The sequence below is a fragment of the Lissotriton vulgaris genome, unplaced genomic scaffold (assembly GCF_964263255.1).
Source record: "Lissotriton vulgaris unplaced genomic scaffold, aLisVul1.2 SCAFFOLD_1011, whole genome shotgun sequence".
Classification (NCBI taxonomy): domain Eukaryota; kingdom Metazoa; phylum Chordata; class Amphibia; order Caudata; family Salamandridae; genus Lissotriton; species Lissotriton vulgaris.
Window position 1 is genome coordinate 299743 of NW_028250223.1, and position 144179 is coordinate 443921.

The window sequence follows — 144179 nt, forward strand, 5'->3', positions numbered from 1 at the left end:
GCTTTTGACTCGTTGAGTTGGGTCTACCTGTCTGCTCTCCTGTCTCGTCTTAACCTTGGGCCCCGTTTTTTTTGTACCTGAAACTATTATACACAGACCTGACGGCTTCGGTGAGGGTTGCCGGGGCCACATCTACCAAATTCTCCATAGGGCGAGGTACACGGCAGGGATGCCCCTTGTCGCCGTATTTGTTCGCCCTGGTTATGGAGCCGTTGGCGGCTTGGGTGCGCAAAGATGCACAATTGAAAGGCTTTGAATGGGAGGCCAGACCTTCGGATAGAATCGCGCTGTACGCGGATGATGTTGTGTTTTTTATCAGTAACATTAATAGGTCGGGACCGCGTATTTTAGAGATAATGCAAATCTTTGGTGAAACATCTGGACTCTACTTGAATCCACGTAAATCCACCCTGTGGGTGCTGGGATACCGCACGGGAATTGGACCATGGGCGTCCATGTTGCAGGTGGCGTTGGGGGGCCTTCAGTATTTAGGAGTGTTCCTGTCTGAATCCTCCATAGTCTCCTGGGAACGCAGCATAGTGCCGGTCTGGGACCGGGTTCGAACAGAGATAAAGATGTGGTCCCGTATGCCCCTGACTATATATGGCCGGTCGGCGATCTTTAAGATGGTCGCCCTCCCATGTCTGCTATACCAATTGCAGAACCACCCTTACTCGATTTCACCTCATTGGTTTAGGCAGGTCAATTCAGTGCTGGGGCACTTTCTTTGGGCGGGGGTGCAGTGCGGGTTGCGCTGCGCACCTGCTTTTTATCGACATACTGTGGTGGGCTGGCAACGTTCGATATCCTGTCGTATTATCAGGCCTCCCACCTTTTGATCCTGAACGAATGGTGGTATGGAGACAGAGGGGACCAGGCCTTTGCTCTTGAGCGCTTTCTTATGGGATCCGACACTCGGCACACTATTTTATATTCAGTGCGGTTGAGGAGGCAGTTGCCGCAGGCTACCCAGATAGTCTTTCAGGTCTGGAGGCAGGTGCTGCGCCGCATTGGATGGTGGGGTACGTTAACGGAGGAGACCCCCCTATGGCGTAATGGTTGTCTATGTGCACTGGCGCCCCTGCAGGGCTTTAGGGGCTGGGACTGCATAGGAATTTCAACACTGGGCAATGTTATCTCTGTCACGGCCCTTAAATCATTTCAAGACCTCAGCGAGGAATAGAGCATGCCTCGAACCCAATTCTTCAAATATCTACAGTTCCGACATGCCATTGCACCTAGTCTGGAGGGACTTGACTCCTTACCTGAATTTAGCCCATAGAGGCAAAGGTATTTATGGGGGACTTAGAAAATAAGAAAATATCCCGCATTTACCAGACTCTAGTTACACATTGTTCCTCCTCCTTACACAAATTGAGGGAATCCTGGGAAAGGGTTGTCGGAACGCTGGAAGAGGAAGATTGGCGGGAACCCCTTGATGCCCCCCGTGGTGCAGTCATTGCAATACACTTACGACTCATCCAATTCAAATTTCTTCACAGAGCTTATTACACTGGGGAGAGGCTGTGGCGGGCGGGACTGATTGCGTCTCCAGACTGTTTGAGGTGCGGTTGAGAGATGGGCACCCTACTTCACACGGTGTGGAGCTGTAGTGTCTTGGTTAGATTCTGGAAAGGGGGTGGAACTGTTTGTCTGCGGTGTTGGGATGGGAACTTTTGCTTACCTTTTTAGGTCTTTTGCATGTTCTAGGAGAGGTGGGGGGTAACATATATAAAAGGCATCTGCTGCTGTTGGGCATCACCGTAGCCAAGAGAGATGTGGCCCAAGCTTGGAAAGATACACGGGCACCTCCAGTAGTGGTGTGGAAAAATGGACTGGATTTTTGTATGGGGTTGGAGCATCCTATTTTTGAGGCCCGGGCTGCGCTAGGAAACACTACAAAATATGGAAGAGGTGGGCGGAATATAGGGGTCTATGGTTAGAACCACCGGCAGAACGTGTAGATTGCTCGGAGATAATGAACGGGGCCGAAATTGAGGAACTGTGTCCACTGTTTTACATATGAAACTATTTGAGAATGAGACAGTATCGTGCAGTGGGCTAGTGAGGGATCCGGTTGGGGGGAGTTGGCAGTGGGAGGGAGTTTGGGACAGGGAGGGGGGGAGAGCGCAGCCAAAAGTTGTATAGATTGCCAATCATTTGCTACTGTTGATTTATTTGCAGTTTTCTCCTGAATGTGGGGAGCTGCACCTTGTGTGCAATCGATCAATAAAATTTGTTTTGAAAAAAAAGAAAGTGTGTTGGTTTGCAGTGTGTGTGTTGTGTGTTAATGTTATTATGGTAGAAGGTAGAGGAGGGTGTTTGTTGGACAACTGATGGAAGGATCATTATATGTTTGTTAGTGATAAAAGGTGGTCTGTTAGGTGTAATTACAGCAGGGAGAGTGTGTCTGAATAGGATGTAGTTATGTATGGGGTTGACTGGCGTTATGTTAGTGATGAGTGTACTGATTAGTGGTATAGAATAGAGTTGTGTACTGTTTGTGGGTGATGGTGGATATGTGTGGTAGTTGGGATAGTAGGGTGTGTAGATGTGGTTTGGTTGGGTTTGTAGTGCAGGCTGGAACATTAATCTGTGCATAGTGGTGTGCGTGGTCTACATTTGGTGCAAGTGTGTTGCTCTGTTTGTGAATGTGGATGGTGTGGGCTGGGTATTGCTAAATGAGAAAAAGGGCAGCATTCCTGTCCCTAGTCCCGACCAGTCTCGAACAGGCTCAAACAGGCAACTACCCTTGTCCTCTCTGCCCTTCAAACAGGCAACTGCCCTTGTCCTCTCTGCCCTTCAAACAGGCAACTGCCCTTGTCCTCTCTGCCCTTAGCCTCAACGCCCAGGCTGAGATGCCCTAACCCTGGCCTTTTATAGCCCTAGTAATCAGGTGACCCCTTCGGCCAATGGGAACCCTAGCCCTAACACTATCCAATCACAACACTAGCCCTAAAATCTAGAACCAATAGGAGACCAGGACCTTACAGCCAATCTTAGCCCTAGTCCAAGCACCCAATCAGTTCAAAAACCCTGATCTCTACGTCCAATAAAGGCCCTAGCCCTACCAGTAGTCCCAACCCAAGTCCAAGCAGCCAATGATACAGGTAGCCCTAGTCCCTACTTCCAATAGAAAGCCTAACCCTACTCTTAGTCCCACAACTAGTCCAACAACCAATCACACCAGAAGCCCTAAATAGCTACTTCCAACTAAAGGTCTAACCCTAGCCCTAGTCCCACCCTACTCCCAAAAACCAATAACGTAGGAAGCCCTAGTCTCTACTTCCAATAGAAATCCTAATCCTAGCCCTAGTCCCAACCCTACAATGATTACATCACAGACCCAGAAACAAATCAGAACCCTCAAATGCCCAACCAATGAGGACATCAACCCTAACCCAATAGAAACACCAGATACAACCACCAATCAGTGTACACATGTGCCAACCACTAGCAGACCATATAAGGTCCCAGCGACCTCAGACAAGGTTTGCAGGCCAGGGAGTTGGAAGCTGCTTCCCCTGTTCAGACAAGCTCAATCCACACTTTGAACTTCTGCAGGTAAAGGCTTCACTAACTTGAAATCTAACTACTGTTTGAATAAAACTTTACTCCCCCTGCTGGCCAAAAAGCGAAGGGCACAGGGGGGCTGGCCTCACTGGCTTGTGAACACAAAATGGTGGCTGGGGGTGCACTGTTTTAACACACAGGTCTTAGCACAGAGCAGAGGAGAAAGTTGGAGAGAAAACAGATTTGTCACCAAGGAATGAGAGGGATAAACTACAGAGGTTGGACTGCAAATCCCACAATTCATATACGTTAAATGCAAGCAATCATGGGCAGGAAAAACCACAAGTTTAAAACACAAAACAGGTGATAAAATATGCAATCACAGGCAGGTCAAAACTTCACAATTGACTTGCCTCTTAGTTCACAATTGGCATTGTTGTCAGGATGGAGGGAGGTGTGAGCATTTCTATGCTCATTTTTTAAAACTATCACTTTACAAAAATGTGTTTTAATGCATTGTTATAATCTGATGTACTAAAATAAAATCAACATGTAAATGAAATACACTTTTATGAATTTGTATCACTTTTATGATTTTTAAATAGGCCGTTATCATATTTCTACACGTTTGATGCAAGATATCTTAAAGGTAAATGTTTTACTGAAGTCAGTGGTGCAGGACACATTTGCTTCTTTTCTTTTACTTTATGTAGGTGTAACTAAACACTTAACCGTTTATTTAACATCAAGCAATTACATCAGCCCAGTGCTATCATTCAGCAGGCATGAGTGTGAAGGTTAGGAGGGCCGCATGTGAAGGTCAGAAGGGCCTCCAGCGCCCCCGTTCCCTTCTCTGAGTATGACTGCTCTAAGGCTTAAACATAGAACCCAACATAAATTACTTTTGAACTCCCCCTGCCTCTCCTTAGTTAGCATACTCACTCATTCTGTAAATAAAAGGACTGCAACTTCTTGTTATTAAAAGCTTAAATTTAAAATCCAATGCAAAAGATTTGTGACCTCCCCTGCCTTGTAAATGGCAGTCATAAACACTCATCCTGCAGATGATATACCTGTAAAGCCCCCCTCCACACACACACTTCTCCCTACCCTGCACTTAGTGTAGTAGTCATTGACATTGGTATGCTTAGTAAGTCATTAAGCCCAAATTAAATGAGTTTGGATATAAAAGTGATGCCTGGCATACTAAAGTCAATTGAGAGGTTCTACATAATTTTCCCAGTCATTTACTCCTTTCCATCTGCTTGAACAAAGATGCTTCATCACCAGTGTTTTAAGCGCACCTCTGTTTTTTTTATGCATCAACAAGCAGCGTTAAATGTTTTTAATTAATCTTACCAAAAGGCACTGTAGTGTGTTCTTTAAATATGACCAGACTGGTAGGTGGCTGAACACGTAGTGATCTTGAGATTTGCAAAGCACATAACTGCACCTCTTTTACTGACAGCCTTGGTTCTCGTATGCAAGAATTATAAGTACAAAGTGCATGTGCTGTAGGTAGGTAATGAATATCCAGGCAGCAGAAACTTGTGGTATAAAGATTTATTCCTCTGCATAAGTTAAACGTGTGGAGCCCATCCTTCAGCGTCCTCCGTGTCCGCAGCTTACAAATGACCAATTCAGTAAGGAACCCTGTGGAACACAGAACGGCGCTCGCATGCGTCATACAAATCATAACAACAAGGCACCTGTGAAGGCGCGAGTAGGCCGCATGCTCTAACAGACCGCGAGCTGCATAGCATATAACACATCTCCTCTTTCCCCCCCGAAAAAACCCAAAAAACACAACAAAAAAATGTGAATGTTAATGTTAATGTTAGGTGGTGTTTTATAGAGCACTCGGCTACTCCGGGGAGTGTCCGGGGGCTTTAAATGACATAGTCAAATCCTGTAGATACCAAGGTTTTCTAGACATTCTCCCACTTCTTGGAGTAACACAATCATTAATAAAGCATGCTTCAGTAGAATAATTCATTGCTCCTGGACTCACATGAGAACTAGTACGCTCATAAGCATAATGTTGACTACTTACACCCTGTGCTTGATTCTGAGGAATACAAGACTGAACAGTATCCCCATGAGTGATATATGACTCCACAGTAGGTAAAAACATGGCATTCTCATGAGATTGCTGCAAATGATTCCTAACAATATTGCTTTGAAAATCACTCAAAAGCACTAGGGCCAGATGTATCAAAGGGTTTTGCCAATTCTGGGTCAATGGGGAAATGTGTTGATACATATGGCCCTAAGGGGCCCATTAGTATGTCGGGCGGATCGCCACCGTCCGCATGGAGATGGCGACCTGCCCGACATTTTCACCCGCCCGCATGTCAGTTCCCCAGCCATATTACTATGGTTGGAGGGACCCCGGCGGACGGAAAGACTGTCTGTCAGTTTTACGCCCGGTCGCTGAGTTGACCGGGCGGAAAAACTTCCAATATGGTGGCGGTGTCTGTTAGACACCGCCATCCATATTAGGATGCATGTGGGGATTGCGGCCACGGAAAGGCATGCGGTCTTACAAATTGGGTGCCCGCAGCAGGCCCCCAGGTATTTTGGGAGGCGGGGGTGCACATGGGGGTACCTATGGTACCCCCCTGCATTTGAATGTACAACGTGGCAGGCACCGCGCGCAGTAACTGTCATGCTGTACATTCAAATGCACAACATGAATTTTTGACATTGCGGCGGGCGGTGCTTTCAGCACGGCCTGCCGCAATGTTAGAAATGAGGGATGCGCCCACCACACTGGCGGGCGCATCATGCATTTCTAACCTTGTCCATTTCTAACAAACTCCGCCCGCCATGCTAATGACCCCCTATGTTTTTTATGGCCCACCATCGTCCATCTTTTAATAGTACCGATGAGCGAGCAACCTTGGTCACTTTGACAGGGCCATTGAAGTTGAAATCAACATAAGATCTTCTAGGTTTCATATTCTTCAACATGACCGGTGACCCAACCACAATATGTGCAGTGCCGATATTTTTTTCTTTTCATTAAACATTTTTGTTTTCATTTGATATTTTTGAACTCCACATCCTTAAAATTCACAATCTCATTCAACTTGTGAGGCATTTTTTCTTAAACCAAGTGGGACACACACCTGTGTGAGCCTGTCTACCATGAAACAGAGCAAAAGGGGAAACCCCAGTGCACTATGTGGGGTATTATGGTATGCCCAAATTTTGTTTTGGAGAAACATGGTAACATCTTTATTGCAAGTGAGAGCAGTTTGGATACCCTCCTTAATCAATCTATTTGCTCTCTCAACAGCTCCATTTGAGCAAGGCGAATACATAGGAATGTTGTGATGTTTAATTCCTCTATCCTTTAATAATGATTCCATGGCTTCGGAAACTAGTTGCACACCATTGTCGGTGACAAGTTCCTCAGGATACCCTTCAAAGGCAAACATTTTATTACAAAATCTGATGACTTTTTGTGTGGATGTTTCGTACACAAAGTCATAAATCAATTTTCAAAAATAATCTAGGACTACGATCACATGCTTTTTATCAAAGGGTAAGGACCCCACTGTACCAGCTAAGTCGAGTGCAAGCTTGCGCCAAGGACCTTGGGGTAATGGCTTAGTACCAAAGGGGAACCTTGGCACTTCTAGTGCTTGTTGGATAAAATGCATTCTTGACAATTACCAACAAATGTGCCCACATCAGAAACCATGTAAGGCTACCAAAAGTAGCACCTCGAAGTCTTCTTGGTAGAGGTTGCTCCCAAATTACCTATATGGCTTAATGCAAGAATTTTTGAGAGAAGCTGACTGGGAACCACTATTTTGTCGCCTCTCATAAGGATATTATTTTCAACAGTGAGTTGGTCAGCTAGTTGGAAAAATACAAACAGGTCCCCCTTAAGGTCTTGACATGTGGCCAACCCAGTTGAACAAATTATTTTACTCTATTCAATATAACCTCCTTGGAACACGCAGTAACCCATTCTGTTTCAGAAATGGTCCCTTCGTACAGTTGTGCAACATCTACATTGGCAACGATGCTTTCATTTTTAACTAGGCTTGAACTGAGCAGTACTGTGTCTTCAATATTAATCCCATCCTCGTCGCCAATGTTGAGAGCAGGAATAAAATGAAAACTCCACAAAAGTAAATCCAGGATGGGTTTAATATTGAAGGCACAATACTGCTCAGTTCAGGCCTAGTTACAGAATGCCAATAATAACATTCTAAACAGAATGATGGTAACTAAAGTGCATGTGCCAGAGCACGTGCTATATTTATATAAATACACATACTTAAAGGAGAAAGGAATAATAAAGGAATAATAAAGCACTTAAAGAGGAAACAGAGAAAGGAAACAATGAAGAACTAAAACATTACACATACAATATAACACAAATCAATGTTATAAGTCTCTTCCAAAGGAGCAGGCAACCTAGATAGGCAGTCAGCCCTGGAATTAGTAGCACCAGGTATGTACATGAAATCAAAATTGTATTCTTGAAATTTTGACAAAATTCTAATCAGCCTTGAAGAGGTACAAGATTTTCCTTTGTGTGAAAGTCAATACATAAGAGGCTTCTGATCTGTGCATAGAGTAAAAGTAGTTCCCCAAACATAAGTTTTGAACTTTGTGATAGCCCATGCACAAGCAAGTGCCTCCCTTTCTATGGCACTATACTTCCTTTCTGCTGAGGTCAGGACTCTGGAAGCGAAAGCAATGGTGGTGTCAGATGAGCCAATTCTATGACACATGACAGCACCCAGGCCTACGGCACAAGTAGCCACAGTTATGATACATTTATCACCATTCACATACGACTTGAGAGCGGGAACACTGGACAAAATGTTTATTATCTCCTGTAAAACATTTTGTTCCATAGTACCCCGAGTGAAACTCTCATTCTTCCTTAGCATTCTTTTAAGTGGTTCCATAAGGGTGGCATACCCATTGACAAACTTAGCATAATAATTACCTAATCCTAAAAAAGGATTTTAACTCATACTTATTGGTTGGGGTAGGAACTTCTGTCAAGGTTTTAATTAGATCCTCTTTCAGCTTAATACCCTGCACAGTTATGTGATGACCTGAATACTCCACATTGTCAGTCAGAAATTTGCATTTATCCTTGGACACAGTCATTCCATAGCTGAACAATATTCTCAACACATTGTCTAAGATACAATTGTGTTCACAGATATACTTGGCAAATATGAGAATATCGTCTTGGACCAAGACCCCCTGAACATCCTTGAATTAAGAAAACATCAACTTTTGAAATATTCTTGCTGCTGATGCAAGACAGAACAGCAAGCATAAATATTTAAAAGCACCAAATGGTGTGATGAAAGTGCAAAGAGCTCGGGACTGTTTTTTAAGTCTGACCTGATGGTACGCTGCTCTGAGGTCAATATTACTGAAAATGGTAGCCCCGTCCAAGGTAGAAATCAATTCATTAATTTTAGGAAGGGGGTAGCAATCAATTTAAATATTTTTGTTCAGAGCATGTAAGTCAGCGCATAGAAAAATGTTTCCATCTTTGTTTTTAGTGATGACAACAGCACTGACCCACTCAGCAGAATATACTGCCTCAAGTATCTTTTCTGCACACAACTGATCTATGTGTAATCTCTGATCATGCTTGATTGAAAGAGGAACATCCCTGACTTTATGTTTAGCCGGAATGGCACCTGGTTTCAACACAGTCTCATGCTCAAAATCTTTAACAGTGCCAATAGTGTCAGAAAACACTTGAGGATGTTTTAGAAGAATGTTATCAATATCTGAGGAAACACTTTCGACAAACATAACAGGCATAGTAGTACCTGGTCTTAGGACAATGCCAAGCATGCCTCTGTCAATCCAGCCCTTGACATCCTGTCCATTCACAGCTTCATACACTTTTGTGGTAATAGATCTGCCAGAAAATTGTAAAACATCCAAAAAATACCCCTTAGTAACGATCTCAGATTCACCATATGCTATAGCTTTGATATCAGGGGTTTGAATTACCTTATCACTCCATCGCAATTGAAAGGTTTCTTCTGAATGCATAGTTACGGGTGAACCAGAGTCCACCATTATCTGTAGATTCACAATACTTATGGAAATGTTACAAAATGGACCATTTTTTAGCAATATTTGCAGCATTCTATGTACAGCATACTGTAGACATTGTAACTTCAGACACTTTGGCTTCTAAAGTTAACATTTTGGCATTGTTGACACTTTCATCACCCTCATAGTTAACATACTGACAAACTTCAGGCACGCAATTCACTCTAACTGCACTGGCGGCAGTACTCCTACATACTTTCATAAATTTCCTACACATGTTGCACCTTTTTCCCATAGCAGGACAACAAGTATTGTTACTTAAGTGATTATAGGAGCCACACCTGTACCACACATTGGGTTTGTTAACTTTATTACTTCTAATATTCTTAACTGCCTTAACTTCTGTATTACTTGCACAATTTGTGATAGAGGATGTAGGGGATGCAAATGTCAAAGCTTTAACTGATGAAACAGACCATTTAATGCCTTGAGCAATTTTAACAGTTTGGTCCAAAGTAGAGTTAGTGGAACATAAAAGGTGCCCTTGTACTTTCTTTAAATTGCAATTAAGTACAATCTGATCCCTTAAGTAGTGGTCACTAGCATTTTCAAAACAACAAGTACTGGCTAAAATATGTAAACTAACTACTTATTGTTCACTGCTCTCTTCTGATGATTACTTCCTGGAATAAAATTTAAAACATTCTAATACAACGTTTGGTTCAGCAATAAATAGTTTCTCTAGTCTTTTCTCAGCTCCTGTAAAGACATTCCAAGCATCACCAGCAGCTTCTCCTCCAGGAGCAGGGATCACAGGAAGGTTATCAAAGACTTTTGCCTCTTAGTACCTAAATAACCATATAGAATGACTTGTTTCCTTCTTGGACTGTAATCCACACCATCAATAGCCATAGGATAGTTCTTAAATACTTTGAACCAATGTTTCCACTCTAATTTGGGATTTCCTGGACAGTCAATTTTGGAGGTTGCTGGTGTGAATTACTTCCTCCAGACATTGGTATTAAGTAAGTATAATTAAAAATAAGCTAAATAAAATATGAGACTGGGTGACAATATAGTCAATTGTATGCGTAAGCAAGCACACATGAACGAATAGCAACAGTAACGAATGGAGGCCAGCAGTCACACAGTCATACTTATTACATCACTGGTACTGCAGGTATGGCATCCGACAGGGCAAGAGTTGGGTGTGCACGCGGGTGCACGGTGTCCATCCACTTCTTTCACAGGGTAAACACCGTCCACCTTGCCAAGAATTTGGGCCCCACTGAATAATGTGCTGAACTTGTCCCTGTGTCATTTACAAAAAAATGCCCACTTTCAGCAGCGTCTGCACATTTTCTGCTTTCCTTCTGCAACAAGCAACAATGTGCAGGTGTGGACGGGGCTTTCTTTTTTAAGACTCCTGCTGGGCCCATTACAAATGGAAAAATAACAATTGATGGACAGAATGCAGAACAATGTCATACATTCACCCCAGTACAGACATCTGGGCCTAAATCCATTGTTTTTTTGCTCACAGTGGCATTCCAGTTTGGACCCAGCCATATGCAAATCAGTCTTGACCCTGCGGCCAATGGGAACAGTCCAGCCCGAATTGCCAAGCCAGGTCCTCCCTGGACTAGAAACAAGCCTCCTAGGACCGGTTTCGGGGTTTCAGCTCTCATCAGCCAGGATAGCTTGACTACAGTGGCATGGAGAGCACGGGACCCACATCTGGGCATACCCGTCTGGGAATACCCGTCCCACTTGGGGTGACAAATGCAAAAAGAACAATTGATTGACAGAATGCAGAACAATGTCATACATTCACCCCAGTACAGAAATCTGGGCCTAAATCCATCCTTTATTTGCTCACCATGCCATTCCAGTTTGGACCCAGCCATATGCAAATCAGTCTTGACCCTGCGCCCAATGTGAACAGTCCAGCCCGAACTGCCAAGCCAGGTCCTCCCTGGAAACAAGCATCCTAGGACCTGTTTCGGGCTTTCAGACCTTATGAGCCAGAATAGCTTGACTTCCGTGGCATGGAGAGCACGGAACCCACGTCTTGGCATACCCGACCGACTCGGGGTGCCAAATGCAACAAGAACAATTGATGGACAGAATGCAGAACAATTTCATACATTCACCCGAGTAGAAGGATCTGAGCCTAAATCTATAGTTTTTTTTGCTCACCATGCCATTCCTGTTTGGACTCAGCCATATGCAAATCAGTCTTGACCCTGCGCCCAATGGGAACAGTCCAGCCCGAATGTATCACATTTTTCTGCATTCTTTCCATCAATTGTTGTTTTTGCAATGGGCCCATAACAAAGGCCGAATTTGAGGGGTCATCAGGTCTCCTTTTGTTCGAGTCTCTTGGCTGGAAGCAGTCAGGAGCCTCACACCAGATGCAAATTAAGTGTAGGGAAAACAAAGTCTCACACCTTGTTAGCACTTCACACATACTTAAGAGCAGCAGCTTTTCACTTTGTTCAATCTCTGTTTAGGAGATATGCATGCACTGTAAGAATATCAGACGTGCTGGTCTTTCTCTTCATTTACACAAACCAAATTGCATTTATCTAGAGCTTACTTCCATTGTGGAGTTGTTGAAATAATTTAAGTACCACTATTTTTTCTTGTATAGCCCTACTCATTCTAATGCGGGGTGTCAGAGCGCTTTACATCAACATGTGCATATTACATGTACAATAAATGATATGCTTGTAAATTAATGTACTGGATGTGTTACATAAAAATGGGGAATTGTAAGGTGTATAAGTCGCATATTATCCTGCGTAGCTATTATCCTTGCAATGTGCTCGACCGTACACATGATAGAACTGCTAAACATATATGTGAGGGCTTTAGATCTGATGTCACTTCTTATGATGCCACTTCCTGTAAAGTCGTGGTTTGTGATGCCACTTTCTATGATGTCAATTCCTGTGATGCCATGTGTGATGTCATGCGCAGTAATGTCGTGCGCCGTGATGTCATTTGCTTTGATGTCATGCACGGTGATGTCGCATGCCATAATGTCACTTGCATACTGCCTAACTAGGTTAGTCACCCCAACTTTCTTTTTATAGGACTTGGGCCCTGGCATCTGAAGAGCTAATAGATTAAATGAGGCAATGAACAGTTGTTGAGGAATGTACAGAAGAATGACAAATACACACACCTGAATGCCTGACAAACTCCGTATGTCAGTGCACAGAACACGAATCGAGGAGGCTGAAGAAAAAATGGGCAGCAAATGAAGTAAGGAGAGTAGATGAGCGATGGACATTACCACCAATCCTAGGAATCTCCCAGCTGGTGGAGCAAGAAAAATGGCAGCTGATTCGCACTCGCACTCCTTCCGTGGAATAAACACCCTTCGTGAAGACAGCGATAATGAGTAGACAGTTCCAAATCCTAAAATCCTGTCAGCAAAATGTTGTTGTAGGTAGGTAATGAAGGTATGATGGTATGAAGATTTATTCCTCTGCATAAGTTACACGTGTGGAGGCCATCCACCAGCGTCCTCAGTGTCTGCAACTCTGTTGCTGAATGGCATTACAAATGACCAATTAAGCAACAAACCCTATGGAACACAGAACGGCCATTGCAAAATGCGGCATACAACAGCTGCGGCTGCTGCAGCTGAGAATGGTGGGGCCAGGTGAGGAGGGATTTCGAGAGACGACCACGAGGGGAAATTAAATAAATAATTAATTTTCCCTCTGGGTCGTCTCTCGAAATCCCCCCACCGGGCCCAACTGCCCTACCGCTCTTTCCTACAGCGGCCACGGATGGCATACAATTCATAACAACAAGGCACCTGTGAAGGCGTGAGTATGCAGCACGCTCTAACAGTCCGCATGTTGCATAGCATATAACGTAGAGAGCAATGGGGTAACCCAGTATCAAGTAAACCACAAGGGGGACAATGAGGGCTTGATAAAGGTCCACCGTACTTGCCCTGGGTAACGGGCACCCATCAAGGGGCTCTTTATCGGAGATCTTTTGTTCCTTCCCGTATAGATGCCGTGGGTGTGAGGGGCCTGGTAAGATGTAGATGTGGTGTGTGGGTTAAAACAGGTAAGGGAATCCTCTATAATTTTTTTTATTCTGGAGAGGTCACAACCTGATTAAAAAGTAAAAAGAAGAAGGATGGCGACTATTTTGTTTTAATCTGACAAAAATGACGCTCAACATGTTTCTCGCCTATAAAATGTCTCTAATAGATCAGTTGGCAAGTCATCAGGAGCTAGTGGCTAAATGGAAACTATCTACAGTCTGTGGTATGGTTCAACATACCACTTTTTCTCTTGGTAGGACGTTGCCCCGGAGAAAAGCAGCCAACCTCTTAAGGATTCAAGTGCTGCTTCATCAGACAGCAGCAGAGTATATGGACACTCAACGTAGTATCGCTGCTCCTGCTCAGAGCAGTCGTGCTCACCTACCCGCTTAACAGAGGAGCATAACAGCTTGCTTACGCACCGTTCCAGGTTTTCAAAACCCATCAATAAAAGGCATTGATATTTACAAAATCAAGTCCTATTGCATTGCAAATGCTTGTTAGCTTTAATGTGAGCGCGGGAAACGATGCTTGCTTCTATCATCTTTTAGTTAACCCTTCTTCTACGTCACTTTAGTCATTCCAAATGCACGTCACAGAGGGGAAATGTCGTCTATCACAGTGTTCCCCCTCATAGGGACACATAACACCGACCCCACCATGCCACTTCTTTTCCAATTACGCGCTATACAGAGAAGCATCATTCCACGGTTAAAGTTATAGGTCCCCTATCAGTAGTGCTTTTGAAAAGACCCATTATCATTTAGCAAATGTTTACGCTGACAATCACGCCAGTCCTCGTACTACTACTGCCTTATCGTTGTCACACACAGCTGCTAAAAAGGATGCATCGCTCCGTTGCTAGGCTACAGCCGTTCATTTTCCGGCGCTGTAGTTGAAGGGTCGGAGGTGAAGGGTTGTTAGTTCCGGGGTAAGATGGCGGCGGCGGAGGGGGCCGCGGGGAAGGAGTTCCCGGAGATCAAAAGCCAGTTCAGGACCCGGGAGGGCTTTTATAAGCTACTGGCAGGGGGGCCGGAGGGTGCGCGGCGGGGGGCCGGGAGTGGCACCTCCTCCGGAGCCCCGCCCTCCGCGCCCCCCCTCCCTTCAGGCTCTGCCACCCCTCTGCCGGGAGGAGGGTCAACCGGCGGGGGCTTGGGCTCTGGAGCTTTGCCCCCTGTCCGTCTTTCCCTGGTTCGTCTGTTGCACCCAGAATCCGCCACCGAGGAACAGCCTCCCACCCCGCCCTCTGGACCCGCCCGGGAGGAGCCTGACAGGGCCTGTTTCAACCTCGGCCGAGAGCTTTATTTCTACCAGTGCCGGGGAAGTCGCCGGGTAAGCGGAGTAGAGTTGTATATAATGTCACGTCCTAGCAGTCCAATCGAACTGTCCCTAGTATGCCCAGTCAGGGAACACAGGACCATTGGCACCCAGGAGTAGCATAACGCATACATACAGACGAACCAGAGCACACCCTTCCAAGTGACATCAGAAGACCTGTCTGCATCATATAGAAAGAGAGGTCAATCCCCTAGTTCCATAAAGCAGCATGTGGTCAACAATTTGAAGTTGACCTAGATCGATTATTTTTGATCACCCGAGACGGTGTAAAGCTAACGCACATATGCACCACTATAATATTTCAAAGTACACTTACATGGTCAGAGATATGTTATATTTACATCACTCATATGTAGATCTTTATGTGGGCGGGTCTCACCGGTGCTGATCACCGGCAGTTCTTTAATGGAGGCCTCAAAACGGGTCTCTATCGGGCTCTGTTTTACAGGCGGTCCGTTTTCCGGACTGCAGTGACAGCAAGCACATCGATGTCTCACTTCTCACTATTGGATAAGTTAGGGCATGACTTCCTGCCAGGTGAGCGTTGTAATGGAAGGGCAATCCTTCAAAGATAGTCATTTTCTCTCTGTCTTTCCCTTCTCTTTTTGAAACTCCGGAGCAGCAACATTGTCTTGGTGTGAGCAGGGCTTTAAGTGGAAGCTTCTTCAATATGATATACAAACCATAGTTGCTGCTTATTTATCTTATGCAACTAACAGCCATTGACAAAGTCAGTAGTCCTGACTTGTAGATATAATGTTACTTTTTGTATCATATGTGTGGATGCAATGACAGAAACAGCAAAATACAAGTTTTGGTAGAAAACATTTCATGTTTCACATCAAGGAAGACACGTTATTCACAGATAAAATACCAGGAAAGACATGAAAAATCACTATATGCATTCATACATATGACCCCAAAAGCAAACCATCAAGCAATCACTCTCACCAACCAGGACACACTCGCACAGGCAACACACTCCCACACAGACAACAATCCTATGGAATCTTCTGTTTATTCATGTGACATACACTGATGGTAGTTCTGGAGATTGATTCAATATCAAAATTATGCACTATTGTGTTGTCTTTAGGAGGTTTCCCACATATGCTCAAAATACGGTTCGGTGGATGTGCATTACTACCACCTTCATCAGGCTCTCAGTTGGTAGTTAGCTTTTCAAATGACTGGGTTCTCTTATTATACAAAGATGGGAGTCTTCACTCTTATAGGTACATGTCTGTAACTCGCAGATGGCAGACAATAGTGGTGACACTTTTGTTGAGTGTCATGCTTTGTAAGACAGGCGATTCCTTATTAATCTGAAGTGGAATCAGTTTTATGATGCGTTGGTATCCAGCTCCTCATGCATGCTGTACAGTGATTCTACTCCATCCAGAGACACAACTAGAGCCAAATTTCAGGGGGGGTGGCGGCTACTTAAAAAATGTTTTTTGGGCAGGGGGCTGATTCTTCCAGCAATATGCAGAGTGGAGATGCAGGGGCTCCTAGAAGGGGTGAAAACGCAACAAAGCCTCAATAGCAAGTAAATGGTTTTGTAAAGACCTGTGAAGTGCGGCTGTGTGTGTGCCTGGGAAGCTGTCTCAGCCTGAAGTTGCACGAAGGATGCGGGGGACAGCGGTGAGGGCGAGGCCGGCGGAGCGGAGCTGGCAGCTGGGGGTATAGAAGTGGAGTCTGCTGTTCAGGTAGGCGGGTCCGGCAGGGGTGGGGAATTCATATCGCCCGACGCCCAGGACATATTGTTTGCTGACAGGGACAACAAGTAATTATGTTTTTATTGTCCGTCGGACAAGTAGGCTCCACTTCCTGCAGCAGAAACCTTTCCCAGAAAAGAACTTGCAAAATCCTTCTAACCTGCTTCCAAATGCGTGCTGCGTTTATTGGCATAACTTTCTACGATTTAATAATCCTTTGATTCACTGACAATACCCAGAAGTCCTTCCCTCCTTTCTGCTTACAGCGCAAGGCACGCACTGACATCTCTTTGAACGTTGCAGGTCAGGCCTGCCATACGCTTTTGGAAAAGGAAAAAAAAACTCTCTGCTTACACGGTTTCATTCAGAGTGCAGGCTGTAACTCACAACTGCACGCTGAAAGCATTTATGCCAGTCACCGTTGCTTGTAAGCAGAATGCACAAGTACTTCATTTCACAATAATCCTGTGTTTCCAAGTCTCTGCACTCCCCAAAACCTGCCTCGTGGCCCCATCATTCAGAGGTCATTGCCCTTGTGCCTTTGGTGTAAAGCACACGGCCTATCACCACCAGCTGCCGAGATCACAGCTGCTCCCCAACACTGTGGCTATTACTGTGATCGGAGCTATTATCAGATCATTCTCAGCCCACAAGGTAAGAGGCCGCAAAAGCGTAGTAACATATAAATGATAAAGTTGCATTTGTAAAGTTGAATTTTCTGTAAACTATGACGGGCAACAAAATATTGTGCCCAGCCCCACATCAAAAAAGTGTTGTCACAATCCACTTTTTGATGTAGGGCCTTGCACAATATTCTAACATTAAGTTTATGGAAAATTCATCTTTACAAATGCAACTTAAGCATTTATATTTATATTTTTAACACGCTGTTGCTGCCTCTCTTACCTAGTGGACTGAACTCTGATAAAATACCACTCTAACCCTATTTGTGCGTGTGTTTGTGACCAAGGGTGCATTATTTTATAGGATTTTGACAACACTTTTTAATGTTTTAGTGAATTGTAAGCTCGTGCGGTTCTAAAGCTAAATCTACTGATTAAGGGCCCCCCACCAATAAAACCTGGGGCATAGTGAACCCCTCCCTATAGCAGCTACAGCAGAGGTGAGTTTTTTATGGGCCTCTCATCTACAACTTGGCAGATAAGAGATGATTAACTAAAAGAAAATAGAAGATGGGTTGCTAGAAAAGGGAGAGAAGGATGGAAGAGGGGCAAAGGATAGATGAGTGGGTGAATGTATGGGTGGATGAAAGGATGGATGGACGAGTGGATAAAAGGATGAATGGATGGTTGGGTGAAAGGATGGATGAGTGGGTGAAAGGGTGGATGGGTGTGTGAAACGATGGATGGATCGATCGATCAGTGGATAAAATGATGGCAGAGTAAATAAAAGTTGGAATGGATAAAAGGATTTCTAGTAATATAAAATCTGAAAGGATGGGTGTATAGCAAAGTAAATGAAAATCTGAGAGGATGGATGTATGGCAAAGTAAATTAAAATCTGAGAGGATGGATGAATAAATGAATGGCAAAAGGAACAATTGATGGTTGAAAGGCGTTATTGTTTGAAGGGTAAGTCAAATGATGGATGCATGGGTGGATGGATGCGTGCATAGATAGTGGCTGGGTGCGTGCATAGATAGTGGATGGGTGAACAGATGGGTAGATGTATGGAATGGCTGATGGATTGAATGGGAAGAAAGAATGAATGATAGAATGAATGACTGAATGTAAAGGTGAAATGGTGGACATGAGCAGACAGATGCTTGGATGGAAGTGACAAAGGAGTTTTAAGGAGGTATGAGCTCACTTACATCACTTACTTGGTGCTGTCAGAGCATTGGTCAAAGTGGTGGGTATTTTAACTTTCTGGCTACTCCCTTGAATAAAACCATCAAAGGGCTGTTCCTTTTACTTAGTAGCAGAGTATGACTAAATCGCACACCATAATCTCCTTTTTTTTTAATAAGAACCCCATCTTCGCATCCCTCAGCACGTAGAGGATACTACCTGTCAAAATGGAATAAGCTGTGCAAGCATGGGCTGTGCATACCTTGATTTGTGCACTATACTGAAGATGCTAGGAACAATGGTAATGCAAGGCTCAACTATGTCTTACATGTGATCCACATGGTACCTGAGCTACACTGCATATTATCTTTACAGTGACCTGTGCAGGACATGAGCTGTACAATAGGTATGAACAGTGCTGTGCATCATTCATGTAAGGGTAAGGGATATTGCATGAGGGAATTGTTAAATAGAAGGTGTAAAGTGTATGAGCTGCACTACAGAGGATACAAGTTGTTCTAGAGATGAGGTGTGTCATGCCCGTGGGTTGTGCAGGAGCTATGCAGAACATTAGCTGTGTGGAGTTTGAGCTTTACTTTGCATGAAGTCTGCATGGTATGACTTGGAGAGGCAACTAAGTAAATTGCTGTGGAAGGCATGACCTTTCTTCTTAACATCTTCAATGACAAGTCAGTGCCTGCTGTAACCATAGTACCTTAATATTTTTTCAATGGCCTGTCTTCGGGGTTTTCTAACGGATGCATTTTTCTTGCTGGCTTCCTCAAATCCCCCCATCGACTCTGAAACAAATTGGTAGTTTCTCAGGGAAATAATATAGTGACAAATTTGCATTTGCTTGCTAGATGTATGGTCGCCCACAGTTTATTCGGCTTGTCGGGATGCTAATGTTTAAAACAAAGTTGTGTATCATGTTCATGGGTCAGCATTAAAGTTAGGTCGAGCAGAGAATTCAAGCAAGATATATTCAAACACAGTCAGCAGGAATCTCAGCTTGCATTACTGACAGGGGATCCAATAAAAGCAAGTGTGCATTGTCTGCAACATTTACAAGTTGTGGCTATGTGTATAGCTTCCAGAAGACTGCTTTATAATGTGCAAGTGTATAAAGAAGAATGGAAGCAATATTGGAGATTTTATTTTGAAAACGGACAATGTACCCCAAACAATGTGCTCCTTGAAGAAGGGATTAAGAGAGCAAAATATTTGCAACTTAAAAATGGTTGTAGTGTGCAGAAAGGTACAATGTAGAGTTTGAAAACATTAACTACCATTGCACTAAGGAATCATTTAATACATCAGCTTTGGTGCATGTCAATATTTTAAAAACAAAATAAAGGCAAATCAACGTAAAACTACTTTAAAAAAAGATGAGGGGGCTACTTCCAAGGGACTACTTTGTCAAACAACGTACTTTGCCCTTCTAAAGTATATGTTTTGCTGGTATATACCCTATGTCCATCTGCCTACCCTGACATTTCCAATGCTGTATTGGGTGTTTTGATTGGCACTGTGGTTCCTGAGATTACCCGCCTCAAAGGTTTGGGTTCTCTCTCTTTATTATATTAGTATGGAAGTAAATACATGAAAAAAAAGTTCCATTGGGACAATAGAACACCAAACGCTGATTGCAGTTTTGTGGATATGTTCTTATATTTCCCATGTTAGGGATCGTTGTCTCTAATAATATAGTAAAATGAGCCCTGGCATAATCAGAAAGGCTGCTATCCAAGCTCTTACATGAGAATGCGGTCATACATTGAAACTTCATTGTTTGGTACCAAATGGGACAAGTTGATTTTTTTACAGGACAAGAAGATTTCTTAAACATTTTGTCCTTTGGACAAGAAGATATTTTATAAAATTCCACACCCCTGGTCCGGTATTGTAGAGTGCTTTGTGTGCATGGGTGAGGAGCTTGAAGGTTATCCTCTTGACAATGGGGAGCCAGTGAAGGTCTTTCAGATGGGGGGTGATGTGGCTGTGGCGAAGGATGTTGAGGATCAGTTGGGCGGAGGCGTTTTGAATGCATTGTAGTAGTCTCAGGAGTTTGGCTGGGATTCCTGCGTAAAGTGCGTTGCCGTAGTCCAGCCTGCTTCTGACAAGGGCCTGTGTCCACCGTCTCTCTTGTTTCGATAGGGATCCACTTGTAGATCCTGCAGAGCATGCAGAGGGTGTTGTAGCAGGAGGAGGATATGGTGTTGATCTGTTTAGACATGGAGAGGGAGGAGTCGAGGATGATTCCTTGGTTGCGAGTGTGGTCGGTAGGTGTCGGTGCTGCTCCCAGCGTGGTCAGCCCCCAGGAGTTTTCCCAGGCTGAGGGGGTCGGCCCGAGGATGAGGACCTCCTTCTTGACTGAGTTCAGCTTCAGTGGGCTGCTCCTCATCCATTCGGCGACGGCCTTCATTCCTTTGTGGAGGTTGGTTTTGGCGGTGTGGGGGTCGGGAGAGGATGAGCTGGGTGTAGTCGGCGTAGGAGATGATGTTGAGGTTGTGCTGGCAGGCCACTTGTGCGAGGGGGGCCATGTGTACGTTGAACAATGTCGGGCTGAGGGACGAGCCCTGGGGGACGCCGCAGATGATGTTAGACTCCATCTAATCGAAGCAAATATCCAAGGCCCGTCTTATGAGCTTAGTTGTACCACACTGTAGAGATTTATTAGTTTAGTTTATTCTGTGTAACGGCTATCCGTGCGCCTGGCTCCCAGCTTTTTGACCATAAAGCATATATAGGGGGGACCTTTTTTGAAAACCTTTGCTCCATGTGTAATAAAAACCATGCACACGTATAGAGTACACATGACCTCTGACTTGCCTCTTATATAACTAATAGTAATGCCAGCAGGGCGAGGCCACATTGTTTCTCAATTCATGTTTTAAAAAGAAATCTCACTTTTTGTTACCAAAGCAAGATGTGGTAGCAGATTTTCCATTAAAATGGCTGTACGCTTTCCTACTGACATGTAGTTTTATTGATGAAACTGTATGGCGTCTAAATAATGTATAGAAATTTTCAGCAAATATTTTACTCTTATATCACCAAGTAAAGTGTTCTGATTTGCGTAGACCCTTTTAACATCCTTGTTTCTATCCCACTTGAGAATTACATAAAAAATGCTTTTCTCACTCCTGATACATTTTTGAAATATTTGTACAGTTCATTTACAAGATATTCAAATGTGTGGTAGAAAAATCTGACATCCTACTGCCTTTTATTTCACACTCCCTGTTCTCGACAAGATTGTCTGAAAGTTCACTTTACAAAACTCTCTAACTTAGCAGCCAGATAAAGAAATATAAACACCAGTGTCTAGGATGAAATAAACAGCAATTTGGACGAAGACATAGGCTGACTTTGGACCTTTCCTTGAACGCACAGCAAATGTGACAAGATAAAAGCAAGTTTTAAAGGCGTTGTTATTGCTCATTCACTTTCTGAATGAACAGAACACCTATCCTTTGCCAGTTCGAATTCTCTCGTCAGAAAGAACAGACCCGTGGGCCCTAAAAAATCTCGTTCTGATAAAACCTGAATTTCCAGAGCGAATGTGTGAGTAGATTTTTCAAGGCCCATAATGACTTTGAGCTTAAGTTTGAAATATTCTACTGTGGTCCTGGAAATTGAACTAGTAGTTTTAGCTCCCTTTGGTGATTCTTGAACAAGGTGACATATTATATTGTGAAAGTCTGTCTTCGCTGGCACTCTAAAATAAGAAAAGGTCATTTAATATACCTAATCCAGTCATGGACATTCTTATAATTTCCAAGCAGTTAAGGACCCAAGGCATATGTCTCACAAAATATCCCATCATTACATAGACATACAATGGAGCAAATGATGTCCTCTTGGCGGTACCACACAGTTGTAGAAAAGACTCCCCTCTAAATAGAAATAACCTATTTTTCAACATAATGGATCCTTAATGAGGAATCTCTTTGTATGTCCCAGATAGGATAGGATACAGATATGTCAGAATAAAAATACTACTGAACATGTAAACCATATGTGTGTTTTGACAGAAGAACAAAATCCAGAGTAACTAGGCACAAATCTTTCTCTATTGATGAAGCTCAATATTTCTAATAACATCTCCAGTGCCGCTTAATACGGTCACAGGGACGTCACATTTGGTGTAAGGAATTTGTCCACGTAGTGAGAAGTTTTCTGTTAACTTACCAGAACACCTGAACATTTCCCCATCCTCTAGGTCATGTTAAGGAAACCATAAATGCCTTCTATTGCTGGATACTTCTTTAATTGCAATTTCCCTTCCTCAGTGTCTGTAATATCCTGTTATCATAATTCTGCATATAAGGTTCTGTTTTTTAAAGTTTTTTTAGGTAGATTATTTGGATCACTATGATGTCTTGTACAATTATTTTTGTTGTTCAGCATCTTGGACATTATCCATATCCACGTTTTTAAATCCAAATCTTTTAAAGCTTCCAATATATGTAAAATATTGATGCATGGATTACTAACAGTACGAGTCTTATAGTAAGTAGTGCACTACCAATTTGTGCATGAACTGAAGCAAATTCACTTCAATAATAGGCAGATGAACATTTTTGTGGGTCAAAAACAGTTTATAAGTAGTACATTATATTCTGTTTCTCCGAATGTTCAAGTGGAAGTAATGATATTCTGATCCACACCAGACATATAGTTCGTTGCTTGCATTTGTGGTTTCTCTTTGCATATGTGCGTTCCTGTTCTGGGTTTCATATGTTGGTGTTTTCATGAAGTTTTTCATGATCTTTCCCTGTTAGTCTTTTTGTTTTATCAGTTTTGTTCGTTGATCCTTGTGAGTTCAATCTTCCAAACATCATCCTCATTTTGTCTTAAAACTGGGTATTTTTCTTTTGGGCGGTCTACTACTTCATTGTCAAGAGACCACTTCAGAAGAGCAGGACAAACTATGCTACAATTATATTCAAACCATATAATGCAGCACACCCCCTTTGTGAAAATAAATAAACACAAACCTCATTGGGGCCCTCAATAGTGACAAACCTATTTCTCACAATTGCTCAATGAAATTGGCACCTCTCAACGTATTTAAGTATTCAAATATTGCAGTCATGTTCAGTTATCTCTTTTAGAAATGCTTTACAGTGCACGATTCTCTACATACTACTGGCAGCCCTGTCACACGAAAAATGCATACAGTGTGATCCTTTATCAGAAATAGGGAGGGGGTACTTTGAGAATTATTTGGAGTCTTCCCCTTGCCATACCCCACCCAGTTCCAACCAGGATGAGTGTGACAAAAGATCTTAAAGATAGCCCATTGCAGAATGTCTCACAGCCACTGTGCCTTCCTTCAGTACAAATGCAGCACTGCTTTCAGCATGTTTCACAGTGGCATAATAAATGCTCCTTCTGGCCTGACCCAGGCATCTCCCTGAGAACCATTCTGATTCCTTCAAGGGAGGGCTGTCCCACAGTTTGAAGACTTCTGCTATACTGTGAAGACAGTTTTTGGTCTAAACGTTTCTAATTTCTAGATAATCCTATTTCTTTTGGAAGTGTATCTTCTTTTAGTTCTTGATTTTTTTTGTTTGTTTTTGGGGGGGGGAGGGGGCAGTTATTGACCTTCCATTGTATACTTTTTTATTGGGTATCTTCAATCTTATCATGTTTAGCACGGTATTAGGTAAATGGAGGAATTATTCCTTAAACACCACCTCCCATTTATTTAAATACATCTGAATTCCCTTTTAGCATACTCTGAACCCAGTAGATGGTAGCTGTTACTTTGGATCCATGGAAGAAAAATATAAATAATCACAATGAATTCACTTCTGATGTGGAAGATGGGCAAGGGGGTTGGAGTTGAGCATAGAATATTAGATGACTCATTTTAGATCCAATTAATTACAACGCAAAGCCTAAGTAGAGATGATACACCTGGTTTTGTGCATTCACTTAGAACCCTGATGAAGTCCGTTTAGGACGAAACCCACTGCTGGGCTGAATTCATATTTGCATCTACATTAAAGAATAGAAATAAATCAAGATTTTTTTCATCAAGATCCCGTGACTCCAGTGTATTACTAATGTACATTCCCATGATTACGGGCAAATTTATAGATTTTGTCTATATTAATTATGATGTCTGGGTATTATCGATGATGGAAATGTGAAGCTTAAAAAAAAATAATAATACTATCAATGATAAAATCTGTTTAGATATTAGACGCTCCTGTTCTGTATTTTTGTTTAGTAATTCGTTGGCAGTAGCATCACAAACAGTTGAGTGTATGGGTCTAGCTAATGAACTAACACGAATAAATACTATTGCGACCGTCTTATAGCCTTATTGCCTCTTTGTTTTATAAAATCCCTTTTAGCATAGTTTGGGAACATGAGTTTAAATATAATGTGTTGGTCAATATAGTTAATCGGGGATTCTGCTTCCCTCGATTTACTTCCTCTCAGGAGGTTTTCCAAACAAGTCCACAAAGTTTAAATCACTCTAGGTTATTTAACCCGTTGGCTGCTGCCGTCGGCTATTGGCCGACGGCAGCACTACCTCGCTGGTGCTGCCGTCGGCCAATGGCCGACGTGACCGCGCCCGTTTTTTAAAACGGCCGCACTGCCGCAAAAAAGCGGAAGCAGCCAACGGGTTAACTTAATTTAGTGGCAATGTTTGAGTGGTAATTAAGTGTTCAAATCTCTATTGAACAGTGATACACCTCTTGACTTTCAGGTATCAGTGCTCAGTTCATTAGCCATGTTGGGTAATCTAGTCAAATTCAAAAGCAAGTTCCCAAAATTAATTGAAATGAGGAAATAAATGCACACATGTAAAATGGTTCGACTGACAGACTTTTTCAAAATCAGTTCTTCAGATAAACGACAGCATTTATCTTGGTGAAAAATTGGCCTTTTTAGCACTGTGATGTTTTTCGTAGTTGCTGAGGTTCAAGTCAAGTCAAAAGCATTTGTAACGCGCACATATCACATCCAAAGAGTCTCATGGTGCTTGCAGATGGCTCTGACGAGATGCGGACAACTAGATTACAAAAAGCCAGGTCTTCAGCCTCTTGCGGAAGCAGATGTGTTCTGAGGTCGTGCGCAGGTTCAGGGGCATCTTATTCCAAAGGGAAGGGGCAAGAAATGAAAAAGCACGACCCCCATTTCTGGCAGTTTGTATTCTCAGCGGGGCCAGCAGTGACTCAGTGCTAGATCTGAGTTGCATTCTGGGAACATACCAAGTGAGTTTGTGGGCCCAATATTTGGGGCCGTTACTATACACTTGTTTGTGAACGAGACATAATGTTTTAAACATAATTCGCTTCTTCACAGGGAGCCAGGGAAGGCTTCTGAGGCATGGGGCGGACGGCGATCTTCAGGGAGAGTCTAAGACCAGCCACGCTGCATTGTTCTGAAGAACCTGTAATCTTTTCAGGTGGTGCTCATTTATCGCTAGTAGAAGGGAATTCCCGTAGTCTAACCTATTTAGAATTGGACCCTGCACTAAGGGTTTCCGCACCTCTGCTGGAATCCACTTGAAAACTTTGCGCAAACTGCGCATAAGTCCAAAAGAGGTTCCTACAATATGGTTGGTTTGGGTCTTCATGGATAGTTTATTATCCATGTGGAAGCCCAAGTTCCGCACTGATTCCTTGGGAGTCGGACAGTCGCCAAGCTGTACTGGCCACCAGTCCTGAGCCCAGTGATCAGCAGCTTTGCCAAACCGCATGATCTCTGTTTTATTGCCGTTAAGCTGCAGATGGTTGATACCCATCCAATTCTTAACCTTGATCATACAGTTTTTAAAGCGGAGTTTTGTCTCATCAAGGTCGGGGCCTAAGGTGACCAGAATCTGGGTATCGTCGGCGCTAGGATAGGACCTCAAAGCCGAATGCTCTAATCACTTTGGCCAAAGGTGTCATATATACATTAAAGAGGCTAGGGGTCAAGATGGAGCTTTGCGGAACACCCATCTTGACAGGCCGAGTGCTTGCTGTGTTCCGGCCGACTAGGACGGTAGCTGTACGGTCGGATAGATAGCTGGTAAACCATTCCAGGACCTTCCCTCTGACACCAATCTCCCACAGCCATTGCATAAGAATGCGGTGGGAGATGGTGTCGAAGGCCATAGACAAATCAAGGAAGATTAGGATTATTGATTGATGTTTATCCAGGGCCATCCTGATATTATATGTGACCTCGACCAGTGCTGTCTCGGTGGTGTGAGCAGCACGAAAGCCCGACTGGGAAGGATCTAACAGTCCCTTATTCTCAAGATGGTTCACCAACTGTCCATTAACCAAGGATTCCAGTATCTTTCCGAAGTATGGCAACAGAGAGATTGGTCGGTCATTTAGCAGAATGTTAGGGTCTGCTCCGGGCTTCTTCAGTATTGGCCTAATTCTAGCTGCCTTCCATACTATGGGAAAGTCAGCCTCTAGAAGAGATTTATTAAGGAGGCTGGTTAGGCATTCTACCAGGGCAGGGGCCAGTGTAGTAAACAATTTGGGGGAAACCTGATCTGTAGGGGAGCCTGACTTAATTTTTAACCCAACTAATAGTGTCTTATCCTTAGCCAACATTTCAAATTCGTTTCAGATGTGGGATGAGTCATCAGGGGTGAATGTTGGCCCTTCAGACTTCCTTAGAATTTGAAAAGGAGAAAAGGACTCGTATATGGTAATTATTTTATCCTCAAAAAATTTCGAAAGAGCTTCAGTCCGTTCTCTAGAGTTGGGAGTGGACGATGGATTATTGGGGGTGGTAAATTCTCTTAATATTTGGTACAATTCTTTAGAGGAGTTTTCTGCTTTGTTTATGCGCTCCGTTGGATACGCTCGCTTCGCCGACCTTATATCCCGCATATAGTTGGTATGCACGGTTTTATAAGCATTACGATCTGCTGGATTTTTGTTGGTGCGCCATTTTTTCTCTGGAGTTCTTGTTAGAGATTTAGCGATTTTGAGCTGTTTCGTGAACCATGGGGCATACCTAGTCTTACACTTGACCATGCGCCGAGGGGCAATCTTGTCCAATACATTTTCGGTAGTTACCTCGAGATGCTGGGCAGCGGCACTAACGCTTTTGATAGGGTTTATAGATTCGGACTGGAAATGCTTAGAGAAAGAATAAAGTGTAATTTTTTTTACGAGTCTGTGAAATGTGACTTCCTCTTTAGAGGCTAGTTCAGTAGTAAGAGTGGAGATGATAAATTTAATTAAATAATGGCCCGTTCAGAGCCGTGAGATGGGAGAGCTGGCCACGATATCTTGGGAGTTGGTGAAGAGGAGGTCAAGTGTGTGGCCTGCCTGATGGGTCGGGCCAGCAATCTTCTGACTAAGGATGAGGGTGCACATATTGGAAATTAGTTTTTCAGTCTCGGCATCTGATTGTTCATCTGCATGATAGTTAAAAATCACCAATCAAAAGAAATTTGTCCGAGGTCAGGGCATGAGGGGCAATAATCTCTAGCAAAGAGTTAGCAAACTCTCCCTTCGTACCGGGTGGTCGGTAGAGCACGGTTGACTATTCCATTCTTGTCAACCTTGTCGAGCAGGCCGGCCTCGGAGGTTCTGCTTTGAGTTGGCTAACTTCCTTCATTACTGGGCGCACGCAATCAGTGAGACTGGGGACCTTCACGGCTCCCAGAACCCCGTCCACTTGTGAGGTCCCGCAAGGATCCTCTCTGTCCCCTTTATTGTTTAATTTATATATACTATAAAGTCACCATTTTTAATTATGCGGACGATCTGCAACTTGTCTTCCCTTTAAACTCTGCAGACTCTGTGACTGAATTTCAGAACACTATGGTTCACATCCAGAGGTGGATGAATCTGAACCACCTCAAACTGAACCCGGGCAAGACAGAATTGATCTTGCCCGGGAAAAGTGAACTCAGCTGGGGCATCCACTTTTGGCCACCTTACATGGGGGTTCCGCCCATCAAATCCCTCCCAGTCAAGATCCTAGGGGTGACACTTAATGAAGATCTGTCACTCAAAGGTCCGGTAGGGGTGGTGGTATCCTCAAGTTTCTTTCAACTTAGAAAGATAAAAAAATTGCTCATTTATTGACATACTCTGCTCTTATTCAGGTAATCATTGCCCTTGTTCTGTCCCGACTGGACTTCTCAAATAGTCTTTATTTGGGACACCCAGCGGGTCAGTTTAAAAGATTGCAGCTCATTCAGAACCAGACGGCCAGACTTATTTTTAAACAACCTAAATGGCAGTCTATCAGACCGGCCTACAAACACTACACTGGCTGCCTGTGGCTCAAAGGGTTGTGTTTAAGGCAGGTTGCATTATCTTCAAGGCTCTGCAGAGTAGGGGTCCCAAATTCATTAGGAAAATGGTACTCAAGTATGCCCCCTCACGTAACCTTCGTTCCGCTCACAAAGACCTGTTAGTTGTTCCTCTGTTTAAGAAGAAACGACAGGGCGGGAGCTGTTTCCACTTTCTAGCTGCTACCCTCTGGAACTCTTTATCACTGCCTTAAAGACCGTGTGAAGATCTTCTTACTTTTAGATGTTCTCTCAAGACGTGGTTATTTAGACAGGCTTACCCATAGAGTAGTGTGTTGAGTGACCTATAGAGCATTGTGTTGTGTTTTCCATTCCGATAGCGCCATGAAGACCACGGGCGTTCGAGCGCTTAAGAAATAAATATTAACATAACAGATTAGTTATGGAATCCCTGATGGTGTACTCCAATTCTTACAAGAACTTCCTAGGATAAACTGGCCCCAGGTGAATTTAGATTTTGATGGACCGCTCTCAAAGAGGGTAGATTTATAAGAAATGGTCTGAGGCAGGAGTGTGTCCTGGCCCGACCCCCGTTTTTCTTATTCTTCGCTGACCTATGAAAAATAATCAGCCAATCGAACAGCTTCAGCCCTAAAATAAACATCCCGTATGTGAGCTGTCTCTAATACGCAGATGTCTTAGTAAATTTTGCCTGCACAGAAATCAGCCTTCAGAGAAAACTAGATGTCTTCCCAGACTATTGCAAGAAGAAAAAACTAATAGTTCATATGGAAAAGACCAAAGTACTACCAATAGAAAAGAAGGGGATATGGTTGGTCTGGGCTATAAATTAATAAACTTGAAATTGCCAGTCAAAAAAGAATAAATAAGGGGAGGAGCCACGCTAGCAACCAAGATGGCCGTGTAGGCTCCCGGCTCCGCCGACCTCTGCCTCCCGCCGGAATATCCTGTCATTTATCCTGTCTTTGCGCCCAGCCACAATGTGTATGAACCTGCCGTGAGATTAATGGTGCTATTCCGAGATCTCTACTTGCTCGGCTGACGAAGATATGTCGAGTGGAAGTCTGCGGCCTAGATCTGCCCGGAAGCCGGGGTCTCGAGTACTGGCCCATCCGGGTTTCAGTTAAACAACATCGGCTGTGGTGGTGTGACTGGGTCCGGTCTACCGGAGTGGAACAAAAAATTTTCTTTCACTTTTTCGGATTGATGTGGATGATGGTTTGCTGCCTTGGTGAAAGTCTGAGGAGGGGCGACAGCCTAACGCTTGCAGTTGTGGACGGGGGCCCTGCCCGGTGACCCGGTAACTGGCCCACTGGTGTTCGCTGGGTTGGGATCTCCGCCTGCGGTGACGGCCGCAGGATATCATCGAAACAATATATGTCTCCCTCTGCAGTTGACCGTTCCCTATTTGCCCGTTCCCCTCTGAGAGATCGAGCCTGCTGGGGGAAGCGATCATGATCGATACGGATCGAAGAGTGGTTGAACAGAATGTGAGTGATCCGTCGCTGTGAACTGTGTTGGCGGCCATTAGGTCACTTCAGGTGTACGTTGAAGACGGCATTCAGATGACGATGGAGCGCTTGGCTGAGATGCTATGAATTGGACCGGACCCTACTCCATTACAAGAAACAGCGACAACCGAGACACCCAATAGGGCCACTCTGATGAAGAAAGTAGACCCCCCCCCCCATTGTGTGAGGTATCGGACCCTTTGACCAGTGTTTTGGGAGATGAACACCAGCTCAATGCCACCAATGGATTGTTAAGCCTACGATCGTTGCCGACTATGGAAGGACTAATTGATGTTCCCACTCCAGAAACTTTTGATGAGAATTGTTATCGGAATGAAACTGCGTCACTTCACTATGCATCGGAGCCGCTAAGATGGCGGATGAATCAACGCTGGGAGTTCACAACGGGGAAGGGAGTCTCTGGACCTGACGATGTTCACAGCACTTTCGTTCTACTACTTTGTCTTGCATTGAGTTCTATTATAGTTTCTTCGTACTCGGATTGTCTTGTGGAAGAGGTGGTTTATCAGGAGGGGACTCGTGTGTCTGATCGGAAGGGGCAAGGATGAGATCGAAAGACTGGGTTTGACTCCAGTATCGATGGGCACGGGATTTGCTAAACTTATGCTATAGTAAGGCTGGGCGGTGTTTTAAGATTCCCTTGTTAAGATACATATTTGCTGTCCAATTGATTTCAATTTGGGGATCCTTGGTTCTGGCGGGGGGGGGGGGGGGGGGGGGGCGACCGGGAGCCTGTACAAATATGCCCTCCTCCACTTCTCTTCTCTACTTCGGTAGATTTCTTCTTTTAGAACCTTGTTAGTTGGGGCGACAGGCACGCTGCTACTGGGGGTTAGGCGATAGCTGTTTGCAGGGGTGGGGGGATGGGTTTATTGTTTTCTTTTTGTTATCGTCCATATGGTTTTCTCTCTTTTTAAAAAAAATTTCTCAGTCTTTCCTTTACTCGTAATATTGGCGAAATATCCTGACTTTGATCCTTAACCTCTAGTATCTGGCTGCCATGATTCTCCTGCTGTTTTGATTTTATGTGTGGGAAGGTTTTGAGGATCCGCAACTAAACTGTTAACCGGTTATACTGATGCAAATTTTATTTTGTGCTTAATAGTGCGAGCCTCTCGAATATTTTTGCTGTTCCACGTCCATCCTGTTTTTTTGTACCAACTCACCCTGTCATTATTGGATGTATGTATGGCACGAGATATGTCTGTTTATTTTTTGCTTTAAACAATAAAAAGATTTATGAAGAAAAAAAAAGAATGAATATTTGGGGATGTGGTTTTTAAATTTCTTGCCCTCCTTCTACAATGGTGCAGTCAGAATACAAGCGGGACAGACGGGACGAACCCACCTAGCATATGCAGAGATAATACAATTTCTGATAAGAATAAATAGTGAGGAGATTCCAAAAATCTCATTCTTTTGCAAAAGTGAGATACTACAAAGTCAGTTAACCTGGGCACGACTAGTCAGAAGAAGGATCCTTAACGGTTGTAGGAAATTAAAAATAGGCGATAGTGATCATGTAGGCGTGCGTAAATCTGAGCTTAGAAGATTATCTAAACGAGTATCCAGAGGGGAGTATTTAATGTACCTAAGCAATAAGAATTCTGTATCCCTCTTGTTGAATTCATGGTTGGGGGGGATGAGACATTTCCCTACTTGGAGAAACTTGCAGATGTATTGTTGCAACAATGTCTCTTGAGATTTAGATGTGGGGTAAATCAAGTCTTTATGTTGGATGTTCATGGTATCTTGCTAAAAAATGACAAAATCTGTAAATGTGGTCTGAATCTGTAGGGAGATCTAACACATAATTTTGTCGATTGGCTGTGGTTCTTAGCTCAACTGAAGTTTTGATTAAAACCAGTTTTAAAAAAGTACGACATGAGGATGGGGGCAAGCGATTTAAATTACTTGTGGAGAGGAGTTTCCTGGATGTAATTTGGGCAATGGGGCGATTGTTCTTCCTTTTCTTTTTTATTTTTTATTGTATGTAGATTCATGTCTAAGGGTAAATTGATTATTCTTGTGAAGGAAGAACTGAGGTTTTAATTGGGGGATGTTCTTTTTTTGTCTGTGTATAAAGTTTAAGGATAGATTTGTTTATTATAGGATGAATTATGGTTTTAATGATGTTTTATTGGGGTTGCAATTTTAACCATTGATCTTATGTTGGATACAGACCCTCCGAGATTTTGTGATTTAAAAAAAAAAAAAAAAAAAACAACACTAAATCAGCAGTTTTGTGAAAGGCTGTGCTTTTTACAGAAGTGCCCGCAGAATTTCTTTTCTTGGCCCAATGTTGAATACTGAGCCAAAAAAAGGACTTGATCAGCGAGCTGGCAAGGTGTTTGTTTACTCACCTGCTGCATCGCATCCCTCTGCCTCCTGAAAATGTAATAATGCTAAATAGATACTCCTGTAAATATCTATGACTTAAAATGTACAAATGGGCCAATTCATGATGTTTTGAGAACACACAATGTTTTTTGGAACATTTAGGGCCCCATTAGGATGGCATCGTGTCGGAAATCGGGACCGCCTGCCCTAAGGGCGGGGGTCCCGCACACACCATTAGGATGTGCCCGCCACAGTGGCGGGCACATCCTGTATTTATAGTATTGTGGCGCGCGGAGCTCTCTGCTCCGCCCGCCACAATACTAAAAATGCTTAGCAGCATTTACGTAATCAAAGCGGCAGGCTCCGCGCGGTGCCTGCCGCTTTGATTATGCAAATGCAGTGGGGTACCACAGGTACCACCCGTGTGCCTCCGCACTTTGGCCTTCACTCCGGGGGACCACAGGGGGCTCCCAGAGTGAACACTGCCTGCCTTTCCGTGGCGACATTGCCGCAGCGGAAAGGCATTGCACACTTGCCATTGTAATATGGCTGGCGGTGTCTCATAGACACCGCCACCATATTAATAATTTTCCGCCCCGGCCGCAATGCGACCGGGGCGGAAAAGTGGCGGGCGGTGTTTTGCTCCGCCGTGGTCCCCCCGCCATTCTAATCTGGCGGGGGGGAATACAGGGAAGGATGGCGGGCGGATTGCCCCCGCCAGGCTGGCGGTGGCTACCGCCGGCCTGGCGGGGGCAATCCACCCGCCATCCTAATGGAGCCCTAGATGTCTTTCAATATGTTATGTACTATTTTAACTTTTTGGTCTTGATACTGACCATTAACCTTCAATCGCTTATAGTGACTACTTTTGAGAACCTAATAGGTACTAAGGATCTGGGGCACCACGCGAACCAATCAAAAACCTACATCATGAAGTGTGGGGAGAAAACCACGAAATGTATAGATAAAGTAATAACAGGAAAAAATATAAGGTTCACTGACACTTTCTCGTACTTTTGGGTCCTATTCGACAAAGCCAGTACGTGGAATAATGCAATCGAAAATAGAATCGATTCAGCAAGGCATGTTGGGCTCCCAGACGCTTTGCGATACAATTAGGCTCAAATCCCCCTGAGACTATGCTGAAAATAAAGCGAAGTGCCTCAGCATAACATTATACTGGGCGGGCATATGGGGATATAAGAAAGGCAAAGGTGTACAAGTTGCAGACAACAACTTTATTAAGTACCTCCTGGCGATCCCCAAAAGCCCGTCACTATATGTATCCCACACTGAACTTGGCGCCCCTTTGTCGAAGATATGATTAAGATAGAACCAATACTGTTATGGCATAAAATCTGGAATTCTGACCATACAGAACTCAACAAAGCAATAATTGGCAACTGTTTAAAAGCATCATTTTATTCATGCATCCCATGGCTGGCATATGTCGAACAGTTTTTTAGTAACTACTAAACAGAAGGGGGACCCCCGGCACAATACAGGCAGGTAGGCTGGGGAAATACAATAACATCAAAGGCAAACGGGGTACCTGCCAAGTGATTTCAATGAAGGCCCATTTAGGGGGTCCTTTAACTAATTCAGTACCACCGGAGCAAACCAGTACTGATTCAAATAATCACATCAACAAAATACAAATATATAGGGGTTTTATTATACAGAAAATATTTTCTTCAATTCATAAATGAACATGATCAATATCAAACCACACAATAGTTTAAAAGAAACATATATAAATAAATACAGCCCTACACACCAAGTTCACACATCCCACTCATACCATCATGCATTCCACGATTCAAAATAAATCATAAATCATACAGCAGACACACATAATATCCAAAAGGTACATAGCAGCCACAAGATGATTTGGATGACAAGGTGGAAACAATTCATCAGGGGGGGTGGAGAAAAGATCGGTCCAACTACCCCCAAACAAAAAACGCCAACGCGCGTTTCAGTGTGTGACCCCAGCCGGGGCAACACCTTCATCAGGGCGGAGATGTACAGAAGAGGTGTGGGACAATATATCCGAGTTGAAAAAAACGAGCCAAATACTGAGGGTATTAATCTTCCCCCAGGTTGCCGAATGGATATAGGGGCCCCAGCGCTAAATACTTCACAGAAATGCTCAATGATGATCCTTGCGGTTCCTATATAGGAATAGGCATGGTATCTTCCTCACAGCCACAGGAGGTCAGCTAAAAATGTCAAACGTCTGCAGGTAGGGTGACCTTTAGATCACATTCTCGAGGCCCCCGTCAAATGGATAAGGATTCTTTAGATCAAGAGAATAAAAGGAGTGACTTGGACGGGATGTATCTAGTCAGAAATTTCATACATGCCAGGCGGCCCGCAGGAGAGGCATCGTCGGGACATGGCTCATCTTGAGTATTTTGAGAACCCTGAAACACCACTTGTTAAACACATGTCATTTACTCAATGTCGCCCTGCATATCTGTATATACAATCATTACCAACACTAGAGATGTGTTGTGGAATGACGTTTTTTTTCATGGGCAGTTTTTTACACTAGAAAAAAATAATAACATGAGCAGTCACCATCAAGAACATGACAAATAGAGTTTAAACTAGTCACGTCATTTTTATAATGTATAGCGAAATGCAATAAAATAACTTTCATTTGATTATCGCACTTTATCCACCTTAATTGAAATGAAATCTGAAAACACTGTGACTATATCTAATCGTACCCCTTTTTAGGTCTCGGCCTAAAGATGCGCGAAGCGCGTTCTCAGCAGATAACTATTGTGATCATGTCAGCCGCCAAAGCCGACAAAAGGAGACAAGAGCTGGGCAGGCGCCCAGCAATCCTAATGGGAGAGGGAGCGACAAGTGCTGGCCACGCGCGGATTCAGTCGCGCGCACGCTCACGGCGCCAGCGTCCCCGCCGCGCGCCGATCACTGCTCTCTTTCTTGCCGGCATCCAGAAGTTTCGCAACGCAGTGAGGGCACTGAGAGGTAGATGCTTGTTACAGTTTTCATCCGTTTGGGGTATTTGAACCCGGGATAAATGTAACCGCCCGCGTTTAAGAAGGCTCAGATGAATCGCATTTTGCACTGTCGGCTAACGTGTGTGGGCGTGCAAAAGGGTTAACTTGAATTGACGCTATGGGTGCCTGACCCGTGGATGTGTTCGGGATATCCATTTTAGGAGTCTTCCTGGATAGGATTAGTTCAGATTTCATGATTCTATGGTGACTGTGCCCGGACTTGCACCAGGTCGGCAGGATTTAAGAGGCGGCCAGTAAGGACTCCCGCTGTTCTAGAGGTAAACAGCTTGTGGTATTATTAAGAGGCATTTTTTCTACGTCTTAAATAAACCAGTCACACGAACTTTGGAAACTTGTGCCAAGTCTATACTTATACGGACAAACTGAGTGTGAAACCGAAATACATTTTGTATTATTTCACGCCGTTTACAACTGGTGTGTAAGTGTCGGCCGCTTACTCTTCACAGTGCATTTTATCTGCTCTTGCTGTCGATTCTAGTTAGTGCTTTGTTTATAAAGCCCCAGCGACTGCTAAAGTGCATGGCTTTTAACTCTGGGCAGTGGCTGTGGATGCGTCAAAGGTATTTGTTTTTGGCATTTAGTATTTTCTGAGATATCTGGCCAATTGTCTTGCTTCTCTAGCCAGGTGCCAATATCCACATCTTCAGAAAGCGAGCAAAGTGCTAAAGAAGCGCAGAAAATTCTTGAAAAGGGTTTCCTTGACAGCACAGGCTTATTCTCATTAACCACTGGTTTAACCACTAACCTTGGGTTCCAAAGTATTGTGCTACTCTCGCTGTAAAGTGCTTCAGTGCCTCACCAGGAGTAGTAAGTGTAATATAAATGCAGTTGCAATAACAGTCCAGCACGAACTGTTCGCCTTGGTGCTCTCTAGTTGGCCACTTCCTAAAGTGGCGAGTGGGCAAAAAAAGATGGACTGGATTGGGAACTGAAGTAATATGTGCTGGGCAATGTAATGCTTATGGATATAATGCGCGCACTACACCACCATTATTAAAGATCAGTGCACTGATATTTATACCTTTGAAATAAACTGTGCACCGCATTTCCAATGGAATGGAATGTGTTGCTGTTATCTGTCTCACTGAAACGTGTGGGACACCAGGCCTACACAACAAAATATGTACACTGCGCTGTTTTAGCAATGACATATCTGCACTTGAATTTTTGTATTTATATGGCGCTTACTACCCCTGGCGAGGCGTTGAAATGCCCCATTATCACCAATAAAACGTGCAACGCCCTGACATTAGCACTAAAGAAATGAGTGCAACGAATACCTTATTCCCAAAAAATAAACTGTGTGCTTTGCAACATTACCCACGCCAAGGACGTGTGAAATGACCCACGTTTCCTAAAATGAAATATAATTTTTCACAATGTCCAGCACTCTTTAACAATGTAGGAACGATCTGTTTCTGTACAGTATAATAGCAAAAGACTTTTCCTTTTGATGCACAATATAGAATCACAATATTTCATTTAGTCAGTCCTGGTAAATTATGAGTCTTCAGTGGATGAATATTAAGTTCTTTATTTGATTCAAAAAGCATGGATTCTGTCTTCATAAAAACAATGTTGTAGCCGGTGCCTACGCGTTTCGTCCAAAAGGACTTCTTCAGGGCAGGTAAGTCAATTTCAGGATTAAGTAGGGCTTATCTGTTTCTTCTTCATGAAAGATTATTTGTGATTCACTTCCTTGGTGTGCTTTCGCAACCTTTGTAACGAATATCTTGTAATTTGTCAAATAGCGTCTTTCTACTGGGGGTCACGTGTCTGTAATATGTATCTCACAATGTCTTGAACACTGCTCTCTGATGTGCCGGATTCTTATAGATCCAACATGTTGTGTGTTGACAAATCACTGGCTTCGTGGCGTGTTAACCACAGCAGCTTCCTTAGCACCTAAAAATTTGCAGATATAACTGTGATACTAGTGGATAGGTGCAATATCGTATAGCCTCAAATCCCTGTGCTCGGTGTGTATAACCTAAAATGAAATATGTTAAAATACTTGGTTTACGCTGCTAGTCCTATAAAAGAACTTGTCGCAGTGGGCCTTTCATTCTTATCAATGACGTGCACCAAGCGCTGCAGGCATAAGTGAAGCGTGCAGTGCACGGCTACTACAAAAAATGACATATGTTGAGAAGGCGCCGAGATTACAAAAATATGAAATGTGTGTAGCACACCATCGGGCCTGAAAGTGAGCTGCGCACTGCTGCTAACATCAATAACCTGTGTTCTGTGCACGGTGATTCATAGCCGTGAAATGTTTCCCAGACACTATTTATTGCAATCCGAATTGTGCCGCGCACCACTATGCATAACAATAAAACAGTGTGCTCGGCACTATCCTTTCTAAAACTAAAGTACCTGCAACGCACCACGGTTAACTGCAATGCAATATCTGTCAAGCAACACTTTTAAACTAATAAAAATGTTGAATGCATCACGATTCATAAAAAAGAAAACTGTTTCAGAGCACCCCAGTTGTATTCATTAAATGTGTGCGATGCACCATGAGTCCTCAAATGAAAAGTATCCAATGCACGACCATGTAAAATTAATTGAATGTGATCCTTGCACCCCTATTCCTCCAAATAAAATGTGTTCAATCGACTTAAAATGAAATGTATGCATTGGACTGCTATTTCTAAAACTGGAAGAAGTGTATTATATCACTACTCAAGTAAATCGAATATATCCAGTACACCACGAATACTAAAATAGAAATAGTGCACTACTATTACTAACAAGCATTGGCATAGCCAATAGGTCTCGCTTTTGCGACCTGCTGCATAACCAAATACTTATAAGGTCCCAAAGGCGAGACCTATTGGCTATGCCAATGCTTGTATTTAAAAGGATTCACAGCTCGAGACGCACAGCCACACACACACACAGCCGCACACACACACAGCCGCACACACACACAGCCGCACACACACACAGCCGCACACACACCCACAGAGCCGCACACACCCACACAGCTGCACACAGCCGCGCACACACACACACAGCCGCACACACACAGCCGCACACGCACACACACACAGCCGCACACGCACACACACAGCCGCACACGCACACACAGCCGCACACGCACACACAGCCGCGCACACACAGCCGCGCACACACACAGCCGCGCACACACACAGCCACACACACACACACAGCCACACACACACACACACACAGCCACACACACACACACAGCCACACACACACACACAGCCACACACACACACACAGCCGCACACACACACAGCCACACATACACACAGCCACACACACACAGCCACACACACAGCCAGCCGCACACACACACACAGCCGCACACACACACAGCCACACACTTACACACACAGCCGCACACACACACAGCCGCACACACAGCCGCACACACACACACAGCCGCACACACCCACACAGCCGCACACACATACAGCCGCACACACATACAGCCGCACATACACAGCCGCGCACACACAGCCGCACACACACAGCCGCACACACACAGCCGCACACACACAGCCGCAAACACACACAGCCGCAAACACACACAGCCACACACACACACAGCCGCAAACACACACAGCCGCACACACACACAGCCGCACACACACCCAGCTGCACACACACCCAGCTGCACACACACCCAGCTGCACACACACACAGCCGCAAACACACACAGCCGCAAACACACACAGCCGCACACACACAGCCGCACACACACACAGCCGCACACACACCCAGCCGCACACACACCCAGCCGCACACACACCCAGCCGCACACACACCTAGCCGCACACACACCCAGCCGCACACACACCCAGCCGCACACACACCCAGCCGCGCACACACCCAGCCGCACACACACACACACAGCCGCACACACACACACAGCCGCACACACACACAGCCGCACACACACACAGCCGCACACACACACAGCCGCACACACACACAGCCGCACACACACACAGCCGCACACACACAGCCGCACACACACAGCCACACACACACAGCCGCACACAGCCGCACAGACACACACACACAGCCGCACACACACACAGCCGCACACACACAGCTGCACACACACACAGCCGCACACACACACACAGCCGCACACACAGCCCCACACACACACAGCCACACACACACACAGCCCCACACACACACAGCCCCACACACACACAGCCCCACACACACACAGCCACACACACACACAGCCACACACACACACAGCCACACACACACACAGCCACACACACACAGCCACACACACACACAGCCACACACACACACAGCCACACACACACAGCCACACACACAGCCACACACAGCCACACACACACAGCCACACACACACAGCCACACACACACACACAGCCACACACACAGCCACACACACAGCCACACACACACACACAGCCACACACACAGCCACACACACACGCACACAGCCACATACACACACACACAGCCACACACACACACACACACACACACACAGCCACACACACACACACACACACACAGCCACACACACACACACACACAGCCACACACACACACACACAGCCACACACACACACACACAGCCAGACACACACACTCAACCACACACACACTCAACCACACACACACTCAACCACACACACACACAACCACACACACACACAACCACACACACACACAACCCCACACACACACACAACCCCCCCCCCCACACACACACACACCACCACACACATCACCACACACACACACCACTGTCAGTGCACACTTTCACCAGGCACAGGCACCATCAGTCGTCGGAGCACGCTTTCCTGGGCACAAACACGACCAGCCGTCAGTGCACGCTTTTACCGGGCCCAAACACCACCAGCTGTCAGTGCACGTTTTCATCAGACACACACCACCAGCCGTCAGTGCACACTTTAACCAGGTACACACACCACCAACCGTCAGTACACGCTTCCACCAGGCACACACACCACCAGCCGGCAGTACACACTTCCACCAGGCACACACACCACCAGCCATCAGTGCACAATTTCTACAGGGACACACACCACCAGCCATCAGTGCACACATCAATTGTTAACGCATCCACAAATAACTATTGTAGCAATCGCAGTATGGCTCACTTTACTTTCAAACATATTCATCTAACGCGCAGCATGCCACCACTGCTACAAAAATAAATACACATTTTTTTTGGCCTACAATTTATAGACTTTTGGTGCAATTGGTGTTGCAATATTAAGCAATGCCAATAGCTCAAGCTTAATTAACCCGAGACCTATTGCATTGTAAATGCTTGTTACGTATGTATGGGCATAGACATGCACGCATCTGCAAGCGGCATACCTTACTGTTTCAAATGCAGTGGTTTCCTTTCCATTTGCCATTTCCCCTTCTGCTACTTAGATGTGCATGTGAGAAGTTGGCCCGATATGCAACGTTCGCTATTCTAGCGACCGCTATGTATCGTTCCAACGACCCTTATGGTGTTTGGTTGTAAGTCAACCTATAGACCAGCTATCCTAGTAGCGTGGATACGAGCAGTCTAAGGCTAAAGACTCGAGAGGGCGCGTTAAGCCAGCTGTTTACCACACATGTACCCCTTGAACACCCAGTGAAAGGACACCACACAAGTGTTATGAAAATAAACAGTATATTTATTAAGAATCACAACAGCCCTGTACTCTTTATGAGGACAGGGTACTAAGCACAAACCAAATCTCTTTAGAAAATACTTCAAGTGCACAATTAAAACAAGTGTCCGAGGACACGGAAAGATTAAGGTCTCGGACGGACCCGATAAGGCAAGTCGGAAGCGAGGGACTCAGGACCCTAGAGTAAGGAGGCTATGCAGGCACCGAAATGCCGAGTTACCTAGCCACGAGGGCTGCGGCTGCACAAGTCTTACAGGCGTCGGGGTCTTCGCTGACGAGCCAGGAGCCGGAAGAAAAGGAGTTGCTGGCCGGCGACCAGTGCTGAATAGTTCGTAGAGATCCAAGCCTGGATCGGAGATTGATGAAACCTGAAAGCAGAGGGGACCAAGTTCGTACTACTAGCCAGTAGTCAGAGGGTACCAGGACGGCACCGGTTGGCCGTCACCTCAACCAGGTGAGGGGGCGACGCTAGGCTCTGCAGTCTCACGGACCAGGAGGCGTTGTCGGCGACCACGGCGGAGGTGCGAGCTGTCCCACGAAGGATGATGCTGTTGGCGTCGCTGGGCCCAGGATGGGACGACAAGCCTTGGCAGATCTCAGGGCCACGTGGTGGGCCTAAGATGGCGTCTTGAGTGGACCAGGAGGGTCCGGGGTGCTTCTCGCAAAGATGGAAGCAAGGGCCAGTCTGGAGCAACCAGACCAGCAGTGATGATTCTCGGATGTCGTCACAGAAGGGCACAAGCCAGCGGCTAGTGACCAGACAACGTGCTGAGCAGCGAGCTGAAGGGCCCCACGCAGATCGTGGAGATGCTGGGAGACTGCACTTCGGTGCTGGAGCGGCTCAGGGTCGGGGCTTCTCGGACCCCAGAGTACTCACCAGAGAGTTACCTCGATGGTCGTGCTGGCTTTAAGAGCGTGCCGGTTCTGATGATGGCCGGTCCCTCGAGGTCTCGTCGCACCCACAGATCACAGCTGAGCTGATGACGTGGGTAGAGGTCAGAGGTGCCAGGGAAGCCGGTTCTCGTCGAGCTGGGCCGTCGGATTCCTTGAGGAAGGACTTACAGCAAACCGCAGAGTTCTTAGTTGGTGCCCGCTGATGCAGGGTGACTACTCCTTAGTCACAAGGGAGAAATCTTGAGAAGAGTCTTGAATGTCCTTTCGTAGAAAGTAGTTCTTGAATCAAAGATGATCTAATTTGGAAGGGTCCCCGCTCCGGTCTTTATTCTAAAGAAAGGGGTGGGTACATGACTAGGTCCTGCCCTAAGGGTGGGACCAGGAAGGGGGGTAGTTACACCCCTCTCCCCTGCCGGACTTTCCCCAGGCCAGGGCTGTCGCCCCTGGAACTGGTTCTAACCGGCAGATGCGTAGTGAGCACCGGGGTGCCACTCCGCAGTCACCTTCTCGCAAAAGCCCTACCTACCCAGAATACACAAACCCTGTCTGGGACGGTGCGAACACCGCCCTCAACAGGAAACCCTTTGTCCAAGCTCTCCTCGCTGGAAGGACTCCCAGCAGCAGGAGGTCAGACTCGTGTCTGTGGTGGCAGCATCCATTTTGTGGAGCTGAGGCTTTAGTTAACTTTAACCGGGGTTCACAGTTACGTACATGTCGTGTCCCTCTAGAAGGGCGGAATGCTAACCTCGTCGCCAGAGTTGGGGAGAGGGCAGCATCCCGATTCGCATGACACCTTACTCGACATGTCTTGATAACGCGACACCGAAGTTACCGATATGGTACGCGTTATCATGGAACAGCCATTGGGTCTTGATTCCGCAAGCTGCAACCGGGCTCGGCTCGGGCCAGAGCTTAGTTCACACGAGCCCATGCACTCTGCCTTCAGGATTGTCAAGGCCTGCCATAGGAGTGACTGATAGGAACTCGAGTGTCCATTGTATGGTTAGATATAGTGCTACTATATCTAAAGCAAAGTGTGTGTACACGACTTCGCCCCAGCTGTCACGCAGCCAGTTGTGTCAAATTTAGGAGGCCAGCCAGGGGTGGCATAATACATGCTGCAGCCCCTGGCGGCCCTGGGTACACCTATGCCCTGCGTTACGGGGTCTGATAAGGTGGCCCAGTACCAATTGGAAATGTACCTAAAGTACATGGAATCCATTTTAACGAGAGAGCAGTAGGCCTGGGGTCCTGATTGGCAGGATCCCAGGTCGACTATGTCAAAAACCAGCTAAAACACAGGGCAAAAAGTTGGGGGCAACCATAGTCAGGATGTACCTTCCTACAGTGCACATGTTTGAAAGCAGCCGTCTTTCTGTTGTGAGTTAAAGGTCTGATTGTGGCGTTCTGACGTCGATGCATTCCAACCTTTGCTACGGAAAACGAGCACGCTTTCATAGCAGCCGCCTTACTTACAAATCAGAGGAATCTTCCCGTCTGCGTTTGGTTTCCATGCGCCGCGGGAAGATTTAATTCGGAGAATAGTCATCTTGGGTGGGTTGCTGCCCTATCGTGTCCCTAATGTAATTCGATCACCGCATGATCTTTTATTTCAGTTTTATAATTTTCTTGAGACTCTGGAAGTTGAATTAATTTATCTACACTCCACACATTGGATTTTGAATTTGGTTACAGAACGGTGAGTTTTCCCCTGCTCTGTATAATAGGAGCACCTACTCATGTCTGGTGTGAGATTGGTATTAATGTACACATAAGTCTTTAGTTCATAGGCATTTTTGGAGTATTGTGTATCTTGAGCTGGAGGAGTCAAAGATTTTTCTCCCCTCGTACAGTGGACCTGGACATATAACTGTCCCACTTGGTTGCACACACATTTGCTTGCGCATTGTAAACCATGTAACTCAGGCACTCATGTTTTCAAATCTTATCTCACAGAAAAATACTGTTATTTTAGAATACTTTCTCACATTGGAAGATAATTGTGTGGATACCGGTTGATTCCCCTGCTTTGATCGCCATCCTAGATTGGAGAAGTCCTGCTCCCCAAATAATCTTTACAAAAGGGGATGATGGACTGAGCGTTTGAGCAAATCAAACACTCACCCCCAGTCAACTGATCTGGGTCTAATCCATCACCATTCTTTAGCTCACTCAGCCACCCCAGTTTAGACATGGCCATATGCAAATCAGTCTGACCCTGTGCCTCATGGGAACAGTCCAGCCCGAACTGCCAAGCCATGTCTTCCCTGGACCGGAAACAAGCATCCTGGGACCGTTTTCGGATTCATAATGCTCATCAGCCAGGCTATCTTGAATCCAGTGGCCAAGTGAGCAAGGGACTCATGTCTGAGCATACCCTGTCAACTTAGGGCAGCCCGAGTGGGATGGGTATGCTCGGACGTGAGTCCCATGCACTCAACATCGCTGGATTCAAGCAAGCCGGGCTGAAGACGGCTGGAATGCCAGAAACTGGTCCTCGGAAGACCCGCCGTGATGTGTTAGTGCAGAGCTTTCCAAACTGTGTGTCCCGACACAGTACTGTGTCACCTGAAAATGATGGGCGAGTCGCAGGCACTTAGCAACATAACTGCTGCTAATTAAGAGACGGTCCTAGACACTCTTATCTATGGTCTTTTAAAGACCTGTGAAGTGCTCGGGTGCGGCTGAGTGTGTGCCCGGGAAGCTGGGGTGAGGTGACCGAGGGTGACAGACAGAGGGAGAGGGGCGGAGGGAGACGGAGGGATCGAGACGGAGGGAGGGAGGGAGACAGAGGGAGGGAGACAGAGGGAGGGAGGGAGGGAGAGGGAGACAGGCAAGAGGGAGACAGGCAAGGGGGAGAGAGGGAGACAGGCAAGAGGGAAACAGAAGGAGAGAGAGACGGAGAGACGGAGAGAGGGAGGGAGGGAGGGAGACAGAGGGAGGAGGGCGTCAGACAGAGGGAGGAGGGCGACATGGGGTTGGAGAAGAGGGAGGGAGACCATTTGCTCACTTGTTTTTCAAAATGTTCTTCCGGGGGGAGAATCCCCCTCCCCCTCCCCCTGCCAAAACCCCCTTAGGTGGTTCGGGTTCCCTCGCTCGCTACACTGCCTTACTGTGTCACAAAATGATGCATCTCCAAAAAGTGTGTCACCAACATGAAAAGTTTGAAAAGCTGTGCGTTAGTGGATACACATACAGAAAATATCGAAACGTCGACCACAATCTTATTGGGCCATGTTCTTGGTAAAACATCCTTTAAATTAAATTAATGTTGAGATAGGGTCTGTGTTGAACGAGTATATACAAGAAGGACGTAAAATATTTGTTTCATGTACATTTTTTGTATTGTGTCAAGCACTTTTGCTCTCTTTCACTTTTTTTTTGGTTAAAATCTTTTTATTGGTTTTAACAAAGATACACAACATTTGTAGCTCGGCCGAACTTAGTTTGCATGCCAAGATCATCAGTTATCTAAAGTCAATAAGCAGCTTTTGTACAAGTTCTCAGCATGAGTATTCAGCTTAACTAGGCGCAGAGGTTCCATTATTACAGTGCCTAACATGCATAGTTTACATGTATAATGTTGCATCTGCGCTCTATCCTCGGGAGCTAACAAATTAAACATAACATAAAAACACTAAACATTTCCGTGGTCATGACCCTAACGTGGCTGAGGGAGTGTAGGGCGGGCGTTATCTGGAGCTTGGAGGACCCAAGGGGTCCACCGCTCCAAGCTCTGGGGTGGGGGGTGACTGGGGTCGCCCTTGGAAGAGTCAGTAGAAGGCCTAGCTTTGACTTCTGGGAATTCAAAATTGGGGCCAAATCTGTTCTATCTGAAAGAGGTGGAGGCCCGCAACCTAGACCCATAGGCAAATAGAGGTTACTCCCCCTCCCCCCTCCCCCCCCTCCCGACAGGCAACCCACCAGAGGATCCAAATGTAATCCGAGCTCCTGAGGGAATTTTCAATAACATCTGACATGTTCAAGGGCTAGGGCTCGCCACAAACTGGCATGCCATTGGGTAAGAGAGGAGCCTCCGTTTTCTTCCAAGCTGCTGCTATTGCCATTTTGTGATATAGAACAACAATTGGTCCTAGGACTAGGAATAGATCAAAAAACGTTTTCCAATTTAGTTTGAATGCAAAAACATATTAAACATATAATAGTCCGTGTACAATATAATGCACCTTGCACAAAAAGAGTAGGAAATGTCGATACCCACTGAATTCAAACAAAACTGTCTATTTTATTCATAGTATCGAAAACATAAGTTAGGACATAGTTATACAATTGGTTGGTAGGAACATTGCTCCAGAAAGGAGGAGGGAAGTGAAAAGTGTGCTCTCGTGCGTGATAGCAGTAGGAAAGGACAAGGAATTATAGTAATTCAGATGTAGGGTTTCTTGATTTAACACGAAAAACTGGTTATAACATCAGCACCAGTTATTTATGGCCTGTCCATGTAGGGACATCCTTCCATTTTTTTTTTCAAAAGAAAAGTTTGTGCTGTTGCAGAGAAATCTGTTCAAGGGACTGGGTGGTGGTAACCAATGGCACAGGCCTTTTTAGGGATTAAAGTCAACATTTCAATCCGTCTCGACGCGTGAGGGTACTTTAGAGCCTCCGCAAGCGGGTCTTCCTCAGGACAGGGAGTGGGGCAACCTAAATCAGGTGCCTGGCGATTTTAGACCCTGTTGTCAGCTCCCACGAGTGCAGTATCCGTATGGCACTCGCGGTAGGTAGCAGGAAGGAAGGCAACCACAAATGCAAGAGGTGGTGGGCCGGATTAAATCCTAACAGGAAATGGATCAAATATTCGGTTTTGGGGTAATGCCCAGGTAGGTAATTTCATTGCGTGCACATCGGAAGAGTGAAGTTTCCTTGATCACTGCCATAATTTCTAGGGGTATTGTCAGATTAAGTAAGCAGGGTTTGGAAAGATTAACTTTAAACCCCGCTACTCCTTCAAAATATTGAGTTCGACCTGTATTGCCGGCTGGGAAGCAAGACATCATTCATGAAGTGCAAAATGTTGTGTACATCTGGTCCGAATCTGATGCCGCTAATCTCTAGATTAGATCTTATCCGCGCTGCAAGTGGTTCGATACAGAGGGATAAGAGCACGGGAGGTAGGGGACAGCCCTGCTGCCTTTTGCCTTGTGATAGATTGAAAAAGTCTGAGGCAACTCCATTTACTAGAACTCAGGATCTAGGGGAGCGGTAGTTAGCATTCACCATTCCCAGGAAGCGCTCACCAAATCCAAAGCGGCGCAGGGTGCATATTAAGAAGGGCCAATCGACCCAGTCAAAGGCCTTTTCTGCATCCAATGATAAGAGGGCCGCTGGGATAACTTTCTTCTGAACTTTATCAATTAGGTGCATTATCCTGCGTAATTTATCATGGGTCTGACGTCCCTTGATAAAACCCGATTGGACGGGGTGAAGTAGTGTAGGTAAAATATATTCTAGTCTACTGGCCAATTTCTTGGAGTATAGTTTGGCGTCCAGATTCAGTAGTGCTATGGGCCTGTATGAAGCGCATTAATGGGGATCTTTCCCTGCCTTGGTGACTATAGTGATTAACACTTCCCCCATGGGTGGAGATTCGTGTTGGGTAGTTGCTAGTTCGTTAAGGTGGTATGACAGGTGGGGAGGTAACTCTGCTGCAAATGTTCGTAGAATTGGGCAATCAGCCCATCAGGCCCTGAGGCCTTCCGGTGTTTGAGGCCATCAATTGCCTTCTGGACCTCTTCCCTTGAAATAGGTCTGCTAAGAATGTCATTACTGGTAGGGTAGACCTGTGGGAGCTCTAGTGAGTTTAGGTAAGGAGCTTGGTCTTGTTCTAGGATGTGCTGCATAGAGTGAACCATAAAAGTCACAGAAGGCCCTCGCTTTTCCTCCCTCGCTAAAGTGTGTGGTGCCCTTGTTGTCAACTATTTGCTTAACATATTCTTTTTCTTGTTTCGTTCTAAGCTGTTGTGCTAGTAGAGGGCCTATTTTATCGTTCCCATCGTATCCCAGAGACTGGAGGTGTAGTATGTTTTTTTTTTTGTGTTTTTTTTTCCTGCCCTATTGGTATATATTGCTTGGAGTTTCCCTTTTAGTGCAGTTACTTTCTGTACTGTTTGTACGGATGGGTCATCCTTGTGCGCCCTTTCCGTATTTCATAACTCCCCGTCTGTTTCTTTTACAAAGTGGTAGCTAGCACAATGCATTTTCCCCTTATAACTGCCTTAAAAGTGTCCCAATTATTCAAATGAGAGGTGTCTATGGGGTCGTTGGTAGTGAAATAGTCTTTAATCGACTTCCTCAGTTCATCACGGAGAAGTCCAACTCTACTAAGAATATTAGGAAAGTACCACTTAGCAAGTTTAGAGCATGGGGCCGGCCAGTTGATCAGGATTTCTAGTGGGGCGTGATCCGAGAGACATATCTGGTGCAGTCTCCTGGAGCGCTTGGCTGCCGAAGATATGGCCAATCCTAGAGTAAGATCTGTGTGAGTGAGAGTAAATGGAGTAATCTCCTATTGAAGGCCCTCTGTGTATATATCAGTCCCATGCATTGTGAAGAGGATTTAAGAGACTTACTAAAGATCCCCCCCATTGACCGCTGTGGGTGGGTAGTGTCTATTGTTGGGTCCCAAATGCGATTATAATCTCCTAGTAAGATTAAGTCCCCTCCCCCCCCCGATGCCCAATCCACCCACCCACCCCCAGCAATCCAGTCAAATATGCCATGTTCTAGGTACCACAGTGAAAACAATAAAACAAAACCTAAACAATAACTTTTAGTTAAGTCCCCAAAGCAATAGAAAAGCTTCACTCTTGATGACTGCAGAGGCTGGTCCATTCCCGCTCCTAGAGCCCCGTTTGTATGTATATTTGAACACTAGTTTTCTAGAACAGTTCTTTGTTTGAGCTGGAGTTAGCAGAGGACAAAGAGGGGAAAAAATGAAATCCTATTCTCAGTCTTATGAAATAGCGATACTCCCCTCTATTTTGTCTTATACCCTAAGATCTCCGGGACAGGGAGACTCTTTCACTATGTCGCCTCTCTCTCAGGGTGGTATCTTTGCTTGAACAGCAGGTTAGAGGTAACCGATCATCACTGCCCTGGGTCGTGGGTTGGAGTTCCAACACTTGTTAAAGCTTCGTCATCTTTCCACCCCTCTTGGTCATCTGCCAGGGGCCCGGTTTGCGTTGCTCCATCGCATACTCCACGTGTTCTCTCCCTGAGATTGCTGCCTGTTGTGGTGGCATATTCTCGAAGCTGTTTAGGGCCGCCACTCCCTCCATGTCTGTTAAGTGGTGGTGTTTGTTGCCGAATGGGAAGGCTATGCCAAAAGGGTAAGTCCATCAATATTTAATCTGGCGATCCCGTAGTGCCACTTTAATTGGGTGGAACTGTTGCCTGCATGCCAGTGTGTCTTCTGCCACATCTTGAAAGAGTGAACGCTTCGCGCCCTGAAAGGTGACTGTCGCGCTGCTCCTGGCTTTCCGGAGGACCAGTTCCTTAGTTCTAAGGGAGCTAAATCTGGCCAGAATGTCTCTTGGGCGTCTTATTTTCCCCTTGCAGCCGTGGGCCTACCCTTTTACTCGTTCCAGCTGCACCCCTGGACAGCCGTCTCCCAGGACACTAGAGAAGAGACCCAGCATGAATGTTTCCAGGTCTATCCCTTCGCTTCCTTTTTCCAGGCTCCTCACTCTTATTTTTTCTCTGCCGGAGAGTTTTTCTAAATCTTCGCATTTTTGCAGGGCGGAGTTCAGTTGGGCGTTTAGATTGGTTGTGCCTTCTTCCAGGGGCTTCAATAGACCTTCGAGCTACTTGCATTTTTCCTCTAAGTCCAAGGTGCGGCTACCAACCGAGTCTGTCTGGTTGAAGCACCACTAGTTTTGTTCCCATCTATGCCCTGAAAACGTTGAACGAGGCGTTGATGTCGGCCTTGCTGTCTTCTCTGAGTTCCCTCTTGAAATCCCTCAGTGTCGCCAGCAGATCCTCCTGGGTAAGTGCCATCCTGCCTGCCGAGTGAGCTTCCCCTGCTTTCTCCACCCCGGTCTCAGTTGGAGCAAAATAGCTGGAGACAGTTAGTTTGAGTCTTTCTGTGGCCTATGGATGCGGGCCTCGGTTAGTGCAGGGCCGCCCCCAAACTGTTTGTGCGTTTGACTAGGTCAGTCAGGGTAATCTGGGGCAGGGTGGGCTACTCTCCTTCGGTTCGGGGTTTCTGCCTCGTTGGGCCTCAGATAGCTACTTGCTTTGGCTTAGGTAAGTATATTTCAGAAATCCCCAGCTATCCGCTTGTTTGCTTTTTGCAAGCAGGCATTCGCATACCCTTTTGCAGGCCCTATGTGTCTCAGGAAAGTTTTTTCCCTCTATAGAATGAGCCATTGGTTTGGGTCTCACAATGTATTTTAGACCTGTTGGGTGCCATTTTAAAGTCCAGCATCTTCAGTCTACCTCATGAAGGATCTCTCTAGTGCCTTCTTATCCTAGCTGGGGCCCAGGTTGTAGATAAGGGATATTCCCCGGGAGCTCCACACCCTCCGATGCTTTATTGGTGCGCTCCCACCTGGGTGTGGGGCTACTCGTTGGGCCTTCCTCCGTCACAACCCTGCGGAGCGAGTGATTCTCTGCCCGGCTGGCCAAGGCTCTAATCTAGCCTCCTCTCCGCCTCCGCATCCGTCATTTTGCCGACGATGGGGGAGGAGGGGCGGATTGGGAGGCTTTTCTGCATGCTGAGTCCATCTCAGTGAGTTAGATCAACGCTTGGTGGGCACCACCGCCATTTTGAGTCAGGCCGGCTCGTATCTGACCCTTAAAAGCGCACCTACAGCAACTTGGCTGTCTTCTTCGTGTCCTCTTGTCACATCGCGCCCCACTCGATCATCGCGGGTGGTTTTCGCGATGTTCCGCGTGGACCAAATTCACGGGGCTCTGAGCGGAGTCAATCGGAGTCATGTCCTCGTGGCCATGATGGTTGGTCACACCCCTCTACTCTGTCACTTTTTCACCAAGTCAGGTTGTGTTTTTTATTTGTTTGTGACCGCTGTATGTGAAGAAAATTGAGTATGGTATTTGGATATATGGTTGCGAATATACAAAATAAGTAATGGTTATGTTGTGTGTTGTCGTCTCTTCTTTTCTTCATTGATTTGTAACATGGGGGTGTTCAAAATTGGTCAGATTTAGGACCACACTCTATTTATGTTGTAAATATTGTGAAGTGCAATTGATTTTGCGATATCATATAAAATAACGGTGATCAGAATGGTTGCTTTCAGGAATAATGTATGGAAAGCAATGCTGGTAACATTAGTCGCATGAATTTATTGGGAATTGTTACGATTTTTATCCATTACATCGGGTTGGATTTTTCGATTAGGAGGGTGGCTTCACAATAAACAATGCTGCCTTTAACCATGTATTCATGCAGTTAGAAAAATAGAAATGTCCCTGTAATTTGTATATAGATTGTAAATTATTTGTAATACATTTTTTTAATTGTGGTCACTGGCACTAATATCGCAAATCAGCATTCACTCTGTAAGAAGTCGTCTGTATATATTGTTTTTTCTAATGGAATCTGCATTCAAGCAGTAAAAATAACAATTCTAACACCTTTGTTATACATAGTGCCAGAAGGCTAATATGACTTTTGGTTTTGTACAATGTTAAATGGTTTCGTAAAAGAAGTACATTGTTACAACTTTGATGGCTTTGCTGTTTACGACCAATGTGGGTGATAGTACTTTGTTCATGGCTAGTAATCATGTGACTCACAAAGGAGGTGGAACACTGAAGTAAACAAGCATTTACATTGCAATGGTTTCGCCTTTGGAAAAGTTAGAGCTATTGGCATTGTAAATGACAAAATTTGTATTTATGTGTTGGTTTTAAAAACAGATAAATAAATGGCATTGTCATTTACATTGCCATTAGCTTAATCTCTCGCAAATGTGAGACCTATTGTACCCTACGGACGAGCTCAGCAGACAGCAATTACTACCACCCACACACACACACACACCCAGAGCCACACAGACACACACACCCAGAGCCACACACACCCCCCCAGAGCCACACACACACCCCCTCCAGAGCCACACACACACCCCCTCCAGAGCCACACACACACACACCCAGAGCCACACACACACACACCCAGAGCCACACACACACACACCCAGAGCCACACACACACACACACACACACCCAGAGCCACACACACACACACACCCAGAGCCACACACACACACCCAGAGCCACACACACACACCCAGAGCCACAGCCACACACACACACATACCCAGAGCCACAGCCACACACACACATACCCAGAGCCACAGCCACACACACACACATACCCAGAGCCACAGCCACACACATACCCAGAGCCACAGCCACACACACATACCCAGAGCCACCCCCAACCACCCAGAGCCACACACACACACCCACCCAGAGCTACACACACACACCCACCCAGAGCCACACACACACACCCACCCAGAGCCACACACACACACACACACACCCAGAGCCACACACACACACCCAGAGCCACACACACACACACACACACACACACACCCAGAGCCACACACACACACACACACCCACCCAGAGCCACACACACACACACCCACCCAGAGCCACACACACACACACCCACCCAGAGCCACACACACACCCACCCAGAGCCACACACACACACCCACCCAGAGCCACACACACACACCCACCCAGAGCCACACACACACCCACCCACCCACCCAGAGCCACACACACACCCAGAGCCACACACACCCACCCACAGCCACACACACACCCTCCCACCCAGAGCCACACACACCCACCCACCCAGAGCGCCACACACACCCACCCAGAGCCACACACACACCCACCCAGAGCCACACACACACCCACCCAGAGCCACACACACACCCACCCAGAGCCACACACACACAGGAGAGCAAGCACAGCGAGGGGGCAGGGAACTAAAAGTAAAATACTAAAAATAAAATATTCCATGTCGCAATTAAAGTTACCATCACCCAGTCACTGGTTAATGACTGTAAAAACATCATCATCACCTATGTACCGAAGGGAGGAGTAAAGAACCTCAGGATGCCCTTCAGTGTAAAAGTCTTCATTGGCTTAGGGTGCAGGTGGGTCTTATTTGTGTTTGAGCCAGCAGGCTCTAAAGCAACTATGCCCAGATGTGGGAGTCCCTCCTCAGGGGACTCGGTACCAACCATGCCCAGGTGGAGCCCTTGTGGGCTTTAAATCAGAAATGCCCCTGGGAGCCTCTCAGGCTCTCACTCAATTATGCCCCTTGAGCCTCTCCTTGCTCCGGTCCCACTCCGATAAGGTCACTCTGCTGCCGGCATGCGGGACTCTCTGGCTGCTGGTCTGCTTCCTTCGCCCTCCTCTCGCTGGGGGAGCCTCGGGGAGAGACGCTGGCTACAATCCGGTGGTGGAGGAGCACGGGGTAGGCTCCCGTGGACTTCCTGCCTTTCTCTTGGCCAACAGCTTCCTCCCAGCCGGGAGAAGTGGAAATGGAGCCTGCGAGGCTCTTCTCTATGTCCCGGCCGGCCTCGCCCACCGTCAGGCGCGGCACCGGCTTCAGCTCTTTTCCTCGTCCTTCGTGGCAAGAGGGGCAATCGCAGCACACATTTTTGCATTTACCTAATGACAAAAGATCAGCGAGAAGGCATCGGACTGGGAGGGGGTGGAATGAACGGGGAGAAATGCCACGGCTGCAAGATCAGAGAGAAGGCATCGGACTGGGAGGGGGGTGGAAAGAACGGGGAGAAATGCCACGGCTGTGTCTCCTCGGCTCTGGCAGGGCAGGGAGAGGCTGCAGGAGGTTCCTGACGAGAAAGGAGCATTACGTGAACCCACCCGCTCGCCCTAGCTCCTAGAAAAAAATGCTGGCCGCAAACATCCTGGGGAAAAAAAAAATAAGACAACACCCACCGCCGCAATGAAGGCAACAAAGGGGCGGAGAGGGAAAAAGTCACTGGAACGCCCACGAATCGCCTCGGACAATGACTGACAGATCTCTCTTCCAATGGCTAGCCTCCATTTATGGAGCTAGTCAATGGAAGAGAGAGGCGGGACAAAGCCACATACTGCTTCTCAAAAGATTTCGCCTGACCAGAAAGGAGAAGCACAGTGATGTAAATCTGGAATTAATAATAATAATCTTATTTGGTGAGGGCTACAGGAAATGTGGAACAAACAATAGAAATAAGAAAAAAAATGTGCCATAGCTTACCAAAGCAAAAGAAGAAAAAAAAACTAGATAGTCGTTTTTAAGAAATGCGATAACGCCAGGACACGTGGCTCAGTGATTAAGTTAGATGTAAAAATATATACACAAATTCGTTGCTGACACTAAAACCAAGATTCAGAAGTTTTAGAGCTGGCTTTCCCACTTGTGATCCTGGACAAATCTGTTACCTCCCTGCCACACGCTCCTCATCTAAAAGACACACCGACTGTTTACTCAGACTAGCTGCCACAAAAAATAACCACAAAACAAGAGATTTGCATAGATCTAACAGCTAAAAAAAAATCAATAATTATGAACAAATATGGAGGAGAAAAACCTTGAAGTTTCTGGCTTTAAAGAGAACGTTTCCCCAGGACCACAAATACACCGCACACCCCCTTCCCTACTTCTAACAGGAGCATTCACCCCAGAATCAAAGCACTGGCAGGGACCCACTGCAGCTGCCAAGCAGCAATTACAAGATCATCAGAGGTGTCTGCCGAGCTGCCAATCACATACATCTGATAGTGCAGTCCTCAATCACACTTCAGCTCTTCTCCTCACTTATACCCACTCATGTGTGGAGACAGAAGGGGCCACTAGAGAGTCACTGGGAGACAGACAGCAGAGGGCGAAGGCATGGACACGAGGAACACACACTGGGAGACAGAAGGGAGTCACAGATATAGGGGAAATGGAAACGCAGGAACAGGCAAACACAGGCAGTTACAGACAATGGGAGACACAGACACTAAGACACACATACAGAGGCGGACCACAGAACCTGCTGACACTGGGAGAGAAAGACCATGGGAGATGTGGACACATGGGAGGTAGACACAAGAAATCACAGACACTGGGAGACACAGACACTATGAGACACAGATACAGATGTGGACCACAGAGCCTGCAGACTCTGGGAGAGGCAGACCATGGAAGATGCGAACACATGGGAGATGCACATGGGAGAAACAAGCCCATGGGAGAAACAAGCACATGGAGACACAGAGGTGGGCCACAGAACCCGTAGACACTGGGAGAGACAGACTTTGGGTGATGCAGGCACATAGGAGATGTACACTGGAGACCAGACACATAGGAATCATAACGCAGAGACACAGAATATGGGAGACACATACACTAAGAGCGACACAGATGGACCACAGAACCTGCAAACACTGGAAGAGACAATCCGTGGGAGATGCATATGGGATATGACGGCACGTGGGAGAGAAAGACACATGGGTATCACAGACAATGGGAGACACAGACACTAAGACAGAGACACAGTGATGGACCACAGAACCCGCAGATACTGGGAGAGAGAGTCATATGGGAGAGGCAGATACATGGGTATCACAGACACCGGGAGACACAGAGACTAAGACAGAGAGACACATTGATGGGCCACAGATCGCGCAGACACTGGAAGAGCCAGACATTGGGAGATGCAAATGGTAGATACCAGGACATGGCAGAGAGAGATACATGGAAGAGAGAGACACATGGGAGAGGCAGATACATGGGTATCACCGACACCGGGAGATACAGACACTGTGTCACAGAGAAACATTGATGGACCATCGAACTCGCAGACAGTGGGCGATACAGACCTTGGCAGATGCAACACAGGGAGTATCAGACACATGGGAGAGGCAGACAGAGTGACTCACAGACACTGGGAGACACAAACACCAATAGACAGATGGACGACAGAGCCTGCAGACACCAGAAGAGACAGACTTTGCGAAATGCAACAAGCAATACAGGGAGACTCACACATATGGAAGAGGCAGACAGAGTGACTCAGACACCGAGAGAAAGACACTAAGAAACAGAGAAAAAGAGATGGGCCACAGACACTTGGTGATACAGACTTTGAGATGCAACAAAGGGAGAATCAAACAAATGGGAGACGCAGACGACTCAGACACTGGGAGACACAGACACTAAGAGACAGACGGACAACAGAGCCTGCAGACACTAGAAGAGACACACCTTGGGAGATGGCAACACAGGTAGAAACAGAGGACACAGTCACACAGACAAGAGCTGCACACACAGAGAGACTAAGAGAGACTAAGACACAGAAAGCAGACAAATATATGGACCAGAAAAGCCAGACACTGGGAGAGAGAGACAGAGAAACACCAGCAGCCGTGAACACCGAGACACACGCTGCTGCGCACTTTTTTTTTTGAGACAGAGAAACACCAGCAGCCGTGAACACCGAGACACACGCTGCTGCGCACTTTTTTATTTTTATTTTAGAGTCTTATATAGCACAAACTTGACCCGCATTGGGTATTAGAGTGCTTTACATAGCACCAGTTCAATTACTTGAGGACACATTCATTTTTGATAGGCAAGGGATATTAAGTGATTTGCCCAGAATCAGAGGATGTTCAGCGTCTGCCGAGACTCGAACCCAGTTCCCCAGTTTCAAGGTCGACTACCCTAGCCGTTAGGCCAACTCCTCTCTCCCCTAACACCTTGAGCAACGGATGCTGAGAGACTGAACCATGGACACTAAGACAATGGGGTTCAGAGACATTTGGGCGACGCGAACAATGGAAGACACAGGGAGAGCAATGGACCCCGCGAGATGCAGATAGGATGACAATAGATCGTTACGGACATCGGGGAGATGTGCACACTGAGGGAGGGGGGTAGGGCGAGCTTAATGGAGGAGCAAACATATGGGATGACACCGAAAGATAATGGGGTGTCTGGGATACTGGAAGACAGAACCGGACACAAGGGAGTCTGTGACACAGAGACAGAGCCGGACACAAGGGCGTCTCAGACCCTGGGAGACAGAGGCAGGCACTGGGGAGTCTGGGACACTGGGACAGAGAGCGGGCAGAAGGGAGTCTCAGACACTGGGAAAGGATGAGTCGTCACAGAAAATTACACCCGGGAGTCCTGGTCTCTGGGTGACTCTGGGAAGACACTGACATGAACCCAGAGGCACAGTACCATAAGAAGACGCGCGAAGCCGAGGGCACAGTGTCTAAGCTGAGCGCACACTGCTAACAAACAATCCCCTCATGTAGCAGGTTCTGTTTTGCACACATATAAAAGAAGAGACACAAGTGAATGGCAAAAACGGTTGCTGACCTATCTATCACCAGTTCCTGACCTGTGACCAAGGTTGGGACAGTGAACGAATAAACGAGCACAGCTGCTAACTCCACCTGCTTCTAACAGCTGTACTTGGGTCCGTGAGCGAAAGGGCCAGAACAAAGCCCAAAGTCACACAGTGTGTCAGTGATGAAGCTGCTAACAACTGAAATGCAGGGGGAAGTTTTGAGAAACCTATAGGCAATTTGATTTTGAGCTCCCGCAACGTTAAAATCAAAACTACAAATCCCATAATGCATGTTGTTGGCCGAAAAGCCCGACATGGAACCTCACGTGCTTTGAAGTAAGACACATCCACACACCAACACTCAAGGGGGTGAAGACTGCAGCCAAACACAGATCACACCAGGGGCAGGAAGTTAAAAAAAAAAAGTTTCAAAAGTGGCAGCTGGTAATCTCTCCCTGCGTCCTATCTGTCCGCACTGCTCTCGCCCCCTGCGAGGGGGGCCCAGCACCCCCTGGCCCCTCTTCACTGTGACCGGAAGTGGCCCCCGTAGCCCCGCGCCCCTCAGCACTGCACCGCTGCCTGGAGTCTACCGATAAAGGCTCGGAAGCCGCGGCCCAGCTTTCATACCTTCACCGTCCCCCGCACCCCTCTTCAAACAAGCAACTCTCAGGTCAGAGATCACACAGTGTGACGGTCACAACAGAGACAGCCAGAGGACTCCGTCGACGGCGGCAAGCAGGCGGCAACGCATGTTAACGGGCACCACGTGTGCTCTCTTTAAAGTTTGTAGGGGGACAGGTGCTGTCCGCACACTGGAACCAGCAGGGAGAGTTCGAGCACTGGAAGAATGGCTCCCTGATCGAAAGAGTGCGGGAACAAAAACAAATGCATCAGAGGATGCAGTTTAAGTGGACGGGCACAGGACAGGGGCTAGCACAGGGAGGGAGGGTGGCGGGAACGGGCACAGAACAGGGGGGGGCGGGAAGCGGGAGGGGGGCAGGAATGGACCCGAGCTAACGGGCACCACGTGTGCTCTCTTTAAAGTTTGTAGGGGGACAGGTGCTGTCCGCACACTGGAACCAGCAGGGAGAGTTCGAGCACTGGAAGAATGGCTCCCTGATCGAAAGAGTGCGGGAACAAAAACAAATGCATCAGAGGATGCAGTTTAAGTGGACGGGCACAGGACAGGGGCGAGCACAGGGAGGGAGGGTGGCGGGAACGGGCACAGAACAGGGGGGGGCGGGAAGCGGGAGGGGGGCAGGAATGGACCCGAGCCGAGCTCCAGAAACAAATCCCTTGCACACGGGGAGGGGGGCGGAACGGACACACGGGGAGGGGGGAGGAGGGGGCGGGAAGGCAAGGCGGGAACAAAAACAAATGCATCAGAGGATGCAGTTTAAGTGGACGGGCACAGGACGGGGGCGAGCACAGGGAGGGAGGGTGGCGGGAACGGGCACAGAACAGGGGGGGGCGGGAAGCGGGAGGGGGGCAGGAATGGACCCGAGCCGAGCTCCAGAAACAAATCCCTTGCACACGGGGAGGGGGGCGGAACGGACACACGGGGAGGGGGGAGGAGGGGGCGGGAAGGCAAGATGAGCAACTGCACACGCACTTCCGAGCGGGAGGGGGGAGGGGGGGCGGGAAGCGGGAGGGGGCGGGAATGGACCCGAGCCGAGCTCCAGAAACAAATCCCTTTCACACGGGGAGGGGGCGGAACGGACACACGGGGAGGGGGAGGAGGGGGCGGGAAGGCAAGATTTAACACGCACTCACCAGGGCTTCCTCCGGCGGCCGTGGTCGAAAAACGGGAAACGTGCACAGGACAGCGAGGAGGGGGGCGGGGGGAGGGGGACGGCAGGAGGAGGGACACAGAGTAAGGCAGGACAGCAGCAAGCACGGCCCGGCCGGACCAGACTCGGGGGCGTTCCCGGCGTCGCGTGACGTCGCCAAAGCCAAAGAATCTCGGGAACGCCCCCGTGTCTGGTCCGGTATTGATGGACAGGCCCCTCGTCCAATGGCTAGGCTCCATTTATGGAGCTAGCCAATGGGACGGGGGGCGTGTTCCATAGTGCTTACTATACTCAATAGATTTCTCTGGAGGAGGAGCCTAACGGCTCCGCCCCCCAGCGAAACCTAAAAAAGAGCTGACTCGGTGATCTGTGTGTGAACAAAGCACTTTGATGCTCGAAACTCGTCACCCGTGAAAGGTTTAAATAAGTCTTACCTTGCCTGAAGCCGCGGGGTCCGTCTTTTCATTTCGCCGCTGTGGTGGAGGTTCTGAAGATTTCTGATATATATACACACACGCATTTACAAGCTGTGTGTTTGTGTGTGTCACACATTTACAAGGCTACGCAAATAAGGGACAGGTCAGCTATAGAAGTAAGACTAAAGGCTTTAGTCCTACTTTTATGTCTGGCCTGTCCCTGTTTTTGAGTCTCCAATTCTAGTCACCCTAAACGGAACGTGTATTCCCCCATTACTGATTGCATAAATGCCAGGGCTCGAGTCGGGGAACCACGCGGGTGGACGGCGTCCCCCCACTTATTTTACCAGGAGCTCGATTACTGGAGCAAATGGAGCCACACATTCACTCTTTGGCCTCTCTTGGGCGAGATCGGAGCTCATCGAGACAGCTGCTCACGTGCTGGCTTCTCTGATGCAATCGCATCTAAGGGGTGAGCGAGGGGAGGCAAGGAGTCTGAATCATGCAATCAAGAAACAGGGAACCCTGGGTAGTTCTCAAATTTAGGTGGAAATCGACACAGCAGCGTTACATGAGGAGTAAATTACCAGTGGGCTCAATTCTTTGGTAATTGGAACAAATGCCCCCCTTTGCCCTCTATTGGTATCCACGTGCCCCGCGGTCAGACGTCCACATTCTACTCCCATGCTGAACAATGACGCCATGAGCAAGAGCACCACAACACTCACCCTTTTGGTGCAGAGCAGAGCGATCACCCCGTGAACACGAAATCCTCAGATCTTGACAGTGGCCGAACTCCGATGGCCCAGGCCGGCAAGCATGAAGACCTTGGCATCCCCTCTAGCATGAGCCTCGCCTGGTGCGCCAGGAACTCTTTGTCCGACCTTTTTTGACACCGCCGGCCCCAAAGACAGCAGCGCCAAATGCCCTGCAGAGGTGAGAAAACAGAGACTCTCCCACAGGGACTCCTCCTCGGACTGCTCCTGTAGACGCGTCGCCCCCAGCGGGCGATTCTCCCACCGGACGCCAATTCCGCAAAAGGCACACTTGGAGTAGGAGAAAACAGAAGAAAATTAATTCAAGGGGCAGACCGTGGCGCGCAGGAGTCAAAGAGGCCGTCTCCCGCCCTGCACAGCCTTTTAACCCTTCGCTGGCCAGGCCGGATCTAACCGGCCTGGCCTTTGTTCTCTTCGTGGCCCAGAAGTGACTCGATCACTTCCGGGTCACTAGGGAACCCGGGGCGAGTGGGGGCCGGTGCGACCCGCCATAAGTGCGGAGGGCCGATGTCGGCCCGCCTTTCTAATAGAGCCAGATCTGAACGGTCGCTTTTGCCACTAGAATTTCTGCTAAGTGACAAGTTATTCACCAGCTCAATGCTACTATCTGTACCCTTGCAATATGCCATTGTGCATGCATAGAGAGTAGCAGAGGATTAGAAGTTCAGATATGTATCCTACTGTATGTCATGATAGGAAGGATGCAGCCGTACAAAAGTAGGGCACAGAGACCACAGCCTAGCCGTATGCTGTGACGTCACATGCATCTTGGGCTGGTATTAAGGAGCCTACTCGTGGATCAGAGGAGCCCTGTGAGGTAGGAGGGATGTGTAAATGAAACAGACGCCAGGTAGCCAGTTCAATCTCCTTTTCCACAACCCCTACCACTCGTTGTAAGAAGGCATCCTTCGTGCTCACAGTACTTGGGGGGGCTCCTTTAAGGTGCCACCCGCCACCATTTTACGTTTTCCCATGGCAAGCGATGTCTGGTCTATGGGAATAAATGACCAAATGATCCCAGCAAGTGCCCTTCGGGGTCCTCTGGTATCCCCTCCAATACAAGATAGGCTGCTATGCGGGGAATTACCAACAAGCGTTCACCAATAAGCTGGAAAGATGACTCTTACCTGCACATCACCCAAGTAAGTGTCCATGAGAAACCAGTTAAGAGTCCCAAAGTTCCTTGCCGTTCTATATGAGCCACGCTCCCCCACTAGGTCCAGCAAAAAACTCTAGCAGGAGTGATGTTTGGAGGGCAGGAATATATACAACAAACAATATCCCAACTGGTATTATTTTTAGACAAGTATACAGGATATCTATACAGTATTATCCATCAAAGAACAAGGAAACAATATGATTTTCGTATGTGCTCAAGGCATCATTTTATCAACATTTGTACGTAGAATAGGACCATTATAGTTACAGTTAATATCAGCACTGTAATTAATAAATAGCAAGTGACTGCCCAAAGATGTACAAGGTGCACGAGTGAAGAAAGTGGGTCTTCATGAGAAACCAGTTAAGAGTCCCAAAGTTCCCTTCCGTTCTATATGAGCCACGCTCCCCCACTAGGTCCCGCAAAAAACTCTAGCAGGAGTGATGCTTGGAGGGCAGGAAAGCAGAGACCAGAAAACCAAGAGGGACCTCCGGGCTTGGACGGGCCCGGGCTTTTCCTGGGCGTGTCCTGGGCGCGGCCTGGGCGCATCCCACGCCGCTTGAGACGCAAGGTGCTTTTATGCGCAGCTGGAAGCAGTGATGGCCAGGAATTGCAGTCCTCCTCCCTTTCACCAAGTGAAATGTCAAAAGCGGTTACCCTGCCGTGGGAGACACGAGGTGCTTTTATGCGTGGCTGGAAGTGGTGCTGGTCGGGAATTGCAGTCCTCCTCCTTCCTCACACCACCAAGGATGCAGTGAAAAATGAAATGCTGTGCAAGCTAAAGTGATAGATTATTTTCCTTTGAAAATTGAAAGACTTAACAGATGAGCTGCAATTATAAATAAAAAAGAAAACATGAACTTATATTGATGACGTTAACAAAAAGTTTGAAAAAAGACGTGAACAATGCAAATTAAGAAAATAGAAAAACATACTTGACTATAAATTGGATGTAACATATAACCACTAAAAATATTGTGTCGCAATGAAAGGGTTGTTAGGATTTTGCATTAAGAGATGGAGTATACTTCCAATAAAATGTAAAATATATTTATTTGAGCAGCACAGGCAAAAAAATGCTTAGTTTACGTAATCAGATAATCAATTGAGTTTAAACAATTAAGTAATTAACCCTTAATGACAATCAGTAACGTATTGGGTACAATATACGAGTTATATATAATCAGTGCAAACAAATATGGATATTTGATACAAGATATCTAGAACAATTGCATTAATTACTAAATGTCCTGTTGACTTGAGTGAGCACACAGCTGCATCTGGATAAGGCCTCACATAAGATATCAGTACCTGTTATATACCACTGTAGCAGAAGATATCAGTATCTGTTATATACCACTGTAGCAGAGCATGTGAGGATGCTTTTGGGTATGTGATAGTTTCACCAGGTATGGGAAGGTGCAACTGGCTTGTACAACCCGCCTATGAACTGCCACAGTTGGCTGCTATTGGACACCTAAAAGCATTTTCTAGTCTGCTTTCCTCGATACATAACACCTATCTAGTTCGCCCAGAGGTATCGGAGCGCTTTACATGAGCCCCAGTTACGTTACAGACGGACACATTTTTTTTGTTAGGCACGGGGATATGTCCCGAATCACAGAATGTTGAGTGTCCCTGCCGAGACTCGAACCCGGTTCCCCAGCTCCGAGGTCGACCGCCCAAGCCATTAGACCACATTCTTTGCCCCTCTTGTGTGCACCACACAGCTTTAAAGACAAATTACTATTACAGCTCGGCCAACTCTGCTTCACTCACTTGCACCACACCAGCATACATTTTAGAATCATTAAGTTAAAGTTTTCTTTAACATACCACACCTTAATGCACATAACACATCCTGGCTAATGATGCGGTCTAGAAAAATAATTCTTGGGCAAGTTTATGGACTACTGCCACCTAGCTCAATTAAAAAGCTGAAGTCCTTTGGCTTTGTGCATAGCAAAATATCAGCTAGCAGGCTCAGCTCTTGTTACTTTCACCTTTTGTAACATAAATCATTACAACATAAGATATTTAACAGATCTGTAGTCCCCATACACTACTAATTGATGCTAATTCCAGAACCCTTCAAAAGGCCACCCCGATTACAAAAGGTATATTGTTTTATGCTAATGATATGAGGCACAATCCAACTGCTGATACTAAAAATAAACATTGGCAATGCCTGTAGTTTTAGCTTATGAGTGCACTGTTGAGCAATACCTAAAAATGCTGTAGGTTATGGACTGCCTTCCTTCCATCTCTGCTACTGAAAAACACCATAAATTTTCTGGTTATCGAAGATACTGTAATAGCACTACAGTGCCATTTGTTTGCCCTGAAAGTTCAACCTTAGGCAGCTGGAAAAACAAACAAAAAGATAACCGGTGTGGATCATAAGCACTTTTTAGGTCTCGCCTGGCGTAAGCAGCGGGCATGCGCCCTTCTCTCGCCATTGCGAGTGCCTTTTGCAATTGATTCAGCCAAAGCTCGTCGAATGGACAGAGATGTCCGCTCTCGCCATTCAGCTAAAGGTAAACATGCACCCGTACGTACGGACAGTTGCCAGTCCGACGCTATCTTATTTTGCTTGTGCCATTGTAATGGGGACCGAGTAAACTGACCCACTTAACAGATCCCAAATCACTGCCCCAACATGGAGGAATAATTATGGCGCTCGACTGCAAGTGTGCGCTCCCCACTGCGCTGACCAAAAACTCTTTTCCCCCATGCACGAGTGAGCATCGTGACTGTTACTACTTTACTGTCAGTCCCTGATATGACACTCGACTCCCATTACCTTTGAAAGGGAATCTCCATTGTCGGCGCCGGCCCCGGGCTAAGCTGCTTTCTTCCTTAGCTGCTCCCCGGCTTCAGATACGGTGTTCAGCTGCGACGGGGGGGGGGGGGAGGGCGGAGGCCTGGTTGCCAAGAGACGCCCCTCTCTGCCTCCTCTCCCAGCATTTCTTCGGCCAGACGATCCCTTTCTTTACAAGGCAACGCCCGCGGTTGGGTCCAATCACAGCGTGACTGGCCCCTGACATCAGGGTTCAACAAGGAAGCACTTTGGAGACTCTGTGTGTCCTTGGTGCTGCGGGCTTCTCTGGTCAGGTACCTGCCCTTTCTGCTCCTCCGAAGGATCTGTCCCAGGCAGGGCTCTCTGCCCAGTACACTCTCTTACCAGGGGCTCTCGCTGCTCCGAGTTCGAACGCCATGAAGCTCTCTGCAGCTCTCTGCTCTGATCTCCTGTGTCTCTCTCTGCCCTTGGTCCCTGAATGCCTGCACAGGATGTGTTTCGTCAGTGCCCATCGCAAACTTGACACCAAAGCACCATGGGATCCATGCCTTCCGCCAGGGGCCGGTCGTTTCGAGCAACCCTAGACCCGGACTAGCTCCTGCTGCTCCTAGAAGCCCGCCAGTGGGCGCTAACCGCTGCCATGGTCTCCCTGGACTTCCGAAGCTTCCACACGTCTGAAATTACTGTCTGCAGTTGTCCATTTACCTACTGTTCCTGGGTGCCCTGGTCTTCATGGGCATCGAGGCACGAGGACGCCCTGCGTCAGACAGTCCGAGAGGCCCACCAGTGCTTCCGGCTGAACCACCCCTGAATAGCATCTTCTTTCCTGGACAAGCTTCTGGAAGAGGTGATTATAGTGTATAGTGTCCCCCAGCATAGCCCCCACTATCATGGAACTCATCAATATCTCTCTCTCCCAAGGCACGGTGCCTCCTAACTGGAAGAATGCTGTTGTCAAGGCTCTGCTGAAAAAGCCCCAATTGAACCCTGATGACATGGCCAACTACAGACCCATCTCGCTTCTTCCATGTATCAGCAAGATGGCTGAGAAATTAGTGAATGTGCAATTATCCCAATTCCTTGAGGCGAACAAACTTCTACGTCGGTCCCAAACCGGATTCCGTCCCAGCCATGGCACGGACACCGCTCTCCTCTCCGTCATCGAGGAGGCAAGGTGCATCCTAGACTCAGGAGGATCAGTGGCAGTGATCCTCCTGGACCTTAGTGCTGCCTTTGATACGGTGGACCACCGTGTCCTTTTACATCGCCTGGCCAGGGCAGGAATTGCGGGAACTGCACTCGCATGGATTGACTCCTTCTTATCCGGCCGTTCTTTCCAGGTGTGGGACGGCAACTCACGTTCGGACCCACTACCACTCACTAGTGGTGTTCCCCAGGGGTCATCGCTTAGTCCCACCTTGTTTAATGTTTACATGGCCCCCCTTGAAGATGTCGTGACCCCTTACGGGATAAAAATAGTAAATTACGCAGACGACACTCAACTCGTCGTCTCTCTATCCCATCTGGATAACCACCCAGACAGCCTGCTGAACTGTCTCCAGGATATTCACACCTGGATATGCGAATCCTCCCTGAAGCTCAATGGTGCAAAAACCGAAATCATGCTCATGGGCAATAAATGGACCTCCATCCCATCATCAGTCTGGCCAGACGTTTTTGGTGAAATCCCAACACCAAAAAAAGAAATTAAAACATTAGGAGTATGGCTTGAACCTGACCTCACCATGAAGACTCAGGCAGCCAAAACAGCTGGAACATGTTTTGGCCTCATGCGATCTATTCGCAAGATCCTTCCACTTCTCCCCCCCCCTATCCAGGAAACTACTGGTTCAGGGGCTCATCTTAGCCCGGCTTGACTACAGCAGCGCCGTCTACCTCGGCGCACCGGAGTTCACCTTGGCAAAACTTCAACGCACCCAAAATGCGGCGGCGAGGCTCATTATGAACCTTCCACCCAGAGCCTCAGCCAGGCCTGCTCTTAAGGCTCTGCACTGGCTTCCTGTTCGCCAGAGAGTAGAGTTTAAGGCCTTGTGCACCACCCACAAACTCATCAACGGTGTTGGTCCAGCCGCCTTGAAAGACATGGTCATCCCCTACAAAGCTCCCAGACTCCTTCGCTCTGATAGCGAACATCTGGCCATTGTTCCTAAGTTCAGGAAAGCTCGCACCGGTGGTCGACGTTTCGCGGTCAAAGCTTCCGCAGGATGGAACTCACTTCCACGTAGCATGCGTCTGGAACCCTGTCACGCCCTCTTTCGAAAAAAATTAAAAACCTTCCTTTTCCCCAAATAGTTCCTCACCTCTCCCCCTTTTTTGGTCTCCACAGATATACAGCGCGGGGATGCCTACGGGTCACCAGGCGCTTTACAAATCGCAAAATAAATAAATAAATATAGCAGATAATTACGGTGTCTCGGCGCTTGGTACAGATCGGACATTGAGAACTGGGAGTACACTTCCGCCCTATTCTTCGCGGCCAACATGCTCACTACAACAGGTACGAAGTGCAAGGTAGAGTCATCGGTTTGTAATGGGCCAACATGTCGTCAAGATATCTGTCATAAAAAGCGCCCAACATTTGGGTGAAGTGTGCCCCCTGTTTCACTACTCTAAGCCCCGGTGCACCTGCCACACTGTTTATAGAATCACCCCTGCACGTGTCTTTATATTACTTCATGTGGGAGTGGAGGGAGGCTTCCAACAGGGCTTGCTGAAGATCACGCCCTGTCATCTACTACACAAGACATGCCGCTTGCTTCTGCCTATAAACACTGAGGTGGTAATCACTGTAGCTGCAGCACGTAAAATTCCTGGTGGTAATTTATATTTAGCCTGCAAGTCCAAGTGCCATTCACTGTCACTATACCCTGACTTAGAGTACTGGTTATCACTGTAGTACCGCTTACAAGACTTGGTGCTATGGCATCCGTACACCTAATGTCCAGGTGGTAAATGCTACAGCGCATAAAGTTAAGTGGTAATTACTGTAGCCCCAGCACCTTTGAAAGCCCAGGTCGCAATTTCTTCAGCTCTGAAAACCCAGATGGTATTAAGTGAAAGCCATTTGTTTTGCTATACAATACCATTAGCAAAGCAAATGGCTTTAACTTAATCAAAGGCACGACCTATTGCATTTTCAATGCTTGTTTTTTGGAAGCACACAACTACAGCCCATTAAAAAAAAAAAGTGTATTCAGGTCTTCCGGCAGAGCCAAAACCCCTCTCTAGTGATGATCACATAATTGTCTGGCGACAGCAGCGCTTTCAAGCATAAGCAGACCTATTGGCCAGTTAATGTTTATTTTATGTCATAATAGCCATTTTGTGCTCCGATTGAAAAAAATACCACCTAGTCCGATATGATCTTCTGTTTTTCCAGGAGAATGATAATTTGTTTCCTTATAAAAATATATCAGTTTTCTCATAATTACGTTTTTTTCCCAACTGTTTATCAATCTAATCTTCAGTTCTCACTAGCTTCTGTTTTGACGCATTTTGTACTTTCTCCCACAGGCCATTGACCTCAATAAACCCATTGATAAGCGCATCTATAAAGGCACACAGCCTACCTGTCATGATTTTAATCAGTTCAATGCTTCGACTGAGAGCATCTCATTGTTGGTGGGCTTCTCCGCTGGACAGGTGCAATATCTGGATCTGGTCAAGAAGGAAACCAGCAAGCTCTTTAACGAAGAGGTGAGTTTGTGTATGGAGGCATGCAGCAGGGTGCATTTGCTCATTTTGAAAACTTCATAAAAGGTTATCCAGTGGTTTCTGCTACCCCTAGCATAACCTCTCACCCAAAACTTATAATTACTTGCATCATTACTGTTTTTCAGTAGATTACAGATTTTGCTTTATTTTCACCTATTATGTTCACCTGCACCTCTGAATAGCAGCACAACTTTATCATAATCCTTGTGTATCTGCACCTCTGCCGAAAAAATACAGGGCATTTACTGTAGCTTAAACTTTAAAGGCACTAGTACCTTAATTTTGTGACCCGGGGTGGGTAATGCAACAGTTCTGCCATTAGTGAGTAAGATGGGTGTAGAAATTCTCCCCTCCTCTTGTATGGTGTTCACTGTATTACGTATTTTCAGTACATCTTTAAATGTGATCCATCAGGTGGGTATTGCTGTGTCTGCTTTGTTTGAGTATGGGAATCCAGGATGTCATTCACATTAATTGTGGTGATGGAGGTAAATGTTAGAATAAAAAAGAACCAGGGCGTCCCCACAAGCAAGGACAATGTAGGACGTGTCTCACTTCTATTGGGTGTACTCTAAAATAAGTGTTGTGTTCCAAAAAGCAGCATGCCGACAATGCGGCGGGAAAGGTAAAGTTACAAGGAATTTAAATTTCAATTACTACAAGCGTGTGTTGATTGGAAAAGAGAATTCTGTGTGTTAATATTATTATAATTCTGCAAATGCCAAATCTTAAGAGAAAAGCCTATTTCTTACTATATGGGCAGCTCAAACATTAGCAACCACAATCTACAATATTCTATGAATCACACAAAATATAAGTAATAAAAATGGATGTTTCTAAAAAGTAAAAGATATTTTCCACACCATGAATTACTTAAGTCTCTGTTGTATATTTATTACACTTCAAATTTAAAAATTCATTGTTACACAAAATACAAATGTAAGAAAACATGTTATGCATTTGTATAAAAACATTAAATGGATTTAAAAAAATTTAAAAAAAGACAGTTACTTTTCTACCAATGATAGAAAAGTAACTCTGTCTTTTTAAAAAAAAATTTAAATCCATCCAGAATCAGTCCTGAAGAAGGTAGACAAACAGAATACCGAAACGCCACGTCGACTTGTGATTCTTTGTGTTTTTAATGTTTTTATACAAATGTGGTTGCTAATGTTTGAGCTGACTATATAGTAAGAAATAGGCTTTTCTCTTAAGATTTGGCATTTGCAGAATTATAATAATAACACACAGAATTCTCTTTTCCAATCAACACACGCTTGTAGTAATTGAAATTTAAATTCCTTGTAACTTTACCTTTCCCGCCGCATTGTCGGCATGCTGCTTTTTGGAACACAACACTTATTTTAGAGTACACCCAATAGAAGTGAGACACGTCCTACATTGTCCTTGCTTGTGGGGACGCCCTGGTTCTTTTTTTAATCTGTTATCCCCCCAGTCCCCTATTAGTCTGTGCGGGGTCCTCCTTTGATTTCGTAACGGTAAATGTTAGAACCCTTAGTTCATCTGGTGTATCGCCCTGAGACTTTTTTGTGTCGTTTTAACCGGGTGTCTAAATTGTAACTTCAGCTGTTACCCCCTACTCCTTGCACGTTTCAACTATAGCCAGAGATGCACTGATCTTCCTGAAGTTTACAAGTTTGATACGAGGCAGGGGATATAATGAAAATAGCTTGAACCAATTTATTTTCTATGATTCTAAGTAGGGATCTCTTAAATACCTGCAAAAAGGTTCTTAATTTCTATCAGAAGTCTGCTCCTCTGACATTTTGCAGGTGCATAACAGGCATAGCAGTTCCCTTGCATCAGGCAAGGCATCTTCATATGCTCTAACTGGACTACTGGTTTATCGTGTTCAGTTCGGCACGCAAGCTGCAGAGAGACCACTGTCATTGGCCAACTGGAATGGGTCTCCAGATCAACTCAAGCAAATCTTTGCTGAGCAAACAACTCCGTTTCATGGTACTGTATACCAACCCCTAAAAAGTGGAACACTTCAAACTTTATCCTCAGTCCGCTACAGCCTTGAATTACTGTCAGGGTGTGGTGCCACGATCTGGCAGAGCGGAGCACTAAGCATGTTCTGACAACACAACAAGCAGAAAAGGTTGCTGTGATGCAATGAAAAAACAGAGTGGCTATTGGCCATCCTGCACTGGGAAATCCGAGCCTCTTTTGAATTACCTTCCCTGGCTGGAAGTGGCAATCAATGGAGGGCCTCTAAATGTTTGCCAACCCCTCAACCCAGTTGTAATAAAGTTTCACACAAAGGACATTTTTATGGTGAAATGTCTGCCATTAGCATGTTGCTGATCATTTTATTTGAGTGCATATTTAATTGATAAATGTAAGCTCAAAATGTAAGCTCAAAATGTTCACATGCCAAGTGACCCCATGTCTTGTGAAACCTATCTTCTGCTGGTCCTGGAAAGTCCCCTCTTTGAAGGACACTACATCACAAATCATTGCCCCTCCAGAACCAAGCTACTTCTCCTACCACTCTAGGTATGAGTTATATAAATGCCATATACATATATCCCGATATTTTAGCTTACAGCTCACTGCATTTTATGACATGTAGTTCCAAATGTAACATTGTTGTTATGGGCTCAAATCTCAGCATACAAGGTGCTTTTTGCTAAATACTGAAGATGTTGCATATGACAAAGGGCCAACTTTCAGCTGGGTTTGATCCATTGAAAAAATAGAAGGCAAGAATGAACATACAGGTTTATTAAAACATTTCTTGGATGCTCTTGAAAGTCATTCACATATTTTGGCTCTTTAGCTAGCAAAATATTTTACATTTCACATGGATTTATTGTAAGAAAAAATTAACACAATGATTTGCACTAATCTTTCAAAATGCTTAATTTCTTGACAATAATCGCACTCCTAATAATGCTGACACCACTCTGCATTAGTTTATTTATTTAAATAACATTCCCCAGTCAGCCAAAATACCAATTATCTTGTCTGGCTCCCCGGTTGACTCTGACCCCCTAAAGATTTCTAGTCCTTTAAAGATGTTTTTGGCTCAATTGTGTTAAAGATCTGAAATTCATTTCCTTGTACCGGTATTGTGTCTGCTGTACGGAAACATGCAATTGTGAAACCTCTACCCGAAAAAACCTAGGGGGTCATTAGGATAGCGGGCGGATCGCTCGCTTAAAACCACCGCCACATTACCATGTTGGGGGGACCCCGGCGGATGGAAAGACCGTCCGCCGGTTTTCCTCCCGTCGAAGAGTCGACCGGACAGAAAAGCTGTTAACATGGTGGCGGTGTCTGGGAAACACTGCCATCCATATTAGCATATCAGCAGGACATGGCTTTTGCCGCAACGGAAAGGCAGGCAGTTTTCACCATTTGGGGGGCCGTAGCGGGCCCCCAGGGATTCTGGGGGGTGGGGGGGGTGCACATGGGGGGGGTATCTATGGTACCCCCCCTGTAGTTCTATGCACAACATACCAGGCACCGCGCGGTGCCTGCCACGTTGTGCATGGAACTGCACGACATGCCTGCTTCGCATTGCGGCGGGCGGTGCTGAGAGCACCGCCCGCAGCAATGTCAAGAATGCAGGATGCGCCCAACAGTGTGGCGGGCCCATCATAATGTCACCAACGGGACCCCCGCACCAATGGCAGGCGGTCCCATTCCACGAAAGGATGGCGGGCAAAGTCCGCCCGCCATCCTAATGATGCCCCTAGTTTCTATCCACAGATTCTCCTAATTTTCGAATAAATTCATTGATTATTTACTAAAATTACAGAATTCCCTGTAAACATCTCTGCTTTTACTAAAAAATTATGGACATTCAGATGAAGCACTGGTTAGAATCGGGTCCAGTCATGGAACTAGAATCATTGTGCTGGGTGCACTTGATGAACTTTTGGAGTTTTATTGACAGAGGTGTGAATCAGGGGTTATTGTACTTCTTGACTACTTGGCCACATCCAATACAGTCTCTCACCTCCAGCTCCAGCAATGTCTCCAGTAGGTAGGGATGAGAAGCATAGCGTTAGGCTGGTTCTCTTGTGTCCTTCAAAAGACTTCTTGAGTTGGAAAACTTCTACTGCCTCAGTCTTCTTTCCATCCATAGGTTCTGCTCAGAGCCCACTCTATTTAATCTTTAGCTAGACCCACTTGTACGTCTGATTAGCAATAGGCATCTGTTGCTATGCTGATAATACACATCTGTTCTTTTCCTTTAGTACAGTCTCTGACTCGGCTCCCCTTTGAAATCACCTAAGCTAATGCCTGGTGACATTAATTGTTGAATGGAAAGCAATCAACTAAAACTAAATGCTGATAAAACGAAGGTCATTACTTAGGTACTGCAGTTCCCAGTATTGATACTTGGTTGCCATCTGCATGAACAGTGCTCCCACTCCTGTTAGTCAGTACTGCAATCCAGGCGTCTGACAAATTTGTCAACAAATTTCTAACTTCTTGTTCCTGTTTTCTGCTCCTCCATGTTTTAAAAAAGGCACTCTCCAGTCCTAACCTGCAAGAAACCAGTAGTTTTGACTCTTATCTCCTCTAGAATGGACTAATCGAATGCTCTGTACTCCGGACTCCCCAATTATCTGACAAATTCACTACAGCAGATGCAAGATGCAGCAACATGCTTCATCTTTGATATTCCTTTATCTGAACACACTTATTACTATTTACATCTTCACTGGCACCCCATAGGCACACACATTCTTTATAAAACGTATGCATTTGCCATAAGGTGTTTCCCCACAACTGACCTTTCTTTATTCCTAAGAGCTTGGTAATGTACAATCAAATATTCTCCTCAGGCGCCAATATGGTGGTTATACTGCACATTAAAAGATCACAGGGTGGTGAAAGATCCTTCAGTTTCTTAGATTCCAAAAGATGAAGTTCTCTACCACTTTCTGTTGGAAACGTGATTGAAGGTGGGTAACTTGTTTGTCTCTTCCATGAGCTAACGACTTCTGGTGGATCCTTCTAACCACAGATTCCTCACCTTTATAATATCCCCAGCTACCTGACTGGGTCCAGAAGCTTTCAACACCATTGCTCATGCACTCTGGTAGGTGGCCTCATGGGACTCCGTGTTTACTTTGTTCGAATCTGTGTGTGACAAACCGAGCCGCCTTGAAGTGCCACCCCTGTTCGCGAGCTTCAGTTTACTTATTTCCACACATTTGTATGTGGTGCTGGAGCTCTGTTCCTGCTTTATCTCGTCTATTAGCAAGTGTCTTTTTCTTCAAAAAATATGTTCAAGCAAAGCTACCTATGTACCCTCCAAAGACTGCAGGGTTAAAACCTTGTCGGAACTGTTGCAAACAATTGCATGTGCACACCCACATGAGGTATGTCTTTGGTGGTTGGGTATGGGGCATGACTCCAAGGTGCGAGGAGAGCACCCTTATGAACTCAAAGGAGTTCTGGGATCGTGACGCTTAGCTGTACATCTGATCATCATCAGAAGAAGCCACAAAAGTCGTTTTCAAGAGTCGTTTTCAAGAGCCGTTTTCAAAGCGGAAGCACAAGAAGGCTAATCAGGACTTCTCCCCATGCCGCCACCACTCTTTCAGAGAAGTCATCAGTGTGTCCAGATGCCACTTGGTCTCACTACGAAACTCCTTCCAAGGAGCAAATTCTGCAATTGTTCCTGAAGCACCCAGAGTTCCTCATGTAGTCAGCAAAGGTGCAACATATTGGGGCTGTTAAAAAGGCTATGCTGCAAATCTTTGCCACTCTTCCGACTCCCTCTGGCGTGCCTTTGGGTTTTAAGGATCCATGGAGGCCTGCAGTCTGGTTACTGCTGGCAGATCTGTCTTCAGTATGGTCTGTGCTCCCCAAACCTGTCGCTGGTAACGCACTGACTTCGGAGCAGACTTCGACTCCAGTGCCAAAATCGACACAATGTAAATGTAGTATACTTGTAAAGCGCACAGCTGCCCCAGCAACGGGGCGTCCCGGCGCTGTATAACTCTGTGGAACCCTTCTTGGCTCTCCCTGTGAGATGCCCCTCCTGAGCAACCCCAAGGTGAAGCCAGGCATCCCAGTGTTGTTGGGGCCGTTGTGGAGATTAAGCAAGCTATTGCCCAGAGTTGCAGCGTGGGACCCATGATTAGAGTAGGCACCGAGGCGAGAATTATCGAGTCCGCGGACATTGAGCCCAAGACCGTGCTGCGTCGGGATTTGAACCCTGGTCCCGGGCCTGATCTCTGCTTAAGAGTCTGCTGCTTTAACCAGTGAGCCACACTTCTCCACATTCCTTTGCCCAACCCCAGTCCTGATGGTTCTGGTTGGAGAAATCTTTACCTATTCCGATGTGACTCCGAGCTGAACTTGTCCTGGCATCAACCGAGGTTGCCGTCAAAGTCAGCCAGCCTTTGAAGATGACCATGGGATGATGTGAACTATTTACTTAGATGAAAAAGAGAGAGATGACCCCACTAGTTCCAGGGATCAGGGTGCTTTAGACAACATGAGCCTATAGAGAAATCCCTGGAAACAAACTATGTATGTCATCACATCATCCGTTCATTCAAAATGTTCACCAATCACACATTCACAGCCCCTATAGAGCCAACCTGCATCCCAAGTATATTCTCAAACAAAAATGTGATGCTTACACTATTTAATTTATGTAAATTATTTTGTCTCAAAATTTAAAATTTCGGAAAAAATCCCGAAAATACATTAAAAACTTTAGCACAATTTATACATTCCACTCCACGTGGTCATGAAATAATACACAAACATATTAATAAAAAGCATGAAACATGATTTTAGACAACACATAAAATATCAAACACCACTTTAAACACAATTATAATAGTCTGCTTAAGCTTCAATCTGATCCAATAGCCCTATGTATCTTAAAAGGAACACTTTGTACAGGAATTCCCTTGTATCTCAAGGTCCCTTGGCTTTTTTTGGATTCCTCGTTTTAACACAGGCGTCCACGCGTTTTGGTGGTTGAAACCAATAGATATGGGGCCACCTTCTTCAGGACAACATTTCATATGGGGTCACTTCTTTGGAAAAAGTTATATCTTAAAAGTGCCTGGTAGTTACGTTATTGGACATGACTACTATAGTCTTGTTGGTTGATGCTCCAAATTTAAAATTCCATTTTTTTACATTGACCAATGAGGTATATGTTTTTCGTTTACTTTTCCTTCTTAATAGGAGGTAGCTTTTTTCCACAAATTCATAACTAGATAATGTGTTAATATCCACATCGGTATATATGTTTTGTTAAAACTGTTCACCCCCGTGTAGGATATCGGGAAGCCGAAAAATCCCTGTGTTATTTCTGCCGGGTTGACTCTTGATTTGTCTTTCCCCGGACGATTGGAGGTTTGAGATCTGTATATCGCGGTCTGCCTCGCTGCACTCCTTATTTCGGTGATGAAATAAGGAGTGGAGAGAGGCAGACCGCGATATACAGATTCAGAGGTTTTGCAGCATGGACAGGCTTCCTCTGAACCTTTACTACTGTCTAATGAGGCCCTATCCAACACCTTAATGGGTACCTGGTTAAAGTTTTATGCTTGGCCACTGGTGAACAGGCAGGTAGCCAGATTTCAAATGCCAGCTCCAGACAGCTCAGATTTGATTTGATGCAGTATCCTACACGCGAAACTCTGGTGGTATAAGCTTCCACTTCATCCAATTAATTCCCTACAACCCTCCTCTGGCCCCAGACCAGATCAAACAGAATTGAGGCATTCGGGAAACAGATGTTCTTAGCCATCCCATGGTGGGTCAAAGCCAGCTGCCTGCTTGGGTGATATACACACGCTCTTTGGGAAGATCTTACAGACAATCCCTGGAGAATCCAAGATGTGGCCAAATTCTTGATTTGATCTGACCTGGATACCACCGATTGCTTGGGCTGAGTATTTGGCAATAATGTGCTTCATTACCGTGCATGGTTGAAACCTGGAGAATTTCTGTGGACGTGCATGCATCCTACATGGGGATGCCTTTCGATGATTTCGCCTATTTGGTGAAAAGGCGGATACTGGCCTGGCATTCTTCTAAGAGTGCCCAGCCATGGTGTGTTTCTTTGGCCTCTCAACCTCGGCTAGAGTTTTCCGAGTAGTTTTGTTCCAAGGTTTGGTGTACAGGCAACGCTGCCCCAGGAGGCACCCCTAGTTATTTCGGGGTTAGGGACGAGAATAAGCAGACGTCCTACAGACCATGAAGAGCAACTACATTCCCAGTGCCTTACCCCTGTGACGTCAGCCTTAAAACGGCTTTAGTTTTCCCGTAGTGGTGCACTGCCACCGTATAGGAGGCAGGAGCAGACCTTTTTTCAAGGGTGTATAACATCTGGAAAATGGATCCTTTAGATCTTGCAATGATGCTATTTCTTGCGATTCTTTTTTTAAACATTTCTTTTTTGCTATTTCTTTTTTAATGCACTAAAGTGTAATAACGTACAAAGTACCCCACAATGTACCTTGTAAACACTATAATAAATCAGATCCCAATATGGAAAAATAAGTAAACAAATAAATGAGGGTTAGAAGAGCCATCACAGGCTGCCCTGGGGAGGTGGTGGTTCCCGGGCCTGAGAACAACATTTTTAAAATAGCACCTGGGAAGTGGTGGTCCTTGGGCCCCAGGGGTATTTGGCTGCTGTAATCACATGGCGAGCTTGCTGATGCCTTAGAAAGCAAGCTATAATTTGTCGTGAGGTATTCGGTCATGTGGCACCTCTATCTTGTATCCAATGTGCCCTTTGGAATTACAATGGAGGTGTAAAAGCCAGTCCAGTAAGCTCTGGAAGGAAAACAAAAAGAAATCTTTCCAAGTCTTTAGCCTCCACATCTTCTGGCACTCAAAAAAAGAGCAAATATTAGATCTGCCATCTTCAACTACTGTTAACTTTTTGCGGAGATACTACACCTCACTCTTCATGTGAGGACTAATTTTCAGGATGGACAAGCGCCCATCCAAATCTTCAAGCATGTGATCCTTCTCATCGAGTCGCTTATGCAAAGATCTGATCTCAGGGATTTAAGATTATCCACTGTGGAGTTTGTATCTGCATGCATTTGATCCATTGTTGCCTTTATGCTTGTAAGTTCTCTCATAGTTGATACCTGCCATGTTCAGAGCATCAGGCTTCGACGTGCCTGCTGCAATGTCTCTGAGAAAAGCTGACTAATAGTCTTGCCCTTGGATATCAAGTCAGTTATCACACATCCAAGGATAACAATTGGATTACTATGTGTCTGGAGCAGTAATATTATGTAATCCAGCTGCTGTATTCAACATTTAAGGCTAAATCACTTGACTATTAACCACAACAAGGTTTCAAATGACCTGTTGTAGATCAAGTCTAAGCATGCACCTTTACTTCAATCCATGTCGGAATGCCAGTTTCAATGGTGTAATAAGTTGGGAGAGATCACATGGAACCTCCAGCATCACATCATGAATCTGAGGGACCTAGTGGTCACAGTACCTTAAAAAAAATGTAGAGCCAACTATCCACTTTTCTTCTGTTGCGTGGAATGAGCCTAATACAAAAGTGCAGATGTTTAAGGAGTGCTCCAGTCCTACGTCTTCATTAACCAGCCACTCCAAGCCAGCTCCAATACAAATATGAATATATATTGCAAGCAGTTACTGTTCCCCAAAATAGCTGTGGTGGGCCTTTGTACATAAAGCTGTCTCCCTGTTCAGTTGCTCACTGCAGGAAAACATCCAGCCCCAATGGTTCCGTGACCTCAAAAGTCATCATCTTGAACATTTGACATCATCGTTAAATTCGCATGGATGCTATCAAAAGACAACAGGAATGACCAAGAGAAGCCTTCAACTACTGCACCAGATCCAGTTAATGCAGGTCGTCAGTACAGCTTAGCATGGTCAATTCAGGTGAGAAGCACACAGGGCTGCTACGTTTTCTAAAAGGGATTGCCAGGCTTCAGCGGGATACAGCCATTGCGCTGTTGTATCAACAATGCCACTTGATGCTCCTTCTGCGAAATGACCGTTGCTGTACTCATGCAACTATGTCCATGTCTAGCCCCTATATCCTCCCCCGGATTCTTTCTCAGAGGCTGTCTTTCATTGGAACCATCTTGGATATGGTGTTGATCAGTGCCTTCACTCCCTAGCAATGAGTCTGGGACATGATCCTGATTTTTTCAGCCTCTGTCCTGGGTCGCGATTTAGATTGACTTTAAGGCTTGTTGGCCTCCAGCATCCTACTAGTTGACTATACACAGGCAGTAGAACCTAAAGTCTCAGTAGGCCTAGCACCATGGGAACCTGTACGATCTCATCTAGATGTCGGTGGAGACTGCAAGAGATCTGCAGTAATGGCTACTCAAACACAATTGGACCAGCAGCAGATGCTTTCCCTCCCCCACCCAGTGCTGCCTGTAGTGCATGATGCATCATTGCTGGGCCTGTGATCTGGGAGCGGCTGAGAACTGAGGTCTCTGTTCTTCGGTAGAAACCAGACTCCACATCAGTTTGTTGGAGTTGTGGCCCATTGGCCCCAAGTGTTGAAGGCCTTCCTACCATGATCCAGCCAGCAAGATCTTTAAATGCCAAGGTGGACGTGCTTCACATGTGGTGCCTGGCAGATCCCAAATGGTAACGGAGATTCTCACGGACAGCACCACTGCTATGATACTGCTGCAAGCAGGGCATAGTAGATCTTGGGTCCTGTACCAAAATTCTCTGTCTCTAGAGTTTGCTGAAGCGGCAAATCATCTTAATTATGACCCACTTGGCAGCATCTTTAAATGCCAAGGTGGATGAGCTCAGCCTGCGATGCCTGGCAGATCACAAATAGTGACTACACCCAGAGAGCATCTTCCATTATTGAACAGAGCCCTGGATAGCTCTTTTCCCCACTGTTGGAAACTCTCGATGTCAAAACGTTTATGTGTCGGAGTTTCCAAGAAGGTTATTTTTGGAGCCCCATTCTGGCTACAGTGGAGCACGGGACTCCTCTACGCCTTTCCAGCTCTGCCTCTCCTGTCCAGAGTTCTAAAGAAGTTCAGTAATGAATTGTCCCAGCCCATCCTAGTGGCTCCGAATTGGGTCAGGGGAATGGTACTGAGTATGAGCATCTGTCCTTTTCCATCTGGCTACATCCTTTGTAACATTCTTCTATTGCAGCAGCAGACCAGTTTTCCAAAGCTCCACAGTCTACACCTGCTTGCATGGAGATTGAGTGGAACCAGCTTAATTGTTTTTTTATGCTGACAGATGTTGTGGCTATGATCTTGGCAGCTCGATGCCCTGTCATTAAGTTCACCAATGCTAAGTTAGTGGCCTGGTGTGCGGGCTGATGCATAAAACCTCTTCAGGTTATGTTATGTTAGGTAGTTTTATAGAGCGCACAGCTGCCCTAGCAAAGGGGCGTCCCAGCGCTAATAGAAACAAAAAGGCAACAGATGCCAGAAGAGAGCCTCTAGTAACGGCAGGAGGAGAGTCTAATAACGTATTGAAAAGCAAAAGTGGCAGACAGAAAGGAGGTGAACAGCAAGAAGGTGCCTATAATGAGGGAAAGAGGTGAGTCTTGATAGCCTAACGGAAAGCAAGATAGTTATCTATGCTCCGAATGTGTACAGGGAGTGAGTTCCAGAGTTTAGCTGCCAGTGAGCGGAAGGAACGCCCACAGGCGCGTACCCTCCTTTCCCGGGGAACAACCGACAGGTGATGGCCCATCGAACAGAGATGGCGGGTGAGGATGTAAGATGAGAGCAGTCTGGCCAAGATGCCAGGAGAGGAAAAAATCAAGATCCCGAAAGCAATGCAGAAGGACTTAAACTCCACTAGCTGGCGAATAGCACTGGTGGCGGAGCAGAATCTAGGGAGGCCAAGAAGAGTTCTGGCAGCTGCATTTTGGATCCTGTGCAGTCCATAATCTGTCTTGTTAACCCCCAAGTAGAGCGAGCTGGCGTAGTCCAGTCTCGACAGAATGGAGGACTGGACGATCACCTGCCTGATGGATGGATCGAAAAAACACAAAAGCGGTTGAAGCCTGCGTAGTATACCAAAACACTTCTATGCCACCTTCTTAGTTTGGGTCTGAAAGTTAGGAGCCGAATCGACCCGGACACCAAAAGTTTTCACCACCTGTTTGGGGGCGGGTGCACAACCCAAGGTAGCAGCCCACCCACATTCACTCCACAGCTCAAGATCTTTCCCTATCAGCTAGACCTCAGTCTTGCTGGCATTGAGCTGGAGGTAGTTGGCAGTCATCCACTCCACGGCATCAGCAAGACCTCTCCGGAACTTAAGAGTGTCATGCAAACAGTCATCGGAGAGTGCAACTACCAACTGCATATCATCTGCGCATGATACCATTGTCAGTCGTCTGCTCTTGGCCGCCGCAGCTAAAGGCTGAACATACAGATTGAAGAGCGTTGGACTCAAAGCTGAGCCCTGCGGCACTCCCAGCTTGTTAGTGCGAACCATGGAGTTGAAAGGGGGGCCCACACCTGGAAGGTCCTTTCCGAAAAAAAGGAAGTGAACCAATCAAGTGCAGGACCCACAATGCAAGCCTCCTCCAACCTCCACAGCAAGATCTGGTGAGAGACCGTATCAAATGCGGCACTGAGAACCAATAGGATCAGTGCCGAAGTACGTCCCTCATCCAGTGCAGCCCTCAGATGTTCGGTCACCGCGAAGAGGGCGGACTCTGTGCTGAAACCAGGATGGATGCCGCACTGGGAGGGATCAAGTATATTGTTCTCTTCCAGAAAGCCTGACAAGATTTAGTTTATATAGGCTTCATAGATCTTTGAGGCCCATGGCAGGAGAGAAGTAGGATAGAAGTTCTCTGGTTTAGCTTTATCAAGGGTTGTTTTTTTAAGTAATTGAACCACCCTGGCCTGCTCCTGGTCCTAGGGACAATTGCCGTAGACAAGGACATGTTACTAACTTGGCCCAGAGGTGTGAGCACTGGCAACAGTATCATGATTCGATCAGGCTTCATGGTATCAGCAGGGTAGCCGGATTTAACCTTGCTGCAAAGTGAACGCAGAGCATCCTCCGAGATCGGCGGGAAGGCGGCAAGAGTGTGGGTGGGGGAGGTGTACCCCAAATCCCATGGCCCATATCCACCTTAGAAAAGGTCATGTAGATGTTTTCCACCTTGTTGACACAGAAGGTGGCGAGAACCTCACAATGCTCATCTGAAGTGTTAGAGGACATAGGAGGTACCCCAGCTGTTTTGAGATCTTTAAGTATGGAAAAAATGCTCTTGGTGGGGTTGTTGCTGTTCCTTATCTCGTCTGCGAAATAGGCTGCCCGTTCATTCTGAACAGCCCTATGGTATTTCTTAGTGGCTGCCTGATAACCTCCTTTCAGGATAAGGTAAAAATCTCGTCCCAACGCCCACTCCACCCTCTTACAAGCTTTACGCATATTAGCAAGCTTGTCATTGTACCAAGGATTAGATTTGGTACTACAACACTTAGCTCGTTTGACAGGCATAAGTGCATCCAAAGGGCGAAGTATCCAATCAGATCTAGCATTGTCCGTAGCATCCGGATCATCCGACAGGCTGGGTAGACTATACTAGAGGAGGAGATGTTGTTAATATGGGCAAAAGTTAATTTTTACTAGGGGCGTCGGAGCGAGAATTTCTGAGGCAACCTTCAAGAAGGCTCTACTCCCGAGAGTGTCTTGGGGATAAGAAAATGGTCAGACCAGCACACCGGAATGGGGGTAGAGACTAAGATATGAAATGTTGAAGAAGACTGGATCAAGTAAATGGTCAGCAGACTGGGTACGGCCTTGAACCAGTTGAAGCAACTGACAAGCCGCTAGATCAGGTGAGAAGTTGCCCACTTCTGAGTCGTTGGGGTTGTCAAGATGCAGATTCAAGTCGCCAATGTCGGTGAAGTTGGCATACCTCATGACCAAAGAGCTAACTGTGTTGATCAGGTCAGCCCTGAACTCCTTCGAGGGACGTGGGGGACGATATACTAATAAGCCAGACATGGTATAACTGGTATTAAAAGAGATCCCAAAACGTCCACACTCGCAATCCACCAGGATTTCTTTGACAAGGGTGCAGGTATAGCAGGATTTAAAAACAAACTGCGATACTGTCCCCTCTACCCTCTCGATTGAGTGTTAAAATACTAAAGCCCGGGGGAAGTGCCAGGCCAGGCTCAGCCACCATGTCCACTGACAACCATGTCTCCATCAGGAAGAGAACATCAGGGGATTGATTGTGTAGCAGATCATACACATCAGGGGGGTGGTGCTTGGCTAGGGAGCGACAGTTAAGGCTTAACAGTTTAATGTTCTGTCTGGGACAGGGAAGGTGAGTAAGGAGGGATTACGTGGTAGTCCAGGGGTTGAAACCACAGTTCCTGCAGCAAAACGGGCCCTCCAACAGGTTGCGAGGAGGATGACTGCAGGGGCTTCTTATTTGCCTGATGGCAAGAAGTTTATCACTGGAATAGGAGAGCTTATTGCTGCTACAACCGGCCGCATGTCTGGCGTCTGTCAACGTCCAGGGTCGGCGGGCGCAGGCGGGCTTGCCTTAGGCGCACCAGTGGAACGTCTGCGATCTGTTCATGCCAAATACCAGGAAGCATGAACAGTACCGCCCTCGGAGGTACTTCACCTAATACGGGTGAAAGATTAAAGTAACCGCCCTCCACGCAAACGGCGAGCTGATGTGGTGGACCGGAACGGGAAAAGAGGCACCAACGGTTACACAGCGTAGGCATAGGTATCAATAGTTTGTCTTGGTCCAGGCATGGCCTTGCCTTGACCAAGACACTGTTAAGGTTTACCTATTGTTTTCCTGGGATTCCTCCTTGTTCAAAGAACCTAGTGGGATGCATGTTTTGAATGGTCTTACTTATGTTTTATCCTGTGCCCTATTTTATGCCACTGTGTGAGACTTTAGTTTTCGATATGCACACGATTGGAGTCCATACACAGTTGCTCCTGTAGGGTGTTAACGCTTGAAACTGTCATTTTTGTCGAACTCACTTGTGCACAACATGTCGGTGAGCTGCAAACATAATGTGTGCAGCCGCCTTACACCATATTCTTCCCTCCTAATTTGAATTTTCAGACTCTTGTGTTCTTTGTCTCAAAAGTTGTGTTGCCCATCTATTTTGGGCAGTCTATTGAACTCCCCATGCTCTTCTTTTTTGCCACATACCTCTAAGGAGAAGGAGAGGTGCCTCTAGTTGAATTCCAAGTGGATCCTAAGTTTTTACATTAATAGGTCAAGGGAACACTGGGTGATTAGCTTTTTGTTGTCTAAGCTGGGGCAAAGAAAGGAATGGCAACCCAGAAGAGGACACAGTTGAGATGTATTGTCCTCCGTATCAAGATTTGCCCATCTTTGCCCAGAAAAGAGCCTCCTAAGGACCTTTTGGGCTGTCAAGGGTACCACTACAACCCTGGCAAGAGATGTTCCGGTGTTAGACATCTGCTAGGCTGCTACATTGGTGTCTGTCCACATTTTCACCAGGCACTAATGCCTTGAATATGGGGTCCATTGGGAGATGTAGTTTAACTACTTGATCCTGTGGGTCTTCCTGTTTTAAAGTACACTTCACATACCCTCGCGCTTTTTTGGAGGTACTGCATCGATTCACATGGTGATGATTCTGTGGTTAGAGGTCTCATTCAGAAGAACAAGTTACTTACCTACAATAACACTGTTTCTGTTGGATAATCTTGCGGAACTTTGTGGACCCACCTGGATTTCTCAGTTTTAAAGCCCACTTCTTGTGGAACCCGCTCCGCGGGTTCCCCTGCGCCAGGAGTGCTGCCTGCTGTTTTCACCGAGGGAACATCGAGGGAAGTCTAATTACCGGGGCTGCGAGCGAGTGCGCGCGCTCTACTGGGACTGCATATCCCAGGAGCGCCCGCCTGCCAGATTAGCCACACTTGGGCCGCTCTCCCCGACCCCTCCCACCCCTCCACCGAGCCTTCATTAACTGTGCTTGCAGAGCTTGCGAGCGGGACGCCTTGCGGAACTTTGTGGACCCACCTGGATTTCTCAGTTTTAAAGCCCACTTCTTGTGGAACCCGCTCCGCGGGTTCCCCTGCGCCAGGAGTGCTGCCTGCTGTTTTCACCGAGGGAACATCGAGGGAAGTCTAATTACCGGGGCTGCGAGCGAGTGCGCGCGCTCTACTGGGACTGCATATCCCAGGAGCGCCCGCCTGCCAGATTAGCCACACTTGGGCCGCTCTCCCCGACCCCTCCCACCACTCCACCTACTTGCCCTACACTATATTAAGCTCCCAGAACCCCCGCTGCGCGGGAGCGCGCGGGAGCGCCGGGAGAAGCCCGGGACAAGGGCGGGACCGTCCAAGGCCGTCACAGGCTGGAATAGGCTGGGCTGGGCTTATTCTCTTGGTTTTGTTAGACTGTGCAGGCAACTCTTGGAACTATTGAACTATAATTGTGTTTTACTTGCTCTGTGAGGCATATTAGACCACTTCTGAGTAAAATTATGCCTTCCCCAGTTAGGGAGAGTACCCCTCAGAAACAGGGAGGAGCGAAAACTGGGACACTTGAAAACTATTTCTCAAGGGCAGTGGGGGAGGCTGACAAAGAGGGAAATTTGTCCAGACTAAGGGCGGAACGGAGACGCTCAGTAGATAATCTGAAAAATACCCCCATGGGAGAACAATCTATTACATTCAGGGAGGAGCTGACACGAATTGAGGATGTCCCACTCCTGTTAAGGGAGTGTCCCAACACTTCACCAGTTGCAATTAGGAGTCCAGCATTAGTTATTAGCCCCAGCCCCGCTAGGGGGACTATTGATCTAATCTCACAACCGCCCATAGTTCATAATGATAGAAACCCCAATTCGAAAGCAGTGAACACACAAGTAATTCTGGGACCCCCTCCAAAAAAGCGTAGGAGAAGGGCAAAGGGAGCGCAGGGCAGTAGTAAACCCAAGATTTTGCACTTGGATTTTGGCAAATCCTTAAAAAAGCCCGTACCTCTAGTAAAAGTACCGGCAGAGCCACTCCCTAAATCTATTGTTCAGGAGAACTCAGTGCCTGCCCTGACCGAAAACGCAGGGACCAGTATTGTTAATGTCCCACTCTCTGTTGTGCCGCTGGGAAATGTGGAATTCCTGCTAAGGTCGCTGCTACTCCCAATCAGCGAAAGTATAAAAAAGATAGAGATCAGACTAACCATATTGGAGGCCACATTGGGAAGTCTGAAAACGCGTGCTGGTCGACAGGGAAGTGACCCAGAATCTAGTACCACCATTATGGTCCCACAAGGGTCGGCACACATAGTTGTAAACCCAGCTCCACCACAAGCTGTAATGGGGGTAGTCCCTCAACAATCCCTAAACCCAAAACCTGTAACTACCAATCCACTCTGTGCAAATACACCTAATCCCTCTCTTGTACCAGTAGCTTCAGCACACCCGGCTGATAATAATATTATACCAGACCACCAAATGAAGCCCCCTGCAAAACCCCGTCGTCCCAATTTACCACCAGAGGCTAATGACCTTACTGTGGTCATGGCAGGGGTCCCGCAACTTGATGAAGGAGAAGTAGAGGACTTCTGTGCCCTAAAAACCAGGGTAATTAAGTGGTTAAACAGAAACAGACCCCTCCCGAGACATCTTAATAATGAAATTTTAATGGTAAGAAGGGTCCCATGGGTGGGGAGAACTCAAAAATCTATACCTGGGGACTGTTTATTGGTGAGTTTTAGGGACAAGGGTACGGTGTCGCATATATGTCAAGGGGAAAACATATCAAGGGAATCCACCATACAAACCCTCCGTGTGTCCTTCTTCTTTCCCATCGCCCCTGGCCCATTTTACCCACCCCCAAATTATGATAGATGGAAGAGGGTCGGGAGAGGGGGGAGTCACTGGGCCTCTCAACCTAGGCCATTATTTGGCAGACCAGTACCTCCTCTGCCTACTTATAATCGGTTTAATTGCCTGAATGGCCTAGAGGGGGTGGATTGACAAACAGAGAAGGCCCCAAAGGAGAACATAGAAAAGGGTGCTCAAGTATTAATATCGGAGGAGCAAGGACACCTGGCCCCGCACATTCAAACCACCAGGGCGGAGGAACTTATGTTCTTTGATGACAAGGGTATGGCTGTAGATGGTTTAGGGGGAGGAGGCGGGGGGGACGCCCAAGGGGAGCTGCAGGAGATGGGACTAGGGAGTCAGGGGGGTGCAGCATTGGGTGGAGAGGATGTGAGGATTATTTCTTGGAATGTAGCAGGCTTAGCTGGTATATTCAATAACAAGGAGTGGGTTGATTATGTCAGGAAATTTAATGTTATTTGCTTACAGGAGACATGGGCTGTGGTGAATAATTACCACCTCCAGGGTTACAAGTGCTTTTTTGTTCCCGCTCGAAAATCTAGTTCTGGGAGAGCAATGGGTGGCTTAGCGGTTTACGTAGATCTATCCCTCCCAGGTATCTGGTCGTCTCTTGACTGGAATTCGTACGGAATACAGGCAGTTCGGTTTTCTGGTAAGGGGTTGAAATTGTCTGTCTTTAATTTTTATAACAGTGAGACATCAAACACCAATTCCTCCCTATTGGCCGAACTTGACAAGAGGTTGGGTCAAGAAATCATATCTCAGAACAAAGGGCCGTCTCATGGCGTGCTTTTGGCAGGAGATTTTAACTGTCACCTCTGTCCGGCACTGATAAAGGCAAACACAGATTGGGCACAATGCCCGATTGAAAAGGGGCCGCATTTTGTACACACGCCGACTGGGGTTGCCCTTGGGTTGCTTCGGGTTAAGTACGACCTAGAGCACACCATTAACATGATGGACCCACAGTTGGACGGTATGCTCCCACCAACTTTTAAGGGCAGGGGCTGTGCGTCCATTATAGATTACATCTTGGTCTCGAGATCGTTGATCAACAAAATAACTAGTGTAGGGATAGAGTGGAGCGGTTTTAGTGATCATAATCCGCTCACCTTAACGTTCCTTTACAAGGCGGGCATTGGAATTAAAGCTCGTTGTTTAATTGAGGAGAGGGCCACTGATCAAGGCAGGAGATTGAAGTGGTCCAAAATTGATGGGGCACAGTTTTATAAAACTTTGGGCGATAAGGGTCTAGTGGCCATTAATGATTGTTTAGATCTGGAAATACAGGGTCCAAGGGTCCTGGAAGCGTTTGTCCAAATTGCTAACCTAATTGACGAATTATTGAGGTCTAGTGGGCCCACACGCAACCAGGCTAGTCCTCGCTGGTTTGATAGAGATTGCTCTAAAGCACTGAGGGAACTGAAATGTTCCCTCAAGATGAAACCACGAGATTCACAGATTATTAGGGTTAACAGAGAAAGGTATAAAAAAGAGATTAAAAGGAGGAAACTTGCCCTACAGGCAGAAGCATGGGCAGATCTAAGAGAAGCTGGGGAAAGAAAAGATCTAGCGGGGTTCTGGAGAATCATAAACAAACCGACCTTTTTAGAAAATGATTCTCCTGAGATAGGGGCTAATATTCTGCCGGAGCAATGGGTAACCCACTTTAGGGGTTTATATAACTATGAGTTGGGGACCCATGGGGAACCACCGGAAATTTTAAGACAGGCCCCACCAGTCACATTCTCTCTTAAGGAGATTGTGACAGGGATGGAGGGCCTAACTAAAAATAAAGCCCCGGGCCCGGACGGAATACCGCCTGACCTGTTCCTTAGTAACATAGATCTATGGGCTCCCTTGATGACCAGGGTCTTAAACACCGCCATTACCTGCGGTCTCCCACCTTCTTGGTCTAAGGCGATCATTGTACCAATTTTTAAGAAGGGCAATAGGGATGACCCGAAGTGTTATCGGCCCATTTCCCTGATTGACGTATCGGCCAAACTTTTGGGAAGGGCAATCCTGAATAGACTGACCGAATGGACAGAAGAGAATAACATCTTCTCGGATACCCAGTATGGGTTCAGGACAGGGAGGTCCACTAGTGACCAGTGCCTGAACCTATACATGCTGACTGCCAAGTATACCCTGGCCAGCGATGAACCCATGTATATGGGATTCATGGACTTGGCAGCAGCATTCGATCACGTCAACAGAGGAAAGTTGTGGGACATGATGTCAGGCATGGGGATAGAAAGGGGCCTAATCACCATATTGAGAGAACTGCATAGTGACACCACGGCCAAGGTGAGATTCAACAGGGAGGGAGGACTGTCTGACTCCTTTCCATGTAGGAGTGGAGTCAGACAAGGTTGTATACTTGCTCCTTTTCTGTTCTCTCTTTATATCAATAACCTGGAGCAGTTCCTTCTGGGTTTAAAGACAGACTGCCCAAGGGTTGGGCTGCGGCATATCCCTGTCCTGCTTTATGCAGATGACGCGGTCTTATTAGCAAGAACACCACGTAGCCTACAAACCCTGATAGAGGGGTTTGTGGAATTTATGAGTAACCTAGACCTATCTGTTAACCTAGGGAAATCGTATGTGCTCCTAGCTGGCAAAAAACCTTCCTCCAAATTCGTTTACACAATTGGCTCACATAGTTTGGAGCAGGTCAAGACGTTTTCCTACCTTGGGGTAACTTTTGACGGCGCCCTGCAATTTACCCCTCTGGTGGCGGAACGTTGCACTAAAATGATTGCTTCTAATGGGGCGATAGCTGGATATGGTAGGAGGGTGGGCAGATGGAGTCCGGAACAGGTGATGAATTTGTACGGCTCCATAACATGCTCCAAAGTAATTTATGGGGCAGAAGTCTGGGGGTTTGTGAATACATCTAGTATTCAACAGGAAGAAAATAGGTACTTGAAAGCAATCCTGAGGGTGCCACCCAGCACGGCTGGTCTCATAGCCCACAGGGAGTTAGGGAGGCCATACTTGGAAGATTTAGTAAAACTCAGACCAATAGTGGCTTGGTTAAAAATATGGTTAAACCCAGATGCGCATTTAAGCAGAGAAATTTTATTGGACTGCCTAGGTAGGACCCATTCAATGCGCATCCCCTGGCTCAAATACGTGAAAAATACCCTGGAGGAGATAGGGTTGGGGAATCTCTTCATGAACCCAGCCACTATTTTAGCACAGCATAAGAAGCGAGTAGGGGAACTATTTCTGGGGCAAGAAACCCAACGGCGAGCTGATGCAGAAGGAGTGAAAAAGACTGTAAGGGCCCATGGTTTGGTAAAAAGTGTGGAGGGTATGGAGCCTTACTTATTTCTTCTGCATAATGCACAGGATAGATTTTTAATGTGCCGTCTCAGATTGAATCTGCTCCCCTTTATGTTGGCTATACCTGCCGGGTTTACTTCATCTATTGAGCAGAAGGGTCCCTGCGGCTGCGACAATCGGTCTCCGCAGGATACCCTTCATTTTGTTTTGCTTTGCCCCTATTTTTCCATGCCCAGGCGTAGATTCCTTGTAAATATTTTAAAAAAGGCGCGATTGGAACACGCCAGGGATGCCCTAGTATTTCTGTTAAAAGCCTCTGACCCATTAACTCTATGTAGCATTCTGAATTTCATCAAAGTCGCTATTCGTTTGAGACAGACAAGCGGAGATGAATGAAAAATTGTGATCTGTATTTTGGGCCCTTAAGTTGGCAATCTTTTTATTGTATTAATTATGTACAAGGATCTTAAATCAGTATTTAATAATGTTTTATTGTTGTCTGTATATATACATGTGCTTTTATGGTGTTTTTTATTCACCGAATAAAGATTCTTGATGATGATGACTGCAGATTCCTTATGTTCTCCCATCTCACCTTTTTGTGGAGTGGATGTTTCATGTTAAAAAGGTGCCATGTTACATTGTGCACACTGTCTATTCTAATTTGTCCGTTCCTTCTTGTCTGAGGGTGCAAAAGATATAGTGATAACCTGACATGAGCATGCAGGACACAGAGTTTGATGTTGGCTCATGCTGTTATACGGGAGCTATTACATGTTTCTGGATGGATTTGTTTACTCTTCTACACCTACTAAAAATTGTCAAATCAGGCAAATCCTAGTCCTCCCTGTTCAGCGTATTCTCTAGTTCCTCCACGGAGAAAGATATTGATCAAGATGGCTCATAGTTCAAAAGCCATCTTTACAGGTGGGAATACTGCAAAATAAACTTAAAATCGAAGTGGATGTTTCCCTTTAAAAAAAAATATTGATCCCACACCATATCAGGGAGCCTGTGTTCGTTTGCTAACCTCCTCTTGGATAATATCATTGAAATTGAGGTTTCAGTATCACTTATACTCGTTCAAAGTTTAAAAAACATTTAAACCAACTTTGCTTGCTTCCTGGATGGCATTCTGATACTGTGAACAAATGCAGCTCTTCTACTTTTGACTTTCACCCCACTTGACATTTCCATATTACTAAAGCAGCCACAATCGAGGCACAGTTGTGATGCAGTACCTTAAATGCCCTTTTCCTTCCTAGAGAATATATTGTAATTAAAAAGAAAATTTGAAATACTTTAATCTCCATATGAGCCAAATCTCCTTTGTAATAACACGGGGCACAAACCTCTGCATACTACTCTTGAAAATATACCTTAAGACCTTGAACTGCAGTCTCCATAAATGAATGCTCCAAAAATACATCTATGCTGTTGATAAACAAGTCACCACTGTTGACTGTTAAAGTAGAGTGCCACTAAGAAAGTGATGAATGGAGGCTACTGAACTTCCTCAAAGTTATCTGCCAGAAAACCAAAAGCATAGCTCTTGCTCTCGAAGGCATCCCTTGTGTCTAGTGTCCAGTATTCCTGTACATACTGCCCTGAAGATATTACAAGCCAGCAGCCGCTACAGGTAAGAAAGGTGGGGCCAGGTGAGTTTTTTTTGGAGAGACGACCACGAGATAAAATTGTTTATTTCATTTTCCCTCGTGGTCGTCTCTAGAAATCCCCCCCTCACCTGGCCTCACCGCTCTTAGCTGCAGCTGCCACGGCTGCACGCTAGCCATTTTGATTTCCTATATACCCTCTCCTGAAACAGCGCACTGAAAGTGCTGAGGCCACCGTGGACCTCTTTCTCCATTTCCAAGTAACAAAAACCCTGCAGTTCAATATGTAAGAGCAGTTTGCACAAAATGCAGCTAATCTGCAAATACCAGAATTAAAAAGGTATCCAGATTCAGACACCAGGATGCTGCAAGTTTCAGCCCAAATCTTTTCAGTCAATTATTGCATCTACTAACATCATCCTCGAAGCGTGTTCCAAGCTTAAAGGAGAAATTCAACATTTTTTCCATCACTTCAAATCCAACATTTCTTCCATCCCTTCTCATCCAGCATTTCTTCCATCCCTTCTCATAACCTACCTTCATTTTTCTCATAACCTACCTTCATTTTAAAAATAACCATTCACAAACCACCAACATTTCTTTTTGCTCAAGAAGCAAATTCTCACTCTAATCAACAAGCTCTTATAAGCAGTATGTCTTCTTCAACAACCCTGTAGGCTTTCAGGAACGTGCTGATCAGTAAAGTGCTAAGTTTACTTACATTCTCTGACTGTTCATTGCAAGTCTATCCTTTCCACTTTTAGGCAAGTTTTGTGAGACTCAATTACCCGGTTTGTAGAGTTGCTTAGATACCTTAATTTATTAAATCATTTATTCGCCACTGATAAAATAATTTCCATCATCACCATCTTTGCACAGTTTTGAAATTCCACAGGATGTAAATGTTTGACTGATAATGGTAAATCGATCAATATTCCTGCCATTGCCTCACTGTTGTCTTTTTGGAATTAGGCTACAGTGTTCTTACTACACTCACTTCGGTGTGATAATGATTTGATCCCCCCCCCCCCCCCCTTTCCTCTTTTTTTTTTTTTTTGTTGTGTTCATTGAAGAAGAGGGTTTATGTTAGAGCCATATCTTCCCAGAAAAGACTCTTTGTGCTAGGAGTTACCTGCCTACACCCACAGTTGCACGTAATCAACGTATTATTCAGATGTACCGACTTCTTCTTATAGAAGCATATGTTAATAGCTGCAAGAAAATGTTGAACTCTTTTTTTCGGGTCAAAGACCCCTGCATCGCCTCATACGCTCATGACTTGTGTCTGAATTTTCTTCACAAATGAATGTATTCAAATGTCCTTAGGCTCTTAGCAGCCCTGATGCATGTTATTTGATAACCTTCCCGTTCGTCTTTATTATTGACTTTTTTTACTGTTCTCTTTTTTCTTTTTTTTCTTTTATATTTTATTCAGAGGCTCATTGATAAAACAAAGCTAACTTGCGTGAAGTGGATCCCAGAGTCGGAGAGCCTGTTTCTCGCCTCGCATGCCAGCGGCCACCTCTACCTCTACAATGTTGATCATCCTTGCAGCTCTGCTTCCCCACAGTACACTCTCTTAAAGCAAGGGGAGGGCTTTGCAGTGCACACTTGCAAAAGCAAAAACGCCCGCAACCCACTGGTAAAATGGGCCGTTGGTGAAGGGGCTTTGAATGAGTTTTCCTTTTCACCAGATGGTCGATACCTAGCCTGTGTGAGCCAGGATGGATGTCTGCGGGTCTTCCACTTTGATTCCATGGAGTTGCATGGCATGATGAAGAGCTACTTTGGAGGACTGCTTTGTGTCTGTTGGAGTCCCGACGGGCGGTATGTTGTCACTGGTGGTGAGGATGATCTTGTGACTGTGTGGTCCTTTAGCGAGGGACGTGTCATTGCCAGAGGCCATGGTCATAAGTCCTGGGTCAATGCAGTGGCGTTTGACCCATACACTAGCAATGTGGAAGACTGCGATGAACCTGAAGAATTCAGCGGAAGTGATGATGACCTAAATGATGCCACACACTTTAGCAGAGTGAGGACTAGCAGTACACTGTCTCGTCTTTCAAAGCACAGCGCCAAAAGCAGCCCCTCTGTGACGTATCGATTTGGCTCTGCCGGTCAGGACACCCAATTCTGTCTCTGGGACCTTACAGAGGATGTACTGTACCCGCACCCACCTCTTTCCAGGGCACGCACTCTCACAAACACCTTCAGTGCCGGCATCCCACCATCAGTGAGTGGGGGTAGCAATCTGGCTAATGAAGTGACAGCCACTGTTCCACTTATTCCTCGTTCCCTATCCCGCTCCAACAGCTTGCCGCACCCTGCTGTTGCAAGCGCCAACAAGAGCCATGTGACTGATGGTGCCATTCCGTTCAGCATTGGGAGATTTGCTACACTGACCCTGCAGGATAGGAAGGACAAAAATGCTGACAAGGAGCACAAACGCTATCACAGCCTTGGCAATATTAGCAAGAGTAATGATAAGATCAACATGGCACCAAGGAACAAGTTGGACACTACCAAAATCCTGGGTACAGGGCTATGCCCACGTATAAATGAGGTGCCACTCCTGGAGCCACTGATATGCAAGAAGATTGCCCATGAGAGACTGACTGTCCTTCTTTTCTTGGAAGATTGCATCATCACTGCATGCCAGGAGGGGTCACTGTGCACTTGGGCCAGGCCGGGAAAAGCAGTGAGTAATGCTTGCTACCTCTGCATTGTCTTATTTTAATACGTGTTTCATACTTTAAAGAGTTGTTAGGCTCCAACGTCTCCTTGGAGTGGACTCAGAATATCAGAAACTGCGAGACAAAAGTAAACAATAATGGGGTTATCGGATGAATATGACAGTTTTGATATGATTTCTGGTTTAACAGAAAAGGCAGAACAATTAGACTTAACTTGGCACCGAATCAATGTAATAATTTAAAGAAAAGAGAGGAGTTAGAGTGGTGAGATTGAGGCCTACTGCAGTTTGTACTTATTGTTCGACCCCTGCTACATACAGGAAAGGCCTAGATGGGTTTATCTAAGTAGTTGGGCATGGTGTGAATTTTTTTTATGATTATAGGGCAGTGGTTCCTAACCTTTTGTCTTCTGTGTACCCCCAATTAATAATTACTGGAAACCGGGGATATCTGTTGAATCATAATTGGAACCTGAGGACCCCCCACTGAGTCATTACTGAAAGCCCTGGGGGCCCAGCCTAAGCATTTTTTTTATATTTGAACCGCAAAGCAATACACAAGAGATACAGGAACACGCATTCATCAAATAAATACACAATGTATGAAATATCTTATTTAATTCACACACAATTGAAAACTTACATTTTAATGCGAAGGTTGGAGTTTTTCTAAATTCAATTGAGTCCACTCTTTGTCCATACTTTATTCTGTTTGACGGGCTTGCATTACTCCCATGGTCAATCTGAGGATACTAACTTAAGTTGTAGGCTCTAATTTCAAATGCCTTCACATTTCCAGCACTTCGAAAAATGTTCATTGTTACATTTTGGTTCTTTATTTATATACACGTTATTAATCTGTTAATATTGTAAAATTTTCTAAGCAGTCACTAACACCCCCCCCCCCTACCCCTCCAACCTCCACCCCCCTGGCTTTGTGGCCCCCAGGGGTCCCCCGGACCTCAGGTTTAAAACGACTGATCTAGGGGATTAACTAGAGCAGGAACTGTTCATACTGCTGCTACTTGTCTCAGTATCATCTGTACTCAGTCACCTTAATTCTCCCCTTCTCCCTCCATCTTGCCTGGCCACGCCCCCTTCTCCCTCAACCTTATTCTAACCTGATCACTTCCGTCTCCTCTCTTCCCCCCCCCCCCCCCCCCCTCCCCCTCCATTTTCTCCTTTTTCTTCAATGGCTCTTCCTTGTTTCTCCCTTACGAATTCTCTGCTTTGCTATGGACTCTCTCCCTTCCTGCCCCCATTTTAGCTCTTTTCCAATGCCCTCGCATGCAAACATCCTCTTTGCTGTTTCCTATCACTCTACAGCTGTTGCTCTTAGCATTTGTTCACACTAGCCTTTATTAGGGCAGACGGTCTGAATGACGTGAATGCAACACACATGTTTATTCTTTCCTCCGTTTCCCCAGACAGCAAACATGCAGTGAGAACTAATGCAAGAACCCGAAGTGGATGGTTCCTTAATTAACAATTACATTTTACCCATTGCTGCTTTACATTTGATTGTATTAAACAGAAGTGCATATTTAATTGTGTCTGCGTTTGCCAAAGGTTTTGTCTTAAATCGAAAAAAATGCAATGGGTTGCTCTTATAAAGGAAGGAGCTGTTTCTGCCCCTCACACCAATAGACTGTGTTTATCGAAGCAGATTTTAATGTTTTATTGGGTAATTTCAGGCCCGATGCACTTAGGTGAATTTTAACGCTGCTGTTCTCTGCATACTGCTCGTTTTTAAACAACCCCACTTAATTTTTTGCTCCAACTACTGTAAATGTTGGCATCGAAATATGTAAATTTGTTGTGAGTTGCATGAGCTCCTGCCTCGTTATTATTTGAGGGGAAGAGTTCTTTTGTGAGGCCCTTTGAATGTGTGAGATGGGCAGCGGGCTCCTTTCTTGATTCTGCATTCACTGAATACCTTCATGTCCTTCTTAAATAGGCCCATGTCTTTTTACTTGTCAAGGCGACTTTAAGAAATATGTTTGCATATAGTCGTATTGGCGGAGGGTTTGGGAGGGATCTGCAGTGTTTTCTGGACCACTGTCTGCTACCTCATGCCTGCTCCCTCACTGCCAAACCCACACATCCACAAGCTTGGAAGTGTTCACACAGGGGCGGCTTCCACTTTTACATGTAAACCATACTCTTTAGGGAGTCAATTAGTATTCGATGCAGTTCCTGATATACAATAAAACACTAAACGACCATACCTCCGATGAAACGCACTGAAAAGGCCAAACTTTTCCCATTTGTTTCTCATGTCCAGCAATAGCATTTACCATGATTTTACAAAGTGTGTTCAAATTATTCAATTGCTAATTCTCATCCACTAAACCAATATGTATACCCCTCCAATACCCTTCCTTTTTAGGTTTCGCCTGGCGTAGCACTGCGCAGCAGTGCTCGCGCAGGCGAAATCTTATGTTTACCAGTATGAGGCTTTTTCCCACCTCTCTCTTCCATTGGCTAGCTCCATAAATGGAGGCTAGCTATTGGACAGAGATCTGTTCGTTATTGTCGGAGCAGATTCATGGGCGTTCCGGCGATTTTTTTTCGCTCTCCGCCCCTTTGTGAACGTCATTGCGGCGGTTAATAATTATTTTTTTTTAAGGTTTGTTTTGGTCATTTCTCCGAAGATGGCGGCCGGGCAGTAGCTTACTAGAGAAGCTCCGCAGTGCCGTCTTGAACCAGTGTGTGCCAGTTCCCGCCCCCCTCCCGCTGTCAGTGTGCCCGTTCCCGCTCCCCTCCCGCTGTCGGTGTGCCCGTTCCCGCCCCCCTCCCGCTGTCGGTGTGCCCGTTCCCGCCCCCCTCCCGCTGTCGGTGTGCCCATTCCCGCCCCCCCTCCCGCTGTCCGTGTGCCCGTTCCCGTCCCCCCTCCTGTATTAGATACATCGCGTTTCATCCCCAACCCCCTTTCAGCACCGCACGCTTCCTGGTAAAAATCAACAAGGTCAGCCAGAAACAACACGCTTTCTGGCAGAAACGCATAATACATGGGCGAGGAATCGTGAACAGTGATTCACGGCACCTCGGCTTGCTGAGCTCGGGCTTGCAGAACAGAAACGTATGCCAAACCACAATAGAGCCTTTTCCGTTAAATTCCTGTGCTAAGGGACTTGTGTCGGCTCACAAAGCTGGAAAACATTCTGCAGGCTGAAAACCAAAATACCTATAGGCAGAAATAAATGAGTCCTCGCAAGGCATCCTGCGATAGACTGCCATAATTCTGTTACGGAAGCCTGCAGGGGAGGGAAGGGCGGGCCCAGGCTCCTTGAAGCCTCACCTCCCTGCGCAAGTACGAGCACCCGAGCGTCAAGAATAGCACGCTGTGCCCGCCCGCCTCGCAGTTCTGCCGGATGAACACACCGGGCTCACTGAAGGGCTGAGACAAAGAGGTTGCAGTGAGCCGGCATGTAAGTAGCCCATTCACGGCGTTGACTTCGCCTCTTCCCGGGCAGAAAGCGGTGCTCGTCTGAGTGGGCTTATGAGCTGCTGTAGCGACTCCGATACCCCTAAATCCTCAAACGCCCACTCCCTTACCAGCATGGACAGACTTATAGCGCCTTGGTCCATTTTTGTCGTGGTTTCCGGGACCCTCACACTTTTCACAGCTATCCATATACTTCCAGTGCTGAAGTTCACGAGTCTGCCGAATACCCGACCCTCTAAGAAGCTCTCGCGATCTAAAATGGGTACTTTGATATGTAGTGAATTATTCTGTAGCGCTAACTACGGTCAGAATGGTAATAATTGCTTGGCGCTACATCTCAGAACTTTCCAACTAACATGTTCTTTTCCCCTTTACTGTTTCAGGCCTGAAACCAAACCTGTCAGGGGCTAGCCCTATTTTAAGCCCACGTTGTTCCTATTTTTAACGTTTAAACTGTAGAAAGGCGTATGTTGTACTCTTTTAATATATGTATTTATGTGGGGAGGTAAGGCTAGATTCACAGCAGTGGCCCTGGAGACCAGCACAAACAAGGCAGCCCTGTGTTTAAATATATTCGCAATGACACTGGAGTCCTTCGGGGAAGGTCTGAACCGGAGACAGCATTTTCAGCCGACCCCGGAGAAGCGAGGATGAGGTGGACAGCTGCCCGAGCCCCCAGCCATGTGCTCGGCTCCCCGCTTCGTTTCCACTGAAAAGGGGGCTGCTTCAACCCCCCTCCCTGCCCTGCTCACATGTCTCTTCCTCATCCCACTAGAGTGTTTGTGGGGGATGGAGAGCCATGCGCCTTAATCCGAACACCTGCGCTATGGTGTGTGTGTGGCTCTGTGTGTGTGGCTTTGTGTGTGTGGCTCTGTGTGTGTGGCTCTGTGTGTGTGTGTGGCTCTGTGTGTGTGGCTCTGTGTGTGTGGCTCTGTGTGTGTGTGGCTCTGTGTGTGTGTGTGGCTCTGTGTGTGTGTGGCTCTGTGTGTGTGTGTGGCTCTGTGTGTATGTGTGGCTCTGTGTGTGTGGCTCTGTGTGTGTGTGTGGCTCTGTGTGTGGCTCTGTGTGTGTGGCTCTGTGTGTGTGTGGCTCTGTGTGTGTGTGTCTGTGTGTGTGTGGGGGGCTCTGTGTGTGTGGGGGGGGGCTCTGTGTGTGTGTGTGTGTGTGTGCGTGTGGCGGGGCTCTCTGTGTGTGTGTGTGTGTGGCGGGGCTCTCTGTGTGTGTGTGGGGGGGCTCTGTGTGTGTGTGTGTGGGGGGGGCTCTGTGTGTGTGTGTGTGGCTCTGTGTGTGTGTGGCTCTGTGTGTGTGTGGCTCTGTGTGTGTGTGGCTCTGTGTGTGTGTGGCTCTGTGTGTGTGTGGCTCTGTGTGTGTGTGGCTCTGTGTGTGTGTGTGGCTCTGTGTGTGTGTGGCTCTGTGTGTGTGTGGCTCTGTGTGTGTGTGTGGCTCTGTGTGTGTGTGGCTCTGTGTGTGTGTGTGGCTCTGTGTGTGTGTGGCTCTCTGTGTGTGTGGCTCTCTGTGTGTGTGGCTCTCTGTGTGTGTGGCTCTCTGTGTGTGTGGCTCTCTGTGTGTGTGGCTCTCTGTGTGTGTGGCTCTCTGTGTGTGTGGCTCTGTGTGTGTGGCTCTCTGTGTGTGTGGCTCTCTCTATGTGTGTGGCTCTGTGTGTGTGTGTGTGTGGCTCTGTGTGTATGTGGCTCTGTGGCTCTGTGTGTGTGTGTGTGCGGCTCTGTGGCTCTGTGTGTGTGTGTCTGTGTGTGTGTGGGGGGCTCTGTGTGTGTGGGGGGGGGGGCTCTGTGTGTGTGTGTGGGGGGGGGGCTCTCTGTGTGTGTGTGTGTGTGTGGAGGGGCTCTGTGTGTGTGTGTGTGTGTGTGTGGAGGGGCTCTCTGTGTGTGTGTATGGAGGGGCTCTCTGTGTGTGTGTGTGGAGGGGCTCTCTGTGTGTGTGTGTGTGTGTGTGTGGAGGGGCTCTCTCTGTGTGTGTGTGTGGAGGGGCTCTCTGTGTGTGTGTGTGTGTGGGGGGGGGGGCTCTGTGTGTGTGTGTGGGGGGGCTCTGTGTGTGTGTGTGGCTCTGTGTGTGGCTCTGTGTGTGTGGCTCTGTGTGTGTGTGTGGCTCTGTGTGTGTGTGGCTTTGTGTGTGGCTGTGTGTGTGTGTGGCTCTGTGCGTGGCTCTGTGTGGCTCTCTGTGTGGCTCTGTGTGTGTGTGTGGCTCTGTGTGTGTGTGGCTCTGTGTGTGTGTGTGGCTCTGTGTGTGTGTGGCTCTGTGTGTGTGGCTCTGTGTGTGGCTCTGTGTGTGTGTGGCTCTGTGTGTGTGTGGCTCTGTGTGTGTGTGGCTCTGTGTGTGTGTGGCTCTGTGTGTGTGTGGCTCTGTGGCTCTGTGTGTGTGGCTCTGTGTGGGGGGGGCTCTGTGTGTGTGGGGCAGGGCTCTGTGTGTGTGTGTGTGGGGCAGGGCTCTGTGTGTGTGTGTGTGTGTGTGTGTGGCGGGGCTCTCTGTGTGTGTGTGTGTGTGTGTGTGTGTGTGGCGGGGCTCTGTGTGTGTGTGTGGGGGGGGGGGGGCTGTCTGTGTGTGTGTGGGGGGGGGCTCTGTGTGTGTGTGTGGCTCTCTGTGTGTGTGGCTCTGTGTGTGTGTGGCTCTGTGTGTGTGTGTGGCTCTGTGTGTGTGTGGCTCTGTGTGTGTGTGGCTCTGTGTGTGTGTGGCTCTGTGTGTGTGTGGCTTTGTGTGTGGCTGTGTGTGTGTGTGGCTCTGTGTGTGGCTCTGTGTGTGGCTCTGTGTGGCTCTGTGTGTGTGTGTGGCTCTGTGTGTGTGTGTGGCTCTGTGTGTGTGTGTGGCTCTGTGTGTGTGTGTGGCTCTGTGTGTGTGTGGCTCTGTGTGTGTGTGGCTCTGTGTGTGTGTGGCTCTGTGTGTGTGTGGCTCTGTGTGTGTGTGTGTGTGTGGCTCTCTGTGTGTGTGTGTGGCTCTCTGTGTGTGTGTGTGTGGCTCTGTGTCTGTGTGTGGCTCTGTGTCTGTGTGTGTGTGTGGCTCTGTGTCTGTGTGTGTGTGTCTGTGTGTGTGGGGGGGCTCTGTGTGTGTGGGGGGGGCTCTGTGTGTGTGGGGGGCTCTGTGTGTGTGGGGGGCTCTCTGTGTGTGTGTGTGTGTGTGTGTGGGGGGGCTCTGTGTGTGTGTGGGGGGGGGGGCTCTGTGTGTGTGTGTGGGGGGGGCTCTCTGTGTGTGTGTGTGGCTCTGTGTGTGTGTGTGTGTGGCTCTGTGTGTGTGTGGCTCTGTGTGTGTGTGGCTTTGTGTGTGGCTCTGTGTGTGGCTCTGTGTGTGGCTCTGTGTGTGGCTCTCTGTGTGTGTGGCTCTGAGTGTGTGTGTGTGTGGCTCTGTGTGTGTGTGTGGCTCTGTGTGTGTGTGGCTCTGTGTGTGTGTGGCTCTGTGTGTGTGTGGCTCTGTGTGTGTGTGGCTCTGTGGCTCTGTGTGTGTGGCTCTGTGTGGGGGGGGCTCTGTGTGTGTGCGGCAGGGCTCTGTGTGTGTGTGTGTGTGTGTGTGGCGGGGCTCTGTGTGTGTGTGTGTGGCGGGGCTCTCTGTGTGTGTGTGTGTGGGGGGGGGCTCTCTGTGTGTGTGTGTGTGTGGGGGGGCTCTGTGTGTGTGTGTGGGGGGGGGCTCTGTGTGTGTGTGTGGCTCTCTGTGTGTGTGTGTGTGTGTGTGTGTGGCTCTGTGTGTGTGTGGCTCTGTGTGTGTGTGGCTCTGTGTGTGTGTGGCTCTGTGTGTGTGTGGCTCTGTGTGTGTGTGGCTGTGTGTGTGTGTGGCTCTGTGTGTGGCTCTGTGTGTGGCTCTGTGTGGCTCTCTGTGTGGCTCTGTGTGTGTGTGTGGCTCTGTGTGTGTGTGTGGCTCTGTGTGTGTGTGTGGCTCTGTGTGTGTGTGTGGCTGTGTGTGTGTGTGGCTGTGTGTGTGTGTGTGTGTGTGTGTGTGTGGCTGTGTGTGTGTGTGTGTGGCTCTGTGTGTGTGTGTGGCTCTGTGTGTGTGTGTGGCTCTGTGTGTGTGTGTGGCTCTGTGTGTGTGGCTCTGTGTGTGTGTGGCTCTGTGTGTGTGTGGCTCTGTGTGTGTGTGGCTCTGTGTGTGTGTGGCTCTGTGTGTGTGTGGCTCTGTGTGTGTGTGGCTCTCTGTGTGTGTGGCTCTCTGTGTGTGTGTGTGTGTGGCTCTCTGTGTGTGTGTGTGTGTGGCTCTGTGTGTGTGTGTGGCTCTGTGTCTGTGTGTGTGTGTGGCTCTGTGTCTGTGTGTGTGTGTGTGTGGCTCTGTGTCTGTGTGTGTGTGTCTGTGTGTGTGGGGGGGCTCTGTGTGTGTGGGGGGGCTCTGTGTGTGTGGGGGGGGCTCTGTGTGTGTGGGGGGCTCTGTGTGTGGGGGGGGCTCTGTGTGTGTGTGTGGGGGGGGCTCTCTGTGTGTGTGTGGCTCTGTGTGTGTGTGTGTGTGTGTGTGGCTCTGTGTGTGTGTGGCTTTGTGTGTGGCTGTGTGTGTGTGTGGCTCTGTGTGTGGCTCTGTGTGTGGCTCTGTGTGTGGCTCTGTGTGTGGCTCTGTGTGGCTCTCTGTGTGTGTGGCTCTGAGTGTGTGTGTGTGTGGCTCTGTGTGTGTGTGTGGCTCTGTGTGTGTGTGTGGCTCTGTGTGTGTGTGGCTCTTTGTGTGTGTGGCTCTGTGTGTGTGTGGCTCTGTGTGTGTGTGGCTCTGTGTGTGTGTGGCTCTGTGTGTGTGTGGCTCTGTGTGTGTGTGGCTCTGTGTGTGTGTGGCTCTGTGTGTGTGTGTGGCTTTGTGTGTGTGTGGCTTTGTGTGTGTGTGTGTGGCTTTGTGTGTGTGTGTGTGGCTTTGTGTGTGTGTGTGGCTCTGTGTGTGTGTGTGGCTCTCTGTGTCTGTGTGTGGCTCTGTGTGTGCATGTGACTCTGTGAGTGTGTGACTCTGTGTGTGTGACTCTGTGTGTGTGTGTGACTCTGTGTGTGTGTGGCTCTGTGTGTGCGTGTGACTCTGTGTGTGTGTGTGTGTGTGTGTGACTGTGTGTGTGTGTGTGTGTGGCTCTGTGTGGCTCTGTGTGTGTGTGGCTCTGTGTGGCTCTGTGTGTGTGTGGCTCTGTGTGGCTCTGTGTGTGTGTGTGTGTGGCTCTGTGTGTGTGTGTGTGTGACTCTGTGTGTGTGTGTGTGGCTCTGTGTGTGTGTGGGGGGCTCTGTGTGTGTGTGTGGGGGGGGGCTCTGTGTGTGTGTGTGGGGGGCTCTGTATATGTGTGTGGCTCTCTGTGTGTGGGTGTGGGTGCAAATACAATCGAGATTAAGCTATTGGGATTGTAAATGACAATGCCATTCTTTATCTCTTTTCAAAACCAACACATAAATAAAGTTTGTCATTTACAATGCCAATAGCTCTAACTTTTTCGAAGGCGAAACCGTTGCATTGTAAATGCTTGTTCTCTTTACCAGATAATATTTGCGATTTTGCTGCAGGGATCACACAGCTAGTTTTTAAGTCTCACCTAAGACAGCGCATGTGCTGTCGCTTGCAAGGTAAAGCTTGGAGACAACCCCCTACTTGCCATTGGTTGACTTGTCACTCATTATTTTGTTTTCATTGGTCAGCAGCTGTTTTTATTTTTCTGGGAGGAGTTGGGTATCACCTTGATTAGATTGCCAGCTAATATCACTCCAATTCCAGCAAAAGTTGGGGTTAACTTGTACTCTGGTAAGTTTCAAGCTAAGTAGTTATAACCACTAACTATAGTTTTGCTGAGCTGGAAGATTCTTCAGCCTTTCGGATGGAAGAAATTATACTCCCTCCAAGCCCCTACTGTCTCACTCCACTCTTCAGGCTTTCAGTCTTTGTTTACTTGGCACGATGTGTATACTAAGGCAGGCACCAGCTGCAGTTGCTTCTACTCAAATACAGAGCCTCTGCTGTAGTTTCAGTTTACTTCCGGGCAAGGAATCCACACACTTTTAACAAGCATTGGCAAAACCAATAGAGCTCGCCTATGCAAGATCTTACGGTTTTGTCAAGTATTTTTTTGCAATGTGCACAGCAGCACAGCTGTGCAACATGGCAGTGTGGCTAAATAAAATCGACAAAGCCAGTGGACCTGTTAGCTTTGCCAATGCTTGTTCTCCATGCTTTGAAAATTTCATTTGCTGTACTATAATCTGCATATTCTGTATTTTTACATAAAGCAAGAGCATCCCTTCTGTTGGAGATAACTTACTCCAATAAACTGGCTTGAAACATTGTTTCCTGGGATTTTCATAAAACGGCAAAGAAAAAAAATACACTTTGTGTTTAATTTAGGAGAGAGAGAACATTGGGGTAAGGTAGTTTGTCCCAGCTCCCATTTAACAGTACAACATCGCAAACACTGAATACCTCAGCGACACTTTAAGTAAGGGGACCGCCAATGCAGGGAGAACATTAACGTGATGTAACCTTCTATTTATTTCTATTTAATTTCTATTTAAAATTATTTGTACAGCGCACGTACACCAGCGGTTTCATGGCGCTTCTGAACTTACTTTTAAGGATTTACATATTCATGCCCTTCCTATTGTTTCCAAATTGATGTATCTATGTTTCTGTAATTAACATAATACCAAGGCATCTTTGTGTGTCTGCCTTTTTCTCCATATAAGAAAATGCCTTTTGGCCATTTAGATAAACAACTCTAAATGCTTCATTTTGGAGCTGCAAGCAAAAAATCTGCTTATTGAAGTCTTGGTTGCTTTTGTGCCATGTTGACTTTGTCTATTGCTCAGATGAACCACCGTTTTTACACAGGTTGTGTTGACATTGGTGTGTCATTATGTTTTTTCGAGCAGTCACCTTTTGATAATTAATGAATTCAGGTTTTTAGAGTATGTAGAGATAATGGGTTCAGTATTCTTATTATTTTTTCACACTAGCTTTTCAGTCAAAAAGGTCTTTATTTCGATTTACATCATAAAAGACATACTATATATAACAGCACAATCTGTAAATAAAATGTCATAATATAGGCAATAAAATCCATAAATACAATACTTGCTAAAAACCAGAAGTAAAAAGTTATTAAATATATATACAAAGACTCACGACTGATAAAATCAATAAATCATCTGAACAAAAAACAGTATTCATATAAAATAGTCAGAATTGCTAAAGCCACCAACTACATCATATACACTATTATATTAAGGACTCAAGTTCCGGATCCAAATTAACCAGGCTCAACTAACAAATTTAGTTACACCTATAACAATATCTTTTGAAGTGTCAGATTTCAAGATTCTACTAGCGGCCTTTGCGGATCTGGTTCCCAGTAAACGGCATACGGGGCTTAGCCATATTCGTCTAGGTTGTGTATACATTGGACAGCAAAAGAGGAAATGGTCAACGGTTTCTACCTCTTCCACACAAAAGGGACATTTATCATTGCCAAATAGATTCCAGGTGCTCGTTATCCCTCGAAGCGGAAGTGATCCTACTCTTAACTGATGATACAGTTTGCGATCTAGTGGCTTTGTTATAATGTCCCAGTATTCTTCATAAATGGGGGCATCCTTGATAACGAGGAATGATGCTGTCATAGAACTACCCAGAACAGATGCTAATCTCTTTGCCTTAATCCTGCTGCAATAGGCTTCCTTAAAAGACTTCTTTGAGGGGAAAACAGCAGTGCAGGGTCGGCCCATAAGGACCCCATCCCCATATCAGAGAGGCTTTTATTTTGGATAACCATGGAATCCTGGACGAGCCCCAACCCTTTTACTTTCAGTAGGGCCTCGGCATACATGGACAGTTCCAGTGTCGTCTACAGACGCCACCAAAACGCCAGTGGCCTATACCGTACCATATCCTCAACGGGGTGACAACCTAGGTCATATAATAGGGGAATACGAGGTGTTGATTGAGGTAACCCTATTGCTGACCTAAGGAATTTATTCTGTGCAACCTTAAGTTGCGACATGTCGCTAAAACCCCACAGTTCCGCTCCATACATGATAGCTGGAAGAATTTTAGAACCATAGATTTTAATCAAGGGAGCCAATGGTTTCGTTAAAGAGTTTCTATGTTCCTTTAACATAGCTCCACCATGTTGAGCATGCTTAAAGGTGAGGAGGTCTATCTGGGGTTTCCAACTCAAATTATCACTGAAGGTGACTCCCAGATAAGTAAAAACAGCTGTCTGGTCGAGGATAACCCCACCCATTTTAACCCTTGCTTTGACAGATCTTGCTCCACGAAGGACCATAAATGTAGTCTTCCCTACGTTGACTTCCAGCTCATGTTCATGGCAGAAAAGCTCAAAGCGAGACAGAGCAAGCTGTAAACCCTGTCTCGTCTTAGCTTTTATTAAGGAAGATGGTCTGAATGAGGTGAATGCAACGCACAACATGTTGCTTCTTTCCTCCGTTTACCTAGACATCAAATATGCAGTTAGAACTAATGGCAAAAAACCGAAGTGTATGGTTCCTTAACTCACATTTACATTTTACCCATTGTTGCTTTACATTTGATTGTATTAAACAAACAGAAGTGAATATTTATTTTTGTCTGCGTTTGCCAAATGTTTTGTCTTTAAACACCATAAAATGCAATAGGTTGCTCTTCCCTGTAAAGGAATGAGCTAGAACCAACCAAGGGAAGACCCAAGTATTTCTGAACGCTTTCTCTTAATTTGCGTTTGCTTTTTAAAACAAGAAAACTGATCGTTTTTTTCATGGCTAGCTTGTTCTCCTCCCTGTTTTTTGTAAAACATTGAACTACTTGGTTTAATTCACATCAATCAAAATACTTTGTCATTTCTGTTCTACATAGTTTTTTTATTAATGCAGTTATTCTCATCTTTAACGCCCTCAAATTCGCAAAGGGCATGAGCAGTTTTATCCACGGCTACATCGATTATTTATTTTTTTCTACAGGTTTTTCTTTCCAGGTTAAAGTTTTAATTACTCTTTAGCACTACACCTTTGGAGCCTAGGAAAATACAGATGATGCATATGAACACAGAGAATCCAAACGAAGCATGCTTAAGAGAATTGTGCCAAGAAAAAAAATTGTAGGAATAAAAAGGAAATATGCTGTATTGTAGGCCAAAATAAATAAAAACGAAAGTCGCACACTTGTATACATACTCCTGTGATAAGCTATTCACATAGCAAGTTGGGAAATGGGTTTGGAAGAAAGAAACTTAAATTGTGCAGAATTAACTTTGCTTGTGTTTAAATTTACTATTGAGGAAAATAACACATTTAATGGAGTTTAAAAATAACATTTTAACTAACGATCTTGTCAAAAAGGCAGTGGCTGAACATTTTTGATGGTCCTCCTCTTAGTCCACTGGTCTATAATGAGCCTGCTGCTCGAACGTGTCTTGGGAAACCATGCTCTCGCTGCATATGTAAAATTGAGTCCGTTTCCTTTCCTGCATTTTGTTAATGCACTCCGTCGTGGCATTGCATTCACTTCTGATATCTTGTCTCCTCAGAATCGCGGGGCCAACCCAGTCCTGTAGCCAAGCTAGGCTTTTCTTTTTCCTCAGGACCTCCTACAGTTTATAGTTAGATACTCTCTGAACACCCTAAAAGATACGTTTATAATCTTAGAACAGAATTCTATTTTTTTCATTCTGATTCACGGGCAGCATGGTTTACCTCTCCACTCTTTTAGTTGTGGATGGTTTGAAAGCAACGGTCTTTGGATTGAGCTGGAGGCACGTTGTGCAAGAGAGTCTATTGAACATTTGAATAGTGAAGCCAGGGGTTTGCCTACATTCTTTTTTTCGGCTAATAAGTGTGCAAGACTGGTTTCCTAGTCTGTAATATGTAACAGTGGTTGCAGTCGAAGCTAACTTTTCTGTGACTGTCAGCACAGTTTCTGCTGGGCAACGTTATTGTACTTTTATGTTTCCTTTTCATCCAAGCCTCTTTGCTTTGGAAGCTCACTCTTTAGCTACTCATTTTTTTTAGCACTCATAATCGAAATAACATCATCTCTTCACACACTCACCACTTCGAGAGTTGTCTGCATAAGGGCACTCATTCACAGTGGTCCAACAGCGAATTGTAGTAGCTCTCTCGGTTTCCAACCCCTGTCTATCGGTATCCAAAATTGCTTGAATGAGAATTTGCCTAGCCTTGGTGCTGGTAAGTTCCAATTCTATTAAGGACTCGGAGGCGACGATTATGCCTTACTTTCTTCACTTTATTTCTCACTACTTTTCCCATGAACATCAGGGAAAAAACAGGAAACTGAACAGTAAGTCCTTTCTCAGTCTCTATGCACCGGCAGCAACCATCATGCCTTGCAACCACTCCTTCTTCTTTTTTCTTCGCGCGAAGCACTCTGTCCGTCAACTTCACGCATCCTGTTTCGGTCCATCAGTCCCTGGAAAAAAATATCGGAGTCAGGACTCAATTTCGGAACATCAGGAACATAATACAATTCAGATAGGAACAGTACCAGTAACAACTGCATGAAAACCACGTAAATAGATTACTTACGGTCCATACGGGGAGGGGTCACTTCCAGGAAGTCCCAGGGAGGGATAATCCTCGCCTCCGAGTCCTTAATAGAATTGGAACTTACCAGCACCAAGGCTAGGCAAATTCTCATTCTATGTCAGGACCGGAGGCTTCGGATTATGCCAGTTCAAAGCTTATCGACCACAAGCCGAGCCACTTCTATTACTGGCTTAAAATAAAACCTCTTGAAGGTGGAGTCCGAGGACCAGTCCGCGGCCCTCATCAGGTCCTCCAACCGAGCCCCCAGCGCAAAGGCTTTCGGGGCCATGGCTCCCCTAGCTGAATGAGCACCAAACAGTTTTGTGTCAATCCCCGCCTCCTGCATCACCCAACGCACCCATCTGGCGATTGTCGGGGAAGAAACAGCCTTGTACGGTTTCCGTAGGGCAATCAGTAATTGTCGCTCACCCGGAGGGCGAGTATCCTCCGTCATATCCTCATATGCACGGAGGCACTGCACAACACACAGCTTTGGGGAATCCGGGAAGGCCGGATATGAAATAACCCTCGTAAGGGTCTTGGTCCTCCTGCTGACCGTAAAGGACACCCCTTCAGGGGAGAAAATCCGTTCCGAAACATCAAGCGCCCGCACGTCAGAGACTCTTCTGCAGGAAATCAGGCATAAAAGCATTGCCAGTTTAGCAGAAAGCTCTTTGCGGGACAAAAACCTATTCGGTTGCCAGGATAGAAACAAATTCAAAACCCTGTTGACGTCCCAGAGGACTGAATATCTCGGTTCGGGGGGCAACGAGAGGCGAACCCCTCTCAATAATCTACAAACCAGCGGGTGCTCCCCAATCGGGGAACCCTGAACCAGGTCATGCCCCGCCGAAATGGCCGAGCGGAAGGTATTGAGGGACCTATAGGCCAAGCCCTCATCCACCAGGTCGGCTAGGAAATTCAGGACATAGACTACATCCCCCCCCACGGGATCGAGACCCCGTCGCACACACCAGCGACGCCACCTGTGCCAGGCAGACCGGTATCTCTTGGTGGTGCTGTCCGCCCATGCCTTCGAGAGCAGATCCTCTGCCTTTCCCGAAAGGCCTGGGAGAGACCAGCGACGCCGGAGATCCGCCATGCCATCAGCCTCAGAGAACCCTCCTGAACCAACCTGTGGGGATTCCCGTCCGGGTTCAGGAGAATGCAAGGAGAGTGGGGGAGTAGGATTGGAAAATCCCAAGAAAGTTCCAGAAGAACCGGAAACCAGACTTGAGACCTCCAACAAGGCGTGATCATCACCACCTGCACTGACTGACGGCGCAACAACGCCAACACCCTCGTGATCATGGAGAACGGGGGAAACGCATAACCCTGTTCGCTCGACCAGTCCTGGAGGAACGCATCCGTCGCCTCCGCCGACGGGTCTGGGCGCCAGCTGAAATATCTCGGCAGTTGATGGTCCAGCCGCGAGGCGAACAGATCCACCGAGAACGGGCCCCACCGGGCCATCAGTAGGGAAAATACCTCCGGGTCCAGCTTCCAAACGCTGGCATCCAGGAGATGGCGGGAGTGCCAATCTGCCACCTCGTTCTGGCGGCCCGGCAAATACTCCGCCGTGACCGAGACCTGATGGTCCAGGCAGAAGTGCCAGAAGTCCCGCGCTAGATCCGCTAGCATCTTGGATCTGGTGCCACCCAGATGGTTGATATATCGGACTGCAGACACGTTGTCCATCCGCAGAAGAACACACGACTGCACCCGCTCCTTGGTCCAGCACTGGACCGCAAAGGAGCCTGCCAGCAATTCTAAACAGTTGATGTGTAAAGACTGCTCGTGGGGAGACCAGGCACCGCCGGTAGAGAACTCTCCGCACCGGGCCCCCCAACCTGCTCGACTGGCGTCCGACTCTATTACAATGTCGGGAGCCTACCCAAATATGGCACGACCATTCCAGGCCTCCATGTGCGTCAGCCACCAGCGCATTTCGTCCCTCACCTCCGCAGACAGTGGGATCCGCTGCGAGTACGTGAGGCCCTGCCTGAGGTGATGCGCCTTCAGCCGTTGCATCGCCCGGTAATGGAGCGGCCCCGGGAAGATGGCCTGAATCGAAGACGACAACAGGCCCACAATCCGTGCTAGATGCCGCAACGAGACCATTGATTTCGCCAGAGTCTGGCGCAACTCGTGGCGAATCTTGCACATTTTCCGTGTGGGGAGACTCAAGGTAGCCGAAACTGAGTCTATGCTGAAACCAAGGAAGGTTGCGCACTGAGCTGGGACCAGGAGGGATTTTTTCTCGTTTACCACAAACCCTAGACCCTGCAACAGGTCCACTGCAAACTGCAATTGGGCCCTCAAGCGCTTTGGGCACTGGTCCATGAAAAGCATATCGTCTAGATACACTATCATCCTGACACCGCGAGCCCGCAAGGCTTCTACCGCAGGGTGGAGTACCTTTGTGAAACACCACGGCGCGGAAGAGAGCCCGAAAGGGCAGCGTGGTGAACTCGTACACCTGTCCGTCCCACTTGAATTGGAGGAAACGGCGGTGAGGAGGGAAAATCGGGACCGCCAGGTAGGCGTCCTTCAAATCGAGACGGACCATCCAATCGGCCGGCCGCAGCACGTCCCGCAGGAGGTGGATTCCCTCCATCTTGAAATGACGGTAAATCAGCCACTCGTTGAACTCTTTGAGATTGATAACCGGACGGCGGCCTCCATCTACTTTGTCGACTAAGAAGAGATTGCTGAGGAAGCCGTCCGGGTGTTCGCATGCGCGGCAAATCGCCCCTTTGTGAAGGAGGGCGGAAACCTCGTCTCGCACCAAAGCCGCATCGCGCTGCGAAAAGGTAATGGGGCGCGGACGCTGGGGCTGCTGGGGACGGCCATGGAATTCCAGCTGAAACCCCTGAACCGTCTGAAGTACCCAGGCGTCCTTGGTAAGGGAAAGCCATGCAGGGAAGAACTGCGCCAGTTGGCCTCCCACCCGTAAAGTAGCAGAAGGCAGAACACTCACCTCGTCCACCCTGTTGCTGGCCACGATAGACACCACGTCCTTTGAACTTCTGACCCCTGGTGGGGTAAAAGTTATTGAACTTGGAGCCATGGTCCTGTCCGTGTCCACGTCCGGAGCCTTGACCCCTGTCGGAGGGAGCACCCCGGCCGAACGAGCGGCCCCTGCCTCGTCCGGCCCCCTTGAAAACCCGAGGGGCAAACACCTTTTTTATGTTGGACTGGGCCCGGTCCAAAGACGTAAATGTCGCAACGAACTTGCCCAACTCCTTAATAAAAGGATCGCCGAATAAACCGCCCTGCGCCACGGCGCCCGCCTCCGAAGAAGCGAGGTCACCCAGTTTGGGGTCGATTTTGATTAGCAGCGACCTCCTCCTCTCAGTAGAGTGCGCAGTTAGCATTTCCAATGAACACTATGGCCCGCTGCGCCCAATTTGAGAGCACCTCTGGGGAAATGGCGTCCCCCGACACCTTAGCCTCCTCCGCCATGTCTAGGATTTTGGTCAAGGGGCCCACTGCGTCAAGCAGCTTGTCCTGGCACGTGCGCCAGGACCGGTCGATGCCCTTTCGGGGGTCTTTCACAAATTTCGCCAGAAAAGTGGCCATCTTGGGATCTATATCAGGGGTCATGGCCACTTTCCCCTCTAGGGAAGGTCTGGGACACTCCGCCCTAAGACGGCTGCGAGCGTCCTTGTCCACCGGCTTACGGAGACGGTTCGCCACATACGCAGCCACCTTGTCACCCGGCACCCAGTCGGAGGAGCGCGGGTGAACGATTTCGTCCGGGTCCAACATGTCTGAGGGGGCCGCGGACGTAGAAGGCTGCTGGGAAGGCAGCCACGACCTAGAAGAGCAGGCCTCCTCCTCATCCGAATCCGGGGACTCGTCATCCTGCCTTGGCTCTGGGGACATGGTACGGGGAGTAACCGGAGCGACAATCGCCGGTTGAGCGGGAACCGGTATCGGTTCCTCAAGCACCTTGAAGGCGTGCCGGACCTTGTCAAAGGCGACCGGATCAATCCCCTCAACGCAAGCCTTTTTAGGCGGGGGGGAAGCGCTGACTGGGAAGGATCCGAGCCCGGAGTCGGCGCCGGAATGAGGGCCGCAATTTTCGCGTACGCCTCGTCCAAACGTGCCGTTAGGCGTTGCTCTAGCGGTTCCATTGCCTGATCCACCGCCTTATAAATGGAATCGTCCACCGCCTGGTAGAAATCCTCATCCCAGGTGGCATAAGAGAGAGGGTCCTCCTCATGGTACCGGCCTGACTCTCCCTCCATGATGAGTTAAATTAGGCTCCACAGGAGAGCGGTACAGCACAGCCAATAACAAGGCCCCAAAGGGCACAATATGGATCTGGGCAACCCAGAGGATGTGGCGGCCCAAAGGCACAAATTACGGGACTAGCCCAGGGAACGCACAGCCCTCTGCTTCCTAGGGCGCTACCCAGCAAGCGTTCCCAAGCGCTGCGCACCAGCGCCAATTACGACCCGGTGAGGGTGTTCAATAAACCAAATACAACCCACTCAGGGCGTCAGAATCAAAAGGAAACCTAATTTCGACCCCGGAGGGTGTCAACACTGGGTAGCCAGGGACAGCGCCAAATCTGCAGAAAAACGCGAAGTAAAGCGCGCCTGATGCAGAGAAAGCGCTGCCCCCTAGCGGCGCTCCTAGCGCACCGCACTCTACTGGGGCTGCCAATCGCGTAAGGAGCGCAGGAGCGTCCCGCGATGCCAAAGGGGACCTGTAGGGGTCGCAAAAACCAGCGTCAACAACAAACCATGCTTCGCCCACAGAATCCCACAACAACCCAGGAGAAGAGAGAAAAAGCCACTTAACTTGCTGCTGAGCAGCGAAGAAAGAGGAAGGAGTGGTTGCAAGGCATGATGGTTGCTGCCGGTGCATAGAGACTGAGAAAGGACTTACTGTTCAGTTTCCTGTTTTTTCCCTGATGTTCATGGGAAAAGTAGTGAGAAATAAAGTTAAGAAAGTAAGGCATAATCCGAAGCCTCCGGTCCGGACATAGAATTCACGGTACACATGTTTTTTTTTTTTGAGGTTTCAGTGAAGAAGTGGGAGCTGAAAGTCCCACTCATTCAGCACAGCAATACAACCCTCCCCCTCTGTCACATTTCAGATTTATAACAGATTTGTCTGAAGAGGGCTGCCGTGAAATTTGAGGTTACATGGCAATTGTGAAAGCAGTACAGCTAAATCTGCTGCTTCACTAGGTCACTGAAAGCAGTGTAACCTGGTTTTCCAAAATGGTTTTTCAAGGTAATTGCATTACACAATTAATTTCCCTACATTTTGGTGAATTAGTACTTGGTTTAAGTATGCCATCTAAAGCTTCTATTTATAGATGAAGTTAAAGATTCATCCCAACATGTTAGGCATTGCATATGCAGCTTTTCAAATGTAAAGTCTTAAGTGTACCACAAACAGTTGTTTTAAATCCTAATCTAATATATATGTGCATTTGAGTTAGACAATCCTGTAGACGATTTCAGTATGGATTTTATTTTGACAATTCTCACTAAGACTAGCTCTGAGATCATTTTGAAGTAAGCTAATTTGCAGGCAAGGCTCTGGGGGAATACATCAAAATTAGTGGTGTCAAAAACTGATGAAAGAAGATTGTCTGTATGAGAGACCATAATATTTAGCCATGGTGTATTTGCAGGGAGTCCAAAAGTGTGTTGACCTTTTAAAAATGGTTAGAAAGTCCACTAACAAATGAAATGCTTTTATTTTTGATGTTTAGAACATTCATATGAAAACATTAAATGCCCCAATTAAATAGAAAATCCCCTTTCCTCAAGTGTTAAAAAAATAAACGTTTTGTCTCACTTGAACAGATAGCTCATTTGAGAGAATGTATTGTTTCTGAGGCACAATGACCTCCCGGACTATTAGCCACGGTATTGTAAGTATATTCCTTTTGCCTGACAATTGACTTTGCCCTTATTTATTATTTAGCCTGCAGACATCTACTGGACCTGACACATGAATCTATTTTACATGCAACCATCCTAAAAAAATAAAACGCTGATCCTGCTATCTGAAAGAGACAATTATTTACAGATTCCTTACCTTAGAATTACCCCCAGGAGTCAGACTGGATCCAGGGAATTTTTTTTGTGGCAGTACCCCTGCGTGTTGGTAGGTGGCGTCGGTAAACTCCGTGTGTGTCGTGATCGCCGGAATGATGTTTTGGTATCTACTTAGACGCCGCCCTCGTGCGCTGACGTCGGTTCTTTCTTTTTCCGTGCCAGCCAGTGCAGATCTGGCGAGAGCTGTACCTCTAGTCACTTTTTGACTTCTTTTTTTTCAACTTTTGTCGACTTCTTTTTGAGTTGTTCGACTCCTGGTGCACACAGGAATGTCTCTTTGCTCAAACTAGCTTCAAGGCTTGCGACTCGTGTTGTAAATTGATGTTGGTTATGGACCAGCACCTTGTGTGCCTTTGGTGTTTGGAGTGCTACTACTCTTTTAGGCCGTTTTTCTCACTCCATGTGGGATACAGTTGCGCAGGTGCTGCCACAGTGCCCGTAGGAGGCCCTAGCCACTCTCTCCCGCTCAGTCGCCGAGGGTGGAAATGCAGCAAAGTTCGCCATTAGGTGTGGGCTGGACACCACCGACTCGCTAGGCAGAACAATTTCAACGCCTGTAGCCCTACGGCGATAGGCCTGGCTGAGATCCACTGGCGTTTTGGGTGAAGTCCAATTGGCTCTTTAGGACATGCCCTTTGAAGGCGGTCGCTTGTTTGGTCACAAAGCAGACAACGCGCTCGAGCTAGTTAAGGATTCTAGGGCTACGGCCAGATCCTTGGGCCTTGCTACCCCGTCTGGCCCCGCGCTGTCTGATTTTCGCCCCTTTCATGGCTACGGAAGTGATGCCCCACCATGTTCTGCCCAGACCCACGGCCCTGCGCAAACTGTTCAGCCCCGGCACGGCCTGTGTCCTATCTTGGATCTCAGGGACATCAACCGCTTCCCGCAAAGAAGTTCAAAATGTTGACGGTTCCGGTCTTGACTCCCTCGACCCTGGAAAATGGATGGTAGCGTTGGACTTGCAGGATGCCTATTTTCACATCACCCTCCTGCCGGCCCACCAGCATTACCTACGGTTCAGAGTAGGCCACGAGGACTTTCAGTTTACTATGCTCCCCTTCGGCCTTACCAGCGCCCCTTGAGTGTTCACAAAAGTGAGGACGGTGATCGCAGCTCATCTGCACAGATCGGGGGGGGTTCCAGTCTTCCCTGATCTCGACGACTGGCTGTTGAAGGCAGGCTCGCTCCAGGCTGTAGTTGCCCACCTCCAGACTAGGCCTCCTTTCCTGCCCGTTCATCCGGACAAGGTTGTCCTTAGGACTAGTCTTTCTTTCCCAAAGTGGGTACCTCTTTTCCCATTGGACAGACCATCACTTATGCCTCTTTATTTCCGCCCACATCCTTCAACTGAGGAGGAGGGGGCTCCACCATCTGGATCAAAAACGTGCGCTATCTTTCTATCTGGCTCCCACAAAACAATTCCGGGTGGATGACCAGCTTTTTGTTGGCTATATATGGGCACCAAGAAAGGCCGGGCCATGCAAATGCGGAACATTTCTCTGTGGGTCGTCTTAGCATAAAAGTTTGTTATTCCTTGTCAAAGAAGGAACCTCTGGTAGGACTGTGCGCCCTTTCCACCAGGGCGATGGCCGCCACTACTGCTTTGAGACGTGGTGTTACCCTTCAAGACATCTGTCAGGCAGCCACATGGGCTTCATTGCACACGTTTACCAAACATTTCTGCCGGGACGGCAGGAGAGATGGCTTCTTTGGCCATTCAGTTCTCCAGGACTTTCTGGTGTAAACTTAGTTCCCAGACCTACCTCTGGGGTTGGTATTGCTGGGGTAACTATTCTAACCTAAGGAATCCATAACTAATTGTTTCTTTCAGATGAACAAGTTGCTTACCTTCGGTAACTATATATCTGTAAGAGCCACATATTAGTTAGGGATTCCTTACCGGCCCACCCATCCGCCCCGTTCTTCAAACTAACTTCTAGGGTAAGGTACCTCTTTCAGGGCCATAGTTTTTGTGCACCATTGGTCCGTGTTTTACATGGCTCTGCGCTTCTGGCGTGCAATATTGCGAAAAGAACTGACGTTTACGCTCGAGGGCGACTTCTGCGTGGATACTGCAACTTCATCCCAGAGATCACAATGCCAACGACTAACACTGAGTCGACAAACTGCACCTACTGACGCGCTGGGGTAGTTCTACAAAAAATATTCTCTGGATCCAGTGTGACGCCTGGGGGTAGTTCTGAGGTAAGGAATCCATAACTAATATATGTCTCTTACAGATATATCGTTACCGAAGGTAAGTAACTTGTCCCTGTACGGAGAGGTATATAACATTACATCTTTATTCCTTAAACTTTGTACAAAACAAATGTGGGTGTTGCTGTATGTGGATGCCATGTTCATCTTAGGCCCCACCAGCTTTTAAAGATATTTTCCGGCTTTCATAGATAGAGAGAGCTAATAAACTCATTCTAAACTGCTTCCGTCATTAGAATATGGCTTCTATCATAAGTATATGGCGTGTAACTCTACACAGGTAAATTAACAAGTTGGCTTGGTCTTGCTCAGTTAAGTGTTTTTGGCTTCCAAAGACAACAGTACAGGTTCTGAGTTGCCTCATGTTTAAGCTATTTTGGTTAAAGTTCTGTTTTAGGATACTTTTGGGACACCTCCTGATTCTATGAAAAGTTTAATTTGGGTGGATATACATGCAGGAACACGCAATCTTTAAAACCCATGTCAAGCTATCTAGTGAAGTGATTGAATGATTTGGAAGAGGTTGAAGCTTACCCTGGCAAGTTTCATATTTGCCACTAAAGGAGGAACTAATGCAAATGATTAACCATGAATCTTTATAAGCGGAGTTACCGAAGTTGTTTCTAACAATCACTCGTAGTTTATAGTAAATTCATATTCTTTAAGCAATGCTCAAAGCTATTTATAACTCATTCTATGTCAGGACCGGAGACGAGGATTATGCTATCCTGGCTCCACTTTATTGAATAGCAGACACCTTTTTTTTTTAACCAAACTTAAACTACAATTCCCATGAGACCTCTGGAATGTTAACAAAAACAATAGAGTCCAACAGGATGACAGTCCCTCCTTCCAACCAATCAGGTGTCTCCAACATAGGCCATAGTTCATCATCTCTTGCCACGCGTCCTCTTACCTTCGCTGCTCACAGCCAAAGAGAAGGGGGGTGTTGCTCTCAACTTTACAATGTTGATAATGTTATGTTGATCCTCTATCCTCTAGTGCATGCTAATTTGCCAACCGGGTTCAGCGGTACTGTTTTATGCCAGTTTTGTTTCTGTTGTTTACCATATTTCTGTATGTAACCGCTGGGCGGGTGGTAGCTTAAGCAAGCCTTTGCTGCCGCTTGCATCTAGACTCCGCAGTGCAGTCTTCCCACAGATAGAGGTTGCCTATTTGCCACACCGGCAGACAAGGGCCATAGGGACACATGAGATGATGCAGGCCCCTTCTGACCCGGACTCCCCTCTTCTCAGCTCCTGGCAAACATCCCACCCCTCAGCACTATGATTCTTCACAAAGTTCCTCAGGCCGGTAGTGGAACACCTGTAGTCGATAGAGATGAGAATTATTGTCTATCTCAACGACATCCTGATAATGGCTCAGTGCCCTAACCAGCTGGCGCTACAACTTTGAACGGCGGTTGACCTTCAGAATCTGGGATTCGTAATCAAGTCCAAATCCCTGCTAGTTCCATCTCAGAAGGTGATTTTTCTGTGTTTCTTGATCGACTCAGTCGAGACTTCACTCAGCCTTCCTTCCCGGAAAGTGACAAATTGCACCAGGCACTGACCAAGCCTCAAATCTCTCTGATGCAGGTAGCACGCCTGGTGGGCCTGCTCTCTTCCTCCATTCAGGCCATCTTTCCAGGGCCTCTTCATTACCATGCCATCCTACGCTTGAAGGCCGCTCACCTGCACAAGGGGCCCTCAAACTCTTAACAGGTGGCTCTCTCCATGGAGTTCAGGGAAGAGATCAGCCGGTGGTTGGCCAACATGGAAGTATGGAATGGTCTGGCAATATCCGGTTCCGTTCCAGATATCGTCATAGAGTCCGGCGCCAGCAAGTTAGGCTGGGGTGCCAGATGTGGCGAGTTTTCCACAGGAGGTTTGTGATCTCCTCTTGAAAAACATTTACATATCAACTGCTTGGTGCTCCTCACGCTGTCCTTTGCGATCCTATGTTGGGCCAAAGACACAATCCAACCTTGTGTTCTCCTCAGGATGGACAACGTGTCGGTGGCTCGTTACATCAACCACCTAGGGGGCACTCACTCAAAGGCCCTCTCCGACCTCGCTTCTGGCAAAATTGCTTGGATCGTCAGATCTGTTATGGCAGAATACCTTCTGGGTCAGGATAACCAGGTAGCAGACTTTCAGTCCTGCAACTTCCAGGATGTGAGCCTGTGGAAGCTTTATGTAGGGGTATTCTCAGATCTCTGGGACAAATGGGGTCCTTTTTCGGTAGATCTATTTTCCTCCCGCCTGGACCATCAATTGCCTAGGTTCTTCAGCTGGAGATTGGATACCCAGGCGGTGGCCATGGATGTGTTTCTCCAGGATTGGAGGGAGTTGAAGGGTTATGCCTTTTCCCCTGTTCACCTTGATCACAAGTGTCGCGGCCCAAATCGGGAAGCAGTTGTTGGACTTGTTGATTGTTACTCTGATTTGGAAGTCACAAGTCTGGTTTCCAGTTCTTCTGGAACCGAGATTCTCCAATCTCTCTCCCTCTGTTTCCAGTGCTGTTACTCAATCCAGCACAGCAACCCCACCGGCTCATTCTGCAGTGCTGTCACTCATAGCATGGCGGATTACCGGGGATCAATCAATCAATCACAGAACTTGTAATGCGCGCTACTTATCCGTGAGGGTCTCAAGGCGCTACAAAGGGGGGGGGGGGGGTGTCTGCTGCTACTGCTCGAAGAGACGGGTCTTGAGAAGCTTCCTGAAGGTGAGCAGGTCCTGGGTCTGCCACAGGTGGGTGGAGAGGGTGTTCCAGGTCTTGGCAGCGAGGAAGGAGAAGGATCTGCCTCCGGAGGTGGTACGCTGGATTCGTGGGATGTCGGCGAGGGCAAGGCTGGCGGAGCGGAGCTGGCGGGGGTATAGAAGTTGAGTCTGTTGTTCAGGTAGGCTGGTCCGGAGTTGTGGAGTGCTTTGTGAGCGTGGGTGAGGAGCTTGAAGGTGATCCTCTTGTTGATGGCAAGCCAGTGAAGGTCTCTGAGGTGGGGGGTGATGTGGCTGTGTCGGGGGAGGTTGAGGATCAGACGGGCTGAGGCGTTCTGGATGCGTTGTAGTCTCTGTAGGTGTTTGGTCGGGATTCCCGCGTAGAGTGTGTTGCCGTAGTCCAGCCGGCTGCTGACGAGGGCTTGCGTCACCGTTCTTCAGGTTTCGATCGGTAGCCACTTGTAGATCCTGCGAAGCATGCGGAGGGTGTTGTAGCAGGAGGAGGAGACGGCGCTGACCTGCTTGGACATGGAAAGGGAGGAGTCGAGGGTGGCTTCTAAGTTGCGTACATTGTCCGTGGGCGTTGGTGCTGTTCCTAGCGTTGTCGGCCACCAGAAGTCGTCCCAGGCAGACTGGGTGTGACTGACGATGAGGATGATGGTAGATCCCAGGCCTTTCGGGCACAGCTGAGAAGTTCATGTCTAAGGCCCTGGCAGACCGCACAATCAAGCGCTATAAGTCTACCTGGAGAAGATGGTCCTGTTGGTGTCCGCGATTTGATCTCAATCCCAATGGCAGTGGATGAGACCCATGCCTTGAATTTCCTGGCCTCTTTAGCCGAGGAGGGTTTGGCCTACAGGACTATTTATACCTTCCGGTCTGCTATCTTGGTGGGACATGCAGTGTTTGATGGGTCATCGGCGGGGGAGCACCCATTTGTTTGTAGTCTTGTGGGGATCAGACTATTACTCAATCCAGTGCAGCAACCCCACCCACTCACCCTGCAGGAGTCACTGTTACTCATGGTGTGGCGGATTACCTGGGACGATGGGTGATCCAGGCCTTCCGGGCACTGCTGAGAAATTGATGTCCAAGGCCTGCGCAGAAAGCACAAGCTCTATAGGCCTACCTGGAGAAGATGGTCCTGTTGCGGGGATCAGAATTTCCCTTCTCCTGGAGCCTAGGTACTCAGCACTCTGGGATGTGAACCAGGTCCTGAACCGTTTTTCGCTCTTGGCTGCTGAATAGATTCCTATCCAGAAAAGAACTTTCGGCAAAGCTGGCCATGCTACTCCGCCTGATCTTGCATCTGGGTGTCTACTGTTAGAGCTCTGGCCATCACCGACCGGATTTGCTCCCCTTTGGGGTAACTTTCATGATCCTTAGACAGAACAAATGTGGGAGGAAGTCTATCTCCTGACTCTCCATAATAGTGCATGGTGTCTTGTCCTAAAGCCTATGAAGAGATGTCAGAGGAATTGCAGATTCCCCTCGCCACCCCGGGGAACGGCAACTCCTTATGGCTCTGCAGAAGAGCGATCTCCTCTGCAACGCTCGACCGTTGCATGAGGTGGGTGCTGCAAGAAGTGGGCATTGCCTTGTGGTTGTTTGGAGTGCATTCCTCACGTGGAGCGATGGCTTCAAAGGCCTTTGCATTATGTGCTCGGTTGGAGGATATACTTAACACCACAGATTGGTCTTTGGACTCTACGTTCGAATGGTTTTACTTCAGACCAATACTGGAGTTGGCCCTCTTGGTGGTAAATAAGTTTTAAACTTGCATAATCCTCGCCTACGGTCCTGACATAGAATGAAACATTTTCTAGCTATCGTAACAGAGTTTCAATTCTATTAATGACTCGGAGGCGAGGGTTATCTCACCCAGAGAACACAGAGTTTTGGAACCCTCCCTATACTTTGTAAGTAACAAGGTTTGAGTTTTCTCACTATGCTAATTTGCATTGATTTTATTGTTTTATCTGCGGGTCTGTGGTCTTTGCCTTTACTTTTTGAGGCTTAAACCTTCGTCATGAACGGGTTTTAAAAATGTCCTTTGATAGTAGGAATGGATGCGAATAAACGGAAAAACATGAGTTGAAGGCTGAGGCTGATCTTGCGTGATGAAAGAGGACGAGTGGCAAGAGATGATGGACTATGACCCTTGTTGGAGACACCTGATTGGTTGGAAAGAGGGACTGTCATCCTGTTGAACTCTATTGTTTTTAACATTCCCAAGATCCCATGGGAGTTGTAGTTCTTTAGGTTTGAATAAAAAAATGTCTGCTGAGGGCGTGGCCAAGATGGCGACGGAGTAAGACGTGCCTGCGAGCTCCTCCGGCACCCCGAGCCCTTCATAGCTTTGTTTAGCGGTACCGGGGCGATTAAAACCCCGGCTTTGATTCTCCTGGGTCTCCTGAGGCGCCCTGCATTGGTTTGTCCCTTCTCCCGTCGAGCTACGACACGGGACGGCGGACTTGGCCGAGGTGTTACTTTGGTGACGCACTTGCTCCGGAGCGGCCTACGGGGCTTTGTCTGGGCGGCTTCGACCCTTGCGAGAGGGGACTCGAGACTTTGGCTGGCGACCGAGTGAAGCTCTTCTGTGCGTGTCCCCTACATTGGCGCTGTGACGAGCCCGCCTGTGGTTCCAGTGGCCCAGCTGGCGATTATCGCAGTACAGAGGTGACAAGGAGGCGCCGTCCTGTCTGGGGCCTTGCTGGACAGTGTCATCGGCGACCGATCGGAGAAGTGGTGCCATCTTGCCTCCTATCTTCGGCATTGGGACGTCGCACCATGTCGACGAGGAATCGCCTGAATAAACCGGGGAAGGAAGGTCCCGGGAAGGGGGCGTCTGGTTCGCCCCCAGGCCCTAGCAAGTCGCCGACCAAGGACGACGCTGACGGCCCGGTCACGAAGGCCTTCCTGATCGAGCTTTTTTCCTCCATCAAGGAGGATATCACGGAACTGAAAGCGCAACTGGCCTCCGACCTCCGTGAAGTCCGTCGTGATGTAGACGGCATTGGCGAGCGTGTAGCTACCCTGGAGGACCATGACTTGGGCCTCAGTGGGGATGTCCATCAGCTACAGCAGGACCTGCTCCAGCTTCGTGAGCAGAATCTGGATCTCCAGACCCACTGCGAGGATCTGGAAAACAGGTCCCGTCGCAATAACATTCGAATTAGAGCGGTGCCCTCAGATGGAGACGGTGGAAATCTGCGGGAATATGTGGAGGCTCTCTTTCTACACATCTTGGCGGAGGACGATCGCGATGAAGTCAAGCTGGACAGGGTACATCGGGTGGGTCTGCCGCGTGGCGCGCGCTCGCCGCCCCCTGACATCTTGGCTTGTGTCCACGACTTTCAGCTGAAGGAGATGATCCTGCGGAAGGCGAGGGACACTAACAATTTGCTTTTTCGCGGACACAGCCCCCAACTTTTTCAGGACCTGGCGGCCACCACCCTGCAGAAGCAACGGGACTTTCGCCCAGTCACGGCTTTCCTGAGGGAACACGGGGTGTCCTACTCCTGGGGTCACCCCTTTCGGCTAATCTTCCGATGGCAAAATAGACTGGTGCAAGTGCGGACTGTGGCGGCCGCCAGGGACTTGCTGGGAATGGAGGAAACATCTGCTTCGGCGGACGCTACTGCCTCACCAAGAAGACGTCGCCGCTCCCGATCCCCGCCTTGGCAGAGAGCGGGCCGACAGCGCACAACGGAGGGGCCTTCCCCGTCCGCGAGCCAGACTGAGAGGGGAGATGCTTTGGCCTCGGTGGCCCAGGTGACTGAATCGAGCCGAGTGGACAGCTCCTCGGCGGCTTAGGCCCCATCAGCAGCGGCTAGTGGGAGCCGGAGGGCTCTACCACCTCAGGTACTCTGTGGGACTTTTCTCCAATGGAGGGTCACCCCGGCCCTGGAATCGGGGGGAGGGGGGGGGCATTACCTGGGTCTTCTACCCCCGACCCTTACGGTCATGTCTGACTTTCATTGTTCTTTCTCTACTTTTCGTTTTCCTCTTTCTATGGTTTGTTTTTGAGACTCCTGAGGGCTCCGGTGGGCTTGTTGGGGATGGACCCCAGTGGTGGTGGATTGGAACCTGGTGTGGCTGTGGTGTGTCTGGTGTGTCTTTAGATTTGGGCTGCATTAATGGAAGCGCTGGGTGTGGAGGTTGGTTTCGATGTTGCCTGTTACGATAGGCTCTTGGAACGTTAAAGGCCTTAACTCGCCTCAGAAGCGTCAAAAGATTTGGAAATATATTCTGGATCATCAACTGGATGTGGTGGGCCTGCAGGAGACTCATTTGGCTCGCAAAGATGAATCCAGGCTCAAGCACAGGCAGTATCCCCTGATTTATAAATCATCTGCCACTACTAAGCACCGTGGGGTGGCACTTTTGTTCCGATCTGCCCTTCAGTTTCAACCTGTGTGGGTGCGGGGGGACAAAGAAGGGAGGTGGTTGATGGTGAAGGGGATGCTCATGGGTAAACTTTGCACATGGGTGGTGGTCTATGCTCCAAATACGGGGCAGCATGGGTTCCTTGAGTCTCTCTTTAATGTGATTGGGGACTTTGAGGAGGGAGCGTTGATTGTGCTGGGGGATTTCAACTTGGTTTGGGATAAAGATTTAGATTTTTCGCATCAACAGAGAACTGAGACGGGTCTCTTTTCCCCGGAGCTGCGTGATACTTTGTTAAGTTTGTGCCTTATTGATAGCTGGCGCTCCCTCCACCCCCGCACTAGGGACTACACGTTCTATTCACATGTTCGCCACACATACTCCCGTCTCGACCATATCTTTGTGCATCAATCTTTACAGGGTGACCTGCGTGATAGCAAAATTTTTCCACTTTCAGTTTCGGATCATAGCCTTTTGGCGACATGCTTGAACTGGGCCCCTGATTCGTCCCCTCATCGCAAATGGTATTTCCCGGCATCCCTCACACGTGATGAGGAATCCTGCAAGAAGCTTCGGGCGGCCATTAGGGAGTTCTTTGAGCTGAATAAGACTGGCGACACCTCGATCTTTACCCAATGGGACGCCTTCAAGGCGTCGACACGTGGTACATGCATTGCTCTGAACTCCGCCCTGAATAGGCTTCGGCGGGAAGAGAGGGAGGCGTTGGAGGCGGAACTGACCATGTTGGAAACTGCACATAAGCAGAATCCTTCTAGAAGGACGCCTCGCTCTCTAGCGGCGGTACGAGGGAAGCTCAGGGCGCATTATAATAACCGAGCAGAATATACTCTACTACGCTTACGGCGCCTCTCCTACGCTCAGGGCAACAAAGTGGGGAAGCACTTAGCACGGCAGCTCCGTGATAAACGTGAAAGAGAATATGTGGGTGGTATTCGGAATCCCTTCGGGGTAGTGGAACACAAGGACGTGGATAAGGCTGCGCTCTTTGGTGACTTCTATGCTGCTCTGTACTCGGCGGATCGCTTGGTGCCGTCCGCTCAACGAGCATATCTGGAGAACCTGGCGCTACTGCAGGTCTCCAAAGAGTGGAATGACCTTCTGGAGGCCCCGATTACTAGGGAGGAGGTACTCTCTGCCATTCGGTCTCTCAAGCCGCATAAAGCACCGGGCCCGGACGGCTATACAGCCTCCTTTTATCAGACGTTCGCGTCCGAGTTGGGGGACCGTTTGGTGCTCCTCTTCAACACCATGAGGGATGAGGGCCACACCTCGGGTTCCATGGCGGAGGCTATGATTTCGATAATTCCCAAGACGGGGAAGGACCCCTCCAGGTGTGAATCCTATCGACCCATTGCCCTCCTGAATATTGATGCCAAGTTGTATTCTTCTATCTTGGCCGCTCGCCTTAAGGACCTTATGCCCGCTCTCATTCATCCGGATCAATCAGGCTTTATAAAGGGTCGCCAGACCCACGATAACACTAGACGCCTAGTTCACCTGATTGAGAAGGCCGAACGCTTTCGGATCCCAGCTGTCTTGCTCGGCATTGACGCCGAAAAGGCATTCGACCGGGTGGACTGGAACTTTCTCTTTAGCACTCTACAGGCATCTGGCTTTTCCCCCACGTTTATATCTATGCTTCGGGCCAACTATCACGACCCGCGCTCGAGGGTCATGGTGAACGGCCATGTCTCTCCATTTTTTGCTCATTCACGAGGCAGGGCTGCCCCCTATCCCCCTTACTTTTTGCACTTAGCATAGAGCCTCTTGCTATTAGGGTTCGTGAGGATCCGGATATTGTGGGCCTCCCCTTTTCCGGGGAACAGCATAAAATCTCTTTGTTTGCTGGCGATGTCCTTCTGTCGCTAACTGACCCCGGGACCTCCCTCCCGCGGGTGCAGGACGTGCTGTCCCAATTCGAAGCGGTGGCAGGGTTTCGTGTGAACCCCGGCAAGTCATACATACTTAATCTCACGCTTCCGCCCTCTGAAGTAGAGCGCATCCGACCGCTCACTCCCCTGGCATGGGCGGGCTCCTCCATTCAATATCTTGGGGTCCAGCTGACCTCTTCCGTCGCCACCCTATATGCAGCTAACTTCCCTCCTCTGCTGTCTCAGATACAGGCTGAGCTGACTCGCTGGAAGCCTATGTTTATTTCTTGGCTTGGGCGTGTAAATGCCGTCAAGATGACGCTGCTCCCCAAGCTTCTGTACTTGTTCCAAGCCCTCCCCATTCCCTTGGACGGGGGTTTCTTTCGGCGACTGAAAACTATGATTCTGCGCTACGTCTGGCAAGGGGGCCGAGCCAGACTTTCCTTCCTTGCGCTTCGCCGACCTCAGAGGAAGGGTGGGGCTGGCCTGCCGGACATGCTCCTTTACTATAAAGCGGCACAACTCCGGGTGTTGGCTGAATGGACTCAAATGGAGTCGGAGAAGCATTGGTTGCACATGGACAGGAGTGTGGCGGGGCGCTCTATTTGGGACCTGGTTTGGAAGGCGAAAGGGAATCGGCCTCGCATCGCATACATTAGCACCCCTACTAGCACCACTCTGAAGGTTTGGGACTCGGTCTCTCATGACGAGCGGTGGACTTCCTTTCCTTCCCCCTTCACACCTATTCACTTTAATCCTGCATTCCCGCCGGTGCTAGTTGAGGGGCCCTTTGATAGATGGAAGGCGGGAGGTTGCCATGCACTTACACACTTGTTTCATGGCTATGAGCCGCTCACCTTCCACAACTGCATGCGCGATTATGGTGTGCCACCTACTGAACGCTACCGACATGCCCAGCTGCTGCATTGGGCACTGTCTCCTGAGGTGAGGGACGCTGCGACGAGGCCTCCCACAGCTTTTGAGTCCTACATTACTCGCACATCCTCCATGAAGGGGGTGATTTCCTTTCTCTACGATTTGCTGTTAACCACGGCTGTTTCACCTCGCCCTAGATACATGGGGTTGTGGGAAGGGCACCTGGGAAGAGACATCTCTGACGCAGAATGGTCGCATCTTTGGCGCGACCTACACACATTTAATCATTCGATCGATCTCAGGGAAGCACATATGAAAACCATGTTAGATTGGTATCTATATCCGACCCGATTGAAAAGGATTTTTCCTTCAGCTTCTGACAGATGTTGGCGGGGCTGTGGACTTTTGGGGGACTTCCGCCATATCTGGTGGGACTGCCCCATCATACGCCCCTACTTGGAGGAGATACTGTCTCATATTAGGGAGATCCTGGGCTACCCGGTCCCAGATTCCATTGGCTTTGTGCTCCTTGGCCTTCGGGACCCGCTTCTGGAGCACCGGACCAGGGCCGACAAGCACATCCTTTGGCTCTGCCTGGGAGTTGCTAAACTCACTCTGGCTGCCTCATGGAAAAAGAAGGAGGCCCCGGCTCTTTCCCTTTGGTTTGCTAGACTTTGGAGGCTGCTGAGTGTGGAACTGATGGCAGATATCTTTAGGAACAACTTTAAGAATTTTGCTTTCAGATGGGGCCCACTGGTCCGCTTTCTTTCTCGTGGGTTGCCGTCCGCGGTATGCCCACCCACTATACGTGCTTTACATCTGTTTCAAGTGTGATCCGTGCCTGTGTGAACGGTTGTTGTCTGGCCGCCACCATCGGGGGGGGGTGGGCGCACTGGGGAGGTTGGAGTCTCTGGGGAGGGTTTTTTTTTCCTTTTTCTGGGTTTGCTTTTCTTTTCTGCCAGGGGATGTGGACGATTTGCTTTCATGGTATTGCACAGTATGCTGATTTTCTTGAGGCCGCACTGCGAGGAGGCGTGCACGGACCTGGTCGGCCTAGCCTCTGGATTGCATTGACTTGCCCGAAGCCATGCAGGCTTTCCCCTCCGGACTTCTCAGGGGGCTTGACAGTCTCCCGAGCTGCGTTTTTGGAACTCTTTCTTTTTTGCACCATTGCGTCCTGCCCTGTGTGTTGACACTGCTCAGCCCTTCATAAACGTTTCCTGCTGCTTGGCCTCTTTGTATTGACCCCTGCGTGGGTACGTCTCTGATTTGCAATTCATGTGTCTTCATCCCCCCTTTCCTTTCTATTGTTTTTGTTTTTCTGTTCCCTTAATAAAAATATCTTTTACAAAAAAAATGTCTGCTATTGAATAAAGCAGAGAAAGGATTGCATAATCCTCGCCTCTGAGTCCTTAATAGATTTTAAACTTTCCGTTACGATAGCTAGGACATTTTTTATTCTCCTCCTTGATTAGCGACAAATGATTTCACTGGAGGTTCTTACTAATACCATCAGGAAAATTTAGAAGGTATTGGAAATAACTATTGCGTGTGTATGTTTTTTTTTTATGTAACTACAGAACACGCACTCTTACATTTTGTGTTCCTGCTCACATTGGAGATTGAATTGAGTTTTTCTGCTCAAGTCCCTGCTCAACAAAGTCTTTGCTTGTGCATGGCTGCCACCTTGTGTTCCATGTATGAGAACAACAGGAGAGGACCCATAAACCACGTTGGGATGGGTGTATCATGTAAGTAAAAACAGTTCCCAACTGGTATTATGCGGAGACAATTTTGAAAATGTATGCAATATGCATTACAAGGAAAGGAAAACCAAGGAGTCAAAGGATTTTCAGAAAGGGTAGTCTTATTTGCATAAATAATAGGAAAAAACTTTCAAGGGTCAATACAGTTAAAGCAGCACTGTACAGAGTGGATCTTGTGACAACCCGGTGACACTTGGTGCAGGTGCTATATACAATCAGTGACAAGTGAGTGTGCAAGTGTTTAAAAACAACAGCAAAGGCGACGCATTAATCAAGATATAAACATCAGATAATGGCCCCAGCAGAGACAAGTAATCATTACTTGAAACACAAATATTAGTATGGGAGCACAAGACGTGAAATGCGTCGTGAAATTCAAGCTGTCTAGTCGACGGCGTTTCGATCCCCGTTGGTCGGGATCCTCATCAGGACGGGGTTGTCGATGAGAACAGTGACTTAAGCTCTGGCAGGAAGACGTGGTTGAAATCCTGGTTATAGACTCGATCGTCCAAGGCTGAATGATTCGTCCGTCTGGGCAGCGGGTAGTACTGGCGAGGCCTGACTGAATCAGGGCTGTGGGCCGTAACCGGGGGTCTGCTGTCACAACGGGTTGCAGGCAGTGAATGCGCTCGAGTCTATAACCAGGATTTCAACCACGTCTTCCTGCCAGAGCTTAAGTCACTGTTCTCATCGACAACCCCGTCCTGATGAGGATCCCGACCAACGGGGATCGAAACGCCGTCGACTAGACAGCTTGAATTTCACGACGCATTTCACGTCTTGTGCTCCCATACTAATAATTGTGTTTCAAGTAATGATTACTTGTCTCTGCTGGGGCCATTATCTGATGTTTATATCTTGATTAATGCGTCACCTTTGCTGTTGTTTTTAAACACTTGCACACTCACTTGTCACTGATTGTATATAGCACCTGCACCAAGTGTCACCGGGTTGTCACAAGATCCACTCTGTACAGTGCTGCTTTAACTGTATTGACCCTTGAAAGTTTTTTCCTATTATTTATGCAAATAAGACTACCCTTTCTGAAAATCCTTTGACTCCTTGGTTTTCCTTTCCTTGTAATGCATATTGCATACATTTTCAAAATTGTCTCCGCATAATACCAGTTGGGAACTGTTTTTACTTACCTTGTGTTCCATGACAGGGTGATGAATTTGTGATTCTGCTAATTCGTGCATGAAATACGCCTCCAAACTAATAACTTAAAGCAAATATTATATGATTGAAGTCTCGGCCATTGTAGCTCATGGTGATTAATCCAACTGATGCTGTTGATGTGATCTCCACATTCACAGCCCAACATTTTGAGTGCTATGGATGTAGAGGTCACATCAAAATACTCTGGCAAAGGCGCTGGCTTCAGCAGGTGTCCGAGCTACAGGACATTGGGAGGTGGGATATTATTGGTATCTCAAAGCTTGGAGATGTCAAATCTGGGGTGGTGATAAAATCATTTGCAGAGCGGTAGGTGGAATATGATCTTCACTGCAGCCAGTCCTTCTGATACCTACAGCTCTGGTATGCACTTACATCATATCTTGCTGACTTGATGGAACTCCCAGAATATCGCCAATTGGAATCTAGGGTCCTGTTGGGGGAGCTTGTGTATCATAAGATTTCCAATATGTATCCATCTCTGGTGGTTAATTCGCCCCAGCTTCCTTTGATAAGTTGAATGAGGCATGGGAAGGAGACCTAGGCCCCTTATGGGGATGTTTTGGAGGGGCCAGGGCTGCTCCACATGTAGCGGCGATAGCAGCACAATTTTGAGCCATACAATTAAAGTATCATCTTAGAGCCTATTTTACTTGCAATAGGTTGTTGAAAACGGGGTAGTGGAGCCACTGTTCTGTCTGTGGTGTGCATCCCTACACTGAAACTTGTTAAGCACTGTATGATGCTGTGAGAATACTCCTGGGGTGCTTGGTTCCCTGAGAGGGGTAATGGTTTCAAGCTTCACCTAGTCCCTAATTTAGCACCTCTACATGTCATAGTAAATATAGACCGTGATTGATACAAAACGGCCTTGCTGTGGCTGGGCCTCTTAGTGGCTGAGAGGGGCATTGCGAAAGCATGGAATGATTTGGACCCTTAGTCATTGGAGAGGTGGGAAACAGGGCTGGACCACTATAAGTCTAGAAAGACCAATTTATGCTGCTAGAGAATGGCCATATAAAGATCAACGGATCTGGAAAGACTGGTGCCAATACAGAGGCATTTTCATAGAACCATGTGGCAGGCAGCCCTGGCCACTTGACAACGATCTCAAACGAGGAGATTTGCATAGGACGGTGGTGTTGGAGGATTTTCACATTATTATGTGGTTACCAATTGTTTAATATGTGCTGCATAGTGGGGATGCACCAAAGGAAAGACTGTGTTGGCAATATTAGCTTGTACTCTCTTGGTTTACCATATATCACAAGTTATTAAATGTTCTGTTAACCCCTTCGATGCTGATGACGAGCTCAGCTCGTCATCAGCCACGGGTGACGTGTGCGGATGACGAGCTGACCTCGTCATATAACGCGGTTATTCGAAAACGGCCGCACAGCGCAAAAATAACCGCAGCAGCGATGCGGTTAAAAAAAGCATTTGGGCAGGAAATCCTTCTGGTACTGCCATCGAAGGCATTTGTTTTTCATTTCTTCAGGTCAGGCTAGCTTCTGATGAGCTTCTTCCGCAGCCCAAGGCATTTCCGCACCCTCTTCCCAGAGTGGATAAGGGAGTTTTACCCATAGTCTTCCTCCCCAGGGTGCAGGGGTGACAAAGCGTACTAAACACCAAAGAAAAAATGGGATGGGGTGGGGGGCTGCCCAGTGTTAAGGCCATGCCCCCACCCTGGGATGAGCCTAACAGTCTCTTTGCCCCTGGGGAGGGTGGACTGGATGTTTTACACGCAGATGTGAGGAGATTGTGATTTTTTTTTTCTTCTCCAAGGTCTGTGGTTTGCAGTTCATTCTGAGTAGGAAAAGTTAATGGAATCAACACAGGTCTCACCACCCCGGCCTGCCCCGAGTGTCTAATTTTCAGAAGAGTCTGGGGTTCTTATGTTTCTCTCGGCAGCGACTGGGCCCAGACCCACACTCCACTGTTACTCACAGTACCAAAAACAGTTTTCATGCCAAAAATCGAACATCTCCACGTCTTATTTTGAGGCTTTTCCATTTGTAGACGCCAGGCACTGCAAAACAAGTGGGGTGCCTTTTTTATCAGTAGAAGTTTGAGAACAACAAGGCACACATTTTGCAAAATACCCTCTGAATCACATGATAGTATGGGTAACTCTAAATACAGATGTATGAAAATCCACTATTCCTTATCTAAGTATCTTGTGCACCTTAAAAATACATAACTTTCTTTCATACCCATTTTTTCATTCACTAGATTTTAATTGCTGTATCAATTAATCATTATAAGCTGCAGCTCAGTTGTTGGCTCTGCTTTTCATGTGTTGTTGGTCATCCGGCAAACACTGTATACCCCTGCAACCAGCGGCGTCTGAAGGACGTAATCATGTATTACTTTTGTAGTTTGGCCTCCACCTTCAGGGCAAAAAATATAGATTAAATCGTTGTCACCAATTGCAATTTTTCCCCATGGTTTAAATATTTTATTTCAATGATTAGTTTCTTTGGTAAAACCATAAGCAATCTACATAAATTGCCCCTTACTAAATTCAGAATTTGTAACATTTTAGATTCACCCTTGGGTTTCACATCTGTTTCCAGTACAACCTGCAAATGAGTATAAACTACAACAAAAAAATAGGAAAATGGACTACTACTTTGAGAAATGTAAAAACTATGGTACAAAATAGTTTTTCTTTTACAACTCTGCTAGCTCCTGAAAGCTGGGAAAATTGTGATGTTGGCACAGCAAACCTTGTGTTTAAGCAATTTAAAAAATAATAATACATACCTTCTTGCTGAACACTTTTCCACATTTCTTAAACAAAAATTGCTTTATTTTGTTTATTTTCTCTGTTACCTCCAGGGGAAACATAAATCCTGGATAATACTGGAATCACAATGTGTGTGTGTGTGTGTGTGTGTGTGTGTGTGTGTGTGCGTGTGTGTGTGTGTGTGTGTGTGTGTGTGTGTGTGTGTGTGTGTTGGGGGCTGGGGAGGGGGGGGGGGGAATACCACAAAGTTTTCGTTGATACCTTTTTGTGGGAAAAGATTATGAAGGCTTAAACACAAAGGGCCCCAAACATAAACAAGCATTGGCATAGCCTATAGGTCTCGCATTTGGGACCTTAGAAGTGGTTAGCCATGCAACAGTTGGTGTTGTTGCACCAAGGATATTCTGCTGCATAACTAAATACTTATAGGGTCCAAAAAGCGAGACCTATTGGCTATGCCAATGCTTGTTTGTTTTTTGTTGCTGTTTTGTTTAAGTTTCCAGATCTACAATAGCTGGACATGATTTTTGTTAACAGTTCTTTGCATCAAATGAACTTGTTTTCATTGCTCTGAATGTTATTTCCATTCTGGTTGTAGGAAGCAATCATTCCCGGGGTGTGGGGGCTGCCTAGCTGTTTGCATGTGCCGAACTTTGCAAATGAGAAAAAGCCTGGTGCAGGCCCAATTTACAAGTGTGGAGTGAGTGAACCCCAGGCAGCATGACTCACTCTCACAGGAGTTCATGCACTGCACCTGCATACTCAGCATGGTTTAAGGAAACTCAACCCACTCCCAGGCATCAAACACATGTTTACCACTGGTGGTGTGTGTGCCTGGTGGAAGTGTGCACTGACGGCTGGTGGTGCGTGTGCCAGGTGAAAGCGTGCACCGACGACTGGTGGTGTGTGTGTGCCTGGTGAAAGCGTGCACTGACGGCTGGTGGTGTGTGCCTGGTGGGAGCGCGCACCGATGGCTGGTAGTGTGTATGCCTGGTGGAAGCTTGCACTGACGGCTGGTGGTGTGTGTGCCTGGTGGAAGCGTGCACTGACGGCTGGTGGTGTGTGTGCCTGGTGGAAGCGTGCACTGACGGCTGGTGGTGTGTGTGCCGGGTGGAAGCGTGCACTGACGGCTAGTGGTGTGTGTGCCTGGTGAAAGTAAGCACTGATGACTGATGGTGTGTGTGCCAGCTGGAAGCAGGAGCATTCAGTGATAGAAGACCCAAATGAAACTGACGAAGAGGAGGGGGAAAAGGGAGGGGGTAGTGCAAGCAGAGGAGCCTGATTACAGCAATGAAAACACCGATGGCAGCTGTGCACGAGCTCGTGAACACAACCTGTAGGCCAACAAAAGCCTCTGGTGGCCCTTTTAAAAGCCACTTACTAAATGTCTCGAAGAGACCGCGCATGTGCTGTCTCAGGCGAGACCTAAAAAATGGCTTTGCATGGGAGCTAGAAAGGGGGAGAGATCAATAGCAGTCAACGGGTTAATGATGCAACACATTTTTGGATAATTCCAATGATGTGGTCAAGGTTCGACTCTTATAACAATATTTGTATGTCTAATACTTGACTATGTTCGCTTGTGAATCATCTTTAATAACTGTACTTTCCAATGTTCTAGATCCTGCTCTTGAGATCTCATTACTGCAACATCAGCTAAAAACGTCCTACGATGCACTAGTCAATTAAATGATGTTTTACAAAACTTAATTTCACCAGTTAAAATGAATTTAGAGTGACAAGATTCTAGCTTACTTCGCTGGAAGAAGTGCTGCCTTCTAATTCAGTACTTTGGCACAAAAAGCCGATTTCTGTTTTTGCTGACCATTTCATGGTGTTTGAGTATCTCAAAATATCATTGTTACGGTCATTAATGGTTTGGATGAATAATTATGCCCAATTATTTTCTTTTCTTTTGGTATGTTAATTGTGAGATCTGTGACTAACATTTTATACTATGTTTGGTAGACCAAATGCGTTTTGATTTTTAGAGATTGTTGATAATTTTTAAAATCGTAACTGTAGAAATAAACTTTACTTATATATTTATGCTTCATATACACAACTCCTAAATTTATTGACCATGTAGATGACACTTCGGGTCCGATTACGATGCAAGTCTGAAAGGTCAAATGCTTTCTGACTTGCATCTTTGGTTTCAATTCCGACAGCCTTATTACGAAGAAGGCTGTCAGATTTGCTACCGGACAGTCTCAGGCTGCTCATAATCCCCTATGTGTAGTGTTTTTGCCGGGGGGATTACGATGTCTGTTTCCGATAGACTTTTTATGCCGGTCTTTTCAGTATTAAAAGCCTGTTGGAAAGCAACTTAGGAGGCCCCTACAGGGTCCCCTTGCCACAGCGGCCTCCAGATTGAAGCCTGGGGCACCTATGATGCATCCCTGTTAATGCCTACCTCATGGTGCATGGATTAACAAAAACATCGGTTTACGGCCACAGCACAAGCTTCCATAGAGAAATGGGAGTGTGCGACCAATCCATGTGCGCTCGCAATCTAATAATGCAGTCTGGACTGCCGACCAGAGGTCAGTAGGGCCAGATTCCTCAACCCGACCGACATTGCAATGAGGGCCTTAGTACCCATCTACAAGTTTTTCCAGGCTCCACTACCAGCAAGAGATTTCTGCATGAAGTCTGTAAAGTCCTTATATGGGAGCCTGTGTTCTTCCCTGACAAAAAGATTGCACTACTTTGTGGGGATCAGTGTCCTCGGTACAACACTGACCAGGCCTGTTTCATTTAACTTTGGTTGAATCTTCCTAAACGTATAGCAGAATCTGAGCTGAATTTCTGCGATTGGTGCCTGAGGCAGTCTATTTTCAGAAACCTTACTCTGATCTGTTGCCATTTAGATAGTGTCCCACCTTTAAAAGTGACTTTGTGAAAGCTTTGGCATCACTGCCTTCCAGTGGTTGCAGAAACACCTTAGAGTCTGAAAGGAAACCCTTGGGCCTACCTAAAAGCCACGGTTAATTAGCCCTCTGTTTATACTTTTATCCACTCCTCTCCAATTCAGAAAGAAGTGCTTGACATTTGTGGTGGTAGTGGGGGCACATTAGCAGCCTGACACCTTAACTTCTCTTGTTATTTGAGATCCACCAAAGGATTTATGTGGTTGAGAATAGTTCCCATTTCTTCTAATCAGTCAATCATGTTTAGTAGGGTTTTCTTTTCTTGCACTCAAGTACAATGCCTTGCATGCTTTTTGTGAATGTTACTCCCAAAACCAGTTTCAAGGATCTGATTTAAAATCTAGTCCTTTGGTAATTTCTATTCTTCTTTCTTTCCCCCTTTAATACTTGTTTTTTTAATCATCACCTGTTGGCATTAGGTCTTTTTATTAGGATGTTTTGTACTACATTATCAAAAAGTGGGAAGTTTAGGCAGAAGTGTCATTTTAATGGCGTGGATGCGCCCTAGCCAGGATGGGAAGAGTGGTTTCCACTTCAGCAGGTCCGCCTGAATGCGTGCGAGTAAAGGGGGAAAATTGGCGCGATAGAGCCCCTGAATGGTCGGAGTAAGGGACACCCCCAAGTATTGAAGCGATTTGGAGACCCAGGCTAACGTTGTCGAGGAGCGGAGGCAAGGCGCTCGTTCCGCCGGGAGAGAGACATTGAGAATAAAGGATTTTCCGTCATTGACCTTGAAGCCGGAGAGCAATTCAAACCGATGGAGTACCGCGTGGAGGATGGGCAGGGAGCTATCAGGGAGAGAAGAATGTCATCGGCAAATTAAGTGATCTTGTGGGTGTCCCCAGTGAACGGGATGCCATGTATATCCGGATTCTGTCTGATGGCGTGGGCTAGGGGCTCAATGCTCAGGGGAAAGAGGAGTGGGGACAGGAGGCATCCTTCCCGAGTCCCACAGGAGTGCCCAAAGGTACCTGAGCGAACTCCGTTGACCACCACTCTAGAGACAGGGGCTCAGTAGTTGGCCTGTATCATAGCAATGAACTCGGACGAGAAACCAAAGGCGGCCAGCGCCTTGAACATGAATGCCCAGTTGACCCTGTCAAAGGCCTTTTCCGCATCCAGTCCCACCAGGATAGCCGGAACGCAAAGTTTGTTAGCCTTTTCGATGAGATGAATAATGCAGCAAGTGTTGTCATGCGTCTGCCTCCCTTTAATAAAACCGGACTTGTCAGGATGTATAAGAAGCGGCATGAGATCATTCAGCCTCGCAGCGATGATGAAAGCATAAAGCTTAGCATCCATGTTAAGCAGCGCTATCGGCCTATAAGAGGCGCAGTGTTGTGGGTCCTTCCCGGGCTTGGGAATAACAGTGATCACCGCCTCCGCCATGGTGGTGGCTGTTCTACTCTCCGAGGCCATCGCGTTGAAAAGGGAGACCAGTCGCGGAGAGAGCTCAGGGGAGAAGGTCTTATAGAAGATAGCTGTATAGCCGTCAGGCCCAGGGGCCTTGTGGGCTTTCAGTGAGGAGATTGCCAAGATAACTTCGGCCAGGGTGATGGAGGCCGTAAGTCGGGCATTCCAGTCGGCAGAGACCTGCGGGAGCGACAAGGAATCAAGGAATGACTGTTGGGCGACATCCTCCAGGGAGTCCCCCTTATAAAGCCTCTCCTAGAAGTCCCCGAACACAGAAGCCTTCCCCTCATCTTCGTGGGTGATCCGGCCAAACAAGTCGAAAAGCCCGCCAATGTACTCCCTTTCCAGTTTGTCCCTCAGCTGGCGCGCCAGGTGCCTACCCACCTTGTTGCCCTGTGATTACGACAGCTGGGAAGCTTAAGGAGGGTGTGCTCTGCTCTATTGGAGTAGATTCCCCGCAGCTTGCCGCGGAGAGCAGTGAGCTGATGTAGCCTCTGACGCGTAGGATCTGTTTTATGGGAGAGTTCCACTAAGGCTAGTTCAGCCTCCAGAGCATCGCGTTCCTGAGCGCGACTTTTGTTGAGCGCGGAGATGAGGGCAATGCACTCGCCCCGAATCACTGCTTTCAAGGTATCCCAGTTAGTGAATTCGGAGGTGTCCTCCGGCGGATTAGACTCAAAGAAGTCGGAGATGGCAGTGCGGAGCTTGATACAGGACTCCTTGTCGCGGACGAGGGAGGGCGTAAGTACCACCTGGGGGCGGAAGGCCGAGGCCCCTGCCACCGCAGGCAAATCAAATAGAGACTATGATCGGAGACCGCAAGGGGGAAGATCTTAGCGTCCTGGAGGACGCCTCGCAGAGACTGACTGATAAAGATGTAGTCTAGGCGGGAGTAAGACCTGTGCACGTTTGAGAAGACTGTAAAGTCTTGGGCGTGTGGGTATAGAGCCCACCAGGTATCCAAAAGCCCCAAGTCCAGAAATCGTTGTTGTGTCTCCCCCGTGAATGTCCCTGCATCTGATCTCTGGGAGTGCGTGCTGTTCAGACCCTTCTGCCATATGAGGTTGAAGTCGCCCAATAGAATGAGGGGGCCCTCTACAAAGTCCGTGATGTTGTCTAAGAGGCTGGCAAAAAAGGGAGTTTGGCCAAAATTGGGAGCATAAAGAGTCACAAAAGTACAAACCCTGCCCTTCAAAATGCCCTTGACCATGACCCAGCGGCCCTCCCTATCACCCCGGACCCCGAGAGGCTGAAATTAAAGTGCAGCGCGGAAGAGCAACGCCACTGTTTGGTGGATGCCGAGGCGCGATAAATGAGTGGATAGAGCTTATGCTTAAGGCGAAGTTCATCCACTCGGGCCAAGTGAGTTTCCTGCAGAGTGACGACATCGAAGTGGTGATCTACAATATATTTCCAGACCTTGAGGCGTTTCTGCGGGGAATTGAAGCCTTTAACATTCCAGGTGGCTAACGTGACCGGAGCCATGATGGTAGTGGGATAACGCTGCACAAAGCCGGGGCTATGAAGGAGACGCGGCTGCTAGGCCCGGCCGTCCCAGAGAAAGGTACACTGCAACAGTCAGGCACCTCAGAGCCAAAACAAACTAAAATCCCTACAGTAGAAAGCCGCCACCATGATCCCCCCCCCCTCCACCATGACCCCCCTACCCCCCACCCCCCTCCCATGACCCCCCACCCCCAACCAAGAGAACTCCGAAACCAACATGAAGAAAGAAATGGCAACAGAAACAGTATGACCCAAAGTCTGGGGAACGTGGTTCCAGTTCGTCCATCTGACAGGCTCTAGTACAGAGTCCAACACTCGTCGAGGACACGTGTAGAGTACCAGTAACTCTCAAGGATCGCTCCCTCCAGCGCCATCTCGAAGGCCCAGAAGTGCCGTGGCTGAGTATGTCCCTCAGGGGTCCCCAGATGCCTCTGTCACCAGCGCCACAGAAGTGACCGCCGCTCCTCGTTCAAGACGGCTCGCGGAGACTTCAGGTTTCGCCGCACTCACCAGCTTACCGATGCGTTGCCATCCCATCGGTTGCTTACGCTCTCTGTCAGGAGAAGCCGTCTCGCCCGGCGGGGCAGTGGGATCCGTCAGGCCCAGAAGGTCCATGGTCGACGTAAGAGAGCGGGCCTGGACCAGCTTCCTGTTGAGTCTGAAAATCAGCCTGAAGGGGTGGACCCAGGAGTAGGGAATATTCTGCTCCTTCAGGTATGTAGTCACAGGTTTGAATCCCTACGTTTGAGCAAAGTGGAGGCCGCCAAGTCCTGGGATGGTGTTCTCTAAATTGGAGGGGATTGAGAGTGCGAGCCTTCCGCAGGATACTCTCTTTCAGCTGGAAATCGTGTACGCACACCAGGATGTCTGGAGGTGGAGCTTTCGGACCTCTCGGGAGGCCCACCCGGTGTACTCTGTCCATTTTAATGTCCACGAGGTCGTCTTCGTTCAGCACTTGTCTGAAAAGGGCCTCCACGTATTCCCGCAAATCGGATCCCTCTCCTAACCGGAGTTTTTCCTGAAACTCTAATCCATGATGGTCCGATTTATATGGCAAGGGGGGGGGGGGGGGGGGGGCAGGGGGCGTGCCCGTTTCTCCTTTTCTCATCTGCGTTGTCCGCGTTCGGACGGGGTGTGGGCTTGCCAGATATCCAAGTGTACTACAAGGCAGCCCAATTGCGAGTACTGGTCGAATGGTCTCAACGAGACTCGGAGAAACACTGGCTCCACATGGATCGCAGCGTGACGGGTCGGACTATTTGAGACTTGGACTGGCGCTCTCGCAGAGATAGACCCCCGAACTCGTATCTAAGCACACTCAAACACTCCACGCTTAAAGTCTGGGACACACTGCCGGCGGACGACAGCTGGACCACCTTCACTCGCCTTACTCCCCGAAACACCATACATACGCTTTTCCCCCTGCTCTTCATGATGGGCCCTTTGACTCCTGTAAACGGGGAGGTTGTTTGGCATTGATTCACCTATTTCGGGATGGCGACCCCCTCTCTTTAGAGGACTGCCAAGCAGAGTTCCACTTACCCGAGACTGAACGCTACCATTACACCCAACTCATGCACTGGGCACTCCACCCCACTATACGGGAGGCGGCTACACAACCCTTTGACTACATTTGAACTCTTCTTGGCCAAATCCTCTTCCATAAAAGGCGTGATCTCCTTTATCTATTCCCTATTGCTCCGCACCGTCCTCTCCCCGAGACCCCGATATATGGATATGTGGAAGGATCTATTGCAACGCCCCATTACTGAGGATGAGTGGTCCCACCTGTGGACCGACACTAACCGTTTTAATCACTCTATTGCGCTCAAAGAGGCGCATCTCAAGACCATGATGGATTGTTACCTTTACCCCTCCAAACTCAAGCGCATTTTCCCTGGCACCTCCGACAGATGCGGGAGGGGATGCGGTCAATTAGGAGATTTCCAACACATTTGGTGGGACTTCCCCTCCATTAGACCATGTTGGGAGGAGATCTTGGCACAGGTTAAAGAAATGTTAGGCTACCCTATCCCGACTGACATGACGGCGGTTCTTTTGGGATTGCACGACCCATCTCTCCTACACCAGACCAAGGCAGACAAAATGATCTTGTGGCTCTGCATAGGGGCAGCCAAGCTAACATTGGCGGCGGCCTGGAAAAAGAAGGAAGCCCCAGCTCTCTCTCTCTGGCATGCTCGCCTTTGGCAACTCCTGAGCCTGGAGAGGATGGCGGACATCTTCAGAGATGACTTCAAAAACTTTGAATTTCAGTGGGGCCCACTGGTCTCATTCCTTTCCCGGGGTCATCCGTCTGCGGTGTGCCCTTTCGCTCAGAGCATTACATCATTTCCAAGTTTGAGCAGCTCACTAACGCAGTCTGTGTCTCACCGTGGCCCCAACCTCCTAATTTCCTTCTCTTAATTGTTAGCATGTGTTTAGTTTTGGCTGCCACCATGAGGGGTGGGGGGTGGGGGGGAGGGGGAAGGGGGCGATGGGGTTTGTTTGCTTATTCATATGCATATCCTGCCTCCTGTTGAGGCCACTTGACGCCTGCCAGCTCTTCTACACCTTCTTCAATGGCGTTTGGGGAGTCACCATGTGGACTTACCAGCCGGTTGGATGTGACACCCCTATCTACTTCTGTTCTTCGTATGGGGGAGTTCCCCCTGGTTTAATTAGCCTGGCTGCTATTCAGGGGACTGGGTAGATAGATAGATAGATAGATAGATAGATAGATAGATAGATAGATAGGGCTTTATTGTACAGTTAATAAAAACCATTACAAATAGCTATCGGCAATAAATAAAAAAAACAGATTATAAAAAGGACAGTTAAAAACAGTACGATCTATCAATTCCTTTCTCCTATATTTTCCTGTGGGGGGCGGGCTGGCCCTCTCCCTAAATAATCGTGTCTCATTGAGGTGATGCTTCAGTGTTCCGGGTCAGTTTAAGTCTTTAGGCCGCCCTGATGTTTAGAGGCTGACTATGTTGAGGGGGTGGTGCCGGTGTGCGTTTGGTCTTTCGATGTTTTGAACCTGGATTCTACCACTCCGAGAGATTTTACCAATCGACAGGTCATTTGCACGTCATCGCCTCTGAAGCAGGCCAATGTTGCTTCTCTGCAGGTCCTGTTACCTTTTTTTAGGTCTCGCCTGTTGCCGATGCGCATGCGCATCGAGCAAAGCGAGACTATTGCGAGTTATCCACACTTTATCTGCACTGCAAGGAATCGTGGCGATTCCTTGCAGTGCCCGTGAGTTTTAAGGTCAATGCGCATGCGCATTAAGCTTATGCGCATGCGCATTGACCTTAAAAGTCACGGGCGCGTGCACGTCCGTCTTTGTTTACCCCTCCGCCCCCTCCCGCCGTGTCGCATTTCTCCTCCCCCTCCCCTCTCTTCCTTCCGTCGTGTCGCACCTCTCCCCTCTCCGCCCCCTCCCCTGCCCGCCCCCTCCCGCCGTGTCGCATTTCTCCTCCCCCTCCCCTCTCTTCCTTCCGTCCTGCCGTGTCGCACCTCGCCTGCACGTTTTCGGCAAGGAACTTTGCCAGCGCTTGTTGTCTGTGCAGTGCCTCAAGATGCAAATGTGTGACGCTGTCTCACCATATGAAGGGTGCTGCTGATGGGCACCTAGTCTGAAGCGTTAGGATTTTAACAATTCACCCTTGCCGCATTAAACTACCTGCTGCCACCCGCTTTTCAGCGCCGCCTGACGGAATCGGCTGCCTCAGGGCGCGCATACACGAGAGATGCCAGTACAGCTGCTGCCTAGCGTGACCTATGTATTTGCACAACTACATAACTCTAAAATGTAAGATGCCTATGGGGGTGGCGCTCTACTTCATCAATTCTGCTATCCGCATTGCAAAGCGTATGTGTGCACATCACCTGCCCGTCTTTAGGGTAAAAATGGTCAAGAGTGTTCGTACCTCAGTCCCTGTCAGCCACTGCGTCCTCGCCGACACTGTCACCCTTTCTCTCCACGCCGGCACTGTCACCCTTCCCCGTCCACGCCTGTCCGGTCAGCCTCCCCCTTCACGCCTGGTCCCAAGTCTGCTCCTGAATGTGGCACAGTGCATGCGCTCGCGCCCGGCCGGGACCAGGGGGCTGCGGCCACCTACCTGCCTCTGCGAAGGTGATGATCTCCGAGGTCTGCTCCAGCAGCTCGCTCCTCTCCGCCCGGCGCCCGACGTCGTCCTCTATCTCCACATAGCCGTCCTGGCCCACCTTGCCCACGTGCAGCTTCTTGATGGCGTTGAGCAGGGCCGCCTTGGGCACGGGCTGGGTGATGTTGGGCCGGCTCCGCATGTGCAGCATGCTCAGGATGTGCTTCTTGACAGCCTCCACCATGTCCGCCTGTGAGGAGGGAGCCGCCTTCTCCAGCCTGCCCAGGGCGCAGGACGGGCAGTCGGTGACCGAGCCCTGCCCCTCAGTCCCCGGGGTGGGGGAAGCCCTCGTCGCAATCCAGCAGAGCCCCAGCAGCAATCCTCTCAGCAGAAGCACGCGCAGCATCCTGGCAGCAGCCTGTGGTGAACCTCTGGCTAAAAAGTGCCTCGCTTTTTGGTGTAACTCCTCGCCCCACAAACACGCACAGGTTTCTCGTTTTCCTTCCTCTCCGGCTAAAGGCGGATTATGATGAAAAGTTTGCAGTGAAGTTTCTGCAGAGCAGGCTCTCTCCCTCTCAGAAAGAAATAAGTGCTCTTCGGATACGTTGCTGTCAGAGGAGTGAGATCTGACTCTGTCTCGGGGACTTCAGAGAGAGGGAGAGAGCGAGGGGACGACTTGGCCTGAAGTGAGTGAGTGAATGGGAGAGGGAAGGAGTTTTGTCTATGAGTAAACCTATGATTAGGGAGGGGGAGGTACAGCCCATATTCTGACAGGCTGCTCTCCTTACTGTCTTCACACACAGACTCGCGCTCTCTCCCCCCACCCCTCCCCGCGTCCCTCCTTTCCCTGCTAACCCCTCGCTCCTTCCCTCCTAATCTTTTACTGAGCACTTTGTTACTAGTTCATACTGACTGCCGCCTTGTCTGTCTGCTCGCCCTGTGCGTGTGCTCACTAATTCCACTTCAGCAACTGAGTAAAACAATTATTCACGTTAGGTCTCTGTACATAGAACGCTTCTGCACTCGGAGTCGCATGCTGCTATCAGTTTAATTTTATTCTTAGTTGAATTATGATGAAACATCTCCCCTTTTACGTATACACGTTGTCTCTGTTTTTTTTCTTTCTCTTTTGCTTCACTCTACATGTATTTCTCCCAATGTCCTCTCTCTTTGGCTTCTCATTCCTCCACCCTCTCTCGCACCTTTTTTTTACGCCTTTCCTTTCTTTTTGCCGTCTCTTTCTCCATCTCTGTTTCACTCCACCTCACTGACTCTTTCTTTACCCCCTCTTCTCTCTATACCCCGTCCTATCCACTCCATTCAGTTTCTGTGCCCCTCCCTCTCAGTCGTCCACTCTCCTTTCGCCTCTCCCTGTTTAACCTTTTCTCTATAGCTTCCTCTTCTTTTATTACTCTCTCTCTTTTCTCTAGATCTTTCACATACTCCTTCCCTCGACATTCCGTCTCTCTAGTTCCATTTGCCTCTTCCCAATGCTCTCCCCTTCTCCCTTTCCCTCTGCCAACTGTCTGCACATCTCTATAAGCGTCCCTCTCTGTGTGTTACACTCTCTTTTTCCTTCTTTTGGTCTCTCTCCTTCCAGCCTAACTCCACCTGAGAAAACTCATTCTTTCATTCTTTCTCCTCCACTCTCTCTCACGCCTCTTTATTATTCATTAACTTGCATCCTCTCATCTCTTAGACCTTCTCCCTGTATTTCTTCCTCCCTAAGTCCCCACTTCCTCTTCTACTCCCTCCTCCTCTCTTTACCTGTTTCTCCTTCCCTTCTCTCTCTGTCACTCTCTTCCCTCCACCTCCAGGTTTCCTAATTTTACTTCCCTCCCCACTGATCTCTCCTTCTTCTACTACTTCCATATCTCCTTATTCCTCTCTAGAGGACATCTCTCTCCAAGCTCTACTTTCCCCTGACGTACCTTTCTCTCTTTTTCCCCTCGTTTGATCTCTCCCCTTCGACCCTCCCTCCTCACTGTCCCTGCTTCTCTATCCAAATCCCCATTTGTTTTATCACTGTCTTCTCCACTATCGGTTTGGTTCACTTTTCTGCACTCTCTTGGTCTCTCTCTCTCTCGCAGCATTACTTCTTCTATATTTCCACACCTCTGTCTCCTATATGGTTTTCTCTCGCTGTTCCTCCTTCCCATATTTTCCTCTTTGCCCCGCCGTTTTCCTTTCTCTCCCTCCTACCCTCTAATGTTATCGTAATTCCGATATTCCGGCATCTTTATATTTGTGTTTCAGTTTATTTGTCATTCATTTGATAACGCCCTCTGTCTTTCTCTCCCTCTCACTCATGTTCTTACTCCCAATTTTTGTCTTTCTGCCTTTCTCATTCCAATATTTATTTGGATGCTTTCCACACACACTGACTGCGCCCCAGCAGCAGTCCAGCTCATGCACCAGGATTTCCGCAACCAGTTTTGCAGTAAGGGGCCACCTTAGAATCGCCAACCCCTCACCCTCAACCCCTCACCCTCACTCACTCACCCTCAACCCCTCACCCTCAAACCCTCACCCTCACTCACCCACCCTCAACCCCTCACCCTCACTCACTCACCCTCAACCCCTCACTCTCACTCACTCACCCTCACTCACCCTCAACCCCTCCCCCTCGACCCCTCCCCCTCACCCACCCTCACTCAC

The 144179-nt window shown here is 47.5% G+C and overlaps 1 protein-coding gene across 1 annotated transcript; it reads left to right on the forward strand.

Moving 5' to 3' along the window:
* The first annotated feature begins 14555 nt into the window (after positions 1 to 14555).
* LOC147663333 (WD repeat-containing protein 20-like) lies at positions 14556 to 93830 on the forward strand. The gene is given in 4 exon segments (XM_086950515.1): positions 14556 to 14974; positions 68121 to 68303; positions 92510 to 93790; positions 93792 to 93830. Coding segments are annotated over 4 exon segments (1899 nt in total). The 5' UTR covers positions 14556 to 14578.
* Positions 93831 to 144179: the final 50349 nt, after the last annotated feature.